We start from the raw sequence: 144179 nt of genomic DNA, 5'->3' as shown, positions 1-144179 counted from the left end.
GGAAACCACTGAAAAATTTTCCTGAGACATTTCATTGCAAATTGCACACAACACTTTCACTGCCAAATGACTAGATATCTAGTCAATTGTGATGTAATTTCTCACCCCATGACATCATAATGCCCCAAAAATCCTGATGTGTTGCCAATCTAGTGGCCTGACAGGTTGCTTCAATTGTAAACCCTAAAACAACGATTTTTAACCCATTTCCCCGTCAAATTCTTAAAATTAAATACAAATCAAAATACCAATCAGTGTGAAAAAAACTTCAAGTTTAGAAATAAATTCAAAGTCCAAGTCCTTAGACTGGGCGGTCCATGATGATACCAGGCTACTACTTAGTGTATTGAGTCAAACAAAGTGTAGCCTATTGATCAATCCACATAGGTCTTGTAAAAGAGCTTACTTTTTATGTAACAAAATAACTGAAATATTCTATTAATTTTTGAGGTTTAGACTAATTTACCTAGGCTATTCATTTAGGGTTGTACCGTACTTACCGGTACTAACTAGTAGACCTGTACCTAAATTTAGTCACTAAGCAAAATCCAAGCAAACCTTTTCTTATGCATATAGGCCATGACCATGCTATGATGACATTGGTTCTTTTTTATTGAATTAGGTTGTAAATAAGTTAATTTGAAACTTTCCAATCTATAAAATGTGTTGTCCAATATGGATTTGTCAAACCAAATATAAGTATTTTGGTTGAGACAAGTAATATTGGATGTGAAAGTCAAGTGAAATATGAGGTGAGAAAAAAAATGAATGATCACCCAATTTAAAAGTTAGTTTTAACAACCTTGCTTTCTGTTGCTTAACATTAAGATTACGGTGTTTTTATATGGTACCTGATAATAGCATACTGTACTGTAAAGGAAACTGCTCGTATTATGCATAGAAGTACCGCAACTTTTGTGCACAATTTTACCTAAAAATGAAATAAGACAATAGTATATTTTAAACTCAGGTAGATGCGGGAATAAAAGAAGAGAGCTGAAGAAGATATCACGTACTTGACATAAATAGTCAGAGGAAAAACTGTTATGTCTTCATCAGGAGGAAGAAAAGATGTCTCATAGTCATAGTACAAGTGGACACATAGTACAAGTGGACCCAATTAGACACATATAATATATCCAATATGCGTTCAGCTAGTAAACTGTTTTTTGCGTTGAGTAACAATAAGTCTTGTAGCTCTCAATGTTTTATGACCACCCAGACAGCAAAGTCTATCATTTTTACATTGATTTAACATCTGCAGATGTTGAATCAATGTAAAAATGGCGGAATTTGCTGTCAGGGTAGTTGCTTACTGCAAATCACAACAAAATCAATGTTCAAAGGCAATTTTTACTGCTAGTGCTAGTCCTACATTTTCATGGTAATAATATGTTCATTTTTTAAATAAGTTATTTGATGCATTGCATTCACTCCTCAAATTGTTTTATATCAGACATGATGTCATCTGATTGTTTTTATCGTTCTGAATACTTTCAATTCTTCCAACGCTCATTGTATGTAAATTTGTAACAGTAGATAGCCTATTTATTGAGCTTTTAAACCGATGGCATCCAAAGTGGCTCTTTATGTGCATTTGCAGTTTGTGTATTATTTTGTTGTGTTTGGATATGGACAGCTTGTCTGAAGCAAATAAATAATAATAAAAATATGATATCTGAAATATATCTCATCCACTGTTTACTTTTGAGTGCCTTCAGCCTGTAAGTTAGTAGTTTGAACAGACTGTTCAAAATAATTGCTTTACATCAAAACAACCTTGTTCACAAAAAGATGCTGTACCTAACTCAGAAGAGTCAAAGAATTTTTGATGGCAACAAAACTTTTTAATGTAATATAAAGACAAACCAAACGTGGTAGCCTATAGGTTTTATCGAAAGGAAATAATTATGTTTGCTAGTTGCAACTGGCCAAGTGCAACGTCGGTACGGTAGCCTAACTCCTGGCCAGCAAAAATTGTCATTTTGCATCATTTCAACATCGCCAGACGTTGAAATCATGTACAAAAGGGAACTTTGCTGACTAGATACAGGTTTTAACTGAGAAACATTTACAGAAGCCATTTAATTTGTTCAAGAACCCAATTAGCCGAACAGTTTATATTTACATTGATTCAACGTCTGAATACGTTGAATCAACCAGTTGGCCTATTGTTTTTCTTTGTATTGATTTCACGTATGAACAGGTTGATTCAATGTAAAAAAAAACTGATTTGCTGACTGGCGCGGCGCGCTTGTAAATGCAATTGTCATTTCGCTGATCAATTGCAACACCGATTGTTCCAAAATTTCAAAGTGCGTTTCAATAGCTTGGCAACCTATTTTTCCATTACCATGGCAACAGGAGAAAGAGGAGAACTACTCTCACTTTTTCAAAACGCTGGCAGCTGAAGTGTTAAAGTTTTTTTTTATGTTCATTAATAATGGCAGCCAGTCATGTGGAAACCATTGAAAAATTTTCCTGAGACATTTCATTGCAAATTGCACACATTAAAGTTTTTTTTTATCTTCATTAATAATGGCAGCCAATCATGTGGAAACCACTGAAAAATTTTCCTGAGACATTTCATTGCAAATTGCACACATTGAACAAGAATTTTTTTCAAAATTTTTCAAAGTTTTTTTCATACTGCAAAAGTTTATTTTTATGTTCAGTAATATTGTTTTATCATTCCAAAACATGTTAGCACCGCTAAAGCTACAGTAGAACTTGGATAACGTCACCTAAGGGGAAACAGAAAACGTGACGACTTACACGAACTGACGACTTACACGAAAATATTTTAAAGTTTCTTTCATAATGCAAAAGTTTATTTTGATGTTCAGTAATATTGTTTTATCATAGTAAAACGTGTTAGCACCGCTAAAACTTGGTTTCAAGTTAAAAATTTGTCAATGAACAAAAGTTCATTGAATTGCTTATACCTGCATTGAGAGCTGTGCAGCTGCTTTATTTAAGGAGATAGCGTATATTTTAAGTTAAAGTCGCATTCTAATTATTTTTTTTGACTAAAGTTATTGTAAATGGCCTAAGATATTTTATCCTACACAAAAAGTTTCGATTATCAAGAAAAAAAATTTTTTTCGAACATCTTCTTAAAAAATTTTTCCAAGACATTACATTGTCATTTCATACAGTGAAAAAAAAGTTTTTTCCGAAGCTTTCCAATTCTTTTTGTTTGAAACTAACGTCATTAAAAATTGTCTAAGAAAGTTGTTTTACGTATTAAAAGTGACAATTATTGAAAAAATTTGTCTTTTCAAAAAAAATTTTCAAAGTTTTTTCTAAGACATTTCATACAGTGAAAAAAAATTTTTTTTTTGAAACTGTCTAATTCTTTTTGTTTGAAACTAACGTCATTAAAAATTGTCTAAGAAAGTTTTTTTACGTACTAAAAGTGAAAATTATTGAAAAAAAATTGTCTTTTCAAAAAAATTTTTCTAAGACATTTCATACAGTGCAAAATGATTTTTTTTGTTCATTAATAATAGGGTGCCAATCATGTGGAAACCACTGAAAATTTTTCCTGAGACATTTCATTGCAAATTGCACACATTAAAGTTTTTTTTTATGTTCATTAATAATGGCAGCCAGTCATGTGGAAACCTCTGAAAAATTTTCCTGAGACATTTCATTGCAAAGTGCACACATTAAAGTTTTTTTTTATGTTCAATAATAATGGCAGCCAGTCATGTGGAAACCATTGAAAAATTTTCCTGAGACATTTCATTGAAAATTGCACACATTAAAGTATTTTTTATGTTCAATAATAATGGCAGCCAGTCATGTGGAAACCACTGAAAAATTTTCCTGAGACATTTCATTGCAAATTGCACACAACACTTTCACTGCCAAATGACTAGATATCTAGTCAATTGTGATGTAATTTCTCACCCCATGACATCATAATGCCCCAAAAATCCTGATGTGTTGCCAATCTAGGGGCCTGACAGGTTGCTTCAATTGTAAACCCTAAAACAACGATTTTTAACCCATTTCCCCGTCAAATTCTTAAAATTAAATAGAAATCAAAATACCAATCAGTGTGAAAAAAACTTCAAGTTTAGAAATAAATTCAAAGTCCAAGTCCTTAGACTGGGCGGTCCATGATGATACCAGGCTACTACTTAGTGTATTGAGTCAAACAAAGTGTAGCCTATTGATCAATCCACATAGGTCTTGTAAAAGAGCTTACTTTTTATGTAACAAAATAACTGAAATATTCTATTAATTTTTGAGGTTTAGACTAATTTACCTAGGCTATTCATTTAGGGTTGTACCGTACTTACCGGTACTAACTAGTAGACCTGTACCTAAATTTAGTCACTAAACAAAATCCAAGCAAACCTTTTCTTATGCATATAGGCCATGACCATGCTATGATGACATTGGTTCTTTTTTATTGAATTAGGTTGTAAATAAGTTAATTTGAAACTTTCCAATCTATAAAATGTGTTGTCCAATATGGATTTGTCAAACCAAATATAAGTATTTTGGCAGAGACAAGTAATATTGGATGTGAAAGTCAAGTGAAATATGAGGTGAGAAAAAAAATGAATGATCACCCAATTTAAAAGTTAGTTTTAACAACCTTGCTTTCTGTTGCTTAACATTAAGATTACGGTGTTTTTATATGGTACCTGATAATAGCATACTGTACTGTAAAGGAAACTGCTCGTATTATGCATAGAAGTACCGCAACTTTTGTGCACAATTTTACCTAAAAATGAAATAAGACAATAGTATATTTTAAACTCAGGTAGATGCGGGAATAAAAGAAGAGAGCTGAAGAAGATATCACGTACTTGACATAAATAGTCAGAGGAAAAACTGTTATGTCTTCATCAGGAGGAAGAAAAGATGTCTCATAGTCATAGTACAAGTGGACACATAGTACAAGTGGACCCAATTAGACACATATAATATATCCAATATGCGTTCAGCTAGTAAACTGTTTTTTGCGTTGAGTAACAATAAGTCTTGTAGCTCTCAATGTTTTATGACCACCCAGACAGCAAAGTCTATCATTTTTACATTGATTTAACATCTGCAGATGTTGAATCAATGTAAAAATGGCGGAATTTGCTGTCAGGGTAGTTGCTTACTGCAAATCACAACAAAATCAATGTTCAAAGGCAATTTTTACTGCTAGTGCTAGTCCTACATTTTCATGGTAATAATATGTTCATTTTTTAAATAAGTTATTTGATGCATTGCATTCACTCCTCAAATTGTTTTATATCAGACCTGATGTCATCTGATTGTTTTTATCGTTCTGAATACTTTCAATTCTTCCAACGCTCATTGTATGTAAATTTGTAACAGTAGATAGCCTATTTATTGAGCTTTTAAACCGATGGCATCCAAAGTGGCTCTTTATGTGCATTTGCAGTTTGTGTATTATTTTGTTGTGTTTGGATATGGACAGCTTGTCTGAAGCAAATAAATAATAATAAAAATATGATATCTGAAATATATCTCATCCACTGTTTACTTTTGAGTGCCTTCAGCCTGTAAGTTAGTAGTTTGAACAGACTGTTCAAAATAATTGCTTTACATCAAAACAACCTTGTTCACAAAAAGATGCTGTACCTAACTCAGAAGAGTCAAAGAATTTTTGATGGCAACAAAACTTTTTAATGTAATATAAAGACAAACCAAACGTGGTAGCCTATAGGTTTTATCGAAAGGAAATAATTATGTTTGCTAGTTGCAACTGGCCAAGTGCAACGTCGGTACGGTAGCCTAACTCCTGGCCAGCAAAAATTGTCATTTTGCATCATTTCAACATCGCCAGACGTTGAAATCATGTACAAAAGGGAACTTTGCTGACTAGATACAGGTTTTAACTGAGAAACATTTACAGAAGCCATTCAATTTGTTCAAGAACCCAATTAGCCGAACAGTTTATATTTACATTGATTCAACGTCTGAATACGTTGAATCAACCAGTTGGCCTATTGTTTTTCTTTGTATTGATTTCACGTATGAACAGGTTGATTCAATGTAAAAAAAAAACTGATTTGCTGACTGGCGCGGCGCGCTTGTAAATGCAATTGTCATTTCGCTGATCAATTGCAACACCGATTGTTCCAAAATTTCAAAGTGCGTTTCAATAGCTTGGCAACCTATTTTTCCATTACCATGGCAACAGGAGAAAGAGGAGAACTACTCTCACTTTTTCAAAACGCTGGCAGCTGAAGTGTTAAAGTTTTTTTTTATGTTCATTAATAATGGCAGCCAGTCATGTGGAAACCACTGAAAAATTTTCCTGAGACATTTCATTGCAAATTGCACACATTAAAGTTTTTTTTTATCTTCATTAATAATGGCAGCCAATCATGTGGAAACCACTGAAAAATTTTCCTGAGACATTTCATTGCAAATTGCACACATTGAACAAGAATTTTTTTCAAAATTTTTCAAAGTTTTTTTCATACTGCAAAAGTTTATTTTTATGTTCAGTAATATTGTTTTATCATTCCAAAACATGTTAGCACCGCTAAAGCTACAGTAGAACTTGGATAACGTCACCTAAGGGGAAACAGAAAACGTGACGACTTACACGAACTGACGACTTACACGAAAATATTTTAAAGTTTCTTTCATAATGCAAAAGTTTATTTTGATGTTCAGTAATATTGTTTTATCATAGTAAAACGTGTTAGCACCGCTAAAACTTGGTTTCAAGTTAAAAATTTGTCAATGAACAAAAGTTCATTGAATTGCTTATACCTGCATTGAGAGCTGTGCAGCTGCTTTATTTAAGGAGATAGCGTATATTTTAAGTTAAAGTCGCATTCTAATTATTTTTTTTGACTAAAGTTATTGTAAATGGCCTAAGATATTTTATCCTACACAAAAAGTTTCGATTATCAAGAAAAAAAATTTTTTTCGAACATCTTCTTAAAAAATTTTTCCAAGACATTACATTGTCATTTCATACAGTGAAAAAAAAGTTTTTTCCGAAGCTTTCCAATTCTTTTTGTTTGAAACTAACGTCATTAAAAATTGTCTAAGAAAGTTGTTTTACGTATTAAAAGTGACAATTATTGAAAAAATTTGTCTTTTCAAAAAAAATTTTCAAAATTTTTTCTAAGACATTTCATACAGTGAAAAAAAATTTTTTTTTCGAAACTGTCTAATTCTTTTTGTTTGAAACTAACGTCATTAAAAATTGTCTAAGAAAGTTTTTTTACGTACTAAAAGTGAAAATTATTGAAAAAAAATTGTCTTTTCAAAAAAATTTTTCTAAGACATTTCATACAGTGCAAAATGATTTTTTTTGTTCATTAATAATAGGGTGCCAATCATGTGGAAACCACTGAAAATTTTTCCTGAGACATTTCATTGCAAATTGCACACATTAAAGTTTTTTTTTATGTTCATTAATAATGGCAGCCAGTCATGTGGAAACCTCTGAAAAATTTTCCTGAGACATTTCATTGCAAAGTGCACACATTAAAGTTTTTTTTTATGTTCAATAATAATGGCAGCCAGTCATGTGGAAACCATTGAAAAATTTTCCTGAGACATTTCATTGAAAATTGCACACATTAAAGTATTTTTTATGTTCAATAATAATGGCAGCCAGTCATGTGGAAACCACTGAAAAATTTTCCTGAGACATTTCATTGCAAATTGCACACAACACTTTCACTGCCAAATGACTAGATATCTAGTCAATTGTGATGTAATTTCTCACCCCATGACATCATAATGCCCCAAAAATCCTGATGTGTTGCCAATCTAGGGGCCTGACAGGTTGCTTCAATTGTAAACCCTAAAACAACGATTTTTAACCCATTTCCCCGTCAAATTCTTAAAATTAAATAGAAATCAAAATACCAATCAGTGTGAAAAAAACTTCAAGTTTAGAAATAAATTCAAAGTCCAAGTCCTTAGACTGGGCGGTCCATGATGATACCAGGCTACTACTTAGTGTATTGAGTCAAACAAAGTGTAGCCTATTGATCAATCCACATAGGTCTTGTAAAAGAGCTTACTTTTTATGTAACAAAATAACTGAAATATTCTATTAATTTTTGAGGTTTAGACTAATTTACCTAGGCTATTCATTTAGGGTTGTACCGTACTTACCGGTACTAACTAGTAGACCTGTACCTAAATTTAGTCACTAAACAAAATCCAAGCAAACCTTTTCTTATGCATATAGGCCATGACCATGCTATGATGACATTGGTTCTTTTTTATTGAATTAGGTTGTAAATAAGTTAATTTGAAACTTTCCAATCTATAAAATGTGTTGTCCAATATGGATTTGTCAAACCAAATATAAGTATTTTGGCAGAGACAAGTAATATTGGATGTGAAAGTCAAGTGAAATATGAGGTGAGAAAAAAAATGAATGATCACCCAATTTAAAAGTTAGTTTTAACAACCTTGCTTTCTGTTGCTTAACATTAAGATTACGGTGTTTTTATATGGTACCTGATAATAGCATACTGTACTGTAAAGGAAACTGCTCGTATTATGCATAGAAGTACCGCAACTTTTGTGCACAATTTTACCTAAAAATGAAATAAGACAATAGTATATTTTAAACTCAGGTAGATGCGGGAATAAAAGAAGAGAGCTGAAGAAGATATCACGTACTTGACATAAATAGTCAGAGGAAAAACTGTTATGTCTTCATCAGGAGGAAGAAAAGATGTCTCATAGTCATAGTACAAGTGGACACATAGTACAAGTGGACCCAATTAGACACATATATTATATCCAATATGCGTTCAGCTAGTAAACTGTTTTTTGCGTTGAGTAACAATAAGTCTTGTAGCTCTCAATGTTTTATGACCACCCAGACAGCAAAGTCTATCATTTTTACATTGATTTAACATCTGCAGATGTTGAATCAATGTAAAAATGGCGGAATTTGCTGTCAGGGTAGTTGCTTACTGCAAATCACAACAAAATCAATGTTCAAAGGCAATTTTTACTGCTAGTGCTAGTCCTACATTTTCATGGTAATAATATGTTCATTTTTTAAATAAGTTATTTGATGCATTGCATTCACTCCTCAAATTGTTTTATATCAGACCTGATGTCATCTGATTGTTTTTATCGTTCTGAATACTTTCAATTCTTCCAACGCTCATTGTATGTAAATTTGTAACAGTAGATAGCCTATTTATTGAGCTTTTAAACCGATGGCATCCAAAGTGGCTCTTTATGTGCATTTGCAGTTTGTGTATTATTTTGTTGTGTTTGGATATGGACAGCTTGTCTGAAGCAAATAAATAATAATAAAAATATGATATCTGAAATATATCTCATCCACTGTTTACTTTTGAGTGCCTTCAGCCTGTAAGTTAGTAGTTTGAACAGACTGTTCAAAATAATTGCTTTACATCAAAACAACCTTGTTCACAAAAAGATGCTGTACCTAACTCAGAAGAGTCAAAGAATTTTTGATGGCAACAAAACTTTTTAATGTAATATAAAGACAAACCAAACGTGGTAGCCTATAGGTTTTATCGAAAGGAAATAATTATGTTTGCTAGTTGCAACTGGCCAAGTGCAACGTCGGTACGGTAGCCTAACTCCTGGCCAGCAAAAATTGTCATTTTGCATCATTTCAACATCGCCAGACGTTGAAATCATGTACAAAAGGGAACTTTGCTGACTAGATACAGGTTTTAACTGAGAAACATTTACAGAAGCCATTCAATTTGTTCAAGAACCCAATTAGCCGAACAGTTTATATTTACATTGATTCAACGTCTGAATACGTTGAATCAACCAGTTGGCCTATTGTTTTTCTTTGTATTGATTTCACGTATGAACAGGTTGATTCAATGTAAAAAAAAAACTGATTTGCTGACTGGCGCGGCGCGCTTGTAAATGCAATTGTCATTTCGCTGATCAATTGCAACACCGATTGTTCCAAAATTTCAAAGTGCGTTTCAATAGCTTGGCAACCTATTTTTCCATTACCATGGCAACAGGAGAAAGAGGAGAACTACTCTCACTTTTTCAAAACGCTGGCAGCTGAAGTGTTAAAGTTTTTTTTTATGTTCATTAATAATGGCAGCCAGTCATGTGGAAACCACTGAAAAATTTTCCTGAGACATTTCATTGCAAATTGCACACATTAAAGTTTTTTTTTGTATGTTCATTAATAATGGCAGCCAGTCATGTGGAAACCACTGAAAAATTTTCCTGAGACATTTCATTGCAAATTGCACACATTGAACAAGAATTTTTTTCAAAATTTTTCAAAGTTTTTTTCATACTGCAAAAGTTTATTTTTATGTTCAGTAATATTGTTTTATCATTCCAAAACATGTTAGCACCGCTAAAGCTACAGTAGAACTTGGATAACGTCACCTAAGGGGAAACAGAAAACGTGACGACTTACACGAACTGACGACTTACACGAAAATATTTTAAAGTTTCTTTCATAATGCAAAAGTTTATTTTGATGTTCAGTAATATTGTTTTATCATAGTAAAACGTGTTAGCACCGCTAAAACTTGGTTTCAAGTTAAAAATTTGTCAATGAACAAAAGTTCATTGAATTGCTTATACCTGCATTGAGAGCTGTGCAGCTGCTTTATTTAAGGAGATAGCGTATATTTTAAGTTAAAGTCGCATTCTAATTATTTTTTTTGACTAAAGTTATTGTAAATGGCCTAAGATATTTTATCCTACACAAAAAGTTTCGATTATCAAGAAAAAAAACTTTTTTCGAACATCTTCTTAAAAAATTTTTCCAAGACATTACATTGTCATTTCATACAGTGAAAAAAAATTTTTTTCCGAAGCTTTCCAATTCTTTTTGTTTGAAACTAACGTCATTAAAAATTGTCTAAGAAAGTTGTTTTACGTATTAAAAGTGACAATTATTGAAAAATTTTGTCTTTTCAAAAAAAATTTTCAAAATTTTTTCTAAGACATTTCATACAGTGAAAAAAAATTTTTTTTTCGAAACTGTCTAATTCTTTTTGTTTGAAACTAACGTCATTAAAAATTGTCTAAGAAAGTTTTTTTACGTACTAAAAGTGAAAATTATTGAAAAAAAATTGTCGTTTCAAAAAAATTTTTCTAAGACATTTCATACAGTGCAAAATGATTTTTTTTGTTCATTAATAATAGGGTGCCAATCATGTGGAAACCACTGAAAATTTTTCCTGAGACATTTCATTGCAAATTGCACACATTAAAGTTTTTTTTTATGTTCATTAATAATGGCAGCCAGTCATGTGGAAACCACTGAAAAATTTTCCTGAGACATTTCATTGCAAAGTGCACACATTAAAGTTTTTTTTTGTATGTTCATTAATAATGGCAGCCAGTCATGTGGAAACCACTGAAAAATTTTCCTGAGACATTTCATTGCAAATTGCACACATTAAAGTTTTTTTTTATGTTTATTAATAATGGCAGCCAGTCATGTGGAAACCACTGAAAAATTTTCCTGAGACATTTCATTGCAAAGTGCACACATTAAAGTTTTTTTTTATGTTCATTAATAATGGCAGCCAGTCATGTGGAAACCACTGAAAAATTTCCCTGAGACATTTCATTGCAAATTGCACACATTAAATTTTGTTTTATGTTCATAATTAATGGCAGCCAGTCATGTGGCAACCACTGAAAAATTTTCCTGAGACATTTCATTGCAAATTGCACACATCAAAGTTTTTTTTTATGTTCATTAATAATGGCAGCCAGTCATGTGGAAACCACTGAAAAATTTTCCTGAGACATTTCATTGCAAAGTGCACACATTAAATTTTTTTTTTATGTTCATTAATAATGGCAGCCAGTCATGTGGAAACCATTGAAAAATTTTCCTGAGACACTTCATTGCAAATTGCACACATTAAAGTTTTTTTTTAAGTTCATTAATAATGGCAGCCAGTCATGTGGAAACCACTGAAAAATTTTCCTGAGACATTTCATTGCAAATTGCACACATTAAAGTTTTTTTTTATGTTCATTAATAATGGCAGCCAATCATGTGGAAACCACTGAAAATTTTCCCTGAGACATTTCATTGCAAATTGCACACATTAAAGTTTTTTTTTTCTTCATTAATTATGGCAGCCAATCATGTGGAAAGCACTGAAAAATTTTCCTGAGACATTTCATTGCAAATTGCACACATTGAACAAGAATTTTTTTCAAAGTTTTTTAAAGTTTTTTTCATACTGCAAAAGTTTATTTTTATGTTCAGTAATATTGTTTTATCATTCCAAAACATGTTAGCACCGCTAAAGCTACAGTAGAACTTGGATAACGTCACCTCAGGGGAAACAGAAACCGTGACGACTTACACGAACTGACGACTTACACGATAATATTTTAAAGTTTCTTTCATAATGCAAAAGTTTATTTTGATGTTCAGTAATATTGTTTTATCATTGTAAAACGTGTTAGCACCGCTAAAACTTGGTTTCAAGTTAAAAATTTGTCAATGAAGAAAAGTTCATTGAATTGCTTATACCTGCATTGAGAGCTGTGCAGCTGCTTTATTTAAGGAGATAGCGTATATTTTAAGTTAAAGTCGCATTCTAATTATTTTTTTTGACTAAAGTTATTGTAAATGGCCTAAGATATTTTATCCTACACAAAAAGTTTCGATTATCAAGAAAAAAATTTTTTTTCGAACATCTTCTTAAAAAAATTTTCCAAGACATTACATTGACATTTCATACAGTGAAAAATAATTTTTTTTTCGAAACTGTCTAATTCTTTTTGTTTGTAACTAACGTCATTAAAAATTGTATTAGAAAGTTGTTTTACGTACTAAAAGTAAAAGTTATTGAAAAAAATTGTCTTTTCAAAAAACATTTTCAAAAATTTTTCTAAGACATTTCATACAGTGAAAAATAATTTTTTTTTACGAACCTGTCTAATTCTTTTTGTTTGAAACTAACGTCATTAAAAATTGTCTAAGAAAGTTGTTTTACGTACTAAAAGTGAACAGTATTGAAAAAATCAAAAATCGTTTGCAAAGTTTTTTATAAGACATTTCATAACTCATTGCACACATTGAACAAGAATTTTTTTCAAAGTTTTTCAAAATTTTTTTCCTATTGCAAAAGTTTATTTTTATGTTCAGTAATATTGTTTTATCATTCCAAAACATGTTAGCACCGCTAAAACTTGGTTTCAAGTTAAAAAGTTGTCAATAAACAAAAGTTCATTGAATTGCTTATACCTGCATTGAGAGCTGTGCAGTTGCTTTATTTAAGGAGATAGCGTATATTTTAAGTTAAAGTCACACTCTAATTATTTTTTTTGACTGAAGTTATTGTAAATGGCCTAAGATATTTTATCCTACACAAAAAGTTTCGATTATCAAGAAAAAAATTTTTTTTTGAAAAACTTTTTCAACAATTTTTTCAAGACATTACATTGTCATTTCATACAGTGAAAAAAAATTTTTATTCCGAAGCTTTCCAATTCTTTTTGTTTGAAACCAACGTCATTAAAAATTGTCTAAGAAAGTTTTTTTACGTACTAAAAGTAAAAATTATTGAAAAAAATTTTCTTTTTAAAAAAATTTTCAAAATTTTTTTCTAAGACATTTCATACAGTGAAAAATAATTTTTTTTTCGAAACTGTCTAATTCTTTTTGTTTGAAACTAACGTCATTAAAAATTGTCTAAGAAAGTTTTTTTACGTACTAAAAGTGAAAATTATTGAAAAAAAATTGTCTTTTCAAAAAAATTTTTCTAAGACATTTCATACAGTGCAAAATGATTTTTTTTGGTCATTAATAATAGGGTGCCAGTCAAGTGGAAACCACTGAAAATTTTTCCTGAGACATTTCATTGCAAATTGCACACATTAAAGTTTTTTTTTATGTTCATTAATAATGGCAGCCAGTCATGTGGAAACCACTGAAAAATTTTCCTGAGACATTTCATTGCAAACTGCACACATTAAAGTTTTTTTTTGTATGTTCATTAATAATGGCAGCCAGTCATGTGGAAACCACTGAAAAATTTTCCTGAGACATTTCATTGCAAATTGCACACATTAAAGTTTATTTTTATGTTTATTAATAATGGCAGCCAGTCATGTGGAAACCACTGAAAAATTTTCCTGAGACGTTTCATTGCAAAGTGCACACATTAAAGTTTTTTTTTATGTTCATTAATAATGGCAGCCAGTCATGTGGAAACCACTGAAAATTTTTTTTGAGACATTTCATTGCAAATTGCACACATTAAAGTTTTTTTTATGTTCATAAATAATGGCAGCCAGTCATGTGGCAACCACTGAAAAATTTTCCTGAGACACTTCATTGCAAATTGCACACATTAAAGTTTTTTTTTATGTTCATTAATAATGGCAGCCAGTCATGTGGAAACCACTGAAAAATTTTCCTGAGACATTTCATTGCAAAGTGCACACATTAAAGTTTTTTTTGTATGTTCATTATTAATGGCAGCCAATCATGTGGAAACCACTGAAAAGTTTTTCTGAGACATTTCATTGCAAATTGCACACATTAAAGTTTTTTTTTATGTTCATAAATAATGGCAGCCAGTCATGTGGAAACCACTGAAAAATTTTCCTGAGACATTTCATTGCAAATTGCACACATTAAAGTTTTTTTTTATGTTCATTAATAATGGCAGCCAGTCATGTGGAAACCACTGAAAAATTTTCCTGAGAAATTTCATTGCAAATTGCACACATTAAAGTTTTTTTTTATGTTCATTAATAATGGCAGCCAGTCATGTGGAAACCACTGAAAAATTTTCCTGAGACATTTCATTGCAAATTGCACACATTAAAGTTTTTTTTTATCTTCATTAATAATGGCAGCCAATCATGTGGAAACCACTGAAAAATTTTCCTGAGACATTTCATTGCAAATTGCACACATTGAACAAGAATTATTTTCAAAATTTTTCAAAGTTTTTTTCATACTGCAAAAGTTTATTTTTATGTTCAGTAATATTGTTTTATCATTCCAAAACATGTTAACACCGCTAAAGCTACAGTAGAACTTGGATAACGTCACCTCAGGGGAAACAGAAAACGTGACGACTTACACGAACTGACGACTTACACGAAAATATTTTAAAATTTCTTTCATAATGCAAAAGTTTATTTTGATGTTCAGTAATATTGTTTTATCATTGTAAAACGTGTTAGCACCGCTAAAACTTGGTTTCAAGTTAAAAATTTGTCAATGAACAAAAGTTCATTGAATTGCTTATACCTGCATTGAGAGCTGTGCAGCTGCTTTATTTAAGGAGATAGCGTATATTTTAAGTTAAAGTCACACTCTAATTATTTTTTTTACTAAAGTTATTGTAAATGGCCTAAGATATTTTATCCTACACAAAAAGTTTCGATTATTAAGAAAAAAAAATTTTTTTGAAAATCTTTTTCAAAAATTTTTTCAAGACATTACATTGTCATTTCATACAGTGAAAAAAAAATTTTATTCCGAAGCTTTCCAATTCTTTTTGTTTGAAACTAACGTCATTAAAAATTGTCTAAGAAAGTTGTTTTACGTACTAAAAGTGACAATTATTGAAAAAAATTGTCTTTTCAAAAAACATTTTCAAAAATTTTTCTAAGACATTTCATACAGTGAAAAATAATTTTTTTTTACGAACCTGTCTAATTCTTTTTGTTTGAAACTAACGTCATTAAAAATTGTCTAAGAAAGTTGTTTTACGTACTAAAAGTGAACAGTATTGAAAAAATCAAAAATCGTTTGCAAAGTTTTTTATAAGACATTTCATAACTCATTACACACACTGAACAAGAATTTTTTTCAAAGTTTTTCAAAATTTTTTTCCTATTGCAAAAGTTTATTTTTATGTTCAGTAATATTGTTTTATCATTCCAAAACATGTTAGCACCGCTAAAACTTAGTTTCAAGTTAAAAAGTTGTCAATTAACACAAGTTCATTGAATTGCTTATACCTGCATTGAGAGCTGCGCAGCTGCTTTATTTAAGGAGATAGCGTATATTTTAAGTTAAAGTCACACTCTAATTAATTTTTTTGACTAAAGTTATTGTAAATGGCCTAAGATATTTTATCCTACACAAAAAGTTTCGATTATCAAGAAAAAAAATTTTTTTCGAAAATCTTTTTCAAAAATTTTTTCAAGACATTACATTGTCATTTCAAACAGTAAAAAAAAATTTTATTCCGAAGCTTTCCAATTCTTTTTGTTTGAAACCAACGTCATTAAAAATTGTCTAAGAAAGTTTTTTTACGTACTAAAAGTAAAAATTATTGAAAAAAATTTTCTTTTTAAAAAAAATTTTCAAAAATTTTTCTAAGACATTTCATACAGTGAAAAATAATTTTTTTTTCGAAACTGTCTAATTCTTTTTGTTTGAAACTAACGTCATTAAAAATTGTCTAAGAAAGTTTTTTTACGTACTAAAAGTGAAAATTATTGAAAAAAAATTGTCTTTTCAAAAAAATTTTTCTAAGACATTTCATACAGTGCAAAATGATTTTTTTTGGTCATTAATAATAGGGTGCCAGTCAAGTGGAAACCACTGAAAATTTTTCCTGAGACATTTCATTGCAAATTGCACACATTAAAGTTTTTTTTTATGTTCATTAATAATGGCAGCCAGTCATGTGGAAACCACTGAAAAATTTTCCTGAGACATTTCATTGCAAACTGCACACATTAAAGTTTTTTTTTGTATGTTCATTAATAATGGCAGCCAGTCATGTGGAAACCACTGAAAAATTTTCCTGAGACATTTCATTGCAAATTGCACACATTAAAGTTTATTTTTATGTTTATTAATAATGGCAGCCAGTCATGTGGAAACCACTGAAAAATTTTCCTGAGACGTTTCATTGCAAAGTGCACACATTAAAGTTTTTTTTTATGTTCATTAATAATGGCAGCCAGTCATGTGGAAACCACTGAAAAATTTTCTTGAGACATTTCATTGCAAATTGCACACATTAAAGTTTTTTTTATGTTCATAAATAATGGCAGCCAGTCATGTGGCAACCACTGAAAAATTTTCCTGAGACACTTCATTGCAAATTGCACACATTAAAGTTTTTTTTTATGTTCATTAATAATGGCAGCCAGTCATGTGGAAACCACTGAAAAATTTTCCTGAGACATTTCATTGCAAAGTGCACACATTAAAGTTTTTTTTGTATGTTCATTATTAATGGCAGCCAATCATGTGGAAACCACTGAAAAGTTTTTCTGAGACATTTCATTGCAAATTGCACACATTAAAGTTTTTTTTTATGTTCATAAATAATGGCAGCCAGTCATGTGGAAACCACTGAAAAATTTTCCTGAGACATTTCATTGCAAATTGCACACATTAAAGTTTTTTTTTATGTTCATTAATAATGGCAGCCAGTCATGTGGAAACCACTGAAAAATTTTCCTGAGAAATTTCATTGCAAATTGCACACATTAAAGTTTTTTTTTATGTTCATTAATAATGGCAGCCAGTCATGTGGAAACCACTGAAAAATTTTCCTGAGACATTTCATTGCAAATTGCACACATTAAAGTTTTTTTTTATCTTCATTAATAATGGCAGCCAATCATGTGGAAACCACTGAAAAATTTTCCTGAGACATTTCATTGCAAATTGCACACATTGAACAAGAATTATTTTCAAAATTTTTCAAAGTTTTTTTCATACTGCAAAAGTTTATTTTTATGTTCAGTAATATTGTTTTATCATTCCAAAACATGTTAACACCGCTAAAGCTACAGTAGAACTTGGATAACGTCACCTCAGGGGAAACAGAAAACGTGACGACTTACACGAACTGACGACTTACACGAAAATATTTTAAAATTTCTTTCATAATGCAAAAGTTTATTTTGATGTTCAGTAATATTGTTTTATCATTGTAAAACGTGTTAGCACCGCTAAAACTTGGTTTCAAGTTAAAAATTTGTCAATGAACAAAAGTTCATTGAATTGCTTATACCTGCATTGAGAGCTGTGCAGCTGCTTTATTTAAGGAGATAGCGTATATTTTAAGTTAAAGTCACACTCTAATTATTTTTTTTACTAAAGTTATTGTAAATGGCCTAAGATATTTTATCCTACACAAAAAGTTTCGATTATTAAGAAAAAAAAATTTTTTTGAAAATCTTTTTCAAAAATTTTTTCAAGACATTACATTGTCATTTCATACAGTGAAAAAAAAATTTTATTCCGAAGCTTTCCAATTCTTTTTGTTTGAAACTAACGTCATTAAAAATTGTCTAAGAAAGTTGTTTTACGTACTAAAAGTGACAATTATTGAAAAAAATTGTCTTTTCAAAAAACATTTTCAAAAATTTTTCTAAGACATTTCATACAGTGAAAAATAATTTTTTTTTACGAACCTGTCTAATTCTTTTTGTTTGAAACTAACGTCATTAAAAATTGTCTAAGAAAGTTGTTTTACGTACTAAAAGTGAACAGTATTGAAAAAATCAAAAATCGTTTGCAAAGTTTTTTATAAGACATTTCATAACTCATTACACACACTGAACAAGAATTTTTTTCAAAGTTTTTCAAAATTTTTTTCCTATTGCAAAAGTTTATTTTTATGTTCAGTAATATTGTTTTATCATTCCAAAACATGTTAGCACCGCTAAAACTTAGTTTCAAGTTAAAAAGTTGTCAATTAACACAAGTTCATTGAATTGCTTATACCTGCATTGAGAGCTGCGCAGCTGCTTTATTTAAGGAGATAGCGTATATTTTAAGTTAAAGTCACACTCTAATTAATTTTTTTGACTAAAGTTATTGTAAATGGCCTAAGATATTTTATCCTACACAAAAAGTTTCGATTATCAAGAAAAAAAATTTTTTTCGAAAATCTTTTTCAAAAATTTTTTCAAGACATTACATTGTCATTTCAAACAGTAAAAAAAAATTTTATTCCGAAGCTTTCCAATTCTTTTTGTTTGAAACCAACGTCATTAAAAATTGTCTAAGAAAGTTTTTTTACGTACTAAAAGTAAAAATTATTGAAAAAAATTTTCTTTTTAAAAAAAATTTTCAAAAATTTTTCTAAGACATTTCATACAGTGAAAAATAATTTTTTTTTCGAAACTGTCTAATTCTTTTTGTTTGAAACTAACGTCATTAAAAATTGTCTAAGAAAGTTTTTTTACGTACTAAAAGTGAAAATTATTGAAAAAAAATTGTCTTTTCAAAAAAATTTTTCTAAGACATTTCATACAGTGCAAAATGATTTTTTTTGGTCATTAATAATAGGGTGCCAGTCAAGTGGAAACCACTGAAAATTTTTCCTGAGACATTTCATTGCAAATTGCACACATTAAAGTTTTTTTTTATGTTCATTAATAATGGCAGCCAGTCATGTGGAAACCACTGAAAAATTTTCCTGAGACATTTCATTGCAAACTGCACACATTAAAGTTTTTTTTTGTATGTTCATTAATAATGGCAGCCAGTCATGTGGAAACCACTGAAAAATTTTCCTGAGACATTTCATTGCAAATTGCACACATTAAAGTTTATTTTTATGTTTATTAATAATGGCAGCCAGTCATGTGGAAACCACTGAAAAATTTTCCTGAGACGTTTCATTGCAAAGTGCACACATTAAAGTTTTTTTTTATGTTCATTAATAATGGCAGCCAGTCATGTGGAAACCACTGAAAAATTTTCTTGAGACATTTCATTGCAAATTGCACACATTAAAGTTTTTTTTATGTTCGTTAATAATGGCAGCCAGTCATGTGGAAACCACTGAAAAATTTTCCTGAGACACTTCATTGCAAATTGCACACATTAAAGTTTTTTTTTATGTTCATTAATAATGGCAGCCAGTCATGTGGAAACCACTGAAAAATTTTCCTGAGACATTTCATTGCAAAGTGCACACATTAAAGTTTTTTTTGTATGTTCATTATTAATGGCAGCCAATCATGTGGAAACCACTGAAAAGTTTTTCTGAGACATTTCATTGCAAATTGCACACATTAAAGTTTTTTTTTATGTTCATAAATAATGGCAGCCAGTCATGTGGAAACCACTGAAAAATTTTCCTGAGACATTTCATTGCAAATTGCACACATTAAAGTTTTTTTTTATGTTCATTAATAATGGCAGCCAGTCATGTGGAAACCACTGAAAAATTTTCCTGAGAAATTTCATTGCAAATTGCACACATTAAAGTTTTTTTTTATGTTCATTAATAATGGCAGCCAGTCATGTGGAAACCACTGAAAAATTTTCCTGAGACATTTCATTGCAAATTGCACACATTAAAGTTTTTTTTTATCTTCATTAATAATGGCAGCCAATCATGTGGAAACCACTGAAAAATTTTCCTGAGACATTTCATTGCAAATTGCACACATTGAACAAGAATTATTTTCAAAATTTTTCAAAGTTTTTTTCATACTGCAAAAGTTTATTTTTATGTTCAGTAATATTGTTTTATCATTCCAAAACATGTTAACACCGCTAAAGCTACAGTAGAACTTGGATAACGTCACCTCAGGGGAAACAGAAAACGTGACGACTTACACGAACTGACGACTTACACGAAAATATTTTAAAATTTCTTTCATAATGCAAAAGTTTATTTTGATGTTCAGTAATATTGTTTTATCATTGTAAAACGTGTTAGCACCGCTAAAACTTGGTTTCAAGTTAAAAATTTGTCAATGAACAAAAGTTCATTGAATTGCTTATACCTGCATTGAGAGCTGTGCAGCTGCTTTATTTAAGGAGATAGCGTATATTTTAAGTTAAAGTCACACTCTAATTATTTTTTTTACTAAAGTTATTGTAAATGGCCTAAGATATTTTATCCTACACAAAAAGTTTCGATTATTAAGAAAAAAAAATTTTTTTGAAAATCTTTTTCAAAAATTTTTTCAAGACATTACATTGTCATTTCATACAGTGAAAAAAAAATTTTATTCCGAAGCTTTCCAATTCTTTTTGTTTGAAACTAACGTCATTAAAAATTGTCTAAGAAAGTTGTTTTACGTACTAAAAGTGACAATTATTGAAAAAAATTGTCTTTTCAAAAAACATTTTCAAAAATTTTTCTAAGACATTTCATACAGTGAAAAATAATTTTTTTTTACGAACCTGTCTAATTCTTTTTGTTTGAAACTAACGTCATTAAAAATTGTCTAAGAAAGTTGTTTTACGTACTAAAAGTGAACAGTATTGAAAAAATCAAAAATCGTTTGCAAAGTTTTTTATAAGACATTTCATAACTCATTACACACACTGAACAAGAATTTTTTTCAAAGTTTTTCAAAATTTTTTTCCTATTGCAAAAGTTTATTTTTATGTTCAGTAATATTGTTTTATCATTCCAAAACATGTTAGCACCGCTAAAACTTAGTTTCAAGTTAAAAAGTTGTCAATTAACACAAGTTCATTGAATTGCTTATACCTGCATTGAGAGCTGCGCAGCTGCTTTATTTAAGGAGATAGCGTATATTTTAAGTTAAAGTCACACTCTAATTAATTTTTTTGACTAAAGTTATTGTAAATGGCCTAAGATATTTTATCCTACACAAAAAGTTTCGATTATCAAGAAAAAAAATTTTTTTCGAAAATCTTTTTCAAAAATTTTTTCAAGACATTACATTGTCATTTCAAACAGTAAAAAAAAATTTTATTCCGAAGCTTTCCAATTCTTTTTGTTTGAAACCAACGTCATTAAAAATTGTCTAAGAAAGTTTTTTTACGTACTAAAAGTAAAAATTATTGAAAAAAATTTTCTTTTTAAAAAAAATTTTCAAAAATTTTTCTAAGACATTTCATACAATGAAAAATATTTTTTTTTTCGAAACTGCCTAATTCTTTTTGTTTGAAACTAACGTCATTAAAAATTGTCTAAGAAAGTTTTTTTACGTACTAAAAGTGAAAATTAATGAAAAAAAATTGTCTTTTCAAAAAAATTTTTCTAAGACATTTCATACAGTGCAAAATGATTTTTTTTGTTCATTAATAATAGGGTGCCAGTCATGTGGAAACCACTGAAAATTTTTCCTGAGACATTTCATTGCAAACTGCACACATTAAAGTTTTTTTTATGTTCATTAATAATGGCAGCCAGTCATGTGGAAACCACTGAAAAATTTTCCTGAGACATTTCATTGCAAAGTGCACACATTAAAGTTTTTTTTTGTATGTTCATTAATAATGGCAGCCAGTCATGTGGAAACCACTGAAAAATTTTCCTGAGACATTTCATTGCAAATTGCACACATTAAAGTTTTTTTTTATGTTCATTAATAATGGCAGCCAGTCATGTGGAAACCACTGAAAAATTTTCCTGAGACATTTCATTGCAAAGTGCACACATTAAAGTTTTTTTTTATGTTCATTAATAATAGCAGCCAGTCATGTGGAAACCACTGAAAAATTTTCCTGAGACATTTCATTGCAAAGTGCACACATTAAAGTTTTTTTTTATGTTCATTAATAATGGCAGCCAGTCATGCGGAAACCATTGAAAAATTTCCATGAAACATTTCATTGCAAATTGCACACATTAAATTTTTTTTTATGTTCTGAAATAATGGCAGCCAGTCATGTGGCAACCACTGAAAAATTTTCCTGAGACATTTCATTGCAAATTGCACACATTAAAGTTTTTTTTTATGTTCATTAATAATGGCAGCCAGTCATGTGGAAACCACTGAAAAATTTTCCTGAGACATTTCATTGCAAATTGCACACATTAAAGTTTTTTTTGTATGTTCATTAATAATGGCAGCCAGTCATGTGGAAACCACTGAAAAATTTTCCTGAGACACTTCATTGCAAATTGCACACATTAAAGTTTTTTTTTATGTTCATTAATAATGGCAGCCAGTCATGTGGAAACCACTGAAAAATTTTCCTGAGACATTTCATTGCAAATTGCACACATTAAAGTTTTTTTTTATGTTCATTAATAATGGCAGCCAATCATGTGGAAACCACTGAAAAATTTTCCGGAGACATTTTATTGCAAAGTGCACACATTAAAATTTTTTTATGTTCATTAATAATGGCAGCCAGTCATGTGGAAACCACTGAAAAATTTCCCTGAGACATTTCATTGCAAAGTGCACACATTAAAGTTTTTTTTTATGTTCATAAATAATGGCAGCCAGTCATGTGGAAACCACTGAAAAGTTTTTCTGAGACATTTCATTGCAAATTGCACACATTAAATTTTTTTTTTATGTTCATAAATAATGGCATCCAGTCATGTGGAAACCACTGAAAAATTTTCCTGAGACATTTCATTGCAAATTGCACACATTTAAGTTTTTTTTTATGTTCATTAATAATGGCAGCCAGTCATGTGGAAACCACTGAAAAATTTTCCTGAGACATTTCATTGCAAATTGCACACATTAAAGTTTTTTTTTATCTTCATTAATAATGGCAGCCAATCATGTGGAAACCACTGAAAAATTTTCCTGAGACATTTCATTGCAAATTGCACACATTGAACAAGAATTTTTTTCAAAATTTTTCAAAGTTTTTTTCATACTGCAAAAGTTTATTTTTATGTTCAGTAATATTGTTTTATCATTCCAAAACATGTTAGCACCGCTAAAACTTAGTTTCAAGTTAAAAAGTTGTCAATTAACACAAGTTCATTGAATTGCTTATACCTGCATTGAGAGCTGCGCAGCTGCTATATTTAAGGAGATAGCGTATATTTTAAGTTAAAGTCACACTCTAATTAATTTTTTTGACTAAAGTTATTGTAAATGGCCTAAGATATTTTATCCTACACAAAAAGTTTCGATTATCAAGAAAAGAAATTTTTTTCGAAAATCTTTTGCAAACATTTTTTCAAGACATTACATTGTCATTTCAAACAGTGAAAAAAAAATTTTATTCCGAAGCTTTCCAATTCTTTTTGTTTGAAACTAACGTCATTAAAAATTGTCTAAGAAAGTTTTTTTACGTACTAAAAGTAAAAATTATTGAAAAAAAATGTCTTTTTAAAAAAATTTTCAAAATTTTTTCTAAGACATTTCATACAGTGAAAAATAATTTTTTTTTCGAAACTGTCTAATTCTTTTTGTTTGAAACTAACGTCATTAAAAATTGTCTAAGAAAGTTGTTTTACGTACTAAAAGTGAAAATTATTGAAAAAAAATTGTCTTTTCAAAAAAATTTTTCTAAGACATTTCATACAGTGCAAAATGAATTTTTTTGTTCATTAATAATAGGGTGCCAGTCATGTGGAAACCACTGAAAAATTTTCCTGAGACATTTCATTGCAAAGTGCACACATTAAAGTTTTTGTTTATGTTCATTAATAATGGCAGCCAATCATGTGGAAACCACTGAAAAGTTTCCTGAGACATTTCATTGCAAAGTGCAGACATTAAAATTTTTTTTATGTTCATTAATAATGGCAGCCAGTCATGTGGAAACCACTGAAAAATTTCCCTGAGACATTTCATTGCAAACTGCACACATTAAAGTTTTTTTTTATGTTCATTAATAATGGCAGCCAGTCATGTGGAAACCACTAAAAAATTTTCCTGAGACATTTCATTGCAAATTGCCCACATTAAAGTTTTTTTTTATGTTCATTAATAATGGCAGCCAGTCATGTGGAAACCACTGAAAAATTTTCCTGAGACACTTCATTGCAAATTGCACACATTAAAGTTTTTTTTTATGTTCATTAATAATGGCAGCCAGTCATGTGGAAACCACTGAAAAATTTTCCTGAGACATTTCATTGCAAAGTGCACACATTAAAGTTTTTTTTTATGTTCAATTATAATGGCAGCCAGTCATGTGGAAACCACTGAAAAATTTTCCTGAGACATTTCATTGAAAATTGCACACATTAAAGTATTTTTTATGTTCAATAATAATGGCAGCCAGTCATGTGGAAACCACTGAAAAATTTTCCTGAGACATTTCATTGCAAATTGCACACAACACTTTCACTACCAAATGACTAGATATCTAGTCAATTGTGATGTAATTTCTCACCCCATGACATCATAATGCCCCAAAAATCCTGATGTGTTGCCAATCTAGGGGCCTGACAGGTTGCTTCAATTGTAAACCCTAAAACAACGATTTTTAACCCATTTCCCCGTCAAATTCTTAAAATTAAATAGAAATCAAAATACCAATCAGTGTGAAAAAAACTTCAAGTTTAGAAATAAATTCAAAGTCCAAGTCCTTAGACTGGGCGGTCCATGATGATACCAGGCTACTACTTAGTGTATTGAGTCAAACAAAGTGTAGCCTATTGATCAATCCACATAGGTCTTGTAAAAGAGCTTACTTTTTATGTAACAAAATAACTGAAATATTCTATTAATTTTTGAGGTTTAGACTAATTTACCTAGGCTATTCATTTAGGGTTGTACCGTACTTACCGGTACTAACTAGTAGACCTGTACCTAAATTTAGTCACTAAACAAAATCCAAGCAAACCTTTTCTTATGCATATAGGCCATGACCATGCTATGATGACATTGGTTCTTTTTTATTGAATTAGGTTGTAAATAAGTTAATTTGAAACTTTCCAATCTATAAAATGTGTTGTCCAATATGGATTTGTCAAACCAAATATAAGTATTTTGGCAGAGACAAGTAATATTGGATGTGAAAGTCAAGTGAAATATGAGGTGAGAAAAAAAATGAATGATCACCCAATTTAAAAGTTAGTTTTAACAACCTTGCTTTCTGTTGCTTAACATTAAGATTACGGTGTTTTTATATGGTACCTGATAATAGCATACTGTACTGTAAAGGAAACTGCTCGTATTATGCATAGAAGTACCGCAACTTTTGTGCACAATTTTACCTAAAAATGAAATAAGACAATAGTATATTTTAAACTCAGGTAGATGCGGGAATAAAAGAAGAGAGCTGAAGAAGATATCACGTACTTGACATAAATAGTCAGAGGAAAAACTGTTATGTCTTCATCAGGAGGAAGAAAAGATGTCTCATAGTCATAGTACAAGTGGACACATAGTACAAGTGGACCCAATTAGACACATATAATATATCCAATATGCGTTCAGCTAGTAAACTGTTTTTTGCGTTGAGTAACAATAAGTCTTGTAGCTCTCAATGTTTTATGACCACCCAGACAGCAAAGTCTATCATTTTTACATTGATTTAACATCTGCAGATGTTGAATCAATGTAAAAATGGCGGAATTTGCTGTCAGGGTAGTTGCTTACTGCAAATCACAACAAAATCAATGTTCAAAGGCAATTTTTACTGCTAGTGCTAGTCCTACATTTTCATGGTAATAATATGTTCATTTTTTAAATAAGTTATTTGATGCATTGCATTCACTCCTCAAATTGTTTTATATCAGACCTGATGTCATCTGATTGTTTTTATCGTTCTGAATACTTTCAATTCTTCCAACGCTCATTGTATGTAAATTTGTAACAGTAGATAGCCTATTTATTGAGCTTTTAAACCGATGGCATCCAAAGTGGCTCTTTATGTGCATTTGCAGTTTGTGTATTATTTTGTTGTGTTTGGATATGGACAGCTTGTCTGAAGCAAATAAATAATAATAAAAATATGATATCTGAAATATATCTCATCCACTGTTTACTTTTGAGTGCCTTCAGCCTGTAAGTTAGTAGTTTGAACAGACTGTTCAAAATAATTGCTTTACATCAAAACAACCTTGTTCACAAAAAGATGCTGTACCTAACTCAGAAGAGTCAAAGAATTTTTGATGGCAACAAAACTTTTTAATGTAATATAAAGACAAACCAAACGTGGTAGCCTATAGGTTTTATCGAAAGGAAATAATTATGTTTGCTAGTTGCAACTGGCCAAGTGCAACGTCGGTACGGTAGCCTAACTCCTGGCCAGCAAAAATTGTCATTTTGCATCATTTCAACATCGCCAGACGTTGAAATCATGTACAAAAGGGAACTTTGCTGACTAGATACAGGTTTTAACTGAGAAACATTTACAGAAGCCATTCAATTTGTTCAAGAACCCAATTAGCCGAACAGTTTATATTTACATTGATTCAACGTCTGAATACGTTGAATCAACCAGTTGGCCTATTGTTTTTCTTTGTATTGATTTCACGTATGAACAGGTTGATTCAATGTAAAAAAAAAACTGATTTGCTGACTGGCGCGGCGCGCTTGTAAATGCAAGTGTCATTTCGCTGATCAATTGCAACACCGATTGTTCCAAAATTTCAAAGTGCGTTTCAATAGCTTGGCAACCTATTTTTCCATTACCATGGCAACAGGAGAAAGAGGAGAACTACTCTCACTTTTTCAAAACGCTGGCAGCTGAAGTGTTAAAGTTTTTTTTTATGTTCATTAATAATGGCAGCCAGTCATGTGGAAACCACTGAAAAATTTTCCTGAGACATTTCATTGCAAATTGCACACATTAAAGTTTTTTTTTATCTTCATTAATAATGGCAGCCAATCATGTGGAAACCACTGAAAAATTTTCCTGAGACATTTCATTGCAAATTGCACACATTGAACAAGAATTTTTTTCAAAATTTTTCAAAGTTTTTTTCATACTGCAAAAGTTTATTTTTATGTTCAGTAATATTGTTTTATCATTCCAAAACATGTTAGCACCGCTAAAGCTACAGTAGAACTTGGATAACGTCACCTAAGGGGAAACAGAAAACGTGACGACTTACACGAACTGACGACTTACACGAAAATATTTTAAAGTTTCTTTCATAATGCAAAAGTTTATTTTGATGTTCAGTAATATTGTTTTATCATAGTAAAACGTGTTAGCACCGCTAAAACTTGGTTTCAAGTTAAAAATTTGTCAATGAACAAAAGTTCATTGAATTGCTTATACCTGCATTGAGAGCTGTGCAGCTGCTTTATTTAAGGAGATAGCGTATATTTTAAGTTAAAGTCGCATTCTAATTATTTTTTTTGACTAAAGTTATTGTAAATGGCCTAAGATATTTTATCCTACACAAAAAGTTTCGATTATCAAGAAAAAAAATTTTTTTCGAACATCTTCTTAAAAAATTTTTCCAAGACATTACATTGTCATTTCATACAGTGAAAAAAAATTTTTTTCCGAAGCTTTCCAATTCTTTTTGTTTGAAACTAACGTCATTAAAAATTGTCTAAGAAAGTTGTTTTACGTATTAAAAGTGACAATTATTGAAAAATTTTGTCTTTTCAAAAAAAATTTTCAAAATTTTTTCTAAGACATTTCATACAGTGAAAAAAAATTTTTTTTTCGAAACTGTCTAATTCTTTTTGTTTGAAACTAACGTCATTAAAAATTGTCTAAGAAAGTTTTTTTACGTACTAAAAGTGAAAATTATTGAAAAAAAATTGTCGTTTCAAAAAAATTTTTCTAAGACATTTCATACAGTGCAAAATGATTTTTTTTGTTCATTAATAATAGGGTGCCAATCATGTGGAAACCACTGAAAATTTTTCCTGAGACATTTCATTGCAAATTGCACATATTAAAGTTTTTTTTTATGTTCATTAATAATGGCAGCCAGTCATGTGGAAACCACTGAAAAATTTTCCTGAGACATTTCATTGCAAAGTGCACACATTAAAGTTTTTTTTTGTATGTTCATTAATAATGGCAGCCAGTCATGTGGAAACCACTGAAAAATTTTCCTGAGACATTTCATTGCAAATTGCACACATTAAAGTTTTTTTTTATGTTTATTAATAATGGCAGCCAGTCATGTGGAAACCACTGAAAAAATTTCCTGAGACATTTCATTGCAAAGTGCACACATTAAAGTTTTTTTTTATGTTCATTAATAATGGCAGCCAGTCATGTGGAAACCACTGAAAAATTTCCCTGAGACATTTCATTGCAAATTGCACACATTAAATTTTGTTTTATGTTCATAATTAATGGCAGCCAGTCATGTGGCAACCACTGAAAAATTTTCCTGAGACATTTCATTGCAAATTGCACACATCAAAGTTTTTTTTTATGTTCATTAATAATGGCAGCCAGTCATGTGGAAACCACTGAAAAATTTTCCTGAGACATTTCATTGCAAAGTGCACACATTAAAGTTTTTTTTTATGTTCATTAATAATGGCAGCCAGTCATGTGGAAACCATTGAAAAATTTTCCTGAGACACTTCATTGCAAATTGCACACATTAAAGTTTTTTTTTATGTTCATTAATAATGGCAGCCAGTCATGTGGAAACCACTGAAAAATTTTCCTGAGACATTTCATTGCAAATTGCACACATTAAAGTTTTTTTTTATGTTCATTAATAATGGCAGCCAATCATGTGGAAACCACTGAAAAATTTTCCTAAGACATTTCATTGCAAAGTGCACACATTAAAATTTTTTTTATGTTCATTAATAATGGCAGCCAATCATGTGGAAACCACTGAAAATTTTCCCTGAGACATTTCATTGCAAATTGCACACATTAAAGTTTTTTTTTTCTTCATTACTTATGGCAGCCAATCATGTGGAAAGCACTGAAAAATTTTCCTGAGACATTTCATTGCAAATTGCACACATTGAACAAGAATTTTTTTCAAAGTTTTTTAAAGTTTTTTTCATACTGCAAAAGTTTATTTTTATGTTCAGTAATATTGTTTTATCATTCCAAAACATGTTAGCACCGCTAAAGCTACAGTAGAACTTGGATAACGTCACCTCAGGGGAAACAGAAACCGTGACGACTTACACGAACTGACGACTTACACGATAATATTTTAAAGTTTCTTTCATAATGCAAAAGTTTATTTTGATGTTCAGTAATATTGTTTTATCATTGTAAAACGTGTTAGCACCGCTAAAACTTGGTTTCAAGTTAAAAATTTGTCAATGAAGAAAAGTTCATTGAATTGCTTATACCTGCATTGAGAGCTGTGCAGCTGCTTTATTTAAGGAGATAGCGTATATTTTAAGTTAAAGTCGCATTCTAATTATTTTTTTTGACTAAAGTTATTGTAAATGGCCTAAGATATTTTATCCTACACAAAAAGTTTCGATTATCAAGAAAAAAATTTTTTTTCGAACATCTTCTTAAAAAAATTTTCCAAGACATTACATTGACATTTCATACAGTGAAAAATAATTTTTTTTTCGAAACTGTCTAATTCTTTTTGTTTGTAACTAACGTCATTAAAAATTGTATTAGAAAGTTGTTTTACGTACTAAAAGTAAAAGTTATTGAAAAAAATTGTCTTTTCAAAAAACATTTTCAAAAATTTTTCTAAGACATTTCATACAGTGAAAAATAATTTTTTTTTACGAACCTGTCTAATTCTTTTTGTTTGAAACTAACGTCATTAAAAATTGTCTAAGAAAGTTGTTTTACGTACTAAAAGTGAACAGTATTGAAAAAATCAAAAATCGTTTGCAAAGTTTTTTATAAGACATTTCATAACTCATTGCACACATTGAACAAGAATTTTTTTCAAAGTTTTTCAAAATTTTTTTCCTATTGCAAAAGTTTATTTTTATGTTCAGTAATATTGTTTTATCATTCCAAAACATGTTAGCACCGCTAAAACTTGGTTTCAAGTTAAAAAGTTGTCAATAAACAAAAGTTCATTGAATTGCTTATACCTGCATTGAGAGCTGTGCAGTTGCTTTATTTAAGGAGATAGCGTATATTTTAAGTTAAAGTCACACTCTAATTATTTTTTTTGACTGAAGTTATTGTAAATGGCCTAAGATATTTTATCCTACACAAAAAGTTTCGATTATCAAGAAAAAAATTTTTTTTTGAAAAACTTTTTCAAAATTTTTTTCAAGACATTACATTGTCATTTCATACAGTGAAAAAAAAATTTTATTCCGAAGCTTTCCAATTCTTTTTGTTTGAAACCAACGTCATTAAAAATTGTCTAAGAAAGTTTTTTTACGTACTAAAAGTAAAAATTATTGAAAAAAATTTTCTTTTTAAAAAAATTTTTAAAATTTTTTTCTAAGACATTTCATACAGTGAAAAATAATTTTTTTTTTCGAAACTGTCTAATTCTTTTTGTTTGAAACTAACGTCATTAAAAATTGTCTAAGAAAGTTTTTTTACGTACTAAAAGTGAAAATTATTGAAAAAAAATTGTCTTTTCAAAAAAATTTTTCTAAGACATTTCATACAGTGCAAAATGATTTTATTTGGTCATTAATAATAGGGTGCCAGTCAAGTGGAAACCACTGAAAATTTTTCCTGAGACATTTCATTGCAAATTGCACACATTAAAGTTTTTTTTTATGTTCATTAATAATGGCAGCCAGTCATGTGGAAACCACTGAAAAATTTTCCTGAGACATTTCATTGCAAACTGCACACATTAAAGTTTTTTTTTGTATGTTCATTAATAATGGCAGCCAGTCATGTGGAAACCACTGAAAAATTTTCCTGAGACATTTCATTGCAAATTGCACACATTAAAGTTTATTTTTATGTTTATTAATAATGGCAGCCAGTCATGTGGAAACCACTGAAAAATTTTCCTGAGACGTTTCATTGCAAAGTGCACACATTAAAGTTTTTTTTTATGTTCATTAATAATGGCAGCCAGTCATGTGGAAACCACTGAAAAATTTTCTTGAGACATTTCATTGCAAATTGCACACATTAAAGTTTTTTTTTATGTTCATAAATAATGGCAGCCAGTCATGTGGCAACCACTGAAAAATTTTCCTGAGACATTTCATTGCAAATTGCACACATTAAAGTTTTTTTTTATGTTCATTAATAATGGCAGCCAGTCATGTGGAAACCACTGAAAAATTTTCCTGAGACATTTCATTGCAAAGTGCACACATTAAAGTTTTTTTTGTATGTTCATTAATAATGGCAGCCAATCATGTGGAAACCACTGAAAAGTTTTTCTGAGACATTTCATTGCAAATTGCACACATTAAAGTTTTTTTTTATGTTCATAAATAATGGCAGCCAGTCATGTGGAAACCACTGAAAAATTTTCCTGAGACATTTCATTGCAAATTGCACACATTAAAGTTTTTTTTTATGTTCATTAATAATGGCAGCCAGTCATGTGGAAACCACTGAAAAATTTTCCTGAGACATTTCATTGCAAATTGCACACATTAAAGTTTTTTTTTATGTTCATTAATAATGGCAGCCAGTCATGTGGAAACCACTGAAAAATTTTCCTGAGACATTTCATTGCAAATTGCACACATTAAAGTTTTTTTTTATCTTCATTAATAATGGCAGCCAATCATGTGGAAACCACTGAAAAATTTTCCTGAGACATTTCATTGCAAATTGCACACATTGAACAAGAATTATTTTCAAAATTTTTCAAAGTTTTTTTCATACTGCAAAAGTTTATTTTTATGTTCAGTAATATTGTTTTATCATTCCAAAACATGTTAACACCGCTAAAGCTACAGTAGAACTTGGATAACGTCACCTCAGGGGAAACAGAAAACGTGACGACTTACACGAACTGACGACTTACACGAAAATATTTTAAAATTTCTTTCATAATGCAAAAGTTTATTTTGATGTTCAGTAATATTGTTTTATCATTGTAAAACGTGTTAGCACCGCTAAAACTTGGTTTCAAGTTAAAAATTTGTCAATGAACAAAAGTTCATTGAATTGCTTATACCTGCATTGAGAGCTGTGCAGCTGCTTTATTTAAGGAGATAGCGTATATTTTAAGTTAAAGTCACACTCTAATTATTTTTTTTGACTAAAGTTATTGTAAATGGCCTAAGATATTTTATCCTACACAAAAAGTTTCGATTAGTAAGAAAAAAAAATTTTTTTGAAAATCTTTTTCAAAAATTTTTTCAAGACATTACATTGTCATTTCATACAGTGAAAAAAAAATTTTATTCCGAAGCTTTCCAATTCTTTTTGTTTGAAACTAACGTCATTAAAAATTGTCTAAGAAAGTTGTTTTACGTACTAAAAGTGACAATTATTGAAAAAAATTGTCTTTTCAAAAAACATTTTCAAAAATTTTTCTAAGACATTTCATACAGTGAAAAATAATTTTTTTTTACGAACCTGTCTAATTCTTTTTGTTTGAAACTAACGTCATTAAAAATTGTCTAAGAAAGTTGTTTTACGTACTAAAAGTGAACAGTATTGAAAAAATCAAAAATCGTTTGCAAAGTTTTTTATAAGACATTTCATAACTCATTACACACACTGAACAAGAATTTTTTTCAAAGTTTTTCAAAATTTTTTTCCTATTGCAAAAGTTTATTTTTATGTTCAGTAATATTGTTTTATCATTCCAAAACATGTTAGCACCGCTAAAACTTAGTTTCAAGTTAAAAAGTTGTCAATTAACACAAGTTCATTGAATTGCTTATACCTGCATTGAGAGCTGCGCAGCTGCTTTGTTTAAGGAGATAGCGTATATTTTAAGTTAAAGTCACACTCTAATTAATTTTTTTGACTAAAGTTATTGTAAATGGCCTAAGATATTTTATCCTACACAAAAAGTTTCGATTATCAAGAAAAAAAATTTTTTTCGAAAATCTTTTTCAAAAATTTTTTCAAGACATTACATTGTCATTTCAAACAGTAAAAAAAAATTTTATTCCGAAGCTTTCCAATTCTTTTTGTTTGAAACCAACGTCATTAAAAATTGTCTAAGAAAGTTTTTTTACGTACTAAAAGTAAAAATTATTGAAAAAAATTTTCTTTTTAAAAAAAATTTTCAAAAATTTTTCTAAGACATTTCATACAATGAAAAATATTTTTTTTTTCGAAACTGCCTAATTCTTTTTGTTTGAAACTAACGTCATTAAAAATTGTCTAAGAAAGTTTTTTTACGTACTAAAAGTGAAAATTAATGAAAAAAAATTGTCTTTTCAAAAAAATTTTTCTAAGACATTTCATACAGTGCAAAATGATTTTTTTTGTTCATTAATAATAGGGTGCCAGTCATGTGGAAACCACTGAAAATTTTTCCTGAGACATTTCATTGCAAACTGCACACATTAAAGTTTTTTTTATGTTCATTAATAATGGCAGCCAGTCATGTGGAAACCACTGAAAAATTTTCCTGAGACATTTCATTGCAAAGTGCACACATTAAAGTTTTTTTTTGTATGTTCATTAATAATGGCAGCCAGTCATGTGGAAACCACTGAAAAATTTTCCTGAGACATTTCATTGCAAATTGCACACATTAAAGTTTTTTTTTATGTTTATTAATAATGGCAGCCAGTCATGTGGAAACCACTGAAAAATTTTCCTGAGACATTTCATTGCAAAGTGCACACATTAAAGTTTTTTTTTATGTTCATTAATAATAGCAGCCAGTCATGTGGAAACCACTGAAAAATTTTCCTGAGACGTTTCATTGCAAAGTGCACACATTAAAGTTTTTTTTTATGTTCATTAATAATGGCAGCCAGTCATGTGGAAACCACTGAAAAATTTTCTTGAGACATTTCATTGCAAATTGCACACATTAAAGTTTATTTTTATGTTTATTAATAATGGCAGCCAGTCATGTGGAAACCACTGAAAAATTTTCCTGAGACGTTTCATTGCAAAGTGCACACATTAAAGTTTTTTTTTATGTTCATTAATAATGGCAGCCAGTCATGTGGAAACCACTGAAAAATTTTCTTGAGACATTTCATTGCAAATTGCACACATTAAAGTTTTTTTTTATGTTCATAAATAATGGCAGCCAGTCATGTGGCAACCACTGAAAAATTTTCCTGAGACATTTCATTGCAAATTGCACACATTAAAGTTTTTTTTTATGTTCATTAATAATGGCAGCCAGTCATGTGGAAACCACTGAAAAATTTTCCTGAGACATTTCATTGCAAAGTGCACACATTAAAGTTTTTTTTGTATGTTCATTAATAATGGCAGCCAATCATGTGGAAACCACTGAAAAGTTTTTCTGAGACATTTCATTGCAAATTGCACACATTAAAGTTTTTTTTTATGTTCATAAATAATGGCAGCCAGTCATGTGGAAACCACTGAAAAATTTTCCTGAGACATTTCATTGCAAATTGCACACATTAAAGTTTTTTTTTATGTTCATTAATAATGGCAGCCAGTCATGTGGAAACCACTGAAAAATTTTCCTGAGACATTTCATTGCAAATTGCACACATTAAAGTTTTTTTTTATGTTCATTAATAATGGCAGCCAGTCATGTGGAAACCACTGAAAAATTTTCCTGAGACATTTCATTGCAAATTGCACACATTAAAGTTTTTTTTTATCTTCATTAATAATGGCAGCCAATCATGTGGAAACCACTGAAAAATTTTCCTGAGACATTTCATTGCAAATTGCACACATTAAAGTTTTTTTTTATGTTCATTAATAATGGCAGCCAGTCATGTGGAAACCACTGAAAAATTTTCCTGAGACATTTCATTGCAAATTGCACACATTAAAGTTTTTTTTTATCTTCATTAATAATGGCAGCCAATCATGTGGAAACCACTGAAAAATTTTCCTGAGACATTTCATTGCAAATTGCACACATTGAACAAGAATTATTTTCAAAATTTTTCAAAGTTTTTTTCATACTGCAAAAGTTTATTTTTATGTTCAGTAATATTGTTTTATCATTGCAAAACATGTTAACACCGCTAAAGCTACAGTAGAACTTGGATAACGTCACCTAAGGGGAAACAGAAAACGTGACGACTTACACGAACTGACGACTTACACGAAAATATTTTAAAATTTCTTTCATAATGCAAAAGTTTATTTTGATGTTCAGTAATATTGTTTTATCATTGTAAAACGTGTTAGCACCGCTAAAACTTGGTTTCAAGTTAAAAATTTGTCAATGAACAAAAGTTCATTGAATTGCTTATACCTGCATTGAGAGCTGTGCAGCTGCTTTATTTAAGGAGATAGCGTATATTTTAAGTTAAAGTCACACTCTAATTATTTTTTTTACTAAAGGTATTGTAAATGGCCTAAGATATTTTATCCTACACAAAAAGTTTCGATTATTAAGAAAAAAAAATTTTTTTGAAAATCTTTTTCAAAAATTTTTTCAAGACATTACATTGTCATTTCATACAGTGAAAAAAAAATTTTATTCCGAAGCTTTCCAATTCTTTTTGTTTGAAACTAACGTCATTAAAAATTGTCTAAGAAAGTTGTTTTACGTACTAAAAGTGACAATTATTGAAAAAAATTGTCTTTTCAAAAAACATTTTCAAAAATTTTTCTAAGACATTTCATACAGTGAAAAATAATTTTTTTTTACGAACCTGTCTAATTCTTTTTGTTTGAAACTAACGTCATTAAAAATTGTCTAAGAAAGTTGTTTTACGTACTAAAAGTGAACAGTATTGAAAAAATCAAAAATCGTTTGCAAAGTTTTTTATAAGACATTTCATAACTCATTACACACACTGAACAAGAATTTTTTTCAAAGTTTTTCAAAATTTTTTTCCTATTGCAAAAGTTTATTTTTATGTTCAGTAATATTGTTTTATCATTCCAAAACATGTTAGCACCGCTAAAACTTAGTTTCAAGTTAAAAAGTTGTCAATTAACACAAGTTCATTGAATTGCTTATACCTGCATTGAGAGCTGCGCAGCTGCTTTATTTAAGGAGATAGCGTATATTTTAAGTTAAAGTCACACTCTAATTAATTTTTTTGACTAAAGTTATTGTAAATGGCCTAAGATATTTTATCCTACACAAAAAGTTTCGATTATCAAGAAAAAAAATTTTTTTCGAAAATCTTTTTCAAAAATTTTTTCAAGACATTACATTGTCATTTCAAACAGTAAAAAAAAATTTTATTCCGAAGCTTTCCAATTCTTTTTGTTTGAAACCAACGTCATTAAAAATTGTCTAAGAAAGTTTTTTTACGTACTAAAAGTAAAAATTATTGAAAAAAATTTTCTTTTTAAAAAAAATTTTCAAAAATTTTTCTAAGACATTTCATACAATGAAAAATATTTTTTTTTTCGAAACTGCCTAATTCTTTTTGTTTGAAACTAACGTCATTAAAAATTGTCTAAGAAAGTTTTTTTACGTACTAAAAGTGAAAATTAATGAAAAAAAATTGTCTTTTCAAAAAAATTTTTCTAAGACATTTCATACAGTGCAAAATGATTTTTTTTGTTCATTAATAATAGGGTGCCAGTCATGTGGAAACCACTGAAAATTTTTCCTGAGACATTTCATTGCAAACTGCACACATTAAAGTTTTTTTTATGTTCATTAATAATGGCAGCCAGTCATGTGGAAACCACTGAAAAATTTTCCTGAGACATTTCATTGCAAAGTGCACACATTAAAGTTTTTTTTTGTATGTTCATTAATAATGGCAGCCAGTCATGTGGAAACCACTGAAAAATTTTCCTGAGACATTTCATTGCAAATTGCACACATTAAAGTTTTTTTTTATGTTTATTAATAATGGCAGCCAGTCATGTGGAAACCACTGAAAAATTTTCCTGAGACATTTCATTGCAAAGTGCACACATTAAAGTTTTTTTTTATGTTCATTAATAATAGCAGCCAGTCATGTGGAAACCACTGAAAAATTTTCCTGAGACGTTTCATTGCAAAGTGCACACATTAAAGTTTTTTTTTATGTTCATTAATAATGGCAGCCAGTCATGTGGAAACCACTGAAAAATTTTCTTGAGACATTTCATTGCAAATTGCACACATTAAAGTTTATTTTTATGTTTATTAATAATGGCAGCCAGTCATGTGGAAACCACTGAAAAATTTTCCTGAGACGTTTCATTGCAAAGTGCACACATTAAAGTTTTTTTTTATGTTCATTAATAATGGCAGCCAGTCATGTGGAAACCACTGAAAAATTTTCTTGAGACATTTCATTGCAAATTGCACACATTAAAGTTTTTTTTTATGTTCATAAATAATGGCAGCCAGTCATGTGGCAACCACTGAAAAATTTTCCTGAGACATTTCATTGCAAATTGCACACATTAAAGTTTTTTTTTATGTTCATTAATAATGGCAGCCAGTCATGTGGAAACCACTGAAAAATTTTCCTGAGACATTTCATTGCAAAGTGCACACATTAAAGTTTTTTTTGTATGTTCATTAATAATGGCAGCCAATCATGTGGAAACCACTGAAAAGTTTTTCTGAGACATTTCATTGCAAATTGCACACATTAAAGTTTTTTTTTATGTTCATAAATAATGGCAGCCAGTCATGTGGAAACCACTGAAAAATTTTCCTGAGACATTTCATTGCAAATTGCACACATTAAAGTTTTTTTTTATGTTCATTAATAATGGCAGCCAGTCATGTGGAAACCACTGAAAAATTTTCCTGAGACATTTCATTGCAAATTGCACACATTAAAGTTTTTTTTTATGTTCATTAATAATGGCAGCCAGTCATGTGGAAACCACTGAAAAATTTTCCTGAGACATTTCATTGCAAATTGCACACATTAAAGTTTTTTTTTATCTTCATTAATAATGGCAGCCAATCATGTGGAAACCACTGAAAAATTTTCCTGAGACATTTCATTGCAAATTGCACACATTGAACAAGAATTATTTTCAAAATTTTTCAAAGTTTTTTTCATACTGCAAAAGTTTATTTTTATGTTCAGTAATATTGTTTTATCATTCCAAAACATGTTAACACCGCTAAAGCTACAGTAGAACTTGGATAACGTCACCTCAGGGGAAACAGAAAACGTGACGACTTACACGAACTGACGACTTACACGAAAATATTTTAAAATTTCTTTCATAATGCAAAAGTTTATTTTGATGTTCAGTAATATTGTTTTATCATTGTAAAACGTGTTAGCACCGCTAAAACTTGGTTTCAAGTTAAAAATTTGTCAATGAACAAAAGTTCATTGAATTGCTTATACCTGCATTGAGAGCTGTGCAGCTGCTTTATTTAAGGAGATAGCGTATATTTTAAGTTAAAGTCACACTCTAATTATTTTTTTTACTAAAGTTATTGTAAATGGCCTAAGATATTTTATCCTACACAAAAAGTTTCGATTATTAAGAAAAAAAAATTTTTTTGAAAATCTTTTTCAAAAATTTTTTCAAGACATTACATTGTCATTTCATACAGTGAAAAAAAAATTTTATTCCGAAGCTTTCCAATTCTTTTTGTTTGAAACTAACGTCATTAAAAATTGTCTAAGAAAGTTGTTTTACGTACTAAAAGTGACAATTATTGAAAAAAATTGTCTTTTCAAAAAACATTTTCAAAAATTTTTCTAAGACATTTCATACAGTGAAAAATAATTTTTTTTTACGAACCTGTCTAATTCTTTTTGTTTGAAACTAACGTCATTAAAAATTGTCTAAGAAAGTTGTTTTACGTACTAAAAGTGAACAGTATTGAAAAAATCAAAAATCGTTTGCAAAGTTTTTTATAAGACATTTCATAACTCATTACACACACTGAACAAGAATTTTTTTCAAAGTTTTTCAAAATTTTTTTCCTATTGCAAAAGTTTATTTTTATGTTCAGTAATATTGTTTTATCATTCCAAAACATGTTAGCACCGCTAAAACTTAGTTTCAAGTTAAAAAGTTGTCAATTAACACAAGTTCATTGAATTGCTTATACCTGCATTGAGAGCTGCGCAGCTGCTTTATTTAAGGAGATAGCGTATATTTTAAGTTAAAGTCACACTCTAATTAATTTTTTTGACTAAAGTTATTGTAAAAGGCCTAAGATATTTTATCCTACACAAAAAGTTTCGATTATCAAGAAAAAAAATTTTTTTCGAAAATCTTTTTCAAAAATTTTTTCAAGACATTACGTTGTCATTTCAAACAGTAAAAAAAAATTTTATTCCGAAGCTTTCCAATTCTTTTTGTTTGAAACCAACGTCATTAAAAATTGTCTAAGAAAGTTTTTTTACGTACTAAAAGTAAAAATTATTGAAAAAAATTTTCTTTTTAAAAAAAATTTTCAAAAATTTTTCTAAGACATTTCATACAATGAAAAATATTTTTTTTTTCGAAACTGCCTAATTCTTTTTGTTTGAAACTAACGTCATTAAAAATTGTCTAAGAAAGTTTTTTTACGTACTAAAAGTGAAAATTAATGAAAAAAAATTGTCTTTTCAAAAAAATTTTTCTAAGACATTTCATACAGTGCAAAATGATTTTTTTTGTTCATTAATAATAGGGTGCCAGTCATGTGGAAACCACTGAAAATTTTTCCTGAGACATTTCATTGCAAACTGCACACATTAAAGTTTTTTTTATGTTCATTAATAATGGCAGCCAGTCATGTGGAAACCACTGAAAAATTTTCCTGAGACATTTCATTGCAAAGTGCACACATTAAAGTTTTTTTTTGTATGTTCATTAATAATGGCAGCCAGTCATGTGGAAACCACTGAAAAATTTTCCTGAGACATTTCATTGCAAATTGCACACATTAAAGTTTTTTTTTATGTTTATTAATAATGGCAGCCAGTCATGTGGAAACCACTGAAAAATTTTCCTGAGACATTTCATTGCAAAGTGCACACATTAAAGTTTTTTTTTATGTTCATTAATAATAGCAGCCAGTCATGTGGAAACCACTGAAAAATTTTCCTGAGACATTTCATTGCAAAGTGCACACATTAAAGTTTTTTTTTATGTTCATTAATAATGGCAGCCAGTCATGCGGAAACCATTGAAAAATTTCCCTGAAACATTTCATTGCAAATTGCACACATTAAATTTTTTTTTTATGTTCTTAAATAATGGCAGCCAGTCATGTGGCAACCACTGAAAAATTTTCCTGAGACATTTCATTGCAAATTGCACACATTAAAGTTTTTTTTTATGTTCATTAATAATGGCAGCCAGTCATGTGGAAACCACTGAAAAATTTTCCTGAGACATTTCATTGCAAATTGCACACATTAAAGTTTTTTTTGTATGTTCATTAATAATGGCAGCCAGTCATGTGGAAACCACTGAAAAATTTTCCTGAGACACTTCATTGCAAATTGCACACATTAAAGTTTTTTTTTATGTTCATTAATAATGGCAGCCAGTCATGTGGAAACCACTGAAAAATTTTCCTGAGACATTTCATTGCAAATTGCACACATTAAAGTTTTTTTTTATGTTCATTAATAATGGCAGCCAATCATGTGGAAACCACTGAAAAATTTTCCGGAGACATTTTATTGCAAAGTGCACACATTAAAATTTTTTTATGTATATTAATAATGGCAGCCAGTCATGTGGAAACCACTGAAAAATTTCCCTGAGACATTTCATTGCAAAGTGCACACATTAAAGTTTTTTTTTATGTTCATAAATAATGGCAGCCAGTCATGTGGAAACCACTGAAAAGTTTTTCTGAGACATTTCATTGCAAATTGCACACATTAAATTTTTTTTTTATGTTCATAAATAATGGCATCCAGTCATGTGGAAACCACTGAAAAATTTTCCTGAGACATTTCATTGCAAATTGCACACATTTAAGTTTTTTTTTATGTTCATTAATAATGGCAGCCAGTCATGTGGAAACCACTGAAAAATTTTCCTGAGACATTTCATTGCAAATTGCACACATTAAAGTTTTTTTTTATCTTCATTAATAATGGCAGCCAATCATGTGGAAACCACTGAAAAATTTTCCTGAGACATTTCATTGCAAATTGCACACATTGAACAAGAATTTTTTTCAAAATTTTTCAAAGTTTTTTTCATACTGCAAAAGTTTATTTTTATGTTCAGTAATATTGTTTTATCATTCCAAAACATGTTAGCACCGCTAAAGCTACAGTAGAACTTGGATAACGTCACCTCAGGGGAAACAGAAAACGTGACGACTTACACGAACTGACGACTTACACGAAAATATTTTAAAGTTTCTTTCATAATGCAAAAGTTTATTTTGATGTTCAATAATATTGTTTTATCATTGTAAAACGTGTTAGCACCGCTAAAACTTGGTTTCAAGTTAAAAATTTGTCAATGAACAAAAGTTCATTGAATTGCTTATACCTGCATTGAGAGCTGTGCAGCTGCTTTATTTAAGGAGATAGCGTATATTTTAAGTTAAAGTCACACTCTAATTATTTTTTTTACTAAAGTTATTGTAAATGGCCTAAGATATTTTATCCTACACAAAAAGTTTCGATTATCAAGAAAAAAAAATTTTTTTGAAAATCTTTTTCAAAAATTCTTTCAAGACATTACATTGTCATTTCATACATTGAAAAAAAATTTTATTCCGAAGCTTTCCAATTCTTTTTGTATGAAACTAACGTCATTTAAAATTATCTAAGAAAGTTGTTTTACGTACTAAAAGTGAACAGTATTGAAAAAATCAAAAATCGTTTGCAAAGTTTTTTATAAGACATTTCATAACTCATTACACACATTGAACAAGAATTTTTTTCAAAGTTTTTCAAAATTTTTTTCCTATTGCAAAAGTTTATTTTTATGTTCAGTAATATTGTTTTATCATTCCAAAACATGTTAGCACCGCTAAAACTTAGTTTCAAGTTAAAAAGTTGTCAATTAACACAAGTTCATTGAATTGCTTATACCTGCATTGAGAGCTGCGCAGCTGCTATATTTAAGGAGATAGCGTATATTTTAAGTTAAAGTCACACTCTAATTAATTTTTTTGACTAATATTATTGTAAATGGCCTAAGATATTTTATCCTACACAAAAAGTTTCGATTATCAAGAAAAGAAATTTTTTTCGAAAATCTTTTGCAAACATTTTTTCAAGACATTACATTGTCATTTCAAACAGTGAAAAAAAAATTTTATTCCGAAGCTTTCCAATTCTTTTTGTTTGAAACTAACGTCATTAAAAATTGTCTAAGAAAGTTTTTTTACGTACTAAAAGTAAAAATTATTGAAAAAAATTGTCTTTTTAAAAAAAATTTTCAAAATTTTTTCTAAGACATTTCATACAGTGAAAAATAATTTTTTTTTCGAAACTGTCTAATTCTTTTTGTTTGAAACTAACGTCATTAAAAATTGTCTAAGAAAGTTGTTTTACGTACTAAAAGTGAAAATTATTGAAAAAAAATTGTCTTTTCAAAAAAATTTTTCTAAGACATTTCATACAGTGCAAAATGAATTTTTTTGTTCATTAATAATAGGGTGCCAGTCATGTGGAAACCACTGAAAATTTTTCCTGAGACATTTCATTGCAAAGTGCACACATTAAAGTTTTTTTTTGTATGTTCATTAATAATGGCAGCCAGTCATGTGGAACCCACTGAAAAATTTTCCTGAGACATTTCATTGCAAATTGCACACATTAAAGTTTTTTTTTATGTTTATTAATAATGGCAGCCAGTCATGTGGAAACCACTGAAAAATTTTCCTGAGACATTTCATTGCAAAGTGCACACATTAAAGTTTTTGTTTATGTTCATTAATAATGGCAGCCAATCATGTGGAAACCACTGAAAATTTTCCTGAGACATTTCATTGCAAAGTGCACACATTAAAATTTTTTTTATGTTCATTAATAATGGCAGCCAGTCATGTGGAAACCACTGAAAAATTTCCCTGAGACATTTCATTGCAAACCGCACACATTAAAGTTTTTTTTTATGTTCATTAATAATGGCAGCCAGTCATGTGGAAACCACTAAAAAATTTTCCTGAGACATTTCATTGCAAATTGCCCACATTAAAGTTTTTTTTTATGTTCATTAATAATGGCAGCCAGTCATGTGGAAACCACTGAAAAATTTTCCTGAGACACTTCATTGCAAATTGCACACATTAAAGTTTTTTTTTATGTTCATTAATAATGGCAGCCAGTCATGTGGAAACCACTGAAAAATTTTCCTGAGACATTTCATTGCAAAGTGCACACATTAAAGTTTTTTTTTATGTTCAATTATAATGGCAGCCAGTCATGTGGAAACCACTGAAAAATTTTCCTGAGACATTTCATTGAAAATTGCACACATTAAAGTATTTTTTATGTTCAATAATAATGGCAGCCAGTCATGTGGAAACCACTGAAAAATTTTCCTGAGACATTTCATTGCAAATTGCACACAACACTTTCACTACCAAATGACTAGATATCTAGTCAATTGTGATGTAATTTCTCACCCCATGACATCATAATGCCCCAAAAATCCTGATGTGTTGCCAATCTAGGGGCCTGACAGGTTGCTTCAATTGTAAACCCTAAAACAACGATTTTTAACCCATTTCCCCGTCAAATTCTTAAAATTAAATAGAAATCAAAATACCAATCAGTGTGAAAAAAACTTCAAGTTTAGAAATAAATTCAAAGTCCAAGCCCTTAGACTGGGCGGTCCATGATGATACCAGGCTACTACTTAGTGTATTGAGTCAAACAAAGTGTAGCCTATTGATCAATCCACATAGGTCTTGTAAAAGAGCTTACTTTTTATGTAACAAAATAACTGAAATATTCTATTAATTTTTGAGGTTTAGACTAATTTACCTAGGCTATTCATTTAGGGTTGTACCGTACTTACCGGTACTAACTAGTAGACCTGTACCTAAATTTAGTCACTAAACAAAATCCAAGCAAACCTTTTCTTATGCATATAGGCCATGACCATGCTATGATGACATTGGTTCTTTTTTATTGAATTAGGTTGTAAATAAGTTAATTTGAAACTTTCCAATCTATAAAATGTGTTGTCCAATATGGATTTGTCAAACCAAATATAAGTATTTTGGTTGAGACAAGTAATATTGGATGTGAAAGTCAAGTGAAATATGAGGTGAGAAAAAAAATGAATGATCACCCAATTTAAAAGTTAGTTTTAACAACCTTGCTTTCTGTTGCTTAACATTAAGATTACGGTGTTTTTATATGGTACCTGATAATAGCATACTGTACTGTAAAGGAAACTGCTCGTATTATGCATAGAAGTACCGCAACTTTTGTGCACAATTTTACCTAAAAATGAAATAAGACAATAGTATATTTTAAACTCAGGTAGATGCGGGAATAAAAGAAGAGAGCTGAAGAAGATATCACGTACTTGACATAAATAGTCAGAGGAAAAACTGTTATGTCTTCATCAGGAGGAAGAAAAGATGTCTCATAGTCATAGTACAAGTGGACACATAGTACAAGTGGACCCAATTAGACACATATAATATATCCAATATGCGTTCAGCTAGTAAACTGTTTTTTGCGTTGAGTAACAATAAGTCTTGTAGCTCTCAATGTTTTATGACCACCCAGACAGCAAAGTCTATCATTTTTACATTGATTTAACATCTGCAGATGTTGAATCAATGTAAAAATGGCGGAATTTGCTGTCAGGGTAGTTGCTTACTGCAAATCACAACAAAATCAATGTTCAAAGGCAATTTTTACTGCTAGTGCTAGTCCTACATTTTCATGGTAATAATATGTTCATTTTTTAAATAAGTTATTTGATGCATTGCATTCACTCCTCAAATTGTTTTATATCAGACCTGATGTCATCTGATTGTTTTTATCGTTCTGAATACTTTCAATTCTTCCAACGCTCATTGTATGTAAATTTGTAACAGTAGATAGCCTATTTATTGAGCTTTTAAACCGATGGCATCCAAAGTGGCTCTTTATGTGCATTTGCAGTTTGTGTATTATTTTGTTGTGTTTGGATATGGACAGCTTGTCTGAAGCAAATAAATAATAATAAAAATATGATATCTGAAATATATCTCATCCACTGTTTACTTTTGAGTGCCTTCAGCCTGTAAGTTAGTAGTTTGAACAGACTGTTCAAAATAATTGCTTTACATCAAAACAACCTTGTTCACAAAAAGATGCTGTACCTAACTCAGAAGAGTCAAAGAATTTTTGATGGCAACAAAACTTTTTAATGTAATATAAAGACAAACCAAACGTGGTAGCCTATAGGTTTTATCGAAAGGAAATAATTATGTTTGCTAGTTGCAACTGGCCAAGTGCAACGTCGGTACGGTAGCCTAACTCCTGGCCAGCAAAAATTGTCATTTTGCATCATTTCAACATCGCCAGACGTTGAAATCATGTACAAAAGGGAACTTTGCTGACTAGATACAGGTTTTAACTGAGAAACATTTACAGAAGCCATTCAATTTGTTCAAGAACCCAATTAGCCGAACAGTTTATATTTACAATGATTCAACGTCTGAATACGTTGAATCAACCAGTTGGCCTATTGTTTTTCTTTGTATTGATTTCACGTATGAACAGGTTGATTCAATGTAAAAAAAAAACTGATTTGCTGACTGGCGCGGCGCGCTTGTAAATGCAATTGTCATTTCGCTGATCAATTGCAACACCGATTGTTCCAAAATTTCAAAGTGCGTTTCAATAGCTTGGCAACCTATTTTTCCATTACCATGGCAACAGGAGAAAGAGGAGAACTACTCTCACTTTTTCAAAACGCTGGCAGCTGAAGTGTTAAAGTTTTTTTTTATGTTCATTAATAATGGCAGCCAGTCATGTGGAAACCACTGAAAAATTTTCCTGAGACATTTCATTGCAAATTGCACACATTAAAGTTTTTTTTTATCTTCATTAATAATGGCAGCCAATCATGTGGAAACCACTGAAAAATTTTCCTGAGACATTTCATTGCAAATTGCACACATTGAACAAGAATTTTTTTCAAAATTTTTCAAAGTTTTTTTCATACTGCAAAAGTTTATTTTTATGTTCAGTAATATTGTTTTATCATTCCAAAACATGTTAGCACCGCTAAAGCTACAGTAGAACTTGGATAACGTCACCTAAGGGGAAACAGAAAACGTGACGACTTACACGAACTGACGACTTACACGAAAATATTTTAAAGTTTCTTTCATAATGCAAAAGTTTATTTTGATGTTCAGTAATATTGTTTTATCATAGTAAAACGTGTTAGCACCGCTAAAACTTGGTTTCAAGTTAAAAATTTGTCAATGAACAAAAGTTCATTGAATTGCTTATACCTGCATTGAGAGCTGTGCAGCTGCTTTATTTAAGGAGATAGCGTATATTTTAAGTTAAAGTCGCATTCTAATTATTTTTTTTGACTAAAGTTATTGTAAATGGCCTAAGATATTTTATCCTACACAAAAAGTTTCGATTATCAAGAAAAAAAATTTTTTTCGAACATCTTCTTAAAAAATTTTTCCAAGACATTACATTGTCATTTCATACAGTGAAAAAAAAGTTTTTTCCGAAGCTTTCCAAATCTTTTTGTTTGAAACTAACGTCATTAAAAATTGTCTAAGAAAGTTGTTTTACGTATTAAAAGTGACAATTATTGAAAAAATTTGTCTTTTCAAAAAAAATTTTCAAAATTTTTTCTAAGACATTTCATACAGTGAAAAAAAATTTTTTTTTCGAAACTGTCTAATTCTTTTTGTTTGAAACTAACGTCATTAAAAATTGTCTAAGAAAGTTTTTTTACGTACTAAAAGTGAAAATTATTGAAAAAAAATTGTCTTTTCAAAAAAATTTTTCTAAGACATTTCATACAGTGCAAAATGATTTTTTTTGTTCATTAATAATAGGGTGCCAATCATGTGGAAACCACTGAAAATTTTTCCTGAGACATTTCATTGCAAATTGCACACATTAAAGTTTTTTTTTATGTTCATTAATAATGGCAGCCAGTCATGTGGAAACCTCTGAAAAATTTTCCTGAGACATTTCATTGCAAAGTGCACACATTAAAGGTTTTTTTTATGTTCAATAATAATGGCAGCCAGTCATGTGGAAACCATTGAAAAATTTTCCTGAGACATTTCATTGAAAATTGCACACATTAAAGTATTTTTTATGTTCAATAATAATGGCAGCCAGTCATGTGGAAACCACTGAAAAATTTTCCTGAGACATTTCATTGCAAATTGCACACATTAAAGTTTTTTTTTATGTTCATTAATAATGGCAGCCAGTCATGTGGAAACCACTGAAAAATTTTCCTGAGACATTTCATTGCAAAGTGCACACATTAAAGTTTTTTTTGTATGTTCATTAATAATGGCAGCCAATCATGTGGAAACCACTGAAAAGTTTTTCTGAGACATTTCATTGCAAATTGCACACATTAAAGTTTTTTTTTATGTTCATAAATAATGGCAGCCAGTCATGTGGAAACCACTGAAAAATTTTCCTGAGACATTTCATTGCAAATTGCACACATTAAAGTTTTTTTTTATGTTCATTAATAATAGCAGCCAGTCATGTGGAAACCACTGAAAAATTTTCCTGAGACATTTCATTGCAAATTGCACACATTAAAGTTTTTTTTTATGTTCATTAATAATGGCAGCCAGTCATGTGGAAACCACTGAAAAATTTTCCTGAGACATTTCATTGCAAATTGCACACATTAAAGTTTTTTTTTATCTTCATTAATAATGGCAGCCAATCATGTGGAAACCACTGAAAAATTTTCCTGAGACATTTCATTGCAAATTGCACACATTGAACAAGAATTATTTTCAAAATTTTTCAAAGTTTTTTTCATACTGCAAAAGTTTATTTTTATGTTCAGTAATATTGTTTTATCATTCCAAAACATGTTAACACCGCTAAAGCTACAGTAGAACTTGGATAACGTCACCTCAGGGGAAACAGAAAACGTGACGACTTACACGAACTGACGACTTACACGAAAATATTTTAAAATTTCTTTCATAATGCAAAAGTTTATTTTGATGTTCAGTAATATTGTTTTATCATTGTAAAACGTGTTAGCACCGCTAAAACTTGGTTTCAAGTTAAAAATTTGTCAATGAACAAAAGTTCATTGAATTGCTTATACCTGCATTGAGAGCTGTGCAGCTGCTTTATTTAAGGAGATAGCGTATATTTTAAGTTAAAGTCACACTCTAATTATTTTTTTTACTAAAGTTATTGTAAATGGCCTAAGATATTTTATCCTACACAAAAAGTTTCGATTATTAAGAAAAAAAAATTTTTTTGAAAATCTTTTTCAAAAATTTTTTCAAGACATTACATTGTCATTTCATACAGTGAAAAAAAAATTTTATTCCGAAGCTTTCCAATTCTTTTTGTTTGAAACTAAAGTCATTAAAAATTGTCTAAGAAAGTTGTTTTACGTACTAAAAGTGACAATTATTGAAAAAAATTGTCTTTTCAAAAAACATTTTCAAAAATTTTTCTAAGACATTTCATACAGTGAAAAATAATTTTTTTTTACGAACCTGTCTAATTCTTTTTGTTTGAAACTAACGTCATTAAAAATTGTCTAAGAAAGTTGTTTTACGTACTAAAAGTGAACAGTATTGAAAAAATCAAAAATCGTTTGCAAAGTTTTTTATAAGACATTTCATAACTCATTACACACACTGAACAAGAATTTTTTTCAAAGTTTTTCAAAATTTTTTTCCTATTGCAAAAGTTTATTTTTATGTTCAGTAATATTGTTTTATCATTCCAAAACATGTTAGCACCGCTAAAACTTAGTTTCAAGTTAAAAAGTTGTCAATTAACACAAGTTCATTGAATTGCTTATACCTGCATTGAGAGCTGCGCAGCTGCTTTATTTAAGGAGATAGCGTATATTTTAAGTTAAAGTCACACTCTAATTAATTTTTTTGACTAAAGTTATTGTAAATGGCCTAAGATATTTTATCCTACACAAAAAGTTTCGATTATCAAGAAAAAAAATTTTTTTCGAAAATCTTTTTCAAAAATTTTTTCAAGACATTACATTGTCATTTCAAACAGTAAAAAAAAATTTTATTCCGAAGCTTTCCAATTCTTTTTGTTTGAAACCAACGTCATTAAAAATTGTCTAAGAAAGTTTTTTTACGTACTAAAAGTAAAAATTATTGAAAAAAATTTTCTTTTTAAAAAAAATTTTCAAAAATTTTTCTAAGACATTTCATACAATGAAAAATATTTTTTTTTTCGAAACTGCCTAATTCTTTTTGTTTGAAATTAACGTCATTAAAAATTGTCTAAGAAAGTTTTTTTACGTACTAAAAGTGAAAATTAATGAAAAAAAATTGTCTTTTCAAAAAAATTTTTCTAAGACATTTCATACAGTGCAAAATGATTTTTTTTGTTCATTAATAATAGGGTGCCAGTCATGTGGAAACCACTGAAAAATTTTCCTGAGACATTTCATTGCAAACTGCACACATTAAAGTTTTTTTTATGTTCATTAATAATGGCAGCCAGTCATGTGGAAACCACTGAAAAATTTTCCTGAGACATTTCATTGCAAAGTGCACACATTAAAGTTTTTTTTTGTATGTTCATTAATAATGGCAGCCAGTCATGTGGAAACCACTGAAAAATTTTCCTGAGACATTTCATTGCAAATTGCACACATTAAAGTTTTTTTTTATGTTTATTAATAATGGCAGCCAGTCATGTGGAAACCACTGAAAAATTTTCCTGAGACATTTCATTGCAAAGTGCACACATTAAAGTTTTTTTTTATGTTCATTAATAATAGCAGCCAGTCATGTGGAAACCACTGAAAAATTTTCCTGAGACATTTCATTGCAAAGTGCACACATTAAAGTTTTTTTTTATGTTCATTAATAATGGCAGCCAGTCATGCGGAAACCATTGAAAAATTTCCCTGAAACATTTCATTGCAAATTGCACACATTAAATTTTTTTTTTATGTTCTTAAATAATGGCAGCCAGTCATGTGGCAACCACTGAAAAATTTTCCTGAGACATTTCATTGCAAATTGCACACATTAAAGTTTTTTTTTATGTTCATTAATAATGGCAGCCAGTCATGTGGAAACCACTGAAAAATTTTCCTGAGACATTTCATTGCAAATTGCACACATTAAAGTTTTTTTGTATGTTCATTAATAATGGCAGCCAGTCATGTGGAAACCACTGAAAAATTTTCCTGAGACACTTCATTGCAAATTGCACACATTAAAGTTTTTTTTTATGTTCATTAATAATGGCAGCCAGTCATGTGGAAACCACTGAAAAATTTTCCTGAGACATTTCATTGCAAATTGCACACATTAAATTTTTTTTTTATGTTCATTAATAATGGCAGCCAATCATGTGGAAACCACTGAAAAATTTCCCTGAGACATTTCATTGCAAAGTGCACACATTAAAGTTTTTTTTTATGTTCATAAATAATGGCAGCCAGTCATGTGGAAACCACTGAAAAGTTTTTCTGAGACATTTCATTGCAAATTGCACACATTAAATTTTTTTTATGTTCATAAATAATGGCATCCAGTCATGTGGAAACCACTGAAAAATTTTCCTGAGACATTTCATTGCAAATTGCACACATTTAAGTTTTTTTTTATGTTCATTAATAATGGCAGCCAGTCATGTGGAAACCACTGAAAAATTTTCCTGAGACATTTCATTGCAAATTGCACACATTAAAGTTTTTTTTTATCTTCATTAATAATGGCAGCCAATCATGTGGAAACCACTGAAAAATTTTCCTGAGACATTTCATTGCAAATTGCACACATTGAACAAGAATTTTTTTCAAAATTTTTCAAAGTTTTTTTCATACTGCAAAAGTTTATTTTTATGTTCAGTAATATTGTTTTATCATTCCAAAACATGTTAGCACCGCTAAAGCTACAGTAGAACTTGGATAACGTCACCTCAGGGGAAACAGAAAACGTGACGACTTACACGAACTGACGACTTACACGAAAATATTTTAAAATTTCTTTCATAATGCAAAAGTTTATTTTGATGTTCAATAATATTGTTTTATCATTGTAAAACGTGTTAGCACCGCTAAAACTTGGTTTCAAGTTAAAAATTTGTCAATGAACAAAAGTTCATTGAATTGCTTATACCTGCATTGAGAGCTGTGCAGCTGCTTTATTTAAGGAGATAGCGTATATTTTAAGTTAAAGTCACACTCTAATTATTTTTTTTACTAAAGTTATTGTAAATGGCCTAAGATATTTTATCCTACACAAAAAGTTTCGATTATCAAGAAAAAAAAATTTTTTTGAAAATCTTTTTCAAAAATTCTTTCAAGACATTACATTGTCATTTCATACATTGAAAAAAAATTTTATTCCGAAGCTTTCCAATTCTTTTTGTATGAAACTAACGTCATTTAAAATTATCTAAGAAAGTTGTTTTACGTACTAAAAGTGAACAGTATTGAAAAAATCAAAAATCGTTTGCAAAGTTTTTTATAAGACATTTCATAACTCATTACACACATTGAACAAGAATTTTTTTCAAAGTTTTTCAAAATTTTTTTCCTATTGCAAAAGTTTATTTTTATGTTCAGTAATATTGTTTTATCATTCCAAAACATGTTAGCACCGCTAAAACTTAGTTTCAAGTTAAAAAGTTGTCAATTAACACAAGTTCATTGAATTGCTTATACCTGCATTGAGAGCTGCGCAGCTGCTATATTTAAGGAGATAGCGTATATTTTAAGTTAAAGTCACACTCTAATTAATTTTTTTGACTAAAGTTATTGTAAATGGCCTAAGATATTTTATCCTACACAAAAAGTTTCGATTATCAAGAAAAGAAATTTTTTTCGAAAATCTTTTGCAAACATTTTTTCAAGACATTACATTGTCATTTCAAACAGTGAAAAAAAAATTTTATTCCGAAGCTTTCCAATTCTTTTTGTTTGAAACTAACGTCATTAAAAATTGTCTAAGAAAGTTTTTTTACGTACTAAAAGTAAAAATTATTGAAAAAAATTGTCTTTTTAAAAAAAATTTTCAAAATTTTTTCTAAGACATTTCATACAGTGAAAAATAATTTTTTTTTCGAAACTGTCTAATTCTTTTTGTTTGAAACTAACGTCATTAAAAATTGTCTAAGAAAGTTGTTTTACGTACTAAAAGTGAAAATTATTGAAAAAAAATTGTCTTTTCAAAAAAATTTTTCTAAGACATTTCATACAGTGCAAAATGAATTTTTTTGTTCATTAATAATAGGGTGCCAGTCATGTGGAAACCACTGAAAATTTTTCCTGAGACATTTCATTGCAAAGTGCACACATTAAAGTTTTTTTTTGTATGTTCATTAATAATGGCAGCCAGTCATGTGGAACCCACTGAAAAATTTTCCTGAGACATTTCATTGCAAATTGCACACATTAAAGTTTTTTTTTATGTTTATTAATAATGGCAGCCAGTCATGTGGAAACCACTGAAAAATTTTCCTGAGACATTTCATTGCAAAGTGCACACATTAAAGTTTTTGTTTATGTTCATTAATAATGGCAGCCAATCATGTGGAAACCACTGAAAAGTTTCCTGAGACATTTCATTGCAAAGTGCACACAATAAAATTTTTTTTATGTTCATTAATAATGGCAGCCAGTCATGTGGAAACCACTAAAAAATTTTCCTGAGACATTTCATTGCAAATTGCCCACATTAAAGTTTTTGTTTATGTTCATTAATAATGGCAGCCAATCATGTGGAAACCACTGAAAAGTTTCCTGAGACATTTCATTGCAAAGTGCACACAATAAAATTTTTTTTATGTTCATTAATAATGGCAGCCAGTCATGTGGAAACCACTAAAAAATTTTCCTGAGACATTTCATTGCAAATTGCCCACATTAAAGTTTTTTTTTATGTTCATTAATAATGGCAGCCAGTCATGTGGAAACCACTGAAAAATTTTCCTGAGACACTTCATTGCAAATTGCACACATTAAAGTTTTTTTTTATGTTCATTAATAATGGCAGCCAGTCATGTGGAAACCACTGAAAAATTTTCCTGAGACATTTCATTGCAAAGTGCACACATTAAAGTTTTTTTTTATGTTCAATTATAATGGCAGCCAGTCATGTGGAAACCACTGAAAAATTTTCCTGAGACATTTCATTGAAAATTGCACACATTAAAGTATTTTTTATGTTCAATAATAATGGCAGCCAGTCATGTGGAAACCACTGAAAAATTTTCCTGAGACATTTCATTGCAAATTGCACACAACACTTTCACTACCAAATGACTAGATATCTAGTCAATTGTGATGTAATTTCTCACCCCATGACATCATAATGCCCCAAAAATCCTGATGTGTTGCCAATCTAGGGGCCTGACAGGTTGCTTCAATTGTAAACCCTAAAACAACGATTTTTAACCCATTTCCCCGTCAAATTCTTAAATTTAAATAGAAATCAAAATACCAATCAGTGTGAAAAAAACTTCAAGTTTAGAAATAAATTCAAAGTCCAAGCCCTTAGACTGGGCGGTCCATGATGATACCAGGCTACTACTTAGTGTATTGAGTCAAACAAAGTGTAGCCTATTGATCAATCCACATAGGTCTTGTAAAAGAGCTTACTTTTTATGTAACAAAATAACTGAAATATTCTATTAATTTTTGAGGTTTAGACTAATTTACCTAGGCTATTCATTTAGGGTTGTACCGTACTTACCGGTACTAACTAGTAGACCTGTACCTAAATTTAGTCACTAAACAAAATCCAAGCAAACCTTTTCTTATGCATATAGGCCATGACCATGCTATGATGACATTGGTTCTTTTTTATTGAATTAGGTTGTAAATAAGTTAATTTGAAACTTTCCAATCTATAAAATGTGTTGTCCAATATGGATTTGTCAAACCAAATATAAGTATTTTGGTTGAGACAAGTAATATTGGATGTGAAAGTCAAGTGAAATATGAGGTGAGAAAAAAAATGAATGATCACCCAATTTAAAAGTTAGTTTTAACAACCTTGCTTTCTGTTGCTTAACATTAAGATTACGGTGTTTTTATATGGTACCTGATAATAGCATACTGTACTGTAAAGGAAACTGCTCGTATTATGCATAGAAGTACCGCAACTTTTGTGCACAATTTTACCTAAAAATGAAATAAGACAATAGTATATTTTAAACTCAGGTAGATGCGGGAATAAAAGAAGAGAGCTGAAGAAGATATCACGTACTTGACATAAATAGTCAGAGGAAAAACTGTTATGTCTTCATCAGGAGGAAGAAAAGATGTCTCATAGTCATAGTACAAGTGGACACATAGTACAAGTGGACCCAATTAGACACATATAATATATCCAATATGCGTTCAGCTAGTAAACTGTTTTTTGCGTTGAGTAACAATAAGTCTTGTAGCTCTCAATGTTTTATGACCACCCAGACAGCAAAGTCTATCATTTTTACATTGATTTAACATCTGCAGATGTTGAATCAATGTAAAAATGGCGGAATTTGCTGTCAGGGTAGTTGCTTACTGCAAATCACAACAAAATCAATGTTCAAAGGCAATTTTTACTGCTAGTGCTAGTCCTACATTTTCATGGTAATAATATGTTCATTTTTTAAATAAGTTATTTGATGCATTGCATTCACTCCTCAAATTGTTTTATATCAGACCTGATGTCATCTGATTGTTTTTATCGTTCTGAATACTTTCAATTCTTCCAACGCTCATTGTATGTAAATTTGTAACAGTAGATAGCCTATTTATTGAGCTTTTAAACCGATGGCATCCAAAGTGGCTCTTTATGTGCATTTGCAGTTTGTGTATTATTTTGTTGTGTTTGGATATGGACAGCTTGTCTGAAGCAAATAAATAATAATAAAAATATGATATCTGAAATATATCTCATCCACTGTTTACTTTTGAGTGCCTTCAGCCTGTAAGTTAGTAGTTTGAACAGACTGTTCAAAATAATTGCTTTACATCAAAACAACCTTGTTCACAAAAAGATGCTGTACCTAACTCAGAAGAGTCAAAGAATTTTTGATGGCAACAAAACTTTTTAATGTAATATAAAGACAAACCAAACGTGGTAGCCTATAGGTTTTATCGAAAGGAAATAATTATGTTTGCTAGTTGCAACTGGCCAAGTGCAACGTCGGTACGGTAGCCTAACTCCTGGCCAGCAAAAATTGTCATTTTGCATCATTTCAACATCGCCAGACGTTGAAATCATGTACAAAAGGGAACTTTGCTGACTAGATACAGGTTTTAACTGAGAAACATTTACAGAAGCCATTCAATTTGTTCAAGAACCCAATTAGCCGAACAGTTTATATTTACATTGATTCAACGTCTGAATACGTTGAATCAACCAGTTGGCCTATTGTTTTTCTTTGTATTGATTTCACGTATGAACAGGTTGATTCAATGTAAAAAAAAAACTGATTTGCTGACTGGCGCGGCGCGCTTGTAAATGCAATTGTCATTTCGCTGATCAATTGCAACACCGATTGTTCCAAAATTTCAAAGTGAGTTTCAATAGCTTGGCAACCTATTTTTCCATTACCATGGCAACAGGAGAAAGAGGAGAACTACTCTCACTTTTTCAAAACGCTGGCAGCTGAAGTGTTAAAGTTTTTTTTTATGTTCATTAATAATGGCAGCCAGTCATGTGGAAACCACTGAAAAATTTTCCTGAGACATTTCATTGCAAATTGCACACATTAAAGTTTTTTTTTGTATGTTCATTAATAATGGCAGCCAGTCATGTGGAAACCACTGAAAAATTTTCCTGAGACATTTCATTGCAAATTGCACACATTGAACAAGAATTTTTTTCAAAATTTTTCAAAGTTTTTTTCATACTGCAAAAGTTTATTTTTATGTTCAGTAATATTGTTTTATCATTCCAAAACATGTTAGCACCGCTAAAGCTACAGTAGAACTTGGATAACGTCACCTAAGGGGAAACAGAAAACGTGACGACTTACACGAACTGACGACTTACACGAAAATATTTTAAAGTTTCTTTCATAATGCAAAAGTTTATTTTGATGTTCAGTAATATTGTTTTATCATAGTAAAACGTGTTAGCACCGCTAAAACTTGGTTTCAAGTTAAAAATTTGTCAATGAACAAAAGTTCATTGAATTGCGTATACCTGCATTGAGAGCTGTGCAGCTGCTTTATTTAAGGAGATAGCGTATATTTTAAGTTAAAGTCGCATTCTAATTATTTTTTTTGACTAAAGTTATTGTAAATGGCCTAAGATATTTTATCCTACACAAAAAGTTTCGATTATCAAGAAAAAAAATTTTTTTCGAACATCTTCTTAAAAAATTTTTCCAAGACATTACATTGTCATTTCATACAGTGAAAAAAAATTTTTTTCCGAAGCTTTCCAATTCTTTTTGTTTGAAACTAACGTCATTAAAAATTGTCTAAGAAAGTTGTTTTACGTATTAAAAGTGACAATTATTGAAAAATTTTGTCTTTTCAAAAAAAATTTTCAAAATTTTTTCTAAGACATTTCATACAGTGAAAAAAAATTTTTTTTTCGAAACTGTCTAATTCTTTTTGTTTGAAACTAACGTCATTAAAAATTGTCTAAGAAAGTTTTTTTACGTACTAAAAGTGAAAATTATTGAAAAAAAATTGTCGTTTCAAAAAAATTTTTCTAAGACATTTCATACAGTGCAAAATGATTTTTTTTGTTCATTAATAATAGGGTGCCAATCATGTGGAAACCACTGAAAATTTTTCCTGAGACATTTCATTGCAAATTGCACACATTAAAGTTTTTTTTTATGTTCATTAATAATGGCAGCCAGTCATGTGGAAACCACTGAAAAATTTTCCTGAGACATTTCATTGCAAAATGCACACATTAAAGTTTTTTTTTGTATGTTCATTAATAATGGCAGCCAGTCATGTGGAAACCACTGAAAAATTTTCCTGAGACATTTCATTGCAAATTGCACACATTAAAGTTTTTTTTTATGTTTATTAATAATGGCAGCCAGTCATGTGGAAACCACTGAAAAATTTTCCTGAGACATTTCATTGCAAAGTGCACACATTAAAGTTTTTTTTTATGTTCATTAATAATGGCAGCCAGTCATGTGGAAACCACTGAAAAATTTCCCTGAGACATTTCATTGCAAATTGCACACATTAAATTTTGTTTTATGTTCATAAATAATGGCAGCCAGTCATGTGGCAACCACTGAAAAATTTTCCTGAGACATTTCATTGCAAATTGCACACATCAAAGTTTTTTTTTATGTTCATTAATAATGGCAGCCAGTCATGTGGAAACCACTGAAAAATTTTCCTGAGACATTTCATTGCAAAGTGCACACATTAAAGTTTTTTTTTATGTTCATTAATAATGGCAGCCAGTCATGTGGAAACCATTGAAAAATTTTCCTGAGACACTTCATTGCAAATTGCACACATTAAAGTTTTTTTTTAAGTTCATTAATAATGGCAGCCAGTCATGTGGAAACCACTGAAAAATTTTCCTGAGACATTTCATTGCAAATTGCACACATTAAAGTTTTTTTTTATGTTCATTAATAATGGCAGCCAATCATGTGGAAACCACTGAAAAATTTTCCTAAGACATTTCATTGCAAAGTGCACACATTAAAATTTTTTTTATGTTCATTAATAATGGCAGCCAATCATGTGGAAACCACTGAAAATTTTCCCTGAGACATTTCATTGCAAATTGCACACATTAAAGTTTTTTTTTTCTTCATTAATTATGGCAGCCAATCATGTGGAAAGCACTGAAAAATTTTCCTGAGACATTTCATTGCAAATTGCACACATTGAACAAGAATTTTTTTCAAAGTTTTTTAAAGTTTTTTTCATACTGCAAAAGTTTATTTTTATGTTCAGTAATATTGTTTTATCATTCCAAAACATGTTAGCACCGCTAAAGCTACAGTAGAACTTGGATAACTTCACCTCAGGGGAAACAGAAACCGTGACGACTTACACGAACTGACGACTTACACGATAATATTTTAAAGTTTCTTTCATAATGCAAAAGTTTATTTTGATGTTCAGTAATATTGTTTTATCATTGTAAAACGTGTTAGCACCGCTAAAACTTGGTTTCAAGTTAAAAATTTGTCAATGAAGAAAAGTTCATTGAATTGCTTATACCTGCATTGAGAGCTGTGCAGCTGCTTTATTTAAGGAGATAGCGTATATTTTAAGTTAAAGTCGCATTCTAATTATTTTTTTTGACTAAAGTTATTGTAAATGGCCTAAGATATTTTATCCTACACAAAAAGTTTCGATTATCAAAAAAAAAATTTTTTTTCGAACATCTTCTTAAAAAAATTTTCCAAGACATTACATTGTCATTTCATACAGTGAAAAATAATTTTTTTTTCGAAACTGTCTAATTCTTTTTGTTTGTAACTAACGTCATTAAAAATTGTATTAGAAAGTTGTTTTACGTACTAAAAGTAAAAGTTATTGAAAAAAATTGTCTTTTCAAAAAACATTTTCAAAAATTTTTCTAAGACATTTCATACAGTGAAAAATAATTTTTTTTTACGAACCTGTCTAATTCTTTTTGTTTGAAACTAACGTCATTAAAAATTGTCTAAGAAAGTTGTTTTACGTACTAAAAGTGAACAGTATTGAAAAAATCAAAAATCGTTTGCAAAGTTTTTTATAAGACATTTCATAACTCATTGCACACATTGAACAAGAATTTTTTTCAAAGTTTTTCAAAATTTTTTTCCTATTGCAAAAGTTTATTTTTATGTTCAGTAATATTGTTTTATCATTCCAAAACATGTTAGCACCGCTAAAACTTGGTTTCAAGTTAAAAAGTTGTCAATAAACAAAAGTTCATTGAATTGCTTATACCTGCATTGAGAGCTGTGCAGTTGCTTTATTTAAGGAGATAGCGTATATTTTAAGTTAAAGTCACACTCTAATTATTTTTTTTGACTGAAGTTATTGTAAATGGCCTAAGATATTTTATCCTACACAAAAAGTTTCGATTATCAAGAAAAAAATTTTTTTTTGAAAAACTTTTTCAAAAATTTTTTCAAGACATTACATTGTCATTTCATACAGTGAAAAAAAAATTTTATTCCGAAGCTTTCCAATTCTTTTTGTTTGAAACCAACGTCATTAAAAATTGTCTAAGAAAGTTTTTTTACGTACTAAAAGTAAAAATTATTGAAAAAAATTTTCTTTTTAAAAAAATTTTCAAAATTTTTTTCTAAGACATTTCATACAGTGAAAAATAATTTTTTTTTCGAAACTGTCTAATTCTTTTTGTTTGAAACTAACGTCATTAAAAATTGTCTAAGAAAGTTTTTTTACGTACTAAAAGTGAAAATTATTGAAGAAAAATTGTCTTTTCAAAAAAATTTTTCTAAGACATTTCATACAGTGCAAAATGATTCTTTTTGGTCATTAGTAATAGGGTGCCAGTCAAGTGGAAACCACTGAAAATTTTTCCTGAGACATTTCATTGCAAATTGCACACATTAAAGTTTTTTTTTATGTTCATTAATAATGGCAGCCAGTCATGTGGAAACCACTGAAAAATTTTCCTGAGACATTTCATTGCAAACTGCACACATTAAAGTTTTTTTTTGTATGTTCATTAATAATGGCAGCCAGTCATGTGGAAACCACTGAAAAATTTTCCTGAGACATTTCATTGCAAATTGCACACATTAAAGTTTATTTTTATGTTTATTAATAATGGCAGCCAGTCATGTGGAAACCACTGAAAAATTTTCCTGAGACGTTTCATTGCAAAGTGCACACATTAAAGTTTTTTTTTATGTTCATTAATAATGGCAGCCAGTCATGTGGAAACCACTGAAAAATTTTCTTGAGACATTTCATTGCAAATTGCACACATTAAAGTTTTTTTTTATGTTCATAAATAATGGCAGCCAGTCATGTGGCAACCACTGAAAAATTTTCCTGAGACATTTCATTGCAACTTGCACACATTAAAGTTTTTTTTTATGTTCATTAATAATGGCAGCCAGTCATGTGGAAACCACTGAAAAATTTTCCTGAGACATTTCATTGCAAAGTGCACACATTAAAGTTTTTTTTGTATGTTCATTAATAATGGCAGCCAATCATGTGGAAACCACTGAAAAGTTTTTCTGAGACATTTCATTGCAAATTGCACACATTAAAGTTTTTTTTTATGTTCATAAATAATGGCAGCCAGTCATGTGGAAACCACTGAAAAATTTTCCTGAGACATTTCATTGCAAATTGCACACATTAAAGTTTTTTTTTATGTTCATTAATAATGGCAGCCAGTCATGTGGAAACCACTGAAAAATTTTCCTGAGACATTTCATTGCAAATTGCACACATTAAAGTTTTTTTTTATGTTCATTAATAATGGCAGCCAGTCATGTGGAAACCACTGAAAAATTTTCCTGAGACATTTCATTGCAAATTGCACACATTAAAGTTTTTTTTTATCTTCATTAATAATGGCAGCCAATCATGTGGAAACCACTGAAAAATTTTCCTGAGACATTTCATTGCAAATTGCACACATTGAACAAGAATTATTTTCAAAATTTTTCAAAGTTTTTTTCATACTGCAAAAGTTTATTTTTATGTTCAGTAATATTGTTTTATCATTCCAAAACATGTTAACACCGCTAAAGCTACAGTAGAACTTGGATAACGTCACCTCAGGGGAAACAGAAAACGTGACGACTTACACGAACTGACGACTTACACGAAAATATTTTAAAATTTCTTTCATAATGCAAAAGTTTATTTTGATGTTCAGTAATATTGTTTTATCATTGTAAAACGTGTTAGCACCGCTAAAACTTGGTTTCAAGTTAAAAATTTGTCAATGAACAAAAGTTCATTGAATTGCTTATACCTGCATTGAGAGCTGTGCAGCTGCTTTATTTAACCTTTAACATACCAAGCGGGGTCTCGTAGGGACCCCAGAGGTGAATTTTTTTATCTCCCGCCTTACCTATAGCAACAATTTTTCTCATCATCTTTGTATGTGTCATAAATTTAATCAAGTTCGGTACAGTGCAACAAAAATTAAAAAATTATTTGAAACATATGCAAAAAACAGCATAACGTTACCTGGGGTCCTGATGGGACCCCCCTTGGTATATTACGTTACAAATGCTGAATGTTAACCAGTTAACTTCACGCGAAAAATGTCCTTACATTTTGCCAGAGATTGAGAATTTGATGACAAATCAACACGTAGTCAAAGAAAAGAAAATGCTAAACTTGCAGCTTTTCGCGAAATTTGAATGGATTTATAGAAAACTGCAAAAAACTCTATAAGCCATTTGAAGAAGTAACGGTAGATGAACAATTAGTCTCTTTCCGAGGGAAATGTCCAATGAGAGAGTATATGAAGTCAAAACCAGCAAGATATGGAATTAAAGTGTGGGCAGCTGAAGACGTGAAAACCACTCGCCTGTAGAATCTCCAAGTCTATACTGGAAAACTTCCTGGGAGTGCACCTGAGAAAAATCAAGGACGTCTGGTTGTGTGTACTGTGTGACATGATGAAATCACTGTTTGCAACTAGAAGAAGTGTTACCACAGATATTTTTTTTATATCAGTGCCAACTGCAGAATTTTTCCTCCAGAAAAATATCACCAAGACAGGAACACTGAGCAAAAAAGTCAGATATTCCTTCAGTTATGGAAGTTGCGAAGGGACGATATGTTTTATCGTCAAACTTTATCTTTTCAGATGAACTGTCAGTTGTAAGCTATGTGCCTAAAAAAACAAGACGGTTCGTTTACTATCTTCTCAGCATCTTGATAATTCACTGTCTAATGAAGATCACAAGAAACCCAACATGATACTTGAATATAACGCACAAAAGGCGGAGTGGATGATGCAGACAAGTTGGTGAGTGAATATTCTTGTGCCAGACGAATGTCAAGATGGCCTTTCCGACTTTTTATGAACGTGCTTGACATTGGAGCCCTGAATTCCTATATCACTTGGGTGTTCATAAACAGAGACTGGAACAGTAGAAAATCTAATCGAGGATTATATTTCTTGATGGAGTTAGGCAAAGAATTAACGAAACCTAATGTCTTGCGCAGAGCATGTAATCCATCTGGTTTTCAGCTTTACATCGTTAGAGCTATTGCAGTTATAGGAGTTTCTGTAGGTCGAAACACTGAAGCTTCAAATATATCCTCAACGTCAAGGCAGCCAGTGACGGAAGAGAGGAAGATGTTTTCAATGTCCTTGAAACAACGATAGAAAAGTTAACATTATATGCTCCAAATGCAAACGTTTCGTTTGCGAACAGCACCGAGTCACCACCCAACTGTGACAAGTGCAAAAGAATGTGAAGATGACAGTGGATGAACTGTGCGTTTATGAATAAGATCCTTTGTCTAAGTAATTTGTAGAAACACATGTGTTATACTATATGTGATGCTAAGACTAAAATTTTAGTTTTTATAACACTTGGGGTAACAACAGGGGTTTGTTACAGTGTCATAAAAATGGCATCTGCTTTACTTACAATTTCGGCAATCTTCCTTTGTTACATTAGCTGTATAAACTGTAATCAAGGATGAAGAAAGTAGACTACAAATTGGCTTGTGCTTTGGTGTGCCGGTATACAGATTGTATGTATTGTGAGACAACGCAAAACTGGCTCAGCCAATTTTCCGTTTTGCATTTCCAAGGAAGAATGGCCTCCTTCATCCACAAACCTGAACCCCCTAGACTTAGGCATCTGGTCTTACCTGGAGAGCAGGGTTTCGACTAAATACCACCAAAGTTTGGAAGCAGTGAAGGATAATCTGAAAAACTAATGAGCTAAAATACCCAAAAAGTTATTCATAACTCTTGCAGGTCCTTTTCGAAGCATCTCCGACTTGTTATCGACGCAAATGGCTGACTCATTGAGTAAAACTTGTTTTTCCTAAATATTTAAGTATTTGACAATAATATTATATGTTTATTACTCAATTATTATCTACCATTCGTTAAATACATTTGTTTGAAGTTATAACGTTAATTATTGATGACTTTGTATATACTGTATACTTTAAGCAATAGAAACGATGGGGTCCTTGGAGGACCCCACCTTGGTAAACGACGTTGGTGAGCTAGGCTTGGTATGTTAAGGGTTTTAAGGAGATAGCGTATATTTTAAGTTAAAGTCACACTCTAATTTATTTTTTTTACTAAAGTTATTGTAAATGGCCTAAGATATTTTATCCTACACAAAAAGTTTCGATTATTAAGAAAAAAAATTTTTTTTGAAAATCTTTTTCAAAAATTTTTTCAAGACATTACATTGTCATTTCATACAGTGAAAAAAAAATTTTATTCCGAAGCTTTCCAATTCTTTTTGTTTGAAACTAACGTCATTAAAAATTGTCTAAGAAAGTTGTTTTACGTACTAAAAGTGACAATTATTGAAAAAAATTGTCTTTTCAAAAAACATTTTCAAAAATTTTTCTAAGACATTTCATACAGTGAAAAATAATTTTTTTTTACGAACCTGTCTAATTCTTTTTGTTTGAAACTAACGTCATTAAAAATTGTCTAAGAAAGTTGTTTTACGTACTAAAAGTGAACAGTATTGAAAAAATCAAAAATCGTTTGCAAAGTTTTTTATAAGACATTTCATAACTCATTACACACACTGAACAAGAATTTTTTTCAAAGTTTTTCAAAATTTTTTTCCTATTGCAAAAGTTTATTTTTATGTTCAGTAATATTGTTTTATCATTCCAAAACATGTTAGCACCGCTAAAACTTAGTTTCAAGTTAAAAAGTTGTCAATTAACACAAGTTCATTGAATTGCTTATACCTGCATTGAGAGCTGCGCAGCTGCTTTATTTAAGGAGATAGCGTATATTTTAAGTTAAAGTCACACTCTAATTAATTTTTTTGACTAAAGTTATTGTAAATGGCCTAAGATATTTTATCTTACACAAAAAGTTTCGATTAACAAGAAAAAAAATTTTTTTCGAAAATCTTTTTCAAAAATTTTTTCAAGACATTACATTGTCATTTCAAACAGTAAAAAAAAATTTTATTCCGAAGCTTTCCAATTCTTTTTGTTTGAAACCAACGTCATTAAAAATTGTCTAAGAAAGTTTTTTTACGTACTAAAAGTAAAAATTATTGAAAAAAATTTTCTTTTTAAAAAAAATTTTCAAAAATTTTTCTAAGACATTTCATACAATGAAAAATATTTTTTTTTTCGAAACTGCCTAATTCTTTTTGTTTGAAACTAACGTCATTAAAAATTGTCTAAGAAAGTTTTTTTACGTACTAAAAGTGAAAATTAATGAAAAAAAATTGTCTTTTCAAAAAAATTTTTCTAAGACATTTCATACAGTGCAAAATGATTTTTTTTGTTCATTAATAATAGGGTGCCAGTCATGTGGAAACCACTGAAAATTTTTCCTGAGACATTTCATTGCAAACTGCACACATTAAAGTTTTTTTTATGTTCATTAATAATGGCAGCCAGTCATGTGGAAACCACTGAAAAATTTTCCTGAGACATTTCATTGCAAAGTGCACACATTAAAGTTTTTTTTTGTATGTTCATTAATAATGGCAGCCAGTCATGTGGAAACCACTGAAAAATTTTCCTGAGACATTTCATTGCAAATTGCACACATTAAAGTTTTTTTTTATGTTTATTAATAATGGCAGCCAGTCATGTGGAAACCACTGAAAAATTTTCCTGAGACATTTCATTGCAAAGTGCACACATTAAAGTTTTTTTTTATGTTCATTAATAATAGCAGCCAGTCATGTGGAAACCACTGAAAAATTTTCCTGAGACATTTCATTGCAAAGTGCACACATTAAAGTTTTTTTTTATGTTCATTAATAATGGCAGCCAGTCATGCGGAAACCATTGAAAAATTTCCCTGAAACATTTCATTGCAAATTGCACACATTAAATTTTTTTTTTATGTTCTTAAATAATGGCAGCCAGTCATGTGGCAACCACTGAAAAATTTTCCTGAGATATTTCATTGCAAATTGCACACATTAAAGTTTTTTTTATGTTCATTAATAATGGCAGCCAGTCATGTGGAAACCACTGAAAAATTTTCCTGAGACATTTCATTGCAAATTGCACACATTAAAGTTTTTTTTGTATGTTCATTAATAATGGCAGCCAGTCATGTGGAAACCACTGAAAAATTTTCCTGAGACACTTCATTGCAAATTGCACACATTAAAGTTTTTTTTTATGTTCATTAATAATGGCAGCCAGTCATGTGGAAACCACTGAAAAATTTTCCTGAGACATTTCATTGCAAATTGCACACATTAAAGTTTTTTTTTATGTTCATTAATAATGGCAGCCAATCATGTGGAAACCACTGAAAAATTTTCCGGAGACATTTTATTGCAAAGTGCACACATTAAAATTTTTTTATGTTCATTAATAATGGCAGCCAGTCATGTGAAAACCACTGAAAAATTTCCCTGAGACATTTCATTGCAAAGTGCACACATTAAAGTTTTTTTTTATGTTCATAAATAATGGCAGCCAGTCATGTGGAAACCACTGAAAAGTTTTTCTGAGACATTTCATTGCAAATTGCACACATTAAATTTTTTTTTTATGTTCATAAATAATGGCATCCAGTCATGTGGAAACCACTGAAAAATTTTCCTGAGACATTTCATTGCAAATTGCACACATTTAAGTTTTTTTTTATGTTCATTAATAATGGCAGCCAGTCATGTGGAAACCACTGAAAAATTTTCCTGAGACATTTCATTGCAAATTGCACACATTAAAGTTTTTTTTTATCTTCATTAATAATGGCAGCCAATCATGTGGAAACCACTGAAAAATTTTCCTGAGACATTTCATTGCAAATTGCACACATTGAACAAGAATTTTTTTCAAAATTTTTCAAAGTTTTTTTCATACTGCAAAAGTTTATTTTTATGTTCAGTAATATTGTTTTATCATTCCAAAACATGTTAGCACCGCTAAAGCTACAGTAGAACTTGGATAACGTCACCTCAGGGGAAACAGAAAACGTGACGACTTACACGAACTGACGACTTACACGAAAATATTTTAAAATTTCTTTCATAATGCAAAAGTTTATTTTGATGTTCAATAATATTGTTTTATCATTGTAAAACGTGTTAGCACCGCTAAAACTTGGTTTCAAGTTAAAAATTTGTCAATGAACAAAAGTTCATTGAATTGCTTATACCTGCATTGAGAGCTGTGCAGCTGCTTTATTTAAGGAGATAGCGTATATTTTAAGTTAAAGTCACACTCTAATTATTTTTTTTACTAAAGTTATTGTAAATGGCCTAAGATATTTTATCCTACACAAAAAGTTTCGATTATCAAGAAAAAAAAATTTTTTTGAAAATCTTTTTCAAAATTTCTTTCAAGACATTACATTGTCATTTCATACATTGAAAAAAAATTTTATTCCGAAGCTTTCCAATTCTTTTTGTATGAAACTAACGTCATTTAAAATTATCTAAGAAAGTTGTTTTACGTACTAAAAGTGAACAGTATTGAAAAAATCAAAAATCGTTTGCAAAGTTTTTTATAAGACATTTCATAACTCATTACACACATTGAACAAGAATTTTTTTCAAAGTTTTTCAAAATTTTTTTCCTATTGCAAAAGTTTATTTTTATGTTCAGTAATATTGTTTTATCATTCCAAAACATGTTAGCACCGCTAAAACTTAGTTTCAAGTTAAAAAGTTGTCAATTAACACAAGTTCATTGAATTGCTTATACCTGCATTGAGAGCTGCGCAGCTGCTATATTTAAGGAGATAGCGTATATTTTAAGTTAAAGTCACACTCTAATTAATTTTTTTGACTAAAGTTATTGTAAATGGCCTAAGATATTTTATCCTACACAAAAAGTTTCGATTATCAAAAAAAGAAATTTTTTTCGAAAATCTTTTGCAAACATTTTTTCAAGACATTACATTGTCATTTCAAACAGTGAAAAAAAAATTTTATTCCGAAGCTTTCCAAATCTTTTTGTTTGAAACTAACGTCATTAAAAATTGTCTAAGAAAGTTTTTTTACGTACTAAAAGTAAAAATTATTGAAAAAAATTGTCTTTTTAAAAAAAATTTTCAAAATTTTTTCTAAGACATTTCATACAGTGAAAAATAATTTTTTTTTCGAAACTGTCTAATTCTTTTTGTTTGAAACTAACGTCATTAAAAATTGTCTAAGAAAGTTGTTTTACGTACTAAAAGTGAAAATTATTGAAAAAAAATTGTCTTTTCAAAAAAATTTTTCTAAGACATTTCATACAGTGCAAAATGAATTTTTTTGTTCATTAATAATAGGGTGCCAGTCATGTGGAAACCACTGAAAATTTTTCCTGAGACATTTCATTGCAAAGTGCACACATTAAAGTTTTTTTTTGTATGTTCATTAATAATGGCAGCCAGTCATGTGGAACCCACTGAAAAATTTTCCTGAGACATTTCATTGCAAATTGCACACATTAAAGTTTTTTTTTATGTTTATTAATAATGGCAGCCAGTCATGTGGAAACCACTGAAAAATTTTCCTGAGACATTTCATTGCAAAGTGCACACATTAAAGTTTTTGTTTATGTTCATTAATAATGGCAGCCAATCATGTGGAAACCACTGAAAAGTTTCCTGAGACATTTCATTGCAAAGTGCACACATTAAAATTTTTTTTATGTTCATTAATAATGGCAGCCAGTCATGTGGAAACCACTGAAAAATTTCCCTGAGACATTTCATTGCAAACTGCACACATTAAAGTTTTTTTTTATGTTCATTAATAATGGCAGCCAGTCATGTGGAAACCACTAAAAAATTTTCCTGAGACATTTCATTGCAAATTGCCCACATTAAAGTTTTTTTTTATGTTCATTAATAATGGCAGCCAGTCATGTGGAAACCACTGAAAAATTTTCCTGAGACACTTCATTGCAAATTGCACACATTAAAGTTTTTTTTTATGTTCATTAATAATGGCAGCCAGTCATGTGGAAACCACTGAAAAATTTTCCTGAGACACTTCATTGCAAATTGCACACATTAAAGTTTTTTTTTATGTTCATTAATAATGGCAGCCAGTCATGTGGAAACCACTGAAAAATTTTCCTGAGACATTTCATTGCAAATTGCACACATTAAAGTTTTTTTTTATGTTCATTAATAATGGCAGCCAATCATGTGGAAACCACTGAAAAATTTTCCGGAGACATTTTATTGCAAAGTGCACACATTAAAATTTTTTTATGTTCATTAATAATGGCAGCCAGTCATGTGAAAACCACTGAAAAATTTCCCTGAGACATTTCATTGCAAAGTGCACACATTAAAGTTTTTTTTTATGTTCATAAATAATGGCAGCCAGTCATGTGGAAACCACTGAAAAGTTTTTCTGAGACATTTCATTGCAAATTGCACACATTAAATTTTTTTTTTATGTTCATAAATAATGGCATCCAGTCATGTGGAAACCACTGAAAAATTTTCCTGAGACATTTCATTGCAAATTGCACACATTTAAGTTTTTTTTTATGTTCATTAATAATGGCAGCCAGTCATGTGGAAACCACTGAAAAATTTTCCTGAGACATTTCATTGCAAATTGCACACATTAAAGTTTTTTTTTATGTTCATTAATAATGGCAGCCAATCATGTGGAAACCACTGAAAAATTTTCCTGAGACATTTCATTGCAAATTGCACACATTGAACAAGAATTTTTTTCAAAATTTTTCAAAGTTTTTTTCATACTGCAAAAGTTTATTTTTATGTTCAGTAATATTGTTTTATCATTCCAAAACATGTTAGCACCGCTAAAGCTACAGTAGAACTTGGATAACGTCACCTCAGGGGAAACAGAAAACGTGACGACTTACACGAACTGACGACTTACACGAAAATATTTTAAAATTTCTTTCATAATGCAAAAGTTTATTTTGATGTTCAATAATATTGTTTTATCATTGTAAAACGTGTTAGCACCGCTAAAACTTGGTTTCAAGTTAAAAATTTGTCAATGAACAAAAGTTCATTGAATTGCTTATACCTGCATTGAGAGCTGTGCAGCTGCTTTATTTAAGGAGATAGCGTATATTTTAAGTTAAAGTCACACTCTAATTATTTTTTTTACTAAAGTTATTGTAAATGGCCTAAGATATTTTATCCTACACAAAAAGTTTCGATTATCAAGAAAAAAAAATTTTTTTGAAAATCTTTTTCAAAAATTCTTTCAAGACATTACATTGTCATTTCATACATTGAAAAAAAATTTTATTCCGAAGCTTTCCAATTTTTTTTGTATGAAACTAACGTCATTTAAAATTATCTAAGAAAGTTGTTTTACGTACTAAAAGTGAACAGTATTGAAAAAATCAAAAATCGTTTGCAAAGTTTTTTATAAGACATTTCATAACTCATTACACACATTGAACAAGAATTTTTTTCAAAGTTTTTCAAAATTTTTTTCCTATTGCAAAAGTTTATTTTTATGTTCAGTAATATTGTTTTATCATTCCAAAACATGTTAGCACCGCTAAAACTTAGTTTCAAGTTAAAAAGTTGTCAATTAACACAAGTTCATTGAATTGCTTATACCTGCATTGAGAGCTGCGCAGCTGCTATATTTAAGGAGATAGCGTATATTTTAAGTTAAAGTCACACTCTAATTAATTTTTTTGACTAAAGTTATTGTAAATGGCCTAAGATATTTTATCCTACACAAAAAGTTTCGATTATCAAGAAAAGAAATTTTTTTCGAAAATCTTTTGCAAACATTTTTTCAAGACATTACATTGTCATTTCAAACAGTGAAAAAAAAATTTTATTTCGAAGCTTTCCAAATCTTTTTGTTTGAAACTAACGTCATTAAAAATTGTCTAAGAAAGTTTTTTTACGTACTAAAAGTAAAAATTATTGAAAAAAATTGTCTTTTTAAAAAAAATTTTCAAAATTTTTTCTAAGACATTTCATACAGTGAAAAATAATTTTTTTTTCGAAACTGTCTAATTCTTTTTGTTTGAAACTAACGTCATTAAAAATTGTCTAAGAAAGTTGTTTTACGTACTAAAAGTGAAAATTATTGAAAAAAAATTGTCTTTTCAAAAAAATTTTTCTAAGACATTTCATACAGTGCAAAATGAATTTTTTTGTTCATTAATAATAGGGTGCCAGTCATGTGGAAACCACTGAAAATTTTTCCTGAGACATTTCATTGCAAAGTGCACACATTAAAGTTTTTTTTTGTATGTTCATTAATAATGGCAGCCAGTCATGTGGAACCCACTGAAAAATTTTCCTGAGACATTTCATTGCAAATTGCACACATTAAAGTTTTTTTTTATGTTTATTAATAATGGCAGCCAGTCATGTGGAAACCACTGAAAAATTTTCCTGAGACATTTCATTGCAAAGTGCACACATTAAAGTTTTTTTTTATGTTCATTAATAATGGCAGCCAATCATGTGGAAACCACTGAAAAGTTTCCTGAGACATTTCATTGCAAAGTGCACACATTAAAATTTTTTTTATGTTCATTAATAATGGCAGCCAGTCATGTGGAAACCACTGAAAAATTTCCCTGAGACATTTCATTGCAAACTGCACACATTAAAGTTTTTTTTTATGTTCATTAATAATGGCAGCCAGTCATGTGGAAACCACTAAAAAATTTTCCTGAGACATTTCATTGCAAATTGCCCACATTAAAGTTTTTTTTTATGTTCATTAATAATGGCAGCCAGTCATGTGGAAACCACTGAAAAATTTTCCTGAGACACTTCATTGCAAATTGCACACATTAAAGTTTTTTTTTATGTTCATTAATAATGGCAGCCAGTCATGTGGAAACCACTGAAAAATTTTTCCTGAGACATTTCATTGCAAAGTGCACACATTAAAGTTTTTTTTTATGTTCAATTATAATGGCAGCCAGTCATGTGGAAACCACTGAAAAATTTTCCTGAGACATTTCATTGAAAATTGCACACATTAAAGTATTTTTTATGTTCAATAATAATGGCAGCCAGTCATGTGGAAACCACTGAAAAATTTTCCTGAGACATTTCATTGCAAATTGCACACAACACTTTCACTACCAAATGACTAGATATCTAGTCAATTGTGATGTAATTTCTCACCCCATGACATCATAATGCCCCAAAAATCCTGATGTGTTGCCAATCTAGGGGCCTGACAGGTTGCTTCAATTGTAAACCCTAAAACAACGATTTTTAACCCATTTCCCCGTCAAATTCTTAAAATTAAATAGAAATCAAAATACCAATCAGTGTGAAAAAAACTTCAAGTTTAGAAATAAATTCAAAGTCCAAGCCCTTAGACTGGGCGGTCCATGATGATACCAGGCTACTACTTAGTGTATTGAGTCAAACAAAGTGTAGCCTATTGATCAATCCACATAGGTCTTGTAAAAGAGCTTACTTTTTATGTAACAAAATAACTGAAATATTCTATTAATTTTTGAGGTTTAGACTAATTTACCTAGGCTATTCATTTAGGGTTGTACCGTACTTACCGGTACTAACTAGTAGACCTGTACCTAAATTTAGTCACTAAACAAAATCCAAGCAAACCTTTTCTTATGCATATAGGCCATGACCATGCTATGATGACATTGGTTCTTTTTTATTGAATTAGGTTGTAAATAAGTTAATTTGAAACTTTCCAATCTATAAAATGTGTTGTCCAATATGGATTTGTCAAACCAAATATAAGTATTTTGGTTGAGACAAGTAATATTGGATGTGAAAGTCAAGTGAAATATGAGGTGAGAAAAAAAATGAATGATCACCCAATTTAAAAGTTAGTTTTAACAACCTTGCTTTCTGTTGCTTAACATTAAGATTACGGTGTTTTTATATGGTACCTGATAATAGCATACTGTACTGTAAAGGAAACTGCTCGTATTATGCATAGAAGTACCGCAACTTTTGTGCACAATTTTACCTAAAAATGAAATAAGACAATAGTATATTTTAAACTCAGGTAGATGCGGGAATAAAAGAAGAGAGCTGAAGAAGATATCACGTACTTGACATAAATAGTCAGAGGAAAAACTGTTATGTCTTCATCAGGAGGAAGAAAAGATGTCTCATAGTCATAGTACAAGTGGACACATAGTACAAGTGGACCCAATTAGACACATATAATATATCCAATATGCGTTCAGCTAGTAAACTGTTTTTTGCGTTGAGTAACAATAAGTCTTGTAGCTCTCAATGTTTTATGACCACCCAGACAGCAAAGTCTATCATTTTTACATTGATTTAACATCTGCAGATGTTGAATCAATGTAAAAATGGCGGAATTTGCTGTCAGGGTAGTTGCTTACTGCAAATCACAACAAAATCAATGTTCAAAGGCAATTTTTACTGCTAGTGCTAGTCCTACATTTTCATGGTAATAATATGTTCATTTTTTAAATAAGTTATTTGATGCATTGCATTCACTCCTCAAATTGTTTTATATCAGACCTGATGTCATCTGATTGTTTTTATCGTTCTGAATACTTTCAATTCTTCCAACGCTCATTGTATGTAAATTTGTAACAGTAGATAGCCTATTTATTGAGCTTTTAAACCGATGGCATCCAAAGTGGCTCTTTATGTGCATTTGCAGTTTGTGTATTATTTTGTTGTGTTTGGATATGGACAGCTTGTCTGAAGCAAATAAATAATAATAAAAATATGATATCTGAAATATATCTCATCCACTGTTTACTTTTGAGTGCCTTCAGCCTGTAAGTTAGTAGTTTGAACAGACTGTTCAAAATAATTGCTTTACATCAAAACAACCTTGTTCACAAAAAGATGCTGTACCTAACTCAGAAGAGTCAAAGAATTTTTGATGGCAACAAAACTTTTTAATGTAATATAAAGACAAACCAAACGTGGTAGCCTATAGGTTTTATCGAAAGGAAATAATTATGTTTGCTAGTTGCAACTGGCCAAGTGCAACGTCGGTACGGTAGCCTAACTCCTGGCCAGCAAAAATTGTCATTTTGCATCATTTCAACATCGCCAGACGTTGAAATCATGTACAAAAGGGAACTTTGCTGACTAGATACAGGTTTTAACTGAGAAACATTTACAGAAGCCATTCAATTTGTTCAAGAACCCAATTAGCCGAACAGTTTATATTTACATTGATTCAACGTCTGAATACGTTGAATCAACCAGTTGGCCTATTGTTTTTCTTTGTATTGATTTCACGTATGAACAGGTTGATTCAATGTAAAAACAAAAATTGATTTGCTGACTGGCGCGGCGCGCTTGTAAATGCAATTGTCATTTCGCTGATCAATTGCAACACCGATTGTTCCAAAATTTCAAAGTGCGTTTCAATAGCTTGGCAACCTATTTTTCCATTACCATGGCAACAGGAGAAAGAGGAGAACTACTCTCACTTTTTCAAAACGCTGGCAGCTGAAGTGTTAAAGTTTTTTTTTATGTTCATTAATAATGGCAGCCAGTCATGTGGAAACCACTGAAAAATTTTCCTGAGACATTTCATTGCAAATTGCACACATTAAAGTTTTTTTTTATCTTCATTAATAATGGCAGCCAATCATGTGGAAACCACTGAAAAATTTTCCTGAGACATTTCATTGCAAATTGCACACATTGAACAAGAATTTTTTTCAAAATTTTTCAAAGTTTTTTTCATACTGCAAAAGTTTATTTTTATGTTCAGTAATATTGTTTTATCATTCCAAAACATGTTAGCACCGCTAAAGCTACAGTAGAACTTGGATAACGTCACCTAAGGGGAAACAGAAAACGTGACGACTTACACGAACTGACGACTTACACGAAAATATTTTAAAGTTTCTTTCATAATGCAAAAGTTTATTTTGATGTTCAGTAATATTGTTTTATCATAGTAAAACGTGTTAGCACCGCTAAAACTTGGTTTCAGGTTAAAAATTTGTCAATGAACAAAAGTTCATTGAATTGCTTATACCTGCATTGAGAGCTGTGCAGCTGCTTTATTTAAGGAGATAGCGTATATTTTAAGTTAAAGTCGCATTCTAATTATTTTTTTTGACTAAAGTTATTGTAAATGGCCTAAGATATTTTATCCTACACAAAAAGTTTCGATTATCAAGAAAAAAAAATTTTTTCGAACATTTTCTTAAAAAATTTTTCCAAGACATTACATTGTCATTTCATACAGTGAAAAAAAATTTTTTTCCGAAGCTTTCCAATTCTTTTTGTTTGAAACTAACGTCATTAAAAATTGTCTAAGAAAGTTGTTTTACGTATTAAAAGTGACAATTATTGAAAAAATTTGTCTTTTCAAAAAAAATTTTCAAAATTTTTTCTAAGACATTTCATACAGTGAAAAAAAATTTTTTTTTCGAAACTGTCTAATTCTTTTTGTTTGAAACTAACGTCATTAAAAATTGTCTAAGAAAGTTTTTTTACGTACTAAAAGTGAAAATTATTGAAAAAAAATTGTCTTTTCAAAAAAATTTTTCTAAGACATTTCATACAGTGCAAAATGATTTTATTTGTTCATTAATAATAGGGTGCCAATCATGTGGAAACCACTGAAAATTTTTCCTGAGACATTTCATTGCAAATTGCACACATTAAAGTTTTTTTTTATGTTCATTAATAATGGCAGCCAGTCATGTGGAAACCACTGAAAAATTTTCCTGAGACATTTCATTGCAAAGTGCACACATTAAAGTTTTTTTTTGTATGTTCACTAATAATGGCAGCCAGTCATGTGGAAACCACTGAAAAATTTTCCTGAGACATTTCATTGCAAATTGCACACATTAAAGTTTTTTTTTATGTTTATTAATAATGGCAGCCAGTCATGTGGAAACCACTGAAAAATTTTCCTGAGACATTTCATTGCAAAGTGCACACATTAAAGTTTTTTTTTATGTTCATTAATAATGGCAGCCAGTCATGTGGAAACCACTGAAAAACTTCCCTGAGACATTTCATTGCAAATTGCACACATTAAATTTTTTTTATGTTCATAAATAATGGCAGCCAGTCATGTGGCAACCACTGAAAAATTTTCCTGAGACATTTCATTGCAAATTGCACACATCAAAGTTTTTTTTTATGTTCATTAATAATGGCAGCCAGTCATGTGGCAACCACTGAAAAATTTTCCTGAGACATTTCATTGCAAAGTGCACACATTAAAGTTTTTTTTTATGTTCATTAATAATGGCAGCCAGTCATGTGGAAACCATTGAAAAATTTTCCTGAGACACTTCATTGCAAATTGCACACATTAAAGTTTTTTTTTATGTTCATTAATAATGGCAGCCAATCATGTGGAAACCACTGAAAAATTTTCCTAAGACATTTCATTGCAAAGTGCACACATTAAAATTTTTTTTATGTTCATTAATAGTGGCAGCCAATCATGTGGAAGCCACTGAAAATTTTCCCTGAGACATTTCATTGCAAATTGCACACATTAAAGTTTTTTTTTTCTTCATTAATTATGGCAGCCAATCATGTGGAAACCACTGAAAAATTTTCCTGAGACATTTCATTGCAAATTGCACACATTGAACAAGAATTTTTTTCAAAGTTTTTTAAAGTTTTTTTCATACTGCAAAAGTTTATTTTTATGTTCAGTAATATTGTTTTATCATTCCAAAACATGTTAGCACCGCTAAAGCTACAGTAGAACTTGGATAACGTCACCTCAGGGGAAACAGAAACCGTGACGACTTACACGAACTGACGACTTACACGAAAATATTTTAAAGTTTCTTTCATAATGCAAAAGTTTATTTTGATGTTCAGTAATATTGTTTTATCATTGTAAAACGTGTTAGCACCGCTAAAACTTGGTTTCAAGTTAAAAATTTGTCAATGAAGAAAAGTTCATTGAATTGCTTATACCTGCATTGAGAGCTGTGCAGCTGCTTTATTTAAGGAGATAGCGTATATTTTAAGTTAAAGTCGCATTCTAATTATTTTTTTTGACTAAAGTTATTGTAAATGGCCTAAGATATTTTATCCTACACAAAAAGTTTCGATTATCAAGAAAAAAATTTTTTTTCGAACATCTTCTTAAAAAAATTTTCCAAGACATTACATTGTCATTTCATACAGTGAAAAAAATTTTTTTTCCGAAGCTTTCCAATTCTTTTAGTTTCAAACTAACGTCATTAAAAATTGTCTAAGAAAGTTGTTTTACGTATTAAAAGTGACAATTATTAAAAAATTTGTCTTTTCAAAAAAAATTTTTTAAATTTTTTCCAAGACATTTCATACAGTGAAAAATAATTTTTTTTTCGAAACTGTCTAATTCTTTTTGTTTGTAACTAACGTCATTAAAAATTGTCTAAGAAAGTTGTTTTACGTACTAAAAGTGACAATTATTGAAAAAAATTGTCTTTTCAAAAAACATTTTCAAAAATTTTTCTAAGACATTTCATACAGTGAAAAATAATTTTTTTTTACGAACCTGTCTAATTCTTTTTGTTTGAAACTAACGTCATTAAAAATTGTCTAAGAAAGTTGTTTTACGTACTAAAAGTGAACAGTATTGAAAAAATCAAAAATCGTTTGCAATGTTTTTTATAAGACATTTCATAACTCATTACACACATTGAACAAGAATTTTTTTCAAAGTTTTTCAAAATTTTTTTCCCATTGCAAAAGTTTATTTTTATGTTCAGTAATATTGTTTTATCATTCCAAAACATGTTAGCACCGCTAAAACTTAGTTTCAAGTTAAAAAGTTGTCAATTAACACAAGTTCATTGAATTGCTTATACCTGCATTGAGAGCTGCGCAGCTGCTTTATTTAAGGAGATAGCGTATATTTTAAGTTAAAGTCACACTCTAATTAATTTTTTTGACTAAAGTTATTGTAAATGGCCTAAGATATTTTATCCTACACAAAAAGTTTCGATTATCAAGAAAAGAAATTTTTTTCGAAAATCTTTTTCAAAAATTTTTTCAAGACATTACATTGTCATTTCAAACAGTGAAAAAAAAATTTTATTCCGAAGCTTTCCAATTCTTTTTGTTTGAAACCAACGTCATTAAAAATTGTCTAAGAAAGTTTTTTTACGTACTAAAAGTAAAAATTATTGAAAAAAATTTTCTTTTTAAAAAAAATTTTCAAAAATTTTTCTAAGACATTTCATACAGTGAAAAATATTTTTTTTTTTGAAACTGTCTAATTCTTTTTGTTTGAAACTAACGTCATTAAAAATTGTCTAAGAAAGTTTTTTTACGTACTAAAAGTGAAAATTAATGAAAAAAAATTGTCTTTTCAAAAAAATTTTTCTAAGACATTTCATACAGTGCAAAATAATTTTTTTTGTTCATTAATAATAGGGTGCCAGTCATGTGGAAACCACTGAAAATTTTTCCTGAGACATTTCATTGCAAATTGCACACATTAAAGTTTTTTTTATGTTCATTAATAATGGCAGCCAGTCATGTGGAAACCACTGAAAAATTTTCCTGAGACATTTCATTGCAAAGTGCACACATTAAAGTTTTTTTTTGTATGTTCATTAATAATGGCAGCCAGTCATGTGGAAACCACTGAAAAATTTTCCTGAGACATTTCATTGCAAATTGCACACATTAAAGTTTTTTTTTATGTTTATTAATAATGGCAGCCAGTCATGTGGAAACCACTGAAAAATTTTCCTGAGACATTTCATTGCAAAGTGCACACATTAAAGTTTTTTTTTATGTTCATTAATAATAGCAGCCAGTCATGTGGAAACCACTGAAAAATTTTCCTGAGACATTTCATTGCAAAGTGCACACATTAAAGTTTTTTTTTATGTTCATTAATAATGGCAGCCAGTCATGCGGAAACCATTGAAAAATTTCCCTGAAACATTTCATTGCAAATTGCACACATTAAATTTTCTTTTTATGTTCATAAATAATGGCAGCCAGTCATGTGGAAACCACTGAAAAATTTTCCTGAGACATTTCATTGCAAATTGCACACATTAAAGTTTTTTTTTATGTTTATTAATAATAGGGTGCCAGTCATGTGGAAACCACTGAAAAATTTTCCTGAGACACTTCATTGCAAATTGCACACATTAAAGTTTTTTTTTATGTTTATTAATAATGGCAGCCAGTCATGTGGAAACCACTGAAAAATTTTCCTGAGACATTTCATTGCAAAGTGCACACATTAAAGTTTTTTTTTATGTTCAATAATAATGGCAGCCAATCATGTGGAAACCACTGAAAAGTTTTTCTGAGACATTTCATTGCAAAGTGCACACATTAAAGTTTTTTTTTATGTTCATTAATAATGGCAGCCAGTCATGTGGAAACAACTGAAAAATTTTCCTGAGACATTTTATTGCAAAGTGCACACATTAAAAATTTTTTTGTATGTTCATTAATAATGGCAGCCAGTCATGTGGAAACCACTGAAAAATTTTCCTGAGACACTTCATTGCAAATTGCACACATTAAAGTTTTTTTTTATGTTCGATAATAATGGCAGCCAGTCATGTGGAAACCACTGAATAATTTTCCTGAGACATTTCATTGCAAAGTGCACACATTGAAATTTTTTTTGTATGTTTATTAATAATGGCAGCCAGTCATGTGGAAACCACTGAAAAATTTTCCTGAGACACTTCATTGCAAATTGCACACATTAAAGTTTTTTTTTATGTTCATTAATAATGGTAGCCAGTCATGTGGAAACCACTGAAAAATTTTCCTGAGACATTTCATTGCAAATTGCACACATTAAAGTTTTTTGTATGTTCATTGATAATGGCAGCCAATCATGTGGAAACCACTGAAAAATTTTCCTGAGACATTTTATTTCAAAGTGCACACATTAAAAATTTTTTTTATGTTCATTAATAATGGCAGCCAGTCATGTGGAAACCACTGAAAATTTTGCCTGAGACATTTCTTTGCAAACTGCACACATTAAAGTTTTTTTTTATGTTCATAAATAATGGCCGCCAGTCATGTGGAAACCATTGAAAAATTTTCCTGAGACACTTCATTGCAAATTGCACACATTAAAGTTTTTTTTTATGTTTATTAATAATGGCAGCCAGTCATGTGGAAACCACTGAAAAATTTTCCTGAGACATTTCATTGCAAAGTGCACACATTAAAGTTTTTTTTTATGTTCAATAATAATGGCAGCCAGTCATGTGGAAACCACTGAAAAGTTTTTCTGAGACATTTCATTGCAAATTGCACACATTAAAGTTTTTTTTTATGTTCATAAATAATGGCAGCCAGTCATGTGGAAACCACTGAAAAATTTTCCTGAGACATTTCATTGCAAATTGCACACATTAAAGTTTTTTTTTATGTTCATAAATAATGGCAGCCAGTCATGTGGAAACTACTGAAAAATTTTCCTGAGACAATTCATTGCAAATTGCACACATTAAAGTTTTTTTTTATGTTCATTAATACTGGCAGCCAGTCATGTGGAAACCACTGAAAAATTTTCCTGAGACACTTCATTGCAAATTGCACACATTAAAGTTTTTTTTTATGTTCATTAATAATGGCAGCCAGTCATGTGGAAACCACTGAAAAATTTTCCTGAGACATTTCATTGCAAATTGCACACATTAAAGTTTTTTTTTATGTTCATTAATAATGGCAGCCAATCATGTGGAAACCACTGAAAAATTTTCCGGAGACATTTTATTGCAAAGTGCACACATTAAAATTTTTTATCTTCATTAGTAATGGCAGCCAGTCATGTGGAAACCACTGAAAAATTTCCCTGAGACATTTCATTGCAAAGTGCACACATTAAAGTTTTTTTTTATGTTCATAAATAATGGCAGCCAGTCATGTGGAAACCACTGAAAAGTTTTTCTGAGACATTTCATTGCAAATTGCACACATTAAAGTTTTTTTTTATGTTTATAAATAATGGCAGCCAGTCATGTGGAAACCACTGAAAAATTTTCCTGAGACATTTCATTGCAAATTGCACACATTAAAGTTTTTTTTTATGTTCATTAATAATGGCAGCCAGTCATGTGGAAACCACTGAAAAATTTTCCTGAGACATTTCATTGCAAATTGCACACATTAAAGTTTTTTTTTATCTTCATTAATAATGGCAGCCAATCATGTGGAAACCACTGAAAAATTTTCCTGAGACATTTCATTGCAAATTGCACACATTGAACAAGAATTTTTTTCAAAATTTTTCAAAGTTTTTTTCATACTGCAAAAGTTTATTTTTATGTTCAGTAATATTGTTTTATCATTCCAAAACATGTTAGCACCGCTAAAGCTACAGTAGAACTTGGATAACGTCACCTCAGGGGAAACAGAAAACGTGACGACTTACACGAACTGACGACTTACACGAAAATATTTTAAAATTTCTTTCATAATGCAAAAGTTTATTTTGATGTTCAGTAATATTGTTTTATCATTGTAAAACGTGTTAGCACCGCTAAAACTTGGTTTCAAGTTAAAAATTTGTCAATGAACAAAAGTTCATTGAATTGCTTATACCTGCATTGAGAGCTGTGCAGCTGCTTTATTTAAGGAGATAGCGTATATTTTAAGTTAAAGTCACACTCTAATTATTTTTTTTACTAAAGTTATTGTAAATGGCCTAAGATATTTTATCCTACACAAAAAGTTTCGATTATCAAGAAAAAAAAATTTTTTTGAAAATCTTTTTCAAAAATTCTTTCAAGACATTACATTGTCATTTCATACAGTGAAAAAAAAATTTTATTCCGAAGCTTTCCAATTCTTTTTGTTTGAAACCAACGTCATTAAAAATTATCTAAGAAAGTTGTTTTACGTACTAAAAGTGAACAGTATTGAAAAAATCAAAAATCGTTTGCAAAATTTTTTATAAGACATTTCATAACTCATTGCACACATTGAACAAGAATTTTTTTCAAAGTTTTTCAAAATTTTTTTCCTACTGCAAAAGTTTATTTTTATGTTCAGTAATATTGTTGTATCATTCCAAAACGTTTTAGCACCGCTAAAACTTGGTTTCAAGTTAAAAAGTTGTCAATGAACAAAAGTTCATTGAATTGCTTATACCTGCATTGAGAGCTGTGCAGTTGCTTTATTTAAGGAGATAGCGTATATTTTAAGTTAAAGTCACACTCTAATTAATTTTTTTGACTAAAGTTATTGTAAATGGCCTAAGATATTTTATCCTACACAAAAAGTTTCGATTATCAAGAAAAAAATTTTTTTTTGAAAATCTTTTTCAAAAATTTTTTCAAAACATTACATTGTCATTTCATACAGTGAAAAAAAAATTTTATTCCGAAGCTTTCCAATTCTTTTTGTTTGAAACTAACGTCATTAAAAATTGTCTAAGAAAGTTGTTTTACGTACTAAAAGTGACAATTATTGAAAAAAAATGTCTTTTCAAAAAACATTTTCAAAAATTTTTCTGACATTTCATACAGTGAAAAATAATTTTTTTTTACGAACCTGTCTAATTCTTTTTGTTTGAAACTAACGTCATTAAAAATTGTCTAAGAAAGTTTTTTTACGTACTAAAAGTGAACAGTATTGAAAAAATCAAAAATCGTTTGCAAAGTTTTTTATAAGACATTTCATAACTCATTACACACATTGAACAAGAATTTTTTTCAAAGTTTTTCAAAATTTTTTTCCTATTGCAAAAGTTTATTTTTATGTTCAGTAATATTGTTTTATCATTCCAAAACATGTTAGCACCGCTAAAACTTAGTTTCAAGTTAAAAAGTTGTCAATTAACACAAGTTCATTGAATTGCTTATACCTGCATTGAGAGCTGCGCAGCTGCTATATTTAAGGAGATAGCGTATATTTTAAGTTAAAGTCACACTCTAATTAATTTTTTTGACTAAAGTTATTGTAAATGGCCTAAGATATTTTATCCTACACAAAAAGTTTCGATTATCAAGAAAAGAAATTTTTTTCGAAAATCTTTTTCAAACATTTTTTCAAGACATTACATTGTCATTTCAAACAGTGAAAAAAAAATTTTATTCCGAAGCTTTCCAATTCTTTTTGTTTGAAACCAACGTCATTAAAAATTGTCTAAGAAAGTTTTTTTACGTACTAAAAGTAAAAATTATTGAAAAAAATTTTCTTTTTAAAAAAAATTTTCAAAATTTTTTCTAAGACATTTCATACAGTGAAAAATAATTTTTTTTTCGAAACTGTCTAATTCTTTTTGTTTGAAACTAACATCATTAAAAATTGTCTAAGAAAGTTGTTTTACGTACTAAAAGTGAAAATTATTGAAAAAAAATTGTCTTTTCAAAAAAATTTTTCTAAGACATTTCATACAGTGCAAAATGAATTTTTTTGTTCATTAATAATAGGGTGCCAGTCATGTGGAAACCACTGAAAATTTTTCCTGAGACATTTCATTGCAAAGTGCACACATTAAAGTTTTTTTTTGTATGTTCATTAATAATGGCAGCCAGTCATGTGGAAACCACTGAAAAATTTTCCTGAGACATTTCATTGCAAATTGCACACATTAAAGTTTTTTTTTATGTTTATTAATAATGGCAGCCAGTCATGTGGAAACCACTGAAAAATTTTCCTGAGACATTTCATTACAAAGTGCACACATTAAAATTTTTTTTTATGTTCATTAATAATGGCAGCCAGTCATGTGGAAACCACTGAATAATTTTCCTGAGACATTTCATTGCAAATTGCACACATTAAAGTTTTTTTTATGTTCATTAATAATGGCAGCCAATCATGTGGAAACCACTGAAAAATTTTCCTGAGACATTTTATTGCAAAGTGCACACATTAAAAATTTTTTTGTATGTTCATTAATAATGGCAGCCAGTCATGTGGAAACCACTGAAAAATTTTCCTGAGACACTTCATTGCAAATTGCACACATTAAAGTTTTTTTTTATGTTCATTAATAATGGCAGCCAGTCATGTGGAAACCACTGAATAATTTTCCTGAGACATTTCATTGCAAAGTGCACACATTAAAATTTTTTTTGTATGTTCATTAATAATGGCAGCCAGTCATGTGGAAACCACTGAAAAATTTTCCTGAGACACTTCATTGCAAATTGCACACATTAAAGTTTTTTTTTATGTTCATTAATAATGGTAGCCAGTCATGTGGAAACCACTGAAAAATTTTCCTGAGACATTTCATTGCAAATTGCACACATTAAAGTTTTTTTTATGTTCATTAATAATGGCAGCCAATCATGTGGAAACCACTGAAAAATTTCCCTGAGACATTTTATTGCAAAGTGCACACATTAAACATTTTTTTTATGTTTATTAATAATGGCAGCCAGTCATGTGGAAACCACTGAAAATTTTGCCTGAGACATTTCATTGCAAACTGCACACATTAAAGTTTTTTTTTATGTTCATAAATAATGGCCGCCAGTCATGTGGAAACCACTGAAAAATTTTCCTGAGACACTTCATTGCAAATTGCACACATTAAAGTTTTTTTTTATGTTTATTAATAATGGCAGCCAGTCATGTGGAAACCACTGAAAAATTTTCCTGAGACATTTCATTGCAAAGTGCACACATTAAAGTTTTTTTTTATGTTCAATAATAATGGCAGCCAATCATGTGGAAACCACTGAAAAGTTTTTCTGAGACATTTCATTGCAAATTGCACACATTAAAGTTTTTTTTTATGTTCATAAATAATGGCAGCCAGTCATGTGGAAACCACTGAAAAATTTTCCTGAGACATTTCATTGCAAATTGCACACATTAAAGTTTTTTTTTATGTTCATAAATAATGGCAGCCAGTCATGTGGAAACCACTGAAAAATTTTCCTGAGACAATTCATTGCAAATTGCACACATTAAAGTTTTTTTTTATGTTCATTAATACTGGCAGCCAGTCATGTGGAAACCACTGAAAAATTTTCCTGAGACACTTCATTGCAAATTGCACACATTAAAGTTTTTTTTTATGTTCATTAATAATGGCAGCCAGTCATGTGGAAACCACTGAAAAATTTTCCTGAGACATTTCATTGCAAATTGCACACATTAAAGTTTTTTTTTATGTTCATTAATAATGGCAGCCAATCATGTGGAAACCACTGAAAAATTTTCCTGAGACATTTTATTGCAAAGTGCACACATTAAAATTTTTTTATCTTCATTAATAATGGCAGCCAGTCATGTGGAAACCACTGAAAAATTTTCCTGAGACATTTCATTGCAAATTGCACACATTAAAGTTTTTTTTTATGTTCATAAATAATGGCAGCCAGTCATGTGGAAACCACTGAAAAATTTTCCTGAGACATTTCATTGCAAATTGCACACATTAAAGTTTTTTTTTATGTTCATTAATAATGGCAGCCAGTCATGTGGAAACCACTGAAAAATTTTCCTGAGACATTTCATTGCAAATTGCACACATTAAAGTTTTTTTTTTTCTTCATTAATAATGGCAGCCAATCATGTGGAAACCACTGAAAAATTTTCCTGAGACATTTCATTGCAAATTGCACACATTGAACAAGAATTTTTTTCAAAATTTTTCAAAGTTTTTTTCATACTGCAAAAGTTTATTTTTATGTTCAGTAATATTGTTTTATCATTCCAAAACATGTTAGCACCGCTAAAGCTACAGTAGAACTTGGATAACGTCACCTCAGGGGAAACAGAAAACGTGACGACTTACACGAACTGACGACTTACACGAAAGTATTTTAAAATTTCTTTCATAATGCAAAAGTTTATTTTGATGTTCAGTAATATTGTTTTATCATTGTAAAACGTGTTAGCACCGCTAAAACTTGGTTTCAAGTTAAAAATTTGTCAATGAACAAAAGTTCATTGAATTGCTTATACCTGCATTGAGAGCTGTGCAGCTGCTTTATTTAAGGAGATAGCGTATATTTTAAGTTAAAGTCACACTCTAATTATTTTTTTTACTAAAGTTATTGTAAATGGCCTAAGATATTTTATCCTACACAAAAAGTTTCGATTATCAAGAAAAAAAAATTTTTTTGAAAATCTTTTTCAAAAATTCTTTCAAGACATTACATTGTCATTTCATACAGTGAAAAAAAAATTTTATTCCGAAGCTTTCCAATTCTTTTTGTTTGAAACTAACGTCATTAAAAATTATCTAAGAAAGTTGTTTTACGTACTAAAAGTGAACAGTATTGAAAAAATCAAAAATCGTTTGCAAAATTTTTTATAAGACCATTCACATCTCATTGCACACATTGAACAAGAATTTTTTTCAAAGTTTTTCAAAATTTTTTTCCTACTGCAAAAGTTTATTTTTATGTTCAGTAATATTGTTGTATCATTCCAAAACGTTTTAGCACCGCTAAAACTTGGTTTCAAGTTAAAAAGTTGTCAATGAACAAAAGTTCATTGAATTGCTTATACCTGCATTGAGAGCTGTGCAGTTGCTTTATTTAAGGAGATAGCGTATATTTTAAGTTAAAGTCACACTCTAATTAATTTTTTTGACTAAAGTTATTGTAAATGGCCTAAGATATTTTATCCTACACAAAAAGTTTCGATTATCAAGAAAAAAAATTTTTTTTGAAAATCTTTTTCAAAAATTTCTTCAAAACATTACATTGTCATTTCATACAGTGAAAAAAAAACTTTATTCCGAAGCTTTCCAATTCTTTTTGTTTGAAACTAACGTCATTAAAAATTGTCTAAGAAAGTTGTTTTACGTACTAAAAGTGACAATTATTGAAAAAAATTTTCTTTTCAAAAAACATTTTCAAAAATTTTTCTGACATTTCATACAGTGAAAAATAATTTTTTTTTACGAACCTGTCTAATTCTTTTTGTTTGAAACTAACGTCATTAAAAATTGTCTAAGAAAGTTTTTTTACGTACTAAAAGTGAACAGTATTGAAAAAATCAAAAATCGTTTGCAAAGTTTTTTATAAGACATTTCATAACTCATTACACACATTGAACAAGAATTTTTTTCAAAGTTTTTCAAAATTTTTTTCCTATTGCAAAAGTTTATTTTTATGTTCAGTAATATTGTTTTATCATTCCAAAACATGTTAGCACCGCCAAAACTTAGTTTCAAGTTAAAAAATTGTCAATTAACACAAGTTCATTGAATTGCTTATACCTGCATTGAGAGCTGCGCAGCTGCTATATTTAAGGAGATAGCGTATATTTTAAGTTAAAGTCACACTCTAATTAATTTTTTTGACTAAAGTTATTGTAAATGGCCTAAGATATTTTATCCTACACAAAAAGTTTCGATTATCAAGAAAAAAAAATTTTTTTCTAAAATCTTTTTCAAACATTTTTTCAAGACATTACATTGTCATTTCAAACAGTGAAAAAAAAATTTTATTCCGAAGCTTTCCAATTCTTTTTGTTTGAAACCAACGTCATTAAAAATTGTCTAAGAAAGTTTTTTTACGTACTAAAAGTAAAAATTATTGAAAAAAATTTTCTTTTTAAAAAAAATTTTCAAAATTTTTTCTAAGACATTTCATACAGTGAAAAATAATTTTTTTTTCGAAACTGTCTAATTCTTTTTGTTTGAAACTAACGTCATTAAAAATTGTCTAAGAAAGTTGTTTTACGTACTAAAAGTGAAAATTATTGAAAAAAAATTGTCTTTTCAAAAAAATTTTTCTAAGACATTTCATACAGTGCAAAATGAATTTTTTTGTTCATTAATAATAGGGTGCCAGTCATGTGGAAACCACTGAAAATTTTTCCTGAGACATTTCATTGCAAATTGCACACATTAAAGTTTTTTTTTATGTTCATTAATAATGGCAGCCAGTCATGTGGAAACCACTGAAAAATTTTCCTGAGACATTTCATTGCAAAGTGCACACATTAAAATTTTTTTTGTATGTTCATTAATGATGGTAGCCAGTCATGTGGAAACCACTGAAAAATTTTCCTGAGACACTTCATTGCAAATTGCACACATTAAAGTTTTTTTTTATGTTCATTAATGATGGTAGCCAGTCATGTGGAAACCACTGAAAAATTTTCCTGAGACACTTCATTGCAAATTGCACACATTAAAGTTTTTTTTATGTTCATTAATAATGGCAGCCAATCATGTGGAAACCACTGAAAAATTTTCCTGAGACATTTTATTGCAAAGTGCACACATTAAAAATTTTTTTTATGTTCATTAATAATGGCAGCCAGTCATGTGGAAACCACTGAAAATTTTGCCTGAGACATTTCATTGCAAACTGCACACATTAAAGTTTTTTTTTATGTTCATAAATAATGGCAGCCAGTCATGTGGAAACCACTGAAAAATTTTCCTGAGACATTTCATTGCAAATTGCCCACATTAAAGTTTTTTTTTATGTTCATTAATAATAGGGTGCCAGTCATGTGGAAACCACTGAAAAATTTTCCTGAGACACTTCATTGCAAATTGCACACATTAAAGTTTTTTTTTATGTTTATTAATAATGGCAGCCAGTCATGTGGAAACCACTGAAAAATTTTCCTGAGACATTTCATTGCAAAGTGCACACATTAAAGTTTTTTTTGTATGTTCATTAATAATGGCAGCCAGTCATGTGGAAACCACTGAAAAATTTTCCTGAGACACTTCATTGCAAATTGCACACATTAAAGTTTTTTTTTTTATGTTCATTAATAATGGCAGCCAGTCATGTGGAAACCACTGAAAAATTTTCCTGAGACATTTCATTGCAAATTGCACACATTAAAGTTTTTTTTTATGTTCATTAATAATGGCAGCCAATCATGTGGAAACCACTGAAAAATTTTCCTGAGACATTTCATTGCAAAGTGCACACATTAAAAATTTTTTTATGTTTATTAATAATGGCAGCCAGTCATGTGGAAACCACTGAAAATTTTGCCTGAGACATTTCATTGCAAAGTGCACACATTAAAAATTTTTTTATGTTCATTAATAATGGCAGCCAGTCATGTGGAAACCACTGAAAATTTTGCCTGAGACATTTCATTGCAAAGTGCACACATTAAAGTTTCTTTTTATGTTCAATAATAATGGCAGCCAATCATGTGGAAACCACTGAAAAGTTTTTCTGAGACATTTCATTGCAAATTGCACACATTAAAGTTTTTTTTTATGTTCATAAATAATGGCAGCCAGTCATGTGGAAACCACTGAAAAATTTTCCTGAGACCGTTCATTGCAAATTGCACACATTAAAGTTTTTTTTTATGTTCATTAATAATGGCAGCCAGTCATGTGGAAACCACTGAAAAATTTTCCTGAGACATTTCATTGCAAATTGCACACATTAAAGTTTTTTTTTATCTTCATTAATAATGGCAGCCAATCATGTGGAAACCACTGAAAAATTTTCCTGAGACATTTCATTGCAAATTGCACACATTGAACAAGAATTTTTTTCAAAATTTTTCAAAGTTTTTTTCATACTGCAAAAGTTTATTTTTATGTTCAGTAATATTGTTTTATCATTCCAAAACATGTTAGCACCGCTAAAGCTACAGTAGAACTTGGATAACGTCACCTCAGGGGAAACAGAAAACGTGACGACTTACACGAACTGACGACTTACACGAAAATATTTTAAAATTTCTTTCATAATGCAAAAGTTTATTTTGATGTTCAGTAATATTGTTTTATCATTGTAAAACGTGTTAGCACCGCTAAAACTTGGTTTCAAGTTAAAAATTTGTCAATGAACAAAAGTTCATTGAATTGCTTATACCTGCATTGAGAGCTGTGCAGCTGCTTTATTTAAGGAGATAGCGTATATTTTAAGTTAAAGTCACACTCTAATTATTTTTTTTGACTAAAGTTATTGTAAATGGCCTAAGATATTTTATCCTACACAAAAACTTTCGATTATCATGAAAAAAAAATTTTTTTGAAAATCTTTTTCAAAAATTTTTTCAAGACATTACATTGTCATTTCATACAGTGAAAAAAAAATTTTATTCCGAAGCTTTTCAATTCTTTTTGTTTGAAACTAATGTTATTAAAAATTGTATAAGAAAGTTGTTTTACGTACTAAAAGTGAAAATTATTGAAAAAAAATTGTCTTTTCAAAAAAATTTTTCTAAGACATTTCATACAGTGCAAAATGATTTTTTTTGTTCATTAATAATAGGGTGCCAGTCATGTGGAAACCACTGAAAATTTTTCCTGAGACATTTCATTGCAAATTGCACACATTAAAGTTTTTTTTTATGTTCATTAATAATGGCAGCCAGTCATGTGGAAACCACTGAAAAATTTTCCTGAGACATTTCATTGCAAATTGCACACATTAAATTTTTTTTTTATGTTTATGAATAATGGCAGCCAGTCATGTGGCAACCACTGAAAAATTTTCCTGAGACATTTCATTGCAAATTGCACACATTAAAGTTTTTTTTTATGTTCATTAATAATGGCAGCCAATCATGTGGAAACCACTGAAAAATTTTCCTGAGACATTTCATTGCAAAGTGCACACATTAAAGTTTTTTTTGTATGTTCATTAATAATGGCAGCCAGTCATGTGGAAACCACTGAAAAATTTTCCTGCGACATTTCATTGCAAATTGCACACATTAAAGTTTTTTTTTATGTTCATTAATAATGGCAGCCAGTCATGTGGAAACCACTGAAAAATTTTCCTGAGACAATTCATTGCAAATTGCACACATTAAAGTTTTTTTTTATGTTCATTAATAATAGAAGCCAATCATGTGGAAACCACTGAAAAATTTTCCTGAGACATTTCATTGCAAAGTGCACACATTAAAAATTTTTTTATGTTCATTAATAATGGCAGCCAGTCATGTGGAAACCACTGAAAATTTTGCCTGAGACATTTCATTGCAAAGTGCACACATTAAAGTTTTTTTTTATGTTCATAAATAATGGCAGCCAGTCATGTGGAAACCACTAAAAAATTTTCCTGAGACATTTCACTGCAAATTGCCCACATTAAAGTTTTTTTTTATGTTCATTAATAATAGGGTGCCAGTCATGTGGAAACCACTGAAAAATTTTCCTGAGACATTTCATTGCAAAGTGCACACATTAAAGTTTTTTTTTATCTTCATTAATAATGGCAGCCAATCATGTGGAAACCACTAAAAAATTTTCCTGAGACATTTCATTGCAAATTGCACACATTGAACAAGAATTTTTTTCAAAATTTTTCAAAGTTTTTTCATACTGCAAAAGTTTATTTTTATGTTCAGTAATATTGTTTTATCAATTCAAAACATGTTAGCACCGCTAAAGCTACAGTAGAACTTGGATAACGTCACCTCAGGGGAAACAGAAAACGTGACGACTTACACGAACTGACGACTTACACGAAAATATTTTAAAGTTTCTTTCATAATGCAAAAGTTTATTTTGATGTTCAGTAATATTGTTTTATCATAGTAAAACGTGTTAGCACCGCTAAAACTTGGTTTCAAGTTAAAAATTTGTCAATGAACAAAAGTTCATTGAATTGCTTATACCTGCATTGAGAGCTGTGCAGCTGCTTTATTTAAGGAGATAGCGTATATTTTAAGTTAAAGTCACACTCTAATTATTTTTTTTACTAAAGTTATTGTAAATGGCCTAAGATATTTTATCCTACACAAAAAGTTTCCATTATCAAGAAAAAAAAATTTTTTTGAAAATCTTTTTCAAAAATTTTTTCAAGACATTACATTGTCATTTCATACAGTGAAAAAAAAATTTTATTCCGAAGCTTTCCAATTGTTTTTGTTTGAAACTAACGTCATTAAAAATTATCTAAGAAAGTTGTTTTACGTACTAAAAGTGAACAGTACTGAAAAAGTCAAAAATCGTTTGCAAAATTTTTTATAAGACATTTCATAACTCATTGCACACATTGAACAAGAATTTTTTTCAAAGTTTTTCAAAATTTTTTTCCTACTTCAAAAGTTTATTTTTATGTTCAGTAATATTGTTGTATCATTCCAAAACGTTTTAGCACCGCTAAAACTTGGTTTCAAGTTAAAAAGTTGTCAATGAACAAAAGTTCATTGAATTGCTTATACCTGCATTGAGAGCTGCGCAGCTGCTTTATTTAAGGAGATAGCGTATATTTTAAGTTAAAGTCACACTCTAATTAATTTTTTTGACTAAAGTTATTGTAAATGGCCTAAGATATTTTATCCTACGCAAAAAGTTTCGATTATCAAGAAAAGAAATTTTTTTCGAAAATCTTTTTCAAAAATTTTTTCAAGACATTACATTGTCATATCAAACAGTGAAAAAAAAATTTTATTCCGAAGCTTTCCAATTCTTTTTGTTTGAAACCAACGTCATTAAAAATTGTCTAAGAAAGTTTTTTTACGTACTAAAAGTAAAAATTATTGAAAAAAACTTTCTTTTTAAAAAAAATTTTCAAAATTTTTTCTAAGACATTTCATACAGTGAAAAATAATTTTTTTTTCGAAACTGTCTAATTCTTTTTGTTTGAAACTAACGTCATTAAAAATTGTCTAAGAAAGTTTTTTTACGTACTAAAAGTGAAAATTATTGAAAAAAAATTGTCTTTTCAAAAAAATTTTTCTAAGACATTTCATACAGTGCAAAATGATTTTTTTTGTTCATTAATAATAGGGTGCCAGTCATGTGGAAACCACTGAAAAATTTTCCTGAGACATTTCATTGCAAAGTGCACACATTAAAGTTTTTTTTGTATGTTCATTAATAATGGCAGCCAGTCATGTGGAAACCACTGAAAAATTTTTCTGAGACACTTCATTGCAAATTGCACACATTAAAGTTTTTTTTTATGTTCATTAATAATGGCAGCCAGTCATGTGGAAACCACTGAAAAATTTTCCTGAGACATTTCATTGCAAATTGCACACATTAAAGTTTTTTTTTATGTTCATTAATAATGGCAGCCAATCATGTGGAAACCACTGAAAAATTTTCCTGAGACATTTCATTGCAAAGTGCACACATTAAAGTTTTTTTTGTATGTTCATTAATAATGGCAGCCAGTCATGTGGAAACCACTGAAAAATTTTCCTGAGACATTTCATTGCAAAGTGCACACATTAAAATTTTTTTATTTTCATTAATAATGGCAGCCAGTCATGTGGAAACCACTGAAAAATTTCCCTGAGACATTTCATTGCAAACTGCACACATTAAAGTTTTTTTTTATGTTCATAAATAATGGCAGCCAGTCATGTGGAAACCACTGAAAAGTTTTTCTGAGACATTTCATTGCAAATTGCACACATTAAAGTTTTTTTTTATGTTCATAAATAATGGCAGCCAGTCATGTGGCAACCACTGAAAAATTTTCCTGAGACATTTCATTGCAAATTGCACACATTAAAGTTTTTTTTTATCTTCATTAATAATGGCAGCCAATCATGTGGAAACCACTGAAAAATTTTCCTGAGACATTTCATTGCAAAGTGCACACATTAAAAATTTTTTTATGTTTATTAATAATGGCAGCCAGTCATGTGGAAACCATTGAAAATTTTGCCTGAGACATTTCATTGCAAAGTGCACACATTAAAAATTTTTTTATGTTCATTAATAATGGCATCCAGTCATGTGGAAACCACTGAAAATTTTGCCTGAGACATTTCATTGCAAAGTGCACACATTAAAGTTTCTTTTTATGTTCAATAATAATGGCAGCCAATCATGTGGAAACCACTGAAAAGTTTTTCTGAGACATTTCATTGCAAATTGCACACATTAAAGTTTTTTTTTATGTTCATAAATAATGGCAGCCAGTCATGTGGAAACCACTGAAAAATTTTCCTGAGACCGTTCATTGCAAATTGCACACATTAAAGTTTTTTTTTATGTTCATTAATAATGGCAGCCAGTCATGTGGAAACCACTGAAAAATTTTCCTGAGACATTTCATTTCAAATTGCACACATTAAAGTTTTTTTTTATCTTCATTAATAATGGCAGCCAATCATGTGGAAACCACTGAAAAATTTTCCTGAGACATTTCATTGCAAATTGCACACATTGAACAAGAATTTTTTTCAAAATTTTTCAAAGTTTTTTTCATACTGCAAAAGTTTATTTTTATGTTCAGTAATATTGTTTTATCATTCCAAAACATGTTAGCACCGCTAAAGCTACAGTAGAACTTGGATAACGTCACCTCAGGGGAAACAGAAAACGTGACGACTTACACGAACTGACGACTTACACGAAAATATTTTAAAGTTTCTTTCATAATGCAAAAGTTTATTTTGATGTTCAGTAATATTGTTTTATCATAGTAAAACGTGTTAGCACCGCTAAAACTTGGTTTCAAGTTAAAAATTTGTCAATGAACAAAAGTTCATTGAATTGCTTATACCTGCATTGAGAGCTGTGCAGCTGCTTTATTTAAGGAGATAGCGTATATTTTAAGTTAAAGTCACACTCTAATTATTTTTTTTACTAAAGTTATTGTAAATGGCCTAAGATATTTTATCCTACACAAAAAGTTTCCATTATCAAGAAAAAAAAATTTTTTTGAAAATCTTTTTCAAAAATTTTTTCAAGACATTACATTGTCATTTCATACAGTGAAAAAAAAATTTTATTCCGAAGCTTTCCAATTGTTTTTGTTTGAAACTAACGTCATTAAAAATTATCTAAGAAAGTTGTTTTACGTACTAAAAGTGAACAGTATTGAAAAAGTCAAAAATCGTTTGCAAAATTTTTTATAAGACATTTCATAACTCATTGCACACATTGAACAAGAATTTTTTTCAAAGTTTTTCAAAATTTTTTTCCTACTTCAAAAGTTTATTTTTATGTTCAGTAATATTGTTGTATCATTCCAAAACGTTTTAACACCGCTAAAACTTGGTTTCAAGTTAAAAAGTTGTCAATGAACAAAAGTTCATTGAATTGCTTATACCTGCATTGAGAGCTGCGCAGCTGCTTTATTTAAGGAGATAGCGTATATTTTAAGTTAAAGTCACACTCTAATTAATTTTTTTGACTAAAGTTATTGTAAATGGCCTAAGATATTTTATCCTACGCAAAAAGTTTCGATTATCAAGAAAAGAAATTTTTTTCGAAAATTTTTTTCAAAAATTTTTTCAAGACATTACATTGTCATATCAAACAGTGAAAAAAATATTTTATTCCGAAGCTTTCCAATTCTTTTTGTTTGAAACCAACGTCATTAAAAATTGTCTAAGAAAGTTTTTTTACGTACTAAAAGTAAAAATTATTGAAAAAAACTTTCTTTTTAAAAAAAATTTTCAAAATTTTTTCTAAGACATTTCATACAGTGAAAAATAATTTTTTTTTCGAAACTGTCTAATTCTTTTTGTTTGAAACTAACGTCATTAAAAATTGTCTAAGAAAGTTTTTTTACGTACTAAAAGTGAAAATTATTGAAAAAAAATTGTCTTTTCAAAAAAATTTTTCTAAGACATTTCATACAGTGCAAAATGATTTTTTTTGTTCATTAATAATAGGGTGCCAGTCATGTGGAAACCACTGAAAAATTTTCCTGAGACATTTCATTGCAAAGTGCACACATTAAAGTTTTTTTTGTATGTTCATTAATAATGGCAGCCAGTCATGTGGAAACCACTGAAAAATTTTTCTGAGACACTTCATTGCAAATTGCACACATTAAAGTTTTTTTTTATGTTCATTAATAATGGCAGCCAGTCATGTGGAAACCACTGAAAAATTTTCCTGAGACATTTCATTGCAAATTGCACACATTAAAGTTTTTTTTTATGTTCATTAATAATGGCAGCCAATCATGTGGAAACCACTGAAAAATTTTCCTGAGACATTTTATTGCAAAGTGCACACATTAAAATTTTTTTATTTTCATTAATAATGGCAGCCAGTCATGTGGAAACCACTGAAAAATTTCCCTGAGACATTTCATTGCAAACTGCACACATTAAAGTTTTTTTTTATGTTCATAAATAATGGCAGCCAGTCATGTGGAAACCACTGAAAAGTTTTTCTGAGACATTTCATTGCAAATTGCACACATTAAAGTTTTTTTTTATGTTCATAAATAATGGCAGCCAGTCATGTGGCAACCACTGAAAAATTTTCCTGAGACATTTCATTGCAAATTGCACACATTAAAGTTTTTTTTTATGTTCATTAATAATGGCAGCCAGTCATGTGGAAACCACTGAAAAATTTTCCTGAGACATTTCATTGCAAATTGCACACATTAAAGTTTTTTTTTATCTTCATTAATAATGGCAGCCAATCATGTGGAAACCACTGAAAAATTTTCCTGAGACATTTCATTGCAAATTGCACACATTGAACAAGAATTTTTTTCAAAATTTTTCAAAGTTTTTTTCATACTGCAAAAGTTTATTTTTATGTTCAGTAATATTGTTTTATCATTCCAAAACATGTTAGCACCGCTAAAGCTACAGTAGAACTTGGATAACGTCATCTCAGGGGAAATAGAAAACGTGACGACTTACACGAACTGACGACTTACACGAAAATATTTTAAAATTTCTTTCATAATGCAAAAGTTTATTTTGATGTTCAGTAATATTGTTTTATCATTGTAAAACGTGTTAGCACCGCTAAAACTTGGTTTCAAGTTAAAAATTTGTCAATGAACAAAAGTTCATTGAATTGCTTATACCTGCATTGAGAGCTGTGCAGCTGCATTATTTAAGGAGATAGCGTATATTTTAAGTTAAAGTCACACTCTAATTATTTTTTTTACTAAAGTTATTGTAAATGGCCTAAGATATTTTATCCTACACAAAAACTTTCGATTATTAAGAAAAAAAATTTTTTTTGAAAATCTTTTTCAAAAATTTTTTCAAGACATTACATTGTCATTTCATACAGTGAAAAAAAAATTTTATTCCGAAGCTTTCCAATTCTTTTTGTTTGAAACTAACGTCATTAAAAATTGTATAAGAAAGTTGTTTTACGTACTAAAAGTGAAAATTATTGAAAAAAAATTGTCTTTTCAAAAAAATTTTTCTAAGACATTTCATACAGTGCAAAATGATTTTTTTTGTTCATTAATAATAGGGTGCCAGTCATGTGGAAACCACTGAAAAATTTTCCTGAGACATTTTATTGCAAAGTGCACACATTAAAAATTTTTTTTATGTTCATTAATAATGGCAGCCAGTCATGTGGAAACCACTGAAAATTTTGCCTGAGACATTTCATTGCAAACTGCACACATTAAAGTTTTTTTTTATGTTCATAAATAATGGCAGCCAGTCATGTGGAAACCACTGAAAAATTTTCCTGAGACATTTCATTGCAAATTGCCCACATTAAAGTTTTTTTTTATGTTCATTAATAATAGGGTGCCAGTCATGTGGAAACCACTGAAAAATTTTCCTGAGACACTTCATTGCAAATTGCACACATTAAAGTTTTTTTTTATGTTTATTAATAATGGCAGCCAGTCATGTGGAAACCACTGAAAAATTTTCCTGAGACATTTCATTGCAAAGTGCACACATTAAAGTTTTTTTTGTATGTTCATTAATAATGGCAGCCAGTCATGTGGAAACCACTGAAAAATTTTCCTGAGACACTTCATTGCAAATTGCACACATTAAAGTTTTTTTTTTTATGTTCATTAATAATGGCAGCCAGTCATGTGGAAACCACTGAAAAATTTTCCTGAGACATTTCATTGCAAATTGCACACATTAAAGTTTTTTTTTATGTTCATTAATAATGGCAGCCAATCATGTGGAAACCACTGAAAAATTTTCCTGAGACATTTCATTGCAAAGTGCACACATTAAAAATTTTTTTATGTTTATTAATAATGGCAGCCAGTCATGTGGAAACCATTGAAAAATTTGCCTGAGACATTTCATTGCAAAGTGCACACATTAAAAATTTTTTTATGTTCATTAATAATGGCAGCCAGTCATGTGGAAACCACTGAAAATTTTGCCTGAGACATTTCATTGCAAAGTGCACACATTAAAGTTTCTTTTTATGTTCAATAATAATGGCAGCCAATCATGTGGAAACCACTGAAAAGTTTTTCTGAGACATTTCATTGCAAATTGCACACATTAAAGTTTTTTTTTATGTTCATAAATAATGGTAGCCAGTCATGTGGAAACCACTGAAAAATTTTCCTGAGACCGTTCATTTCAAATTGCACACATTAAAGTTTTTTTTTATGTTCATTAATAATGGCAGCCAATCATGTGGAAACCACTGAAAAATTTTCCTGAGACATTTCATTGCAAAGTGCACACATTAAAAATTTTTTTATGTTTATTAATAATGGCAGCCAGTCATGTGGAAACCATTGAAAATTTTGCCTGAGACATTTCATTGCAAAGTGCACACATTAAAAATTTTTTTATGTTCATTAATAATGGCATCCAGTCATGTGGAAACCACTGAAAATTTTGCCTGAGACATTTCATTGCAAAGTGCACACATTAAAGTTTCTTTTTATGTTCAATAATAATGGCAGCCAATCATGTGGAAACCACTGAAAAGTTTTTCTGAGACATTTCATTGCAAATTGCACACATTAAAGTTTTTTTTTATGTTCATAAATAATGGCAGCCAGTCATGTGGAAACCACTGAAAAATTTTCCTGAGACCGTTCATTGCAAATTGCACACATTAAAGTTTTTTTTTATGTTCATTAATAATGGCAGCCAGTCATGTGGAAACCACTGAAAAATTTTCCTGAGACATTTCATTGCAAATTGCACACATTAAAGTTTTTTTTTATCTTCATTAATAATGGCAGCCAATCATGTGGAAACCACTGAAAAATTTTCCTGAGACATTTCATTGCAAATTGCACACATTGAACAAGAATTTTTTTCAAAATTTTTCAAAGTTTTTTTCATACTGCAAAAGTTTATTTTTATGTTCAGTAATATTGTTTTATCATTCCAAAACATGTTAGCACCGCTAAAGCTACAGTAGAACTTGGATAACGTCACCTCAGGGGAAACAGAAAACGTGACGACTTACACGAACTGACGACTTACACGAAAATATTTTAAAATTTTTTTCATAATGCAAAAGTTTATTTTGATGTTCAGTAATATTGTTTTATCATTGTAAAACGTGTTAGCACCGCTAAAACTTGGTTTCAAGTTAAAAATTTGTCAATGAACAAAAGTTCATTGAATTGCTTATACCTGCATTGAGAGCTGTGCAGCTGCTTTATTTAAGGAGATAGCGTATATTTTAAGTTAAAGTCACACTCTAATTATTTTTTTTGACTAAAGTTATTGTAAATGGCCTAAGATATTTTATCCTACACAAAAACTTTCGATTATCTTGAAAAAATAATTTTTTTGAAAATCTTTTTCAAAAATTTTTTCAAGACATTACATTGTCATTTCATACAGTGAAAAAAAAATTTTATTCCGAAGCTTTTCTATTCTTTTTGTTTGAAACTAATGTCATTAAAAATTGTATAAGAAAGTTGTTTTACGTACTAAAAGTGAAAATTATTAAAAAAAAATGGTCTTTTCAAAAAAATTTTTCTAAGACATTTCATACAGTGCAAAATGATTTTTTTTGTTCATTAATAATAGGGTGCCAGTCATGTGGAAACCACTGAAAATTTTTCCTGAGACATTTCATTGCAAATTGCACACATTAAAGTTTTTTTTATGTTCATTAATAATGGCAGCCAGTCATGTGGAAACCACTGAAAAATTTTCCTGAGACATTTCATTGCAAAGTGCACACATTAAAGTTTTTTTTTGTATGTTCATTAATAATGGCAGCCAGTCATGTGGAAACCACTGAAAAATTTTCTGAGACATTTCATTGCAAATTGCACACATTAAAGTTTTTTTTTATGTTTATTAATAATGGCAGCCAGTCATGTGGAAACCACTGAAAAATTTTCCTGAGACATTTCATTGCAAAGTGCACACATTAAAGTTTTTTTTTATGTTCATAAATAATGACAACCAGTCATTTGGAAACCACTGAAAAATTTTCCTGAGACATTTCATTGCAAATTGCACACATTAAATTTTTTTTTTATGTTTATAAATAATGGCAGCCAGTCATGTGGCAACCACTGAAAAATTTTCCTGAGACATTTCATTGCAAATTGCACACATTAAAGTTTTTTTTTATGTTCATTAATAATGGCAGCCAATCATGTGGAAACCACTGAAAAATTTTCCTGAGACATTTCATTGCAAAGTGCACACATTAAAGTTTTTTTTGTATGTTCATTAATAATGGCAGCCAGTCATGTGGAAACCACTGAAAAATTTTCCTGAGACACTTCATTGCAAATTGCACACATTAAAGTTTTTTTTTATGTTCATTAATAATGGCAGCCAGTCATGTGGAAACCACTGAAAATTTTGCCTGAGACATTTCATTGCAAAGTGCACACATTAAAGTTTTTTTTTATGTTCATAAATAATGGCAGCCAGTCATGTGGAAACCACTAAAAAATTTTCCTGAGACATTTCATTGCAAATTGCCCACATTAAAGTTTTTTTTTATGTTCATTAATAATAGGGTGCCAGTCATGTGGAAACCACTGAAAAATTTTCCTGAGACATTTCATTGCAAAGTGCACACATTAAAGTTTTTTTTGTATGTTCATTAATAATGGGGTGCCAGTCATGTGGAAACCACTGAAAAATTTTCCTGAGACACTTCATTGCAAATTGCACACATTAAAGTTTTTTTTTATGTTCATTAATAATGGCAGCCAGTCATGTGGAAACCACTGAAAATTTTTCCTGAGACATTTCATTGCAAAGTGCACACATTAAAGTTTTTTTTTGTATGTTCATTAATAATGGCAGCCAGTCATGTGGAACCCACTGAAAAATTTTCCTGAGACATTTCATTGCAAATTGCACACATTAAAGTTTTTTTTTATGTTTATTAATAATGGCAGCCAGTCATGTGGAAACCACTGAAAAATTTTCCTGAGACATTTCATTGCAAAGTGCACACATTAAAGTTTTTGTTTATGTTCATTAATAATGGCAGCCAATCATGTGGAAACCACTGAAAATTTTCCTGAGACATTTCATTGCAAAGTGCACACATTAAAATTTTTTTTATGTTCATTAATAATGGCAGCCAGTCATGTGGAAACCACTGAAAAATTTTCCTGAGACATTTCATTGCAAATTGCACACATTGAACAAGAATTTTTTTCAAAATTTTTCAAAGTTTTTTTCATACTGCAAAAGTTTATTTTTATGTTCAGTAATATTGTTTTATCATTCCAAAACATGTTAGCACCGCTAAAGCTACAGTAGAACTTGGATAACGTCACCTCAGGGGAAACAGAAAACGTGACGACTTACACGAACTGACGACTTACACGAAAATATTTTAAAATTTTTTTCATAATGCAAAAGTTTATTTTGATGTTCAGTAATATTGTTTTATCATTGTAAAACGTGTTAGCACCGCTAAAACTTGGTTTCAAGTTAAAAATTTGTCAATGAACAAAAGTTCATTGAATTGCTTATACCTGCATTGAGAGCTGTGCAGCTGCTTTATTTAAGGAGATAGCGTATATTTTAAGTTAAAGTCACACTCTAATTATTTTTTTTGACTAAAGTTATTGTAAATGGCCTAAGATATTTTATCCTACACAAAAACTTTCGATTATCTTGAAAAAATAATTTTTTTGAAAATCTTTTTCAAAAATTTTTTCAAGACATTACATTGTCATTTCATACAGTGAAAAAAAAATTTTATTCCGAAGCTTTTCTATTCTTTTTGTTTGAAACTAATGTCATTAAAAATTGTATAAGAAAGTTGTTTTACGTACTAAAAGTGAAAATTATTAAAAAAAAATGGTCTTTTCAAAAAAATTTTTCTAAGACATTTCATACAGTGCAAAATGATTTTTTTTGTTCATTAATAATAGGGTGCCAGTCATGTGGAAACCACTGAAAATTTTTCCTGAGACATTTCATTGCAAATTGCACACATTAAAGTTTTTTTTATGTTCATTAATAATGGCAGCCAGTCATGTGGAAACCACTGAAAAATTTTCCTGAGACATTTCATTGCAAAGTGCACACATTAAAGTTTTTTTTTGTATGTTCATTAATAATGGCAGCCAGTCATGTGGAAACCACTGAAAAATTTTCTGAGACATTTCATTGCAAATTGCACACATTAAAGTTTTTTTTTATGTTTATTAATAATGGCAGCCAGTCATGTGGAAACCACTGAAAAATTTTCCTGAGACATTTCATTGCAAAGTGCACACATTAAAGTTTTTTTTTATGTTCATAAATAATGACAACCAGTCATTTGGAAACCACTGAAAAATTTTCCTGAGACATTTCATTGCAAATTGCACACATTAAATTTTTTTTTTATGTTTATAAATAATGGCAGCCAGTCATGTGGCAACCACTGAAAAATTTTCCTGAGACATTTCATTGCAAATTGCACACATTAAAGTTTTTTTTTATGTTCATTAATAATGGCAGCCAATCATGTGGAAACCACTGAAAAATTTTCCTGAGACATTTCATTGCAAAGTGCACACATTAAAGTTTTTTTTGTATGTTCATTAATAATGGCAGCCAGTCATGTGGAAACCACTGAAAAATTTTCCTGAGACACTTCATTGCAAATTGCACACATTAAAGTTTTTTTTTATGTTCATTAATAATGGCAGCCAGTCATGTGGAAACCACTGAAAATTTTGCCTGAGACATTTCATTGCAAAGTGCACACATTAAAGTTTTTTTTTATGTTCATAAATAATGGCAGCCAGTCATGTGGAAACCACTAAAAAATTTTCCTGAGACATTTCATTGCAAATTGCCCACATTAAAGTTTTTTTTTATGTTCATTAATAATAGGGTGCCAGTCATGTGGAAACCACTGAAAAATTTTCCTGAGACATTTCATTGCAAAGTGCACACATTAAAGTTTTTTTTGTATGTTCATTAATAATGGGGTGCCAGTCATGTGGAAACCACTGAAAAATTTTCCTGAGACACTTCATTGCAAATTGCACACATTAAAGTTTTTTTTTATGTTCATTAATAATGGCAGCCAGTCATGTGGAAACCACTGAAAATTTTTCCTGAGACATTTCATTGCAAAGTGCACACATTAAAGTTTTTTTTTGTATGTTCATTAATAATGGCAGCCAGTCATGTGGAACCCACTGAAAAATTTTCCTGAGACATTTCATTGCAAATTGCACACATTAAAGTTTTTTTTTATGTTTATTAATAATGGCAGCCAGTCATGTGGAAACCACTGAAAAATTTTCCTGAGACATTTCATTGCAAAGTGCACACATTAAAGTTTTTGTTTATGTTCATTAATAATGGCAGCCAATCATGTGGAAACCACTGAAAATTTTCCTGAGACATTTCATTGCAAAGTGCACACATTAAAATTTTTTTTATGTTCATTAATAATGGCAGCCAGTCATGTGGAAACCACTGAAAAATTTCCCTGAGACATTTCATTGCAAACTGCATACATTAAAGTTTTTTTTTATGTTCATTAATAATGGCAGCCAGTCATGTGGAAACCACTAAAAAATTTTCCTGAGACATTTCATTGCAAATTGCCCACATTAAAGTTTTTTTTTATGTTCATTAATAATGGCAGCCAGTCATGTGGAAACCACTGAAAAATTTTCCTGAGACACTTCATTGCAAATTGCACACATTAAAGTTTTTTTTTATGTTTATTAATAATGGCAGCCAGTCATGTGGAAACCACTGAAAAATTTTCCTGAGACATTTCATTGCAAAGTGCACACATTAAAGTTTTTTTTTATGTTCAATTATAATGGCAGCCAGTCATGTGGAAACCACTGAAAAATTTTCCTGAGACATTTCATTGAAAATTGCACACATTAAAGTATTTTTTATGTTCAATAATAATGGCAGCCAGTCATGTGGAAACCACTGAAAAATTTTCCTGAGACATTTCATTGCAAATTGCACACAACACTTTCACTGCCAAATGACTAGATATCTAGTCAATTGTGATGTAATTTCTCACCCCATGACATCATAATGCCCCAAAAATCCTGATGTGTTGCCAATCTAGGGGCCTGACAGGTTGCTTCAATTGTAAACCCTAAAACAACGATTTTTAACCCATTTCCCCGTCAAATTCTTAAAATTAAATAGAAATCAAAATACCAATCAGTGTGAAAAAAACTTCAAGTTTAGAAATAAATTCAAAGTCCAAGCCCTTAGACTGGGCGGTCCATGATGATACCAGGCTACTACTTAGTGTATTGAGTCAAACAAAGTGTAGCCTATTGATCAATCCACATAGGTCTTGTAAAAGAGCTTACTTTTTATGTAACAAAATAACTGAAATATTCTATTAATTTTTGAGGTTTAGACTAATTTACCTAGGCTATTCATTTAGGGTTGTACCGTACTTACCGGTACTAACTAGTAGACCTGTACCTAAATTTAGTCACTAAACAAAATCCAAGCAAACCTTTTCTTATGCATATAGGCCATGACCATGCTATGATGACATTGGTTCTTTTTTATTGAATTAGGTTGTAAATAAGTTAATTTGAAACTTTCCAATCTATAAAATGTGTTGTCCAATATGGATTTGTCAAACCAAATATAAGTATTTTGGTTGAGACAAGTAATATTGGATGTGAAAGTCAAGTGAAATATGAGGTGAGAAAAAAAATGAATGATCACCCAATTTAAAAGTTAGTTTTAACAACCTTGCTTTCTGTTGCTTAACATTAAGATTACGGTGTTTTTATATGGTACCTGATAATAGCATACTGTACTGTAAAGGAAACTGCTCGTATTATGCATAGAAGTACCGCAACTTTTGTGCACAATTTTACCTAAAAATGAAATAAGACAATAGTATATTTTAAACTCAGGTAGATGCGGGAATAAAAGAAGAGAGCTGAAGAAGATATCACGTACTTGACATAAATAGTCAGAGGAAAAACTGTTATGTCTTCATCAGGAGGAAGAAAAGATGTCTCATAGTCATAGTACAAGTGGACACATAGTACAAGTGGACCCAATTAGACACATATAATATATCCAATATGCGTTCAGCTAGTAAACTGTTTTTTGCGTTGAGTAACAATAAGTCTTGTAGCTCTCAATGTTTTATGACCACCCAGACAGCAAAGTCTATCATTTTTACATTGATTTAACATCTGCAGATGTTGAATCAATGTAAAAATGGCGGAATTTGCTGTCAGGGTAGTTGCTTACTGCAAATCACAACAAAATCAATGTTCAAAGGCAATTTTTACTGCTAGTGCTAGTCCTACATTTTCATGGTAATAATATGTTCATTTTTTAAATAAGTTATTTGATGCATTGCATTCACTCCTCAAATTGTTTTATATCAGACCTGATGTCATCTGATTGTTTTTATCGTTCTGAATACTTTCAATTCTTCCAACGCTCATTGTATGTAAATTTGTAACAGTAGATAGCCTATTTATTGAGCTTTTAAACCGATGGCATCCAAAGTGGCTCTTTATGTGCATTTGCAGTTTGTGTATTATTTTGTTGTGTTTGGATATGGACAGCTTGTCTGAAGCAAATAAATAATAATAAAAATATGATATCTGAAATATATCTCATCCACTGTTTACTTTTGAGTGCCTTCAGCCTGTAAGTTAGTAGTTTGAACAGACTGTTCAAAATATTTGCTTTACATCAAAACAACCTTGTTCACAAAAAGATGCTGTACCTAACTCAGAAGAGTCAAAGAATTTTTGATGGCAACAAAACTTTTTAATGTAATATAAAGACAAACCAAACGTGGTAGCCTATAGGTTTTATCGAAAGGAAATAATTATGTTTGCTAGTTGCAACTGGCCAAGTGCAACGTCGGTACGGTAGCCTAACTCCTGGCCAGCAAAAATTGTCATTTTGCATCATTTCAACATCGCCAGACGTTGAAATCATGTACAAAAGGGAACTTTGCTGACTAGATACAGGTTTTAACTGAGAAACATTTACAGAAGCCATTCAATTTGTTCAAGAACCCAATTAGCCGAACAGTTTATATTTACATTGATTCAACGTCTGAATACGTTGAATCAACCAGTTGGCCTATTGTTTTTCTTTGTATTGATTTCACGTATGAACAGGTTGATTCAATGTAAAAAAAAAACTGATTTGCTGACTGGCGCGGCGCGCTTGTAAATGCAATTGTCATTTCGCTGATCAATTGCAACACCGATTGTTCCAAAATTTCAAAGTGCGTTTCAATAGCTTGGCAACCTATTTTTCCATTACCATGGCAACAGGAGAAAGAGGAGAACTACTCTCACTTTTTCAAAACGCTGGCAGCTGAAGTGTTAAAGTTTTTTTTTATCTTCATTAATAATGGCAGCCAATCATGTGGAAACCACTGAAAAATTTTCCTGAGACATTTCATTGCAAATTGCACACATTGAACAAGAATTTTTTTCAAAATTTTTCAAAGTTTTTTTCATACTGCAAAAGTTTATTTTTATGTTCAGTAATATTGTTTTATCATTCCAAAACATGTTAGCACCGCTAAAGCTACAGTAGAACTTGGATAACGTCACCTAAGGGGAAACAGAAAACGTGACGACTTACACGAACTGACGACTTACACGAAAATATTTTAAAGTTTCTTTCATAATGCAAAAGTTTATTTTGATGTTCAGTAATATTGTTTTATCATAGTAAAACGTGTTAGCACCGCTAAAACTTGGTTTCAAGTTAAAAATTTGTCAATGAAGAAAAGTTCATTGAATTGCTTATACCTGCATTGAGAGCTGTGCAGCTGCTTTATTTAAGGAGATAGCGTATATTTTAAGTTAAAGTCGCATTCTAATTATTTTTTTTGACTAAAGTTATTGTAAATGGCCTAAGATATTTTATCCTACACAAAAAGTTTCGATTATCAAGAAAAAAACTTTTTTTCGAACATCTTCTTAAAAAATTTTTCCAAGACATTACATTGTCATTTCATACAGTGAAAAAAAATTTTTTTCCGAAGCTTTCCAATTCTTTTTGTTTGAAACTAACGTCATTAAAAATTGTCTAAGAAAGTTGTTTTACGTATTAAAAGTGACAATTATTGAAAAAATTTGTCTTTTCAAAAAAAATTTTCAAAATTTTTTCTAAGACATTTCATACAGTGAAAAAAAATTTTTTTTTCGAAACTGTCTAATTCTTTTTGTTTGAAACTAACGTCATTAAAAATTGTCTAAGAAAGTTTTTTTACGTACTAAAAGTGAAAATTATTGAAAAAAAATTGTCTTTTCAAAAAAATTTTTCTAAGACATTTCATACAGTGCAAAATGATTTTTTTTGTTCATTAATAATAGGGTGCCAATCATGTGGAAACCACTGAAAATTTTTCCTGAGACATTTCATTGCAAATTGCACACATTAAAGTTTTTTTTTATGTTCATTAATAATGGCAGCCAGTCATGTGGAAACCACTGAAAAATTTTCCTGAGACATTTCATTGCAAAGTGCACACATTAAAGTTTTTTTTTATGTTCAATAATAATGGCAGCCAGTCATGTGGAAACCACTGAAAAATTTTCCTGAGACATTTCATTGAAAATTGCACACATTAAAGTATTTTTTATGTTCAATAGTAATGGCAGCCAGTCATGTGGAAACCACTGAAAAATTTTCCTGAGACATTTCATTGCAAATTGCACACAACACTTTCACTGCCAAATGACTAGATATCTAGTCAATTGTGATGTAATTTCTCACCCCATGACATCATAATGCCCCAAAAATCCTGATGTGTTGCCAATCTAGGGGCCTGACAGGTTGCTTCAATTGTAAACCCTAAAGCAACGATTTTTAACCCATTTCCCCGTCAAATTCTTAAAATTAAATAGAAATCAAAATACCAATCAGTGTGAAAAAAACTTCAAGTTTAGAAATAAATTCAAAGTCCAAGTCCTTAGACTGGGCGGTCCATGATGATACCAGGCTACTACTTAGTGTATTGAGTCAAACAAAGTGTAGCCTATTGATCAATCCACATAGGTCTTGTAAAAGAGCTTACTTTTTATGTAACAAAATAACTGAAATATTCTATTAATTTTTGAGGTTTAGACTAATTTACCTAGGCTATTCATTTAGGGTTGTACCGTACTTACCGGTACTAACTAGTAGACCTGTACCTAAATTTAGTCACTAAACAAAATCCAAGCAAACCTTTTCTTATGCATATAGGCCATGACCATGCTATGATGACATTGGTTCTTTTTTATTGAATTAGGTTGTAAATAAGTTAATTTGAAACTTTCCAATCTATAAAATGTGTTGTCCAATATGGATTTGTCAAACCAAATATAAGTATTTTGGCAGAGACAAGTAATATTGGATGTGAAAGTCAAGTGAAATATGAGGTGAGAAAAAAAATGAATGATCACCCAATTTAAAAGTTAGTTTTAACAACCTTGCTTTCTGTTGCTTAACATTAAGATTACGGTGTTTTTATATGGTACCTGATAATAGCATACTGTACTGTAAAGGAAACTGCTCGTATTATGCATAGAAGTACCGCAACTTTTGTGCACAATTTTACCTAAAAATGAAATAAGACAATAGTATATTTTAAACTCAGGTAGATGCGGGAATAAAAGAAGAGAGCTGAAGAAGATATCACGTACTTGACATAAATAGTCAGAGGAAAAACTGTTATGTCTTCATCAGGAGGAAGAAAAGATGTCTCATAGTCATAGTACAAGTGGACACATAGTACAAGTGGACCCAATTAGACACATATAATATATCCAATATGCGTTCAGCTAGTAAACTGTTTTTTGCGTTGAGTAACAATAAGTCTTGTAGCTCTCAATGTTTTATGACCACCCAGACAGCAAAGTCTATCATTTTTACATTGATTTAACATCTGCAGATGTTGAATCAATGTAAAAATGGCGGAATTTGCTGTCAGGGTAGTTGCTTACTGCAAATCACAACAAAATCAATGTTCAAAGGCAATTTTTACTGCTAGTGCTAGTCCTACATTTTCATGGTAATAATATGTTCATTTTTTAAATAAGTTATTTGATGCATTGCATTCACTCCTCAAATTGTTTTATATCAGACCTGATGTCATCTGATTGTTTTTATCGTTCTGAATACTTTCAATTCTTCCAACGCTCATTGTATGTAAATTTGTAACAGTAGATAGCCTATTTATTGAGCTTTTAAACCGATGGCATCCAAAGTGGCTCTTTATGTGCATTTGCAGTTTGTGTATTATTTTGTTGTGTTTGGATATGGACAGCTTGTCTGAAGCAAATAAATAATAATAAAAATATGATATCTGAAATATATCTCATCCACTGTTTACTTTTGAGTGCCTTCAGCCTGTAAGTTAGTAGTTTGAACAGACTGTTCAAAATAATTGCTTTACATCAAAACAACCTTGTTCACAAAAAGATGCTGTACCTAACTCAGAAGAGTCAAAGAATTTTTGATGGCAACAAAACTTTTTAATGTAATATAAAGACAAACCAAACGTGGTAGCCTATAGGTTTTATCGAAAGGAAATAATTATGTTTGCTAGTTGCAACTGGCCAAGTGCAACGTCGGTACGGTAGCCTAACTCCTGGCCAGCAAAAATTGTCATTTTGCATCATTTCAACATCGCCAGACGTTGAAATCATGTACAAAAGGGAACTTTGCTGACTAGATACAGGTTTTAACTGAGAAACATTTACAGAAGCCATTCAATTTGTTCAAGAACCCAATTAGCCGAACAGTTTATATTTACATTGATTCAACGTCTGAATACGTTGAATCAACCAGTTGGCCTATTGTTTTTCTTTGTATTGATTTCACGTATGAACAGGTTGATTCAATGTAAAAAAAAAACTGATTTGCTGACTGGCGCGGCGCGCTTGTAAATGCAATTGTCATTTCGCTGATCAATTGCAACACCGATTGTTCCAAAATTTCAAAGTGCGTTTCAATAGCTTGGCAACCTATTTTTCCATTACCATGGCAACAGGAGAAAGAGGAGAACTACTCTCACTTTTTCAAAACGCTGGCAGCTGAAGTGTTAAAGTTTTTTTTTATGTTCATTAATAATGGCAGCCAGTCATGTGGAAACCACTGAAAAATTTTCCTGAGACATTTCATTGCAAATTGCACACATTAAAGTTTTTTTTTATGTTCATTAATAATGGCAGCCAATCATGTGGAAACCACTGAAAAATTTTCCTGAGACATTTTATTGCAAAGTGCACACATTAAAATTTTTTTTATCTTCATTAATAATGGCAGCCAGTCATGTGGAAACCACTGAAAAATTTTCCTGAGACATTTCATTGCAAAGTGCACACATTAAAGTTTTTTTTTATGTTCAATAATAATGGCAGCCAGTCATGTGGAAACCACTGAAAAATTTTCCTGAGACATTTCATTGAAAATTGCACACATTAAAGTATTTTTTATGTTCAATAATAATGGCAGCCAGTCATGTGGAAACCACTGAAAAATTTTCCTGAGACACTTCATTGCAAATTGCACACATTAAAGTTTTTTTTTATGTTCATTAATAATGGTAGCCAGTCATGTGGAAACCACTGAAAAATTTTCCTGAGACATTTCATTGCAAATTGCACACATTAAAGTTTTTTTTATGTTCATTAATAATGGCAGCCAATCATGTGGAAACCACTGAAAAATTTTCCTGAGACATTTTATTGCAAAGTGCACACATTAAAAATTTTTTTTATGTTCATTAATAATGGCAGCCAGTCATGTGGAAACCACTGAAAATTTTGCCTGAGACATTTCATTGCAAACTGCACACATTAAAGTTTTTTTTTATGTTCATAAATAATGGCAGCCAGTCATGTGGAAACCACGGAAAAATTTTCCTGAGACATTTCATTGCAAATTGCCCACATTAAAGTTTTTTTTTATGTTCATTAATAATAGGGTGCCAGTCATGTGGAAACCACTGAAAAATTTTCCTGAGACACTTCATTGCAAATTGCACACATTAAAGTTTTTTTTTATGTTTATTAATAATGGCAGCCAGTCATGTGGAAACCACTGAAAAATTTTCCTGAGACATTTCATTGCAAAGTGCACACATTAAAGTTTTTTTTTATGTTCAATAATAATGGCAGCCAATCATGTGGAAACCACTAAAAAGTTTTTCTGAGACATTTCATTGCAAATTGCACACATTAAAGTTTTTTTTTATGTTCATAAATAATGGCAGCCAGTCATGTGGAAACCACTGAAAAGTTTTTCTGAGACATTTCATTGCAAATTGCACACATTAAAGTTTTTTTTTATGTTCATAAATAATGGCAGCCAGTCATGTGGAAACCACTGAAAAATTTTCCTGAGACAATTCATTGCAAATTGCACACATTAAAGTTTTTTTTTATGTTCATTAATAATGGCAGCCAGTCATGTGGAAACCACTGAAAAATTTTCCTGAGACATTTCATTGCAAATTGCACACATTAAAGTTTTTTTTTATCTTCATTAATAATGGCAGCCAATCATGTGGAAACCACTGAAAAATTTTCCTGAGACATTTCATTGCAAATTGCACACATTGAACAAGAATTTTTTTCAAAATTTTTCAAAGTTTTTTTCATACTGCAAAAGTTTATTTTTATGTTCAGTAATATTGTTTTATCATTCCAAAACATGTTAGCACCGCTCAAGCTACAGTAGAACTTGGATAACGTCACCTCAGGGGAAACAAAAAACGTGACGACTTACACGAACTGACGACTTACACGAAAATATTTTAAAATTTCTTTCATAATGCAAAAGTTTATTTTGATGTTCAGTAATATTGTTTTATCATTGTAAAACGTGTTAGCACCGCTAAAACTTGGTTTCAAGTTAAAAATTTGTCAATGAACAAAAGTTCATTGAATTGCTTATACCTGCATTGAGAGCTGTGCAGCTGCTTTATTTAAGCAGATAGCGTATATTTTAAGTTAAAGTCACACTCTAATTATTTTTTTTACTAAAGTTATTGTAAATGGCCTAAGATATTTTATCCTACACAAAAAGTTTCGATTATCAAGAAAAAAAAATTTTTTTAAAAATCTTTTTCAAAAATTCTTTCAAGACATTACATTGTCATTTCATACAGTGAAAAAAAAATTTTATTCCGAAGCTTTCCAATTCTTTTTGTTTGAAACTAACGTCATTTAAAATTATCTAAGAAAGTTGTTTTACGTACTAAAAGTGAGCAGTATTGAAAAAATCAAAAATCGTTTGCAAAATTTTTTATAAGACATTTCATAACTCATTGCACACATTGAACAAGAATTTTTTTCAAAGTTTTTCAAAATTTTTTTCCTACTGCAAAAGTTTATTTTTATGTTCAGTAATATTGTTGTATCATTCCAAAACGTTTTAGCACCGCTAAAACTTGGTTTCAAGTTAAAAATTTGTCAATGAACAAAAGTTCATTGAATTGCTTATACCTGCATTGAGAGCTGTGCAGTTGCTTTATTTAAGGAGATAGCGTATATTTTAAGTTAAAGTCACACTCTAATTAATTTTTTTGACTAAAGTTATTGTAAATGGCCTAAGATATTTTATCCTACACAAAATGTTTCGATTATCAAGAAAAAAATTTTTTTTTGAAAATCTTTTTCAAAAATTTTTTCAAGACATTACATTGTCATTTCATACAGTGAAAAAAAAATTTTATTCCGAAGCTTTCCAATTCTTTTTGTTTGAAACTAACGTCATTAAAAATTGTCTAAGAAAGTTGTTTTACGTACTAAAAGTGACAATTATTGAAAAAAATTGTCTTTTCAAAAAACATTTTCAAAAATTTTTCTGACATTTCATACAGTGAAAAATAATTTTTTTTTACGAACCTGTCTAATTCTTTTTGTTTGAAACTAACGTCATTAAAAATTGTCTAAGAAAGTTTTTTTACGTACTAAAAGTGAACAGTATTGAAAAAATCAAAAATCGTTTGCAAAGTTTTTTATAAGACATTTCATAACTCATTACACACATTGAACAAGAATTTTTTTCAAAGTTTTTCAAAATTTTTTTCCTATTGCAAAAGTTTATTTTTATGTTCAGTAATATTGTTTTATCATTCCAAAACATGTTAGCACCGCTAAAACTTAGTTTCAAGTTAAAAAGTTGTCAATTAACACAAGTTCATTGAATTGCTTATACCTGCATTGAGAGCTGCGCAGCTGCTATATTTAAGGAGATAGCGTATATTTTAAGTTAAAGTCACACTCTAATTTATTTTTTTGACTAAAGTTTTTGTAAATGGCCTAAGATATTTTATCCTACACAAAAAGTTTCGATTATCAAGAAAAAAAATTTTTTTCGAAAATCTTTTTCAAACATTTTTTCAAGACATTACATTGTCATTTCAAACAGTGAAAAAAAAATTTTATTCCGAAGCTTTCCAATTCTTTTTGTTTGAAACCAACGTCATTAAAAATTGTCTAAGAAAGTTTTTTTACGTACTAAAAGTAAAAATTATTGAAAAAAATTTTCTTTTTAAAAAAAATTTTCAAAATTTTTTCTAAGACATTTCATACAGTGAAAAATAATTTTTTTTTACGAAACTGTCTAATTCTTTTTGTTTGAAACTAACGTCATTAAAAATTGTCTAAGAAAGTTTTTTTACGTACTAAAAGTGAAAATTATTGAAAAAAAATTGTCTTTTCAAAAAAATTTTTCTAAGACATTTCATACAGTGCAAAATGATTTTTTTTGTTCATTAATAATAGGGTGCCAGTCATGTGGAAACCACTGAAAACTTTTCCTGAGACATTTAATTGCAAAGTGCACACATTAAAGTTTTTTTTGTATGTTCATTAATAATGGCAGCCAGTCATGTGGAAACCACTGAAAAACTTTCCTGAGACATTTCATTGCAAATTGCACACATTAAAGTTTTTTTTTATGTTTATTAATAATGGCAGCCAGTCATGTGGAAACCACTGAAAAATTTCCCTGAGACATTTCATTGCAAATTGCACACATTAAATTTTTTTTTATGTTAATAAATAATGGCAGCCAGTCATGTGGCAACCACTGAAAAATTTTCCTGAGACATTTCATTGCAAATTGCACACATTAAAGTTTTTTTTTATGTTCATTAATAATGGCAGCCAGTCATGTGGAAACCACTGAAAAATTTTCCTGAGACACTTCATTGCAAATTGCACACATTAAATTTTTTTTTATGTTCATTAATAATGGCAGCCAGTCATGTGGAAACCACTGAAAAATTTTCCTGAGACATTTCATTGCAAATTGCACACATTAAAGTTTTTTTTTATGTTCATTAATAATGGCAGCCCATCATGTGGAAACCACTGAAAAATTTTTCTGAGACATTTTATTGCAAAGTGCACACATTAAAATTTTTTTTATCTTCATTAATAATGGCAGCCAGTCATGTGGAAACCACTGAAAAACTTCCCTGAGACATTTCATTGCAAAGTGCACACATTAAAGTTTTTTTTTATGTTCATAAATAATGGCAGCCAGTCATGTGGAAACCACTGAAAAATTTTCCTGAGACATTTCATTGCAAATGCACACATTAAAGTTTTTTTTTATGTTTATTAATAATGGCAGCCAGTCATGTGGAAACCACTGAAAAGTTTTGCTGAGACATTTCATTGCAAAGTGCACACATTAAAGTTTCTTTTATGTTCAATAATAATGGCAGCCAGTCATGTGGAAACCACTGAAAAGTTTTTCTGAGACATTTCATTGCAAATTGCACACATTAAAGTTTTTTTTTTATTTTCATAAATAATGGCAGCCAGTCATGTGGAAACCACCGAAAAATTTTCCTGAGACATTTCATTGCAAATTGCACACATTAAAGTTTTTTTTTATGTTCATTAATAATGGCAGCCAGTCATGTGGAAACCACTGAAAAATTTTCCTGAGACATTTCCTTGCAAAGTGCACACATTAAAAATTTTTTTATGTTCATTAATAATGGCAGCCAGTCATGTGGAAACCACTGAAAAATTTCCCTGAGACATTTCATTGCAAACTGCACACATTAAAGTTTTTTTTTATGTTCATAAATAATGGCAGCCAGTCATGTGGAAACCACTAAAAAATTTTCCTGAGACATTTCATTGCAAATTGCCCACATTAAAGTTTTTTTTTATGTTCATTAATAATAGGGTGCCAGTCATGTGGAAACCACTGAAAAATTTTCCTGAGACACTTCATTGCAAATTGCACACATTAAAGCTTTTTTTATGTTTATTAATAATGGCAGCCAGTCATGTGGAAACCACTGAAAAATTTTCCTGAGACATTTCATTGCAAATTGCACACATTGAACAAGAATTTTTTTCAAAATTTTTCAAAGTTTTTTTCATACTGCAAAAGTTTGTTTTTATGTTCAGTAATATTGTTTTATCAATTCAAAACATGTTAGCACCGCTAAAGCTACATTAGAACTTGGATAACGTCACCTCAGGGGAAACAGAAAACGTGACGACTTACACGAACTGACGACTTACACGAAAATATTTTAAATTTTCTTTCATAATGCAAAAGTTTATTTTTATGTTCAGTAATATTGTTTTATCATTGTAAAACGTGTTAGCACCGCTAAAACTTGGTTTCAAGTTAAAAATTTGTCAATGAACAAAAGTTCATTGAATTGCTTATACCTGCATTGAGAGCTGTGCAGCTGCTTTATTTAAGGAGATAGCGTATATTTTAGGTTAAAGTCACACTCTAATTATTTTTTTTGACTAAAGTTATTGTAAATGGCCTAAGATATTTTATCCTACACAAAAAGTTTCGATTATCAAGAAAAAAAATTTTTTTTGAAAATCTTTTTCAAAATTTTTTTCAAGACATTACATTGTCATTTCATACAGTGAAAAAAAATTTTATTCCGAAGCTTTCCAATTCTTTTTGTTTGAAACCAACGTCATTAAAAATTGTCTAAGAAAGTTTTTTTACGTACTAAAAGTAAAAATTATTGAAAAAAATTTTCTTTTTAAAAAAAATTTTCAAAATTTTTTCTCTAAGACATTTCATACAGTGAAAAATAATTTTTTTTTACGAAACTGTCTAATTCTTTTTGTTTGAAACTAACGTCATTAAAAATTGTCTAAGAAAGTTTTTTTACGTACTAAAAGTGAAAATTATTGAAAAAAAATTGTCTTTTCAAAAAAATTTTTCTAAGACATTTCATACAGTGCAAAATGATTTTTTTTGTTCATTAATAATAGGGTGCCAGTCATGTGGAAACCACTGAAAACTTTTCCTGAGACATTTAATTGCAAAGTGCACACATTAAAGTTTTTTTTGTATGTTCATTAATAATGGCAGCCAGTCATGTGGAAACCACTGAAAAACTTTCCTGAGACATTTCATTGCAAATTGCACACATTAAAGTTTTTTTTTATGTTTATTAATAATGGCAGCCAGTCATGTGGAAACCACTGAAAAATTTCCCTGAGACATTTCATTGCAAATTGCACACATTAAATTTTTTTTTATGTTAATAAATAATGGCAGCCAGTCATGTGGCAACCACTGAAAAATTTTCCTGAGACATTTCATTGCAAATTGCACACATTAAAGTTTTTTTTTATGTTCATTAATAATGGCAGCCAGTCATGTGGAAACCACTGAAAAATTTTCCTGAGACACTTCATTGCAAATTGCACACATTAAATTTTTTTTTATGTTCATTAATAATGGCAGCCAGTCATGTGGAAACCACTGAAAAATTTTCCTGAGACATTTCATTGCAAATTGCACACATTAAAGTTTTTTTTTATGTTCATTAATAATGGCAGCCCATCATGTGGAAACCACTGAAAAATTTTTCTGAGACATTTTATTGCAAAGTGCACACATTAAAATTTTTTTTATCTTCATTAATAATGGCAGCCAGTCATGTGGAAACCACTGAAAAACTTCCCTGAGACATTTCATTGCAAAGTGCACACATTAAAGTTTTTTTTTATGTTCATAAATAATGGCAGCCAGTCATGTGGAACCCACTGAAAAATTTTCCTGAGACATTTCATTGCAAATGCACACATTAAAGTTTTTTTTTATGTTTATTAATAATGGCAGCCAGTCATGTGGAAACCACTGAAAAGTTTTGCTGAGACATTTCATTGCAAAGTGCACACATTAAAGTTTTTTTTTATGTTCAATAATAATGGCAGCCAGTCATGTGGAAACCACTGAAAAGTTTTTCTGAGACATTTCATTGCAAATTGCACACATTAAAGTTTTTTTTTTATTTTCATAAATAATGGCAGCCAGTCATGTGGAAACCACCGAAAAATTTTCCTGAGACATTTCATTGCAAATTGCACACATTAAAGTTTTTTTTTATGTTCATTAATAATGGCAGCCAGTCATGTGGAAACCACTGAAAAATTTTCCTGAGACATTTCCTTGCAAAGTGCACACATTAAAAATTTTTTTATGTTCATTAATAATGGCAGCCAGTCATGTGGAAACCACTGAAAAATTTCCCTGAGACATTTCATTGCAAACTGCACACATTAAAGTTTTTTTTTATGTTCATAAATAATGGCAGCCAGTCATGTGGAAACCACTAAAAAATTTTCCTGAGACATTTCATTGCAAATTGCCCACATTAAAGTTTTTTTTTATGTTCATTAATAATAGGGTGCCAGTCATGTGGAAACCACTGAAAAATTTTCCTGAGACACTTCATTGCAAATTGCACACATTAAAGTTTTTTTTTATGTTTATTAATAATGGCAGCCAGTCATGTGGAAACCACTGAAAAATTTTCCTGAGACATTTCATTGCAAATTGCACACATTGAACAAGAATTTTTTTCAAAATTTTTCAAAGTTTTTTTCATACTGCAAAAGTTTGTTTTTATGTTCAGTAATATTGTTTTATCAATTCAAAACATGTTAGCACCGCTAAAGCTACATTAGAACTTGGATAACGTCACCTCAGGGGAAACAGAAAACGTGACGACTTACACGAACTGACGACTTACACGAAAATATTTTAAAGTTTCTTTCATAATGCAAAAGTTTATTTTTATGTTCAGTAATATTGTTTTATCATTGTAAAACGTGTTAGCACCGCTAAAACTTGGTTTCAAGTTAAAAATTTGTCAATGAACAAAAGTTCATTGAATTGCTTATACCTGCATTGAGAGCTGTGCAGCTGCTTTATTTAAGGAGATAGCGTATATTTTAGGTTAAAGTCACACTCTAATTATTTTTTTTGACTAAAGTTATTGTAAATGGCCTAAGATATTTTATCCTACACAAAAAGTTTCGATTATCAAGAAAAAAAATTTTTTTTGAAAATCTTTTTCAAAATTTTTTTCAAGACATTACATTGTCATTTCATACAGTGAAAAAAAATTTTATTCCGAAGCTTTCCAATTCTTTTTGTTTGAAACTAACGTCATTAAAAATTGTCTAAGAAAGTTGTTTTACGTACTAAAAGTGAACAGTATTGAAAAAATCAAAAATCGTTTGCAAAATTTTTTATAAGACATTTCATAACTCATTGCACACATTGAACAAGAATTTTTTTCAAAGTTTTTCAAAATTTTTTTCCTACTGCAAAAGTTTATTTTTATGTTCAGTAATATTGTTTTATCATTCCAAAACGTGTTAGCACCGTTAAAACTTGGTTTCAAGTTAAAAAGTTGTCAATGAACAAAAGTTCATTGAATTGCTTATACCTGGATTGAGAGCTGTGAAGTTGCTTTATTTAAGGAGATAGCGTATATTTTAAGTTAAAGTCACACTCTAATTAATTTTTTTGACTAAGTTATTGTAAATGGCCTAAGATATTTTATCCTACACAAAAAGTTTCGATTATCAGGAAAAAATTTTTTTTTTTAAATCTTTTTCAAAAATTTTTTCAAGATATTACATTGTCATTTCATACAGTGATAAAAAAAATTTTATTCCGAAGCTTTCCAATTCTTTTTGTTTGAAACTAACGTCATTAAAAATTGTCTAAGAAAGTTGTTTTACGTACTAAAAGTGACAATTATTGAAAAAAATTGTCTTTTCAAAAAACATTTTCAAAAGTTTTTTTAAGACATTTCATACAGTGAAAAATAATTTTTTTTTACGAACCTGTCTAATTCTTTTTGTTTGAAACTAACGTCATTAAAAATTGTCTAAGAAAGTTGTTTTACGTACTAAAAGTGAACAGTATTGAAAAAATCAAAAATCGTTTGCAAAGTTTTTTATAAGACATTTCATAACTCATTACACACATTGAACAAGAATTTTTTTCAAAGTTTTTCAAAATTTTTTTCCTATTGCAAAAGTTTATTTTTATGTTCAGTAATATTGTTTTATCATTCCAAAACATGTTAGCACCGCTAAAACTTAATTTCAAGTTAAAACATTGTCAATTAACACAAGTTCATTGAATTGCTTATACCTGCATTGAGAGCTGCGCAGCTGCTTTATTTAAGGAGATAGCGTATATTTTAAGTTAAAGTCACACTCTAATTATTTTTTTTGACTAAAGTTATTGTAAATGGCCTAAGATATTTTATCTTACACAAAAAGTTTCGATTATCAAGAAAAGAAATTTTTTTCGAAAATCTTCTTCAAAAATTTTTTCAAGACATTACATTGTCATTTCAAACAGTGAAAAAAAACTTTTATTCCGAAGCTTTCCAAATCTTTTTGTTTGAAACCAACGTCATTAAAAATTGTCTAAGAAAGTTTTTTTACGTACTAAAAGTGAAAATTATTGAAAAAAAATTGTCTTTTCAAAAAAATTTTTCTAAGACATTTCATACAGTGCAAAATGATTTTTTTTGTTCATTAATAATAGGGTGCCAGTCATGTGGAAACCACTGAAAACTTTTCCTGAGACATTTAATTGCAAAGTGCACACATTAAAGTTTTTTTTTGTATGTTCATTAATAATGGCAGCCAGTCATGTGGAAACCACTGAAAAACTTTCCTGAGACATTTCATTGCAAATTGCACACATTAAAGTTTTTTTTTATGTTTATTAATAATGGCAGCCAGTCATGTGGAAACCACTAAAAAATTTTCCTGAGACATTTCATTGCAAATTGCACACATTAAAGTTTTTTTTTATGTTCATTAATAATGGCAGCCAGTCATGTGGAAACCACTGAAAAATTTCCCTGAGACATTTCATTGCAAATTGCACACATTAAATTTTTTTTTATGTTAATAAATAATGGCAGCCAGTCATGTGGCAACCACTGAAAAATTTTCCTGAGACATTTCATTGCAAATTGCACACATTAAAGTTTTTTTTTATGTTCATTAATAATGGCAGCCAGTCATGTGGAAACCACTGAAAAATTTTCCTGAGACACTTCATTGCAAATTGCACACATTAAAGTTTTTTTTTATGTTCATTAATAATGGCAGCCAGTCATGTGGAAACCACTGAAAAATTTTCCTGAGACATTTCATTGCAAATTGCACACATTAAAGTTTTTTTTTATGTTCATTAATAATGGCAGCCATCATGTGGAAACCACTGAAAAATTTTCCTGAGACATTTTATTGCAAAGTGCACACATTAAAATTTTTTTTATCTTCATTAATAATGGCAGCCAGTCATGTGGAAACCACTGAAAAATTTCCCTGAGACATTTCATTGCAAAGTGCACACATTAAAGTTTTTTTTTATGTTCATTAATAATGGCAGCCAGTCATGTGGAAACCACTGAAAAATTTCCCTGAGACATTTCATTGCAAATTGCACACATTAAATTTTTTTTTTATGTTCAATAAATAATGGCAGCCAGTCATGTGGAAACCACTGAAAAATTTTCCTGAGACATTTCATTGCAAATTGCACACATTAAAGTTTTTTTTTATGTTCATTAATAATGGCAGCCAGTCATGTGGAAACCACTGAAAAATTTTCCTGAGACACTTCATTGCAAATTGCACACATTAAAGTTTTTTTTTATGTTCATTAATAATGGCAGCCAGTCATGTGGAAACCACTGAAAAATTTTCCTGAGACATTTCATTGCAAATTGCACACATTAAAGTTTTTTTTTATGTTCATTAATAATGGCAGCCCATCATGTGGAAACCACTGAAAAGTTTTTCTGAGACATTTTATTGCAAAGTGCACACATTAAAATTTTTTTTATCTTCATTAATAATGGCAGCCAGTCATGTGGAAACCACTGAAAAACTTCCCTGAGACATTTCATTGCAAAGTGCACACATTAAAGTTTTTTTTATGTTCATAAATAATGGCAGCCAGTCATGTGGAAACCACTAAAAAGTTTTTCTGAGACATTTCATTGCAAATTGCACACATTAAAGTTTTTTTTTATGTTCATAAATAATGGCAGCCAGTCATGTGGAAACCACTGAAAAATTTTCCTGAGACATTTCATTGCAAATGCACACATTAAAGTTTTTTTTTATGTTTATTAATAATGGCAGCCAGTCATGTGGAAACCACTGAAAAGTTTTCCTGAGACATTTCATTGCAAAGTGCACACATTAAAGTTTTTTTTTATGTTCAATAATAATGGCAGCCAGTCATGTGGAAACCACTGAAAAGTTTTCCTGAGACATTTCATTGCAAATTGCACACCATAAAGTTTTTTTTTTATTTTCATAAATAATGGCAGCCAGTCATGTGGAAACCACCGAAAAATTTTCCTGAGACATTTCATTGCAAATTGCACACATTAAAGTTTTTTTTTATGTTCGATAATAATGGCAGCCAGTCATGTGGAAACCACTGAAAAATTTTCCTGAGACATTTCATTGCAAATTGCACACATTAAAGTTTTTTTTTATGTTCATTAATAATGGCAGCCAATCATGTGGAAACCACTGAAAAATTTTCCTGAGACATTTCCTTGCAAAGTGCACACATTAAAAATTTTTTTATGTTCATTAATAATGGCAGCCAGTCATGTGGAAACCACTGAAAAGTTTCCCTGAGACATTTCATTGCAAACTGCACACATTAAAGTTTTTTTTTATGTTCATAAATAATGGCAGCCAGTCATGTGGAAACCACTAAAAAATTTTCCTGAGACATTTCATTGCAAATTGCCCACATTAAAGTTTTTTTTTATGTTCATTAATAATAGGGTGCCAGTCATGTGGAAACCACTGAAAAATTTTCCTGAGACACTTCATTGCAAATTGCACACATTAAAGTTTTTTTTTATGTTTATTAATAATGGCAGCCAATCATGTGGAAACCACTGAAAAATTTTCCTGAGACATTTCATTGCAAATTGCACACATTGAACAAGAATTTTTTTCAAAATTTTTCAAAGTTTTTTTCATACTGCAAAAGTTTGTTTTTATGTTCAGTAATATTGTTTTATCAATTCAAAACATGTTAGCACCGCTAAAGCTACATTAGAACTTGGATAACGTCACCTCAGGGGAAACAGAAAACGTGACGACTTACACGAACTGACGACTTACACGAAAATATTTTAAAGTTTCTTTCATAATGCAAAAGTTTATTTTTATGTTCAGTAATATTGTTTTATCATTGTAAAACGTGTTAGCACCGCTAAAACTTGGTTTCAAGTTAAAAATTTGTCAATGAACAAAAGTTCATTGAATTGCTTATACCTGCATTGAGAGCTGTGCAGCTGCTTTATTTAAGGAGATAGCGTATATTTTAGGTTAAAGTCACACTCTAATTATTTTTTTTGACTAAAGTTATTGTAAATGGCCTAAGATATTTTATCCTACACAAAAAGTTTCGATTATCAAGAAAAAAAATTTTTTTTGAAAATCTTTTTCAAAATTTTTTTCAAGACATTACATTGTCATTTCATACAGTGAAAAAAAATTTTATTCCGAAGCTTTCCAATTCTTTTTGTTTGAAACTAACGTCATTAAAAATTGTCTAAGAAAGTTGTTTTACGTACTAAAAGTGAACAGTATTGAAAAAATCAAAAATCGTTTGCAAAATTTTTTATAAGACATTTCATAACTCATTGCACACATTGAACAAGAATTTTTTTCAAAGTTTTTCAAAATTTTTTTCCTATTGCAAAAGTTTATTTTTATGTTCAGTAATATTGTTTTATCATTCCAAAACGTGTTAGCACCGTTAAAACTTGGTTTCAAGTTAAAAAGTTGTCAATGAACAAAAGTTCATTGAATTGCTTATACCTGCATTGAGAGCTGTGAAGTTGCTTTATTTAAGGAGATAGCGTATATTTTAAGTTAAAGTCACACTCTAATTAATTTTTTTGACTAAGTTATTGTAAATGGCCTAAGATATTTTATCCTACACAAAAAGTTTCGATTATCAGGAAAAAATTTTTTTTTTTAAATCTTTTTCAAAAATTTTTTCAAGATATTACATTGTCATTTCATACAGTGATAAAAAAAATTTTATTCCGAAGCTTTCCAATTCTTTTTGTTTGAAACTAACGTCATTAAAAATTGTCTAAGAAAGTTGTTTTACGTACTAAAAGTGACAATTATTGAAAAAAATTGTCTTTTCAAAAAACATTTTCAAAAGTTTTTCTAAGACATTTCATACAGTGAAAAATAATTTATTTTTACGAACCTGTCTAATTTTTTTTGTTTGAAACTAACGTCATTAAAAATTGTCTAAGAAAGTTGTTTTACGTACTAAAAGTGAACAGTATTGAAAAAATCAAAAATCGTTTGCAAAGTTTTTTATGACATTTCATAACTCATTACACACATTGAACAAGAATTTTTTTCAAAGTTTTTCAAAATTTTTTTCCTATTGCAAAAGTTTATTTTTATGTTCAGTAATATTGTTTTATCATTCCAAAACATGTTAGCACCGCTAAAACTTAATTTCAAGTTAAAACATTGTCAATTAACACAAGTTCATTGAATTGCTTATACCTGCATTGAGAGCTGCGCAGCTGCTTTATTTAAGGAGATAGCGTATATTTTAAGTTAAAGTCACACTCTAATTATTTTTTTTGACTAAAGTTATTGTAAATGGCCTAAGATATTTTATCCTACACAAAAAGTTTCGATTATCAAGAAAAGAAATTTTTTTCGAAAATCTTCTTCAAAAATTTTTTCAAGACATTACATTGTCATTTCAAACAGTGAAAAAAAACTTTTATTCCGAAGCTTTCCAAATCTTTTTGTTTGAAACCAACGTCATTAAAAATTGTCTAAGAAAGTTTTTTTACGTACTAAAAGTAAAAATTATTGAAAAAAATTTTCTTTTTAAAAAAAATTTTCAAAATTTTTTCTAAGACATTTCATACAGTGAAAAATAATTTTTTTTTCGAAACTGTCTAATTCTTTTTGTTTGAAACTAACGTCACTAAAAATTGTCTAAGAAAGTTTTTTTACGTACTAAAAGTGAAAATCATTGAAAAAAAATTGTCTTTTCAAAAAAATTTTTCTAAGACATTTCATACAGTGCAAAATGATTTTTTTTGTTCATTAATAATAGGGTGCCAGTCATGTGGAAACCACTGAAAATTTTTCCTGAGACATTTCATTGCAAATTGCACACATTAAAGTTTTTTTTTATGTTCATTAATAATGGCAGCCAGTCATGTGGAAACCACTGAAAAATTTTCCTGAGACATTTCATTGCAAATTGCACACATTAAAGTTTTTTTTTGTATGTTCATTAATAATGGCAGCCAGTCATGTGGAAACCACTGAAAAATTTTCCTGAGACATTTCATTGCAAATTGCACACATTAAAGTTTTTTTTTATGTTTATTAATAATGGCAGCCAGTCATGTGGAAACCACTGAAAAATTTTCCTGAGATATTTCATTGCAAAATGCACACATTAAAGTTTTTTTTTATGTTCATTAATAATGGCAGCCAGTCATGTGGAAACCACTGAAAAATTTTCCTGAGACATTTCATTGCAAATTGCACACATTAAATTTTTTTTTTGTGTTCATAAATAATGGCAGCCAGTCATGTGGCAACCACTGAAAAATTTTCCTGAGACATTTCATTGCAAATTGCACACATTAAAGTTTTTTTTTATGTTCATTAATAATGGCAGCCAGTCATGTGGAAACCACTGAAAAATTTTCCTGAGACATTTCATTGCAAAGTGCACACATTAAAATTTTTTTTGTATGTTCATTAATAATGGCAGCCAGTCATGTGGAAACCACTGAAAAATTTTCCTGAAACACTTCATTGCAAATTGCACACATTAAAGTTTTTTTTTATGTTCATTAATAATGGCAGCCAGTCATGTGGAAACCACTGAAAACTTTTCCTGAGACATTTCATTGCAAATTGCACACATTAAAGTTTTTTTTTATGTTCATTAATAATGGCAGCCAGTCATGTGGAAACCACTGAAAAATTTTCCTGAGACATTTCATTGCAAAGTGCACACATTAAAGTTTTTTTTTATGTTCATTAATAATGGCAGCCAGTCATGTGGAAACCACTGAAAAATTTTCCTGAGACATTTCATTGCAAATTGCACACATTGAAGTTTTTTTTTATGTTCATAAATAATGGCAGCCAGTCATGTGGCAACCACTGAAAAATTTTCCTGAGACATTTCATTGCAAATTGCACACATTAAAGTTTTTTTTTATGTTCATTAATAATGGCAGCCAGTCATGTGGAAACCACTGAAAAATTTTCCTGAGACATTTCATTGCAAATTGCACACATTAAAGTTTTTTTTTATGTTTATTAATAATGGCAGCCAGTCATGTGGAAACCACTGAAAAATTTTCCTGAGACATTTCATTGCAAAATGCACACATTAAAGTTTTTTTTTATGTTCATTAATAATGGCAGCCAGTCATGTGGAAACCACTGAAAAATTTTCCTGAGACATTTCATTGCAAATTGCACACATTAAATTTTTTCTTTATGTTCATAAATAATGGCAGCCAGTCATGTGGCAACCACTGAAAAATTTTCCTGAGACATTTCATTGCAAATTGCACACATTAAAATTTTTTTTTATGTTCATTAATAATGGCAGCCAGTCATGTGGAAACCACTGAAAAATTTTCCTGAGACATTTCATTGCAAAGTGCACACATTAAAGTTTTTTTTTATGTTCAATAATAATGGCAGCCAGTCATGTGGAAACCACTGAAAAGTTTTTCTGAGACATTTCATTGCAAATTGCACACATTAAAGTTTTTTTTTATGTTCATAAATAATGGCAGCCAGTCATGTGGAAACCACTGAAAAATTTTCCTGAGACATTTCATTGCAAATTGCACACATTAAAGTTTTTATTTATGTTCATTAATAATGGCAGCCAGTCATGTGGAAACCACTGAAAAATTTTCCTGAGACATTTCATTGCAAAATGCACACATTAAAGTTTTTTTTTATGTTCATTAATAATGGCAGCCAGTCATGTGGAAACCACTGAAAAATTTTCCTGAGACATTTCATTGCAAATTGCACACATTAAATTTTTTTTTTATGTTCATAAATAATGGCAGCCAGTCATGTGGCAACCACTGAAAAATTTTCCTGAGACATTTCATTGCAAATTGCACACATTAAAGTTTTTTTTTATGTTTATTAATAATGGCAGCCAGTCATGTGGAAACCACTGAAAAATTTTCCTGAGACATTTCATTGCAAAGTGCACACATTAAAGTTTTTTTTGTATGTTCATTAATAATGGCAGCCAGTCATGTGGAAACCACTGAAAAATTTTCCTGAGACACTTCATTGCAAATTGCACACATTAAAGTTTTTTTTTATGTTCATTAATAATGGCAGCCAGTCATGTGGAAACCACTGAAAACTTTTCCTGAGACATTTCATTGCAAATTGCACACATTAAAGTTTTTTTTTATGTTCATTAATAATGGCAGCCAGTCATGTGGAAACCACTGAAAAATTTTCCTGAGACATTTCATTGCAAAGTGCACACATTAAAGTTTTTTTTTATGTTCATTAATAATGGCAGCCAGTCATGTGGAAACCACTGAAAAATTTTCCTGAGACATTTCATTGCAAATTGCCCACATTAAAGTTTTTTTTTATGTTCATAAATAATGGCAGCCAGTCATGTGGCAACCACTGAAAAATTTTCCTGAGACATTTCATTGCAAATTGCACACATTAAAGTTTTTTTTTATGTTCATTAATAATGGCAGCCAGTCATGTGGAAACCACTGAAAAATTTTCCTGAGACATTTCATTGCAAATTGCACACATTAAAGTTTTTTTTTATGTTTATTAATAATGGCAGCCAGTCATGTGGAAACCACTGAAAAATTTTCCTGAGACATTTCATTGCAAAATGCACACATTAAAGTTTTTTTTTATGTTCATTAATAATGGCAGCCAGTCATGTGGAAACCACTGAAAAATTTTCCTGAGACATTTCATTGCAAATTGCACACATTAAATTTTTTTTTTATGTTCATAAATAATGGCAGCCAGTCATGTGGCAACCACTGAAAAATTTTCCTGAGACATTTCATTGCAAATTGCACACATTAAAGTTTTTTTTTATGTTCATTAATAATGGCAGCCAGTCATGTGGAAACCACTGAAAAATTTTCCTGAGACATTTCATTGCAAAGTGCACACATTAAAGTTTTTTTTTATGTTCAATAATAATGGCAGCCAGTCATGTGGAAACCACTGAAAAGTTTTTCTGAGACATTTCATTGCAAATTGCACACATTAAAGTTTTTTTTTATGTTCATAAATAATGGCAGCCAGTCATGTGGAAACCACTGAAAAATTTTCCTGAGACATTTCATTGCAAATTGCACACATTAAAGTTTTTTTTTATGTTCATTAATAATGGCAGCCAGTCATGTGGAAACCACTGAAAAATTTTCCTGAGACATTTCATTGCAAATTGCACACATTAAAGTTTTTTTTTATGTTCATAAATAATGGCAGCCAGTCATGTGGCAACCGCTGAAAAATTTTCCTGAGACATTTCATTGCAAATTGCACACATTAAAGTTTTTTTTTATGTTCATTAATAATGGCAGCCAGTCATGTGGAAACCACTGAAAAATTTTCCTGAGACATTTCATTGCAAAGTGCACACATTAAAGTTTTTTTTGTATGTTCATTAATAATGGCAGCCAGTCATGTGGAAACCACTGAAAAATTTTCCTGAGACACTTCATTGCAAATTGCACACATTAAAGTTTTTTTTTATGTTCATTAATAATGGCAGCCAGTCATGTGGAAACCACTGAAAACTTTTCCTGAGACATTTCATTGCAAATTGCACACATTAAATTTTTTATGTTCATTAATAATGGCAGCCAGTCATGTGGAAACCACTGAAAAATTTTCCTGAGACATTTCATTGCAAAGTGCACACATTAAAGTTTTTTTTTATCTTCATTAATAATGGCAGCCAGTCATGTGGAAACCACTGAAAAATTTTCCTGAGACATTTCATTGCAAATTGCACACATTAAAGTTTTTTTTTATCTTCATTAATAATGGCAGCCAATCATGTGGAAACCACTGAAAAATTTTCCGGAGACATTTCATTGCAAATTGCACACATTGAACAAGAATTTTTTTTTTAAATTTTTCAAAGTTTTTTTCATACTGCAACAGTTTATTTTTATGTTCAGTAATATTGTTTTATCATTCCAAAACATGTTAGCACCGCTAAAGCTACCGTAGAACTTGGATAACGTCACCTCAGGGGAAACAGAAAACGTGACGACTTACACGAACTGACGACTTACACGAAATCATTTTAAAATTTCTTTCATAATGCAAAAGTTTATTTTGATGTTCAGTAATATTGTTTTATCATTGTAAAACGTGTTAGCACCGCTAAAACTTGGTTTCAAGTTAAAAATTTGTCAATGAACAAAAGTTCATTGAATTGCTTATACCTGCATTGAGAGCTGTGCAGCTGCTTTATTTAAGGAGATAGCGTATATTTTAGGTTAAAGTCACACTCTAATTATTTTTTTTGACTAAAGTTATTGTAAATGGCCTAAGATATTTTATCCTACACAAAAAGTTTCGATTATCAAGAAAAAAAATTTTTTTTGAAAATCTTTTTCAAAATTTTTTTCAAGACATTACATTGTCATTTCATACAGTGAAAAAAAATTTTATTCCGAAGCTTTCCAATTCTTTTTGTTTGAAACTAACGTCATTAAAAATTGTCTAAGAAAGTTGTTTTACGTACTAAAAGTGAACAGTATTGAAAAAATCAAAAATCGTTTGCAAAATTTTTTATAAGACATTTCATAACTCATTGCACACATTGAACAAGAATTTTTTTCAAAGTTTTTCAAAATTTTTATCCTACTGCAAAAGTTTATTTTTATGTTCAGTAATATTGTTTTATCATTCCAAAACGTGTTAGCACCGCTAAAACTTGGTTTCAAGTTAAAAAGTTGTCAATGAACAAAAGTTCATTGAATTGCTTATACCTGCATTGAGAGCTGTGAAGTTGCTTTATTTAAGGAGATAGCGTATATTTTAAGTTAAAGTCACACTCTAATTAATTTTTTTGACTAAGTTATTGTAAATGGCCTAAGATATTTTATCCTACACAAAAAGTTTCGATTATCAGGAAAAAAATTTTTTTTTTTAAATCTTTTTCAAAAATTTTTTCAAGATATTACATTGTCATTTCATACAATGATAAAAAAAATTTTATTCCGAAGCTTTCCAATTCTTTTTGTTTGAAACTAACGTCATTAAAAATTGTCTAAGAAAGTTGTTTTACGTACTAAAAGTGACAATTATTGAAAAAAGTTGTCTTTTCAAAAAACATTTTCAAAAATTTTTCTAAGACATTTCATACAGTGAAAAATAATTTTTTTTTACGAACCTGTCTAATTTTTTTTGTTTGAAACTAACGTCATTAAAAATTGTCTAAGAAAGTTGTTTTACGTACTAAAAGTGAACAGTATTGAAAAAATCAAAAATCGTTTGCAAAGTTTTTTATAAGACATTTCATAACTCATTACACACATTGAACAAGAATTTTTTTCAAAGTTTTTCAAAATTTTTTTCCTATTGCAAAAGTTTATTTTTATGTTCAGTAATATTGTTTTATCATTCCAAAACATGTTAGCACCGCTAAAACTTAATTTCAAGTTAAAACATTGTCAATTAACACAAGTTCATTGAATTGCTTATACCTGCATTGAGAGCTGCGCAGCTGCTTTATTTAAGGAGATAGCGTATATTTTAAGTTAAAGTCACACTCTAATTATTTTTTTTGACTAAAGTTATTGTAAATGGCCTAAGATATTTTATCCTACACAAAAAGTTTCGATTATCAAGAAAAGAAATTTTTTTCGAAAATCTTCTTCAAAAATTTTTTCAAGACATTACATTGTCATTTCAAACAGTGAAAAAAAACTTTTATTCCGAAGCTTTCCAAATCATTTTGTTTGAAACCAACGTCATTAAAAATTGTCTAAGAAAGTTTTTTTACGTACTAAAAGTAAAAATTATTGAAAAAAATTTTCTTTTTAAAAAAAATTTTCAAAATTTTTTCTAAGACATTTCATACAGTGAAAAATATTTTTTTTTTCGAAACTGTCTAATTCTTTTTGTTTGAAACTAACGTCACTAAAAATTGTCTAAGAAAGTTTTTTTACGTACTAAAAGTGAAAATCATTGAAAAAAAATTGTCTTTTCAAAAAAATTTTTCTAAGACATTTCATACAGTGCAAAATGATTTTTTTTGTTCATTAATAATAGGGTGCCAGTCATGTGGAAACCACTGAAAACTTTTCCTGAGACATTTCATTGCAAATTGCACACATTAAAGTTTTTATGTTCATTAATAATGGCAGCCAGTCATGTGGAAACCACTGAAAAATTTTCCTGAGACATTTCATTGCAAAGTGCACACATTAAAGTTTTTTTTTATGTTCATTAATAATGGCAGCCAGTCATGTGGAAACCACTGAAAAATTTTCCTGAGACATTTCATTGCAAATTGCCCACATTAAAGTTTTTTTTTATGTTCATAAATAATGGCAGCCAGTCATGTGGCAACCACTGAAAAATTTTCCTGAGACATTTCATTGCAAATTGCACACATTAAAGTTTTTTTTTATGTTCATTAATAATGGCAGCCAGTCATGTGGAAACCACTGAAAAATTTTCCTGAGACATTTCATTGCAAATTGCACACATTAAAGTTTTTTTTTATGTTTATTAATAATGGCAGCCAGTCATGTGGAAACCACTGAAAAATTTTCCTGAGACATTTCATTGCAAAATGCACACATTAAAGTTTTTTTTTATGTTCATTAATAATGGCAGCCAGTCATGTGGAAACCACTGAAAAATTTTCCTGAGACATTTCATTGCAAACTGCACACATTAAATTTTTTTTTTATGTTCATAAATAATGGCAGCCAGTCATGTGGCAACCACTGAAAAATTTTCCTGAGACATTTCATTGCAAATTGCACACATTAAAGTTTTTTTTTATGTTCATTAATAATGGCAGCCAGTCATGTGGAAACCACTGAAAAATTTTCCTGAGACATTTCATTGCAAAGTGCACACATTAAAGTTTTTTTTTATGTTCAATAATAATGGCAGCCAGTCATGTGGAAACCACTGAAAAGTTTTTCTCAGACATTTCATTGCAAATTGCACACATTAAAGTTTTTTTTTATGTTCATAAATAATGGCAGCCAGTCATGTGGAAACCACTGAAAAATTTTCCTGAGACATTTCATTGCAAATTGCACACATTAAAGTTTTATTTATGTTCATTAATAATGGCAGCCAGTCATGTGGAAACCACTGAAAAATTTTCCTGAGACATTTCATTGCAAATTGCACACATTGAAGTTTTTTTTTATCTTCATTAATAATGGCAGCCAGTCATGTGGAAACCACTGAAAAATTTTCCTGAGACATTTCATTGCAAATTGCACACATTAAAGTTTTTTTTTATCTTCATTAATAATGGCAGCCAGTCATGTGGAAACCACTGAAAAATTTTCCTGAGACATTTCATTGCAAATTGCACACATTGAACAAGAATTTTTTTCAAAATTTTTCAAAGTTTTTTTCATACTGCAACAGTTTATTTTTATGTTCAGTAATATTGTTTTATCATTCCAAAACATGTTAGCACCGCTAAAGCTACAGTAGAACTTGGATAACGTCACCTCAGGGGAAACAGAAAACGTGACGACTTACACGAACTGACGACTTACACGAAATCATTTTAAAATTTCTTTCATAATGCAAAAGTTTATTTTGATGTTCAGTAATATTGTTTTATCATTGTAAAACGTGTTAGCACCGCTAAAACTTAGTTTCAAGTTAAAAATTTGTCAATGAACAAAAGTTCATTGAATTGCTTATACCTGCATTGAGAGCTGTGCAGCTGCTTTATTTAAGGAGATAGCGTATATTTTAGGTTAAAGTCACACTCTAATTATTTTTTTTGACTAAAGTTATTGTAAATGGCCTAAGATATTTTATCCTACACAAAAAGTTTCGATTATCAAGAAAAAAAATTTTTTTTGAAAATCTTTTTCAAAATTTTTTTCAAGACATTACATTGTCATTTCATACAGTGAAGAAAAATTTTATTCCGAAGCTTTCCAATTCTTTTTGTTTGAAACTAACGTCATTAAAAATTGTCTAAGAAAGTTGTTTTACGTACTAAAAGTGAACAGTATTGAAAAAATCAAAAATCGTTTGCAAAATTTTTTATAAGACATTTCATAACTCATTGCACACATTGAACAAGAATTTTTTTCAAAGTTTTTCAAAATTTTTTTCCTACTGCAAAAGTTTATTTTTATGTTCAGTAATATTGTTTTATCATTCCAAAACGTGTTAGCACCGCTAAAACTTGGTTTCAAGTTAAAAAGTTGTCAATGAACAAAAGTTCATTGAATTGCTTATACCTGCATTGAGAGCTGTGAAGTTGCTTTATTTAAGGAGATAGCGTATATTTTAAGTTAAAGTCACACTCTAATTAATTTTTTTGACTAAGTTATTGTAAATGGCCTAAGATATTTTATCCTACACAAAAAGTTTCGATTATCAGGAAAAAAATTTTTTTTTTTAAATCTTTTTCAAAAATTTTTTCAAGATATTACATTGTCATTTCATACAGTGATAAAAAAAATTTTATTCCGAAGCTTTCCAATTCTTTTTGTTTGAAACTAACGTCATTAAAAATTGTCTAAGAAAGTTGTTTTACGTACTAAAAGTGACAATTATTGAAAAAAATTGTCTTTTCAAAAAACATTTTCAAAAATTTTTCTAAGACATTTCATACAGTGAAAAATAATTTTTTTTTACGAACCTGTCTAATTCTTTTTGTTTGAAACTAACGTCATTAAAAATTGTCTAAGAAAGTTGTTTTACGTACTAAAAGTGAACAGTATTGAAAAAATCAAAAATCGTTTGCAAAGTTTTTTATAAGACATTTCATAACTCATTACACACATTGAACAAGAATTTTTTTCAAAGTTTTTCAAAATTTTTTTCCTATTGCAAAAGTTTATTTTTATGTTCAGTAATATTGTTTTATCATTCCAAAACATGTTAGTACCGCTAAAACTTAATTTCAAGTTAAAACATTGTCAATTAACACAAGTTCATTGAATTGCTTATACCTGCATTGAGAGCTGCGCAGCTGCTATATTTAAGGAGATAGCGTATATTTTAAGTTAAAGTCACACTCTAATTATTTTTTTTGACTAAAGTTATTGTAAATGGCCTAAGATATTTTATCCTACACAAAAAGTTTCGATTATCAAGAAAAGAAATTTTTTTCGAAAATCTTTTTCAAAAAGTGAAAAAAAACTTTTATTCCGAAGCTTTCCAAATCTTTTTGTTTGAAACCAACGTCATTAAAAATTGTCTAAGAAAGTTTTTTTACGTACTAAAAGTAAAAATTATTGAAAAAAATTTTCTTTTTAAAAAAAATTTTCAAAATTTTTTCTAAGACATTTCATACAGTGAAAAATAATTTTTTTTTCGAAACTGTCTAATTCTTTTTGTTTGAAACTAACGTCACTAAAAATTGTCTAAGAAAGTTTTTTTACGTACTAAAAGTGAAAATCATTGAAAAAACATTGTCTTTTCAAAAAAATTTTTCTAAGACATTTCATAGAGTGCAAAATGATTTTTTTTGTTCATTAATAATAGGGTGCCAGTCATGTGGAAACCACTGAAAATTTTTCCTGAGACATTTCATTGCAAATTGCACACATTAAAGTTTTTTTTTGTATGTTCATTAATAATGGCAGCCAGTCATGTGGAAACCACTGAAAAATTTTCCTGAGACATTTCATTGCAAATTGCACACATTAAAGTTTTTTTTTATGTTCATTAATAATGGCAGCCAGTCATGTGGAAACCACTGAAAAATTTTCCTGAGACATTTCATTGCAAATTGCACACATTAAAGTTTTTTTTTATGTTCATTAATAATGGCAGCCAGTCATGTGGAAACCACTGAAAATTTTTCCTGAGACATTTCATTGCAAAGTGCACACATTAAAGTTTTTTTTTATGTTCAATAATAATGGCAGCCAGTCATGTGGAAACCACTGAAAAGTTTTTCTGAGACATTTCATTGCAAATTGCACACATTAATGTTTTTTTTTATGTTCATAAATAATGGCAGCCAGTCATGTGGAAACCACTGAAAAATTTTCCTGAGACATTTCATTGCAAATTGCACACATTAAAGTTTTTATTTATGTTCATTAATAATGGCAGCCAGTCATGTGGAAACCACTGAAAAATTTTCCTGAGACATTTCATTGCAAAGTGCACACATTAATGTTTTTTTTTATGTTCATTAATAATGGCAGCCAGTCATGTGGAAACCACTGAAAAATTTTCCTGAGACATTTCATTGCAAATTGCACACATTAAATTTTTTTTTTATGTTCATAAATAATGGCAGCCAGTCATGTGGCAACCACTGAAAAATTTTCCTGAGACATTTCATTGCAAAGTGCACACATTAAAGTTTTTTTTTATGTTTATTAATAATGGCAGCCAGTCATGTGGAAACCACTGAAAAATTTTCCTGAGACATTTCATTGCAAAGTGCACACATTAAAGTTTTTTTTGTATGTTCATTAATAATGGCAGCCAGTCATGTGGAAACCACTGAAAAATTTTCCTGAGACACTTCATTGCAAATTGCACACATTAAAGTTTTTTTTTATGTTCATTAATAATGGCAGCCAGTCATGTGGAAACCACTGAAAACTTTTCCTGAGACATTTCATTGCAAATTGCACACATTAAAGTTTTTTTTTATGTTCATAAATAATGGCAGCCAGTCATGTGGAAACCACTGAAAAATTTTCCTGAGACATTTCATTGCAAAGTGCACACATTAAAGTTTTTTTTTATGTTCATTAATAATGGCAGCCAGTCATGTGGAAACCACTGAAAAATTTTCCTGAGACATTTCATTGCAAATTGCCCACATTAAAGTTTTTTTTTATGTTCATAAATAATGGCAGCCAGTCATGTGGCAACCACTGAAAAATTTTCCTGAGACATTTCATTGCAAATTGCACACATTAAAGTTTTTTTTTATGTTCATTAATAATGGCAGCCAGTCATGTGGAAACCACTGAAAAATTTTCCTGAGACATTTCATTGCAAATTGCACACATTAAAGTTTTTTTTTATGTTTATTAATAATGGCAGCCAGTCATGTGGAAACCACTGAAAAATTTTCCTGAGACATTTCATTGCAAAATGCACACATTAAAGTTTTTTTTTATGTTCATTAATAATGGCAGCCAGTCATGTGGAAACCAATGAAAAATTTTCCTGAGACATTTCATTGCAAATTGCACACATTAAATTTTTTTTTTATGTTCATAAATAATGGCAGCCAGTCATGTGGCAACCACTGAAAAATTTTCCTGAGACATTTCATTGCAAATTGCACACATTAAAGTTTTTTTTTATGTTCATTAATAATGGCAGCCAGTCATGTGGAAACCACTGAAAAATTTTCCTGAGACATTTCATTGCAAAGTGCACACATTAAAGTTTTTTTTTATGTTCAATAATAATGGCAGCCAGTCATGTGGAAACCACTGAAAAGTTTTTCTGAGACATTTCATTGCAAATTGCACACATTAAAGTTTTTTTTTATGTTCATAAATAATGGCAGCCAGTCATGTGAAAACCACTGAAAAATTTTCCTGAGACATTTCATTGCAAATTGCACACATTAAAGTTTTATTTATGTTCATTAATAATGGCAGCCAGTCATGTGGAAACCACTGAAAAATTTTCCTGAGACATTTCATTGCAAATTGCACACATTAAAGTTTTTTTTTATCTTCATTAATAATGGCAGCCAGTCATGTGGAAACCACTGAAAAATTTTCCTGAGACATTTCATTGCTTTTTTTTATCTTCATTAATAATGGCAGCCAATCATGTGGAAACCACTGAAAAATTTTCCTGAGACATTTCATTGCAAATTGCACACATTGAACAAGAATTTTTTTCAAAATTTTTCAAAGTTTTTTTCATACTGCAACAGTTTATTTTTATGTTCAGTAATATTGTTTTATCATTCCAAAACATGTTAGCACCGCTAAAGCTACAGTAGAACTTGGATAACGTCACCTCAGGGGAAACAGAAAACGTGACGACTTACACGAACTGACGACTTACACGAAATCATTTTAAAATTTCTTTCATAATGCAAAAGTTTATTTTGATGTTCAGTAATATTGTTTTATCATTGTAAAACGTGTTAGCACCGCTAAAACTTGGTTTCAAGTTAAAAATTTGTCAATGAACAAAAGTTCATTGAATTGCTTATACCTGCATTGAGAGCTGTGCAGCTGCTTTATTTAAGGAGATAGCGTATATTTTAGGTTAAAGTCACACTCTAATTATTTTTTTTGACTAAAGTTATTGTAAATGGCCTAAGATATTTTCTCCTACACAAAAAGTTTCGATTATCAAGAAAAAAAATTTTTTTTGAAAATCTTTTTCAAAATTTTTTTCAAGACATTACATTGTCATTTCATACAGTGAAAAAAAATTTTATTCCGAAGCTTTCCAATTCTTTTTGTTTGAAACTAACGTCATTAAAAATTGTCTAAGAAAGTTGTTTTACGTACTAAAAGTGAACAGTATTGAAAAAATCAAAAATCGTTTGCAAAATTTTTTATAAGACATTTCATAACTCATTGCACACATTGAACAAGAATTTTTTTCAAAGTTTTTCAAAATTTTTTTCCTACTGCAAAAGTTTATTTTTATGTTCAGTAATATTGTTTTATCATTCCAAAACGTGTTAGCACCGCTAAAACTTGGTTTCAAGTTAAAAAGTTGTCAATGAACAAAAGTTCATTGAATTGCTTATACCTGCATTGAGAGCTGTGAAGTTGCTTTATTTAAGGAGATAGCGTATATTTTAAGTTAAAGTCACACTCTAATTAATTTTTTTGACTAAGTTATTGTAAATGGCCTAAGATATTTTATCCTACACAAAAAGTTTCGATTATCAGGAAAAAAATTTTTTTTTTTAAATCTTTTTCAAAAATTTTTTCAAGATATTACATTGTCATTTCATACAGTGATAAAAAAAATTTTATTCCGAAGCTTTCCAATTCTTTTTGTTTGAAACTAACGTCATTAAAAATTGTCTAAGAAAGTTGTTTTACGTACTAAAAGTGACAATTATTGAAAAAAATTGTCTTTTCAAAAAACATTTTCAAAAATTTTTCTAAGACATTTCATACAGTGAAAAATAATTTTTTTTTACGAACCTGTCTAATTCTTTTTGTTTGAAACTAACGTCATTAAAGATTGTCTAAGAAAGTTGTTTTACGTACTAAAAGTGAACAGTATTGAAAAAATCAAAAATCGTTTGCAAAGTTTTTTATAAGACATTTCATAACTCATTACACACATTGAACAAGAATTTTTTTCAAAGTTTTTCAAAATTTTTTTCCTATTGCAAAAGTTTATTTTTATGTTCAGTAATATTGTTTTATCATACCAAAACATGTTAGCACCGCTAAAACTTAATTTCAAGTTAAAACATTGTCAATTAACACAAGTTCATTGAATTGCTTATACCTGCATTGAGAGCTGCGCAGCTGCTATATTTAAGGAGATAGCGTATATTTTAAGTTAAAGTCACACTCTAATTATTTTTTTTGACTAAAGTTATTGTAAATGGCCTAAGATATTTTATCCTACACAAAAAGTTTCGATTATCAAGAAAAGAAATTTTTTTCGAAAATCTTCTTCAAAAAGTGAAAAAAAACTTTTATTCCGAAGCTTTCCAAATCTTTTTGTTTGAAACTAACGTCATTAAAAATTGTCTAAGAAAGTTTTTTTACGTACTAAAAGTAAAAATTATTGAAAAAAATTTTCTTTTTAAAAAAAATTTTCAAAATTTTTTCTAAGACATTTCATACAATGAAAAATAATTTTTTTTTCGAAACTGTCTAATTCTTTTTGTTTGAAACTAACGTCACTAAAAATTGTCTAAGAAAGTTTTTTACGTACTAAAAGTGAAAATCATTGAAAAAAAATTGTCTTTTCAAAAAAATTTTTCTAAGACATTTCATACAGTGCAAAATGATTTTTTTTGTTCATTAATAATAGGGTGCCAGTCATGTGGAAACCACTGAAAATTTTTCCTGAGACATTTCATTGCAAATTGCACACATTAAAGTTTTTTTTTGTATGTTCATTAATAATGGCAGCCAGTCATGTGGAAACCACTGAAAAATTTTCCTGAGACATTTCATTGCAAAATGCACACATTAAAGTTTTTTTTTATGTTCATTAATAATGGCAGCCAGTCATGTGGAAACCACTGAAAAATTTTCCTGAGACATTTCATTGCAAATTGCACACATTAAATTTTTTTTTTATGTTTATTAATAATGGCAGCCAGTCATGTGGAAACCACTGAAAAATTTTCCTGAGACATTTCATTGCAAAGTGCACACATTAAAGTTTTTTTTGTATGTTCATTAATAATGGCAGCCAGTCATGTGGAAACCACTGAAAAATTTTCCTGAGACATTTCATTGCAAATTGCACACATTAAAGTTTTTTTTTATGTTCATTAATAATGGCAGCCCATCATGTGGAAACCACTGAAAAATTTTCCTGAGACATTTCATTGCAAATTGCACACATTAAAGTTTTTTTTTATGTTCATTAATAATGGCAGCCAGTCATGTGGAAACCACTGAAAAATTTTCCTGAGACATTTCATTGCAAATTGCACACATTAAAGTTTTTTTTGTATGTTCATTAATAATGGCAACCAGTCATGTGGAAACCACTGAAAAATTTTCCTGAGATATTTCATTGCAAATTGCACACATTAAAGTTTTTTTTTATCTTGATTAATAATGGCAGCCAATCATGTGGAAACCACTGAAAAATTTTCCTGAGACATTTCATTGCAAATTGCACACATTGAACAAGAATTTTTTTCAAAATTTTTCAAAGTTTTTTTCATACTGCAACAGTTTATTTTTATGTTCAGTAATATTGTTTTATCATTCCAAAACATGTTAGCACCGCTAAAGCTACCGTAGAACTTGGATAACGTCACCTCAGGGGAAACAGAAAACGTGACGACTTACACGAACTGACGACTTACACGAAATCATTTTAAAATTTCTTTCATAATGCAAAAGTTTATTTTGATGTTCAGTAATATTGTTTTATCATTGTAAAACGTGTTAGCACCGCTAAAACTTGGTTTCAAGTTAAAAATTTGTCAATGAACAAAAGTTCATTGAATTTCTTATACCTGCATTGAGAGCTGTGCAGCTGCTTTATTTAAGGAGATAGCGTATACTTTAGGTTAAAGTCACACTCTAATTATTTTTTTTGACTAAAGTTATTGTAAATGGCCTAAGATATTTTATCCTACACAAAAAGTTTCGATTATCAAGAAAAAAAATTTTTTTTGAAAATCTTTTTCAAAGTTTTTTTCAAGACATTACATTGTCATTTCATACATTGAAAAAAAATTTTATTCCGAAGCTTTCCAATTCTTTTTGTTTGAAACTAACGTCATTAAAAATTGTCTAAGAAAGTTGTTTTACGTACTAAAAGTGAACAGTATTGAAAAAATCAAAAATCGTTTGCAAAATTTTTTATAAGACATTTCATAACTCATTGCACACATTGAACAAGAATTTTTTTCAAAGTTTTTCAAAATTTTTATCCTACTGCAAAAGTTTATTTTTATGTTCAGTAATATTGTTTTATCATTCCAAAACGTGTTAGCACCGCTAAAACTTAGTTTCAATTTAAAAAGTTGTCAATGAACAAAAGTTCATTGAATTGCTTATACCTGCATTGAGAGCTGTGAAGTTGCTTTATTTAAGGAGATAGCGTATATTTTAAGTTAAAGTCACACTCTAATTAATTTTTTTGACTAAGTTATTGTAAATGGCCTAAGATATTTTATCCTACACAAAAAGTTTCGATTATCAGGAAAAAAATTTTTTTTTTTAAATCTTTTTCAAAAATTTTTTCAAGATATTACATTGTCATTTCATACAGTGATAAAAAAAATTTTATTCCGAAGCTTTCCAATTCTTTTTGTTTGAAACTAACGTCATTAAAAATTGTCTAAGAAAGTTGTTTTACGTACTAAAAGTGACAATTATTGAAAAAAATTGTCTTTTCAAAAAACATTTTCAAAAATTTTTCTAAGACATTTCATACAGTGAAAAATAATTGTTTTTGCGAAACTGTCTAATTTTTTTTGTTTGAAACTAACGTCATTAAAAATTGTCTAAGAAAGTTTTTTTACGTACTAAAAGTGAAAATTATTGAAAAAAAATTGTCTTTTCAAAAAAATTTTTCTAAGACATTTCATACAGTGCAAAATGATTTTTTTTGTTCATTAATAATAGGGTGCCAGTCATGTGGAAACCACTGAAAATTTTTCCTGAGACATTTCATTGCAAATTGCACACATTAAAGTTTTTTTTTATGTTCATTAATAATGGCAGCCAGTCATGTGGAAACCACTGAAAAATTTTCCTGACACATTTCATTGCAAATTGCACACATTAAAGTTTTTTTTTATGTTCATTAATAATGGCAGCCAGTCATGTGGAAACCACTGAAAAATTTTCCTGAGACATTTCATTGCAAACTGCACACATTAAATTTTTTTTTATGTTCATAAATAATGGCAGCCAGTCATGTGGAAACCACTAAAAAATTTTCCTGAGACATTTCATTGCAAATTGCCCACATTAAAGTTTTTTTTATGTTCATTAATAATAGGGTGCCAGTCATGTGGAAACCACTGAAAAATTTTCCTGAGACACTTCATTGCAAATTGCACATATTAAAGTTTTTTTTTATGTTTATTAATAATGGCAGCCAGTCATGTGGAAACCACTGAAAAATTTTCCTGAGACATTTCATTGCAAAGTGCACACATTAATGTTTTTTTTTATGTTCATAAATAATGGCAGCCAGTCATGTGGAAACCACTGAAAAATTTTCCTGAGACACTTCATTGCAAATTGCACACATTAAAGTTTTTTTTTATGTTCATAAATAATGGCAGCCAGTCATGTGGAAACCACTGAAAAATTTTCCTGAGACATTTCATTGCAAATTGCACACATTAAAGTTTTTTTTTATGTTCATTAATAATGGCAGCCAGTCATGTGGAAACCACTGAAAAATTTTCCTGAGACATTTCATTGCAAATTGCACACATTAAAGTTTTTTTTTATCTTCATTAATAATGGCAGCCAGTCATGTGGAAACCACTGAAAAATTTTCCTGAGACATTTCATTGCAAATTGCACACATTGAACAAGAATTTTTTTCAAAATTTTTCAAAGTTTTCTTCATACTGCAAAAGCTTATTTTTATGTTCAGTAATATTGTTTTATCATTCCAAAACATGTTAGCACCGCTAAAGCTACAATAGAACTTGGATAACGTCACCTCAGAGGAAACAGAAAACGTGACGACTTACACGAACTGACGACTTACACGAAAATATTTTAAAATTTCTTTCATAATGCAAAAGTTTATTTTGATGTTCAGTAATATTGTTTTATCATTGTAAAACGTGTTAGCACCGCTAAAACTTGGTTTCAAGTTAAAAAGTTGTCAATGAACAAAAGTTCATTGAATTGCTTATACCTGCATTGAGAGCTGTGCAGTTGCTTTATTTAAGGAGATAGCGTATATTTTAAGTTAAAGTCACACTCTAATTAATTTTTTTGACTAAGTTATTGTAAATGGCCTAAGATATTTTATCCTACACAAAAAGTTTCGATTATCAGGAAAAAAATTTTTTTTTTAAAATCTTTTTCAAAAATTTTTTCAAGATATTACATTGTCATTTCATACAGTGAAAAAAAAATTTTATTCCGAAGCTTTCCAATTTTTTTTGTTTGAAACTAACGTCATTAAAAATTGTCTAAGAAAGTTGTTTTACGTACTAAAAGTGACAATTATTGAAAAAAATTGTCTTTTCAAAAAACATTTTCAAAAGTTTTTCTAAGACATTTCATACAGTGAAAAATAATTTTTTTTACGAACCTGTCTAATTCTTTTTGTTTGAAACTAACGTCATTAAAAATTGTCTAAGAAAGTTGTTTTACGTACTAAAAGTGAACAGAATTGAAAAAATCAAAAATCGTTTGCAAAGTTTTTTATAAGACATTTCATAACTCATTACACACATTGAACAAAATTTTTTTTCAAAATTTTTTAAAATTTTTTTCCTATTGCAAAAGTTTATTTTTATGTTCAGTAATATTGTTTTATCATTCCAAAACATGTTAGCACCGCTAAAACTTAGTTTCAAGTTAAAACATTGTTAATTAACACAAGTTCATTGAATTGCTTATACCTGCATTGAGAGCTGCGCAGCTGCTATATTTAAGGAGATAGCGTATATTTTAAGTTAAAGTCACACTCTAATTATTTTTTTTGACTAAAGTTATTGTAAGTGGCCTAAGATATTTTATCCTACACAAAAAGTTTCGATTATCAAGAAAAGAAATTTTTTTCGAAAATCTTCTTCAAAAATTTTTTCAAGACATTACATTGTCATTTCAAACAGTGAAAAAAAAATTTTATTCCGAAGCTTTCCAAATCTTTTTGTTTGAAACCAACGTCATTAAAAATTGTCTAAGAAAGTTTTTTTACGTACTAAAAGTAAAAATTATTGAAAAAAATTTTCTTTTTAAAAAAAATTTTCAAAATTTTTTCTAAGACATTTCATACAGTGAAAAATAATTTTTTTTGCGAAACTGTCTAATTCTTTTTGTTTGAAACTAACGTCATTAAAAATTGTCTAAGAAAGTTTTTTTACGTACTAAAAGTGAAAATTATTGAAAAAAAATTGTCTTTTCAAAAAAATTTTTCTAAGACATTTCATACAGTGCAAAATGATTTTTTTTGTTCATTAATAATAGGGTGCCAGTCATGTGGAAACCACTGAAAATTTTTCCTGAGACATTTCATTGCAAATTGCACACATTAAAGTTTTTTTTATGTTCATTAATAATGGCAGCCAGTCATGTGGAAACCACTGAAAAATTTTCCTGAGACATTTCATTGCAAAGTGCACACATTAAAGTTTTTTTTTGTATGTTCATTAATAATGGCAGCCAGTCATGTGGAAACCACTGAAAAATTTTCCTGAGACATTTCATTGCAAATTGCACACATTAAAGTTTTTTTTTATGTTTATTAATAATGGCAGCCAGTCATGTGGAAACCACTGAAAAATTTTCCTGAGACATTTCATTGCAAAATGCACACATTAAAGTTTTTTTTTATGTTCATTAATAATGGCAGCCAGTCATGTGGAAACCACTGAAAAATTTTCCTGAGACATTTCATTGCAAATTGCACACATTAAATTTTTTTTTTATGTTCATAAATAATGGCAGCCAGTCATGTGGCAACCACTGAAAAATTTTCCTGAGACATTTCATTGCAAATTGCACACATTAAAGTTTTTTTTATGTTCATTAATAATGGCAGCCAGTCATGTGGAAACCACTGAAAAATTTTCCTGAGACATTTCATTGCAAAGTGCACACATTAAAGTTTTTTTTGTATGTTCATTAATAATGGCAGCCAGTCATGTGGAAACCACTGAAAAATTTTCCTGAAACACTTCATTGCAAATTGCACACATTAAAGTTTTTTTTTATGTTCATTAATAATGGCAGCCAGTCATGTGGAAACCACTAAAAAATTTTCCTGAGACACTTCATTGCAAATTGCCCACATTAAAGTTTTTTTTTATGTTCATTAATAATAGGGTGCCAGTCATGTGGAAACCACTGAAAAATTTTCCTGAGACACTTCATTGCAAATTGCACACATTAAAGTTTTTTTTTATGTTTATTAATAATGGCAGCCAGTCATGTGGAAACCACTGAAAAATTTTCCTGAGACATTTCATTGCAAAGTGCACACATTAAAGTTTTTTTTTATGTTCAATAATAATGGCAGCCAGTCATGTGGAAACCACTGAAAAGTTTTTCTGAGACATTTCATTGCAAATTGCACACATTAAAGTTTTTTTTTATGTTCATAAATAATGGCAGCCAGTCATGTGGAAACCACTGAAAAATTTTCCTGAGACATTTCATTGCAAATTGCACAAATTAAAGTTTTTTTTTATGTTCATTAATAATGGCAGCCAGTCATGTGGAAACCACTGAAAAATTTTCTTGAG

This window comes from Aplidium turbinatum, chromosome 7 (genome assembly GCF_918807975.1).
Source record: "Aplidium turbinatum chromosome 7, kaAplTurb1.1, whole genome shotgun sequence".
NCBI classification, from domain to species: domain Eukaryota; kingdom Metazoa; phylum Chordata; class Ascidiacea; order Aplousobranchia; family Polyclinidae; genus Aplidium; species Aplidium turbinatum.
Note: the sequence above shows the minus strand (reverse complement) of the source record.